This window comes from Somniosus microcephalus, chromosome 1 (genome assembly GCF_052327205.1).
Source record: "Somniosus microcephalus isolate GS21.2 chromosome 1, FLI_Smic_1.0, whole genome shotgun sequence".
Classification (NCBI taxonomy): Eukaryota; Metazoa; Chordata; class Chondrichthyes; order Squaliformes; family Somniosidae; genus Somniosus; species Somniosus microcephalus.
The window spans coordinates 90,738,433-90,882,611 of NC_140987.1; the positions used below are offsets into that span (position 1 = coordinate 90,738,433).

The 144,179-nt window shown below is 47.5% G+C and overlaps 1 pseudogene; it reads left to right on the forward strand.

Moving 5' to 3' along the window:
• The first annotated feature begins 22,311 nt into the window (after positions 1-22,311).
• On the forward strand, positions 22,312-106,167 carry LOC147124232 (uncharacterized; annotated as a pseudogene).
• Positions 106,168-144,179: the final 38,012 nt, after the last annotated feature.

Consider the following 144,179-nt stretch of genomic DNA (forward strand, 5'->3'; position numbering starts at 1 on the left):
CCTTGGCCTAGAAATGCAGTATAGCCACGTTTGGGGCGCTACAGTCGGGCGGCCGCTAAAGTTTGCGCAAGGTCGCGCCACCTTCGCCGCTATTCAGTCGCATCGCCCCAAGAGGTTGCTGTTGCGCTAAAACAGACGATGCACGACTATCATTAGGCGCTAAGCCGGCGGCCCGGGGCGATACCCCCGAGGGCGGGCGCAGCGCAGGTGCGGCGAGTTGCTGATTGACGGCAGACACTCTGGCGCCGGTGAGCTCTTAAAGGGGGAAGGTGGATTTGTTTGCCTGCCACGCCCTGCACACTGCAGCCCTGAAGCAAGGCCTGACCACTGCTGCTTCATCTGTACAACGCCCAGGACTATGGAGAAGGCCAACGTTTGCAGCCATTGCAGCCCCCATTATATGTTTGCAATCAATGCTATGGCTCTGAAGTTAAAGACAAGTGCAAAGCTGTGGCCTGAAGCCACAAGTACCTGTGCGAGTGTTGAGCCAAACCAGAAAGCTCTCTACCTTTGACTCTCTGCAAAGATCCGTCTCTCACAAAGAAGGAGTGTTGCAAAAAGGCTGCCTTTTCTACTGCAGGAGGAGTGCCCTTTAATTTGCGCCCCCCGTGCCCCACATCAACTGAGAACCGTTCCCCTCTATCAGTCGCTAGGGGCGCCAGGCGCACAATAGGGCGGCGCCACTGAATTTCCGGTTTGGGGCGAACAAAGGGCGTTGCACGATGAAATGACGTCAGGATCTGCGCGCGCAGCTGAGCGCGCGCAAAGGCTTTGCGCCGCCACTAAATCTTTACTGAAGTTGGGGAGAGGCGCAGATCGCGCTGCGCCCGGCCGCTAGCTGCCTAGCGCCCAACATCTCCTCCTCCTAAGGCGCTAGCGGCTGGCGCAAACAACTGAATTTCTAGGCCCTTATATTTAACCAACCTTAGACTTAACTAAACTTATGTACAGTGCTGCCTGTCCCCGGGCGGCCTACCTAATCCCTGTTCGGGCTGCAGCTCACCGCTCCCTGTGGCGGGGCCGCACTGACCTGTAGCTTGAGTCCCCTGCAGCCTTTTGCTGCCAATTGGGGATTGCGTCTTTCTAGGGATTTCCCAAGTCGGTGTCTGCTGAAGTAGGGGGAATCGGGCCAGGGCTTTACTGGCTGAGGCATTCGAGACGACCTGTGAGGGGATGCCTTGGGCAAGACTCCCTTAGCGAGTGGACCTGTGGTTGGGACTTTAGCCCTCACAGCCCGTGGCTCCACCACGACTGCCAGCTTGGGCTCCCTTCCCTCAGGCTCCGCCTCTTTGGGATTTGGGTCTGTGGCGGACGACTCCTCCCTACCTGTCCCTACAGGTGGAGAATCTCCGCCCCCAAGTTCTACCTCCCCTAATCTTGAGTCGAGGGCGGGACCTCCGTCCTCCGACTCCACCTCCTCTGGAATTGTGTCAAGGGCGGGGTCTAGCTGTTCGGGCTCTTCCCCATCCGAGTCCCAGGCCAATGGGGAAACCTCCCAGGTGGGCGGGATAGCTTCTCCCCTCAAGCAGGCTGCGGTTCCAGCCTGTCTGGTCTGTGACTCTTTGCATGCCTCAGGCTGAGGATTTTTACCCTCAGACCTGGCTTTGGTTGTCGTTTCTTTTGCACCCAGCTTAAATAGCTTGCACTGATTTATGTGAAATCATTTAGTGCGCCGGGGCAAAATCACTACGCAAGTGGCGGGGACCGGTGGATCTTGTACCGGTTCCCATCTGGCCTTGTCTATGGCCCTCTCTCCAGCGTGAATGGTCAGACCCAGGAATTTTACTTCCTGCTGGCCGAGCCATGCCTTCTTTGGTTTCACCTTGAAACCCCCTTTTCCTTTCTCGCCCGTACTCGTTCCCCAGAGACAATGATTTCTAAGATCCACGAGAATCCCGTGTTCTACTAAGAAATCGGACCCAAGGATCTCTTTTCCCCCCTCCATCTCCCATTTCATCAGTACAACTTCCACATGGTGCGGAGTGATCCTAAATGAATGGAGAGAGGGATGGAGAATGTGCCAGCCTGTACTTTGTCCGTGAAGCCCGACAGAACATATGGAACCCAGGTGGACAGAGGTGAGGTGGCAGGGTTAGCTGCGTGGATCACGGTGCACGATGCCCCCGTATCCACCAGATAGGTCCCTTCTACCTCTTCTACCTCCATCTCCACGAGGGGTCGCCTCCATAAATCATATCGCAACGGACACAGGTAAACGGGCTGCGCGGGCTCCAGTCATTTGGGTGACATGATCGGGGCTGCGGGACTGACAGGACCGCTGGTGACTGCTACCCTCCACTGCGAGATCATAAGAGACCGCATTGCCTCTATAATTGACTCTATTGCAGCGGGATCCACAGCTGCACCGGTTCCTCTTTCTGGGGTGGCGGTCTGGGCTTGGGCTTGGGCTGCGGGAGATCTTCCCTTATTATCCTTCCATGGATTTTTACAGTCCCTGCGCCAATGTCCATCCTTCCCACACCCGTAGCAATTGAGCTTGGCTTGGGGAGGGCGATTCCCCTCCTGATGCCACTCCTTCTTACTTGGGGCTGCAGGTTTTGCCTCATGCACTTTTCCCTTAGAGGGAGGTGCCTCCTGACTCCTGCAATTCTTGTGTGCAATGGTGAGCTTTCGGAGCACTGTCTCCTCTGTGGTACCGGGACCTTGGGGGTCAAACCAAGATTTGGCTTGGGCCTGTATCTGTGGTGAGCTGTTGGCAACCAGGCAGCGGAGCCAATGAACCCGCTGGACGTTGTTCATTGCGGCCCGTTCCGACATGCCCGGACAGCTGCGCCAATACACTGGCCACAGCCTTTCTGCGAAAACCCGTAGGGACTCTCCAGTTAGCTGCACAGTCCCTTCCACATGGAAGAACGGATTGCCGTTGTCAACTCCCATAACCTCCAGGACCTCGTCCCTGAGTTCCACATACCCTTTCCGTCCCCGCTTACTCCCGTCTGAGAGGCACTGAAGGATTGTGCTATCCAGGGAGAACAGCAACAGCCTGTTCAAGATCATCACAATCATTGATGGCGGCTGTCTCCTCTATCTCCCTGAAATGGACTGAGGGATCTCCCTTCTCGGTGAGTTTTGGGAGGTGGCTCACCATCGCTCTGAGTTGTTGGGCACCGTGGGGCAGCACGATCTGGTTCATGTGGGGTTCGTCCGCGCCATTTGCGTCGGCAGGACCGTACCTCTGATGCCGAGTAGGGCACATTGGTGCCGGCTCCGGCTTTACTACCAGGGGTTGTTCCTCCTCTGGTTCTACTTCGGCTTCCTCCCCTTCTACCACCCCCCTTCGGGCCAAACTTCGTTATAGCTCGACGGTGCTGAGGGTTCAGTGGCTGGTACCACAACTACTTCATGTGGAATCGGTCTTTTGGATTCCTTCAGGAAGTCTATTTGACTCGCTTTTGGGCTTACGAGGCATACCATGCCTTTTGCCTTTGCCAGGGCCGTTCTTAGGTCTTCTAACGCCTGCTGGCAGGGGCCATGGTCTGCGCTCTCAAACCCATTCTCAATGGCCAGCTTGTAAGCTGCCTTGACCTCTACTACTATCTCCTCCTGTGCTCTTAGCTGTTGTGCGAGGCGGGCGCTCTTCTCCCGTACCCTTGCTTCATGCAACTTTGCCTCAGTAACCTGACATTCCAGGTACTCTATTTTAGCCTGATGTTGGCTGGCTACAGTTTGGCGTTCCTGATTCAGCGCATGAAGCGCTGCGATAAGTTTATCCCCACCCATGGCCTTTTCCTCTATCTCTGAAGCCTGGGTTTTGATCTTGGCTGCCTGCGCTGCAATGACGTTGTCCAAAATCTGGACTTGTCTTTTGTAGCACATCAGCCACACTGCCTTTTCTACTGACTTCTTGGGCCAGTAATTCCTGTCCCAACGCGTGAGTACGGTCGGGGTACTCACGCGTCTGGCCGGAGGAAATGCCAGTTTCCAGCATGCACAGCGCATGTGGGGAAAACCGGCATTTCCTGCCCTCTGAACGAAGGGGTTCAGAGGCAGAACGCGTGTGACTGCACAGGCAGTGCGTGCGCAGTAAAATTCCTTTTTTTTTTCAAAGTTGCGCGCGTGTAAAGGCCTCCGGTCTTTACGTGTGGAAAAACAAGACGTAAGTATTTAGTTTTTCAGGTAAGTGGGCTTTTAGTACAATGTAGAAATTGTTTTTCCACAGGTTTGTTATTTTTAAAGAATTTACAGGATGGTAAGTTTAGTTTTAGACCCTATTTTTTAAAAATTTATTTTTTTCAAAAAATTGATTAATTGTTTAAAACATTTTAAAAAACATATTTATAGTTATTATAATCAGTGGGATGTTTTTAAAAATTTTATTTAAAGTTAAAGTAGTGTTTTGGCAGCCCATACTTTTCATGAGTTTGACAGCTCTTACTGTCAAACTCATGAATGAGTTTCCGCTCCCCTGATTGGCTGCACAGTGCTCACCTGGTCCCAGCCGGCACATCGCACTAACTATGCCGCTGGATCAGGTTAGCACAGCGCGCCAACAGCTGAACCGGGCCTGTGAAAGGAAATGCAAGCAGGCCCGGGCTTCAGATGTCGGCGCGCAGGGTGAGTGCAGATCGGGGGCTTGCACACGCGGCAAGCCCCCGATCAAATTTCAGGGCCCTTATGTTCTTTGCTCTCTTTCCACCTGATGGCTACATCTACGGGACGCTCATCCCGTAAGAGATCGGAAATCCACTGCTTAGTGAGATTTACCTTACCAAAAACATAATCCGCTATCCTCTTATCCATAACATTTCATCCATTTAAACCTGGGTCGAATACATTGCAATCCTGCTGCCAGAGTCCTGCCGCGGTCACCATTTTCTGTAAGGGGTTTTTAGATCGCAGAGGTTTCTCTCTCTAGAGGCCTTTTTCTCTTGCACAGTAAAAACCTTGAGTGGTTCGACCCACTCGCCCCTTAGGTCCTATACACTGGACTTTGAGGCAGAAACTTCAATGTAGAGAATACTCTATAGATCAGGTTTAATGAAAATGAAATGAAATGTTATTGCATAAATGATCACATTGAATGTAAGCCAATAAGGTACATGGGAGGGAAAAACAAATCATAATACAGGACTAACCAACGTATATACAGGCATGTTTTACTTTACAAAAGTCATCTCGAAATGGGGAAACACACGGAACATCGAGGGACAACAACCCATAATTAATTATACCCAAAATTCCCACCCCCTAAGCCGAGCTAGATCAGATTATGAGGGGCCAGAAACATGCTCACCAATCCAATGAGAAAGTATAAGATTTTGAAAGGTCTGCGTTTTGATCCTCTCAGGCGTCCTGTCTCCACGTGGTCAACACTGCGGGCTGCGACACTCTCTCTTCTTCCTCGAGGTGAAGGTCATGGACAGGCTGGATGCTGGCAGGCCTGGACGTCGGCGTGGACGGAGACCACCTATTTGATCATGGTCAGATAGGTTTCTTCGCAGAGCCCAGCTGGTTTACCATTTTCAGATAGGTTTCTTCTGAAGGGCTGCTGTCCTTTGTCTTGTCAACGGCCCGGGGTTTGTTGATGATCTCCCAATGGTTACCCCGGGGCGGGACGCAGACTCGAATCACCTTCTTGGCTGGTCTCCGGATCGCTGTTCCTCTCGAAAAGCAAGCTAGCTCAAAAATACTGATCAAGCTGCAAAAGCTCCAAGCTCCAAAAAAGCTACCAGCTCCAAAAAAAAAGCTACAAGCTACCGATGGCTACCCCGGGACTCCAGTTATACTTTTCCGTGGAGGCCCTTATCTCCAGCCAAATCAAGGTTAGTCTTTGTTTAACTTTTGGCGGGCTTGTAGCACAGCGTGGTAGTCTTTGTTTTTAAAGTATCTTCGGATGGCCGGTAACTGCCATCTCTGGTCTGGAACGACCCTGTATTCTCTTTAATGTCCTTCTGATGTCTTAAACGGTGCTTGATGTTCCCCCTATGAATATGAAACTGTTTCCCTTTGTCTGGGTAAACATTTTGATGGCCTTTATCTACAGGCCGATCTGATCAGATCTGCATCCAATCTATATGTATGGGGCTCTGTCTGGTTTTGTTTTCCCTGAAACTGCCTTCCAGAACCTACTGTGGGCTGAATCCACAAAAGCTGTCTAGGGACTGCAGGAACCATCTTAAAGTGCCCCAAAAGCTGGTCACGGGATCTGGTGGCCATTTTGTGTGTCCCTTATTCTGGGCTTCTTTTAAAACAGTCTTTAAAAGTTAAGGCCTTTTCTGCCAATAGACCCGTGTAGGACAATGTTCAATTTTGCGAATTCTACAATAGACAGAGATAAGCGATCCCACAATCAACGGATCAGATCAAAGTGCTGATGTCTTGCCACATCCAGACCATTAAACAACTAATGGGAGGAGGAGGCTCCATGAATATCCCCATCCTCAATGATGGTGGAGCCCAGCAGGTAAGTGCAAAAGACAAGGCTGAAGCGTTTGCAACCATCTTCAGCCAGAAGTGCCGAGTGGATGATCCATATCCTGAGGTCTCCACCAACACAGAAGCCAGTCTTCAGCCAATTCGATTCACTCCACGTGATATCAAGAAACGACTGAGTGCACTGGAAACAGCAAAGGCTGCGGGCCTTGATAACATCCCGGCAATCGTGCTGAAGACTTGTTTTCCAAAACTAGCAGCGCCTCTAGCCAAGCTGTTCCAGTTTAGCTATAATACTGGCATCTATCCGACAATGTGGAAAACTGCCCAGGTATGTCCTGTCCACAAAAAGCAGGACAAATCCAATCCGGCCAACTACCGCCCCATCAGTCTACTCTCAATCATCAGCAAAGTGATGGAAGGTGTCAACGACAGTGCTATCAAGCGGCACTTACTCACCAATAACCTGCTCACTGATGCCCAGTTTGCATTCTGCCAGTACCACTCGGCTCAAGACCTCATTACAGCCTTGGTCCAAACATGGACAAAGAAGCTGAATTCCAGAAATGAGGTGAGAGCGATTGCGCTTGACATCAAGGCAGCATTTGACCGAGTGTGGCATCAAGGATCGCTAGTAAAACTGAAGTCAATGGGAATCGGAGGGAAACTCTCCACTGGCTGGAGTCATACATAGCACAAAGGAAGATGGTTGTGGTGGTTGGAGGTCAATCATCTCAGCCCCAGGACATCGCTGCAGGTGTTCCTCAGGGCAGTGTCCTAGGCCCAACCATCTTCAACTGCTTCATCAATGACCTTCCCTCCATTATAAGATCAGAAGTGGGGATGTTCGCTGATGATTGCAGTGTTCAGTTCCATTCGCAACTCCTCAGATAATGAAGCAGTCTATGCCCACATGTAGCAAGACCTGGACGACATTCAGGCTTGGGCTGATAAGTGACAGGTAACATTCTCGCACCACAAGTGCCAGGCAATGACTATCTCCAACAAGCAAGTGCCTACCACTGCCCCTTGACATTCAACGGCATTACCATCACTGAATCCCCCACCATCAACATCCTGGGGGTCACCATTGATCAGAAACTTAACTGGACCAGCCACATAAATACTATGGCAACAAGAGCAGGTCAGAGTCTGGGTAACCTGTGACGAGTGTCTCACCGCCTGACTCCCCAAAGCCTTTCCACCATCTACAAGGCACAAGTCAGGAGTGTGATGGAATACTCTCCACTTGCCTGGATGAATACAGCTCCAACAACACTCATGAAGCTCGACACCATCCAAGACAAAGCAGCCCACTTGATTGGCACCCTATCCAAGACAAAGCAGCCCGCTTGATTGGCACCCTATCCACCACCTTAACATTCACTCCCTCCACCGTGACTGCAGTGTGTACCATCTTCAAGATGCAGTGCAGTAACTCGCCAAGGCTTCTTTGGCAGCACCTACCAAACCCGCGACCTCTACCACCTAGAAGGACAAGGGCAGCAGGCGCATGGGAACACCACCACCTCCAAGTTCCCCGCCAATCACACACCATCCTGACTTGGAAGCTTATCGCTGATCCTTCATTGTCGCTGAGTCAAAATCCTGGAACTCCTTCCCTGACAGCACTGTGGGAGTACCTTCACTGCACGGACTGCAGTGGTTCAAGGCGGCGGCTCACCACTGTTGTGTATGTACCTTTAAGAGAATAACTGGTCTCAGACTGCAGTACCGGCAGTGACCACCCCTGTATCAAAGGCGCTAGAGAGCCTCTGTAGTTTATTTTCGTTACTGCCTTTCACCAGTAAAGATCTGTTTGTTTTCACTCCTGCTAGTCCGTGTCTAAATCATTCACGGACTTAACACTGGCGACGAGTAAGAAACGAACTTACCTGCAACTCAGCAGCAGCTCCGACGACGTTGTTGAAGGTCGGAGCCAGAAGAAAAAAAAAAGAGGCCATTGAAACTCGAGAAACGGGCGTCGACCGTCAATCATCGATTTTAAAAATTGCAGGAGCGACTTTCCAGAGCCAGGCTGGGTTCCTCGGTCTGTGGTTTCCCAGCTAATTGGGCTGGTGGCAAGTAGTGCTCTGATCCTTCCTGGGCTGTGGCGGGCTGAAGCTCGATCGGGTGGCCTTTCAACGGGGCCGGGCAGCGAGTCGGGAAGCAAAGAGAGAGAGAGAGGGTGGAGCACACAGGGCGCGGCTGTTGTTTCGAAGCCGGGCAGCGTTCGGACCTCAGAAGAGGGTGGGAAGTGTCCCAGAGGGTCCGCTCCACGACAGGAAAATAATAAAAGAAAAAGAATACGCGCAAGAAACCGTGGAAAGCAGCGCTAACAACAGCGGGGAAGAAGACAAAGCGCGGAAGGTGCCATTTTGTTAAATCAGGGAAGAAGGAGGCGCCATTTTAGATTTGCAAGATGCCGAAGACTGGCTGTATCACTGCTTTTGATAATACATTAGAGGACTGGACCACGTATGTGGAAAGAGTCGAGGTATATTTCGAGGCAAATGAAATAGCGGAGGGGAAAAAGGCATCAATATTGCTAAACTTAATGGGTGCTAGAACGTACGGCCTATTGCGGGATCTAATTACTCCAGCCAAACCGAAGGTGAAGAGTTTTAACAAAATTGTTGCTGTTCTACAGGAGCACTTAAACCCTGCACCGCTGTTGATAGCAGAAAGATTTAAATTCCACAGGAGAACTCAGCACAAAGATGAGAGCAATGCTGAGTATCTTATGGAACTATGCAAGCTATCAAAGCACTGCCAGTTCGGAGCAGGACTGGCAGATACCCTACGGGACAAATTTGTCTGTGGACTCCTGAGTGAAGGAACACAGAAGAAGTTACTCGCAGAAAAAGAGCTGACGCTAGATAAGGCTCTCAGCGTGGCAGTATCGTATGAAGCAGCAGCCAGGGGAGCTGCAGAAATTCAACAAAAACCACAGGAATACGGCACCCATGAAATGACACGGGGATTTGCAAAATGTTATCGCTGCGGCAGAACTAACCATGACCAGAAGGACTGCTGGTCCAAAGACAAAATATGCAGACAATGCGGGAAGATTGGACACATTGCATGAGTTTGTAGGTCTGGGAAGAAGACCAGCGACAACAAAAAGGCTACTAAGGAACCGTACAAGAAAGTACAAAAGATGACGGACAGTAGTTCCGAAGACCAGATGAGCGATAGTGAATCCGAGAACAGGAGATTAAGCTGTCTCAAACTTCATAATGTAATCGCAAAAGAGGATCACCGAACCATTTGGGTCACCCTCACGATAGCAGGGTCCCAAGTTAAAATGGAATTGGATACAGGATCAGCGCTAACCGTCATGAATCGACGCGACTACGAGCGGCTATTTTCACACATACCCTTGAGAGAGACATCCATCGTCTTGACGACGTATACGGGGCAAAAAGTATACCCCAGAGGAAAAATAAGGGTGCCTGTCGAATACAATGGCAAGAAAATACGGAAATTGTATCTCTACATACTGCCAAATGGTGGACCACCGTTATTGGGACGGGAATGGATCAGGAAGATAAACTTAGATTGGCATTCCATTCATGCAATGACAGTGGACGGTAAAAAAGATGAAGACGTCACTCCTGGACGATTGTCAACAATCATAGCTAACGCCAAAGAGGTATTTCAACAAGAACTGGGCACGCTTAAAGGCATAACCGCCTCGTTAAAAATAGAAGAGAGTGCAGTTCCCAAGTTTTTCAAAGTGAGACCGGTACCATATGCAATTCGCCCAGCCGTCGAGGCAGAGCTGGAGAATCTGGAGAAGGCGGGCGTGTTGTCTGAGGTCGACTGGAGCGAGTGGGCGACACCCATCGTTCCTGTCATGAAGAAAACGTTAAGCAATAAGTCCGGAGAGCCAAGGAAGATTCGCATCTGTGGGGATTTCAAGGTGACGGTGAACCCTGTCCTTCACACAGTACAATATCCTCTTCCAAGGATAGAAGACATCTTCGCCTCACTGTCTGGAGGGAAGCGTTTTACAAAAATTGACCTAGCACAAGCATATTTGCAGATGGAGGTTGAAGAGTCCTCTAGGAAGTATCTCACGATAAACACTCACAAAGGTCTTTACCAGTATCATCGATTGGTATTCGGAGTAGCATCAGCTCCGGCGATATGGCAAAGAGCGATGGAACAAGTCCTGCAAGGGATTCCGGGGACTCAGTGTTACTTGGACAACATCCTTGTAACAGGTGAAGATGACAGTGAACACCTTAACAACCGAGAACAGGTGCTCACTAGACTACGGGAACATGGGCTGCGAGCCAACTGCCCCAAGTGCGAATTTTTTAAGAAACAGATATCGTATTGTGGCCACGTGATTGATGAAGAGGGGTTACATAAGTCCCCTGACAAAATTGAAGCGGTTGTTAAGGCCCCAGCGCCTGAAAATGTGTCGCAACTGAGGTCATTCCTCGGGTTGGTGAATTAATATCATAAGTTTTTGCCGAATTTGTCGACAATTCTGCACCCACTGAACGCCCTGCTGCGAACGGGGGTAGCATGGAAATGGGATGATGATTGTAAACGTGCTTTTCTGAAGAATAAGGACTTAATCACTTCGAAGGAAGTATTGGCTCACTACAACCCAGCACTGCCAATCAGGCTGGCGTGTGATGCGTCTCCCTACGGCATTGGGGCGGTACTGTCACATAAATTCCTTGATGGTTTGGAGAGGCCGATAGCTTTTGCGTCACGCTCGTTAACTTCTGCCGAGCGTAACTACGCCCAGATTGACAGAGAGGTCCTCAGCCTAGTGTGGGGGGTGAAGAAGTTCAATCACTATCTGCACGGTCAAAAATTTACTCTACTAACCGATCATCAACCTCTTGTCTCCATTTTCAACCCTCAGAAGGGCGTACCGATAATGACAGCACAACGGCTGCAGAGATGGTCCCTTTTCCTAGGGGCACACCAATATGACATCGAGTACAAAGGAACTAAACAGCATGGAAATGCTGATGGATTGTCACATCTACCGTTGCCGACGGTGGAAGAAGAAGACCTTGCAGTGGATCCAATGGAGTTATTCCACTCGACCATAGTCGAATGTCTCCCTGTGACGAATGCAAACATAGAAAAGGAAACACGGAATGACCCGACACTATCATGGGTCTATGATTTAACGGTGAAGGGATGGCCAGCACATGGCAAACCACTGCTGCCAGCATTCTCACCGAGAAGAGAACAGCTGTCAGTGTGCAGAGGAACCTTGATGTGTGGATCCAGAGTAGTAATTCCACCTAAGTTGACGGATAGAGTGCTCAATGAGCTTCATGAGGGTCATCTGGGTGGGGTAAAAATGAAGAGCTTAGCCAGAGCGTTTGTGTGGTGGCCGGGAATCGATAGAGAAATCGAAGAGATGACCAAGAGCTGTGCAGGATGCCAGAAGGTCCAAAACGCCCCACCACAAGCTTCTCTGCATCCATGGGAGTGGCCCTCATCTCCATGGCAAAGGGTGCACATTGATTTTGCTGGTCCCTTCATGGACTCGATGTTTTTAATTGCGGTGGATGCACATTCAAAGTGGCCAGAGGTAATAAAAATGTCCTCAACCACCACGGAAAAAACTATCACAGTTTTACAAACCACATTCGCCAGGAATGGGCTGCCGGAACAGATTTGCTCTGACAATGGACCACAGTTTGTGTCTGAAGAGTTCTGGAGGTTCTTAAAGAACAATGGTGTTAAGCATTACACATCTGCCCCATATCATCCAGCCACTAATGGATTGGCCGAGAGGTTTGTCCAAACATTCAAGAAGGCTATCAAGGCAATGTGTAATGAAGATATACCCCTACAACACAAGGTGGACAACTTCTTGTTTGCCTACCGGAATGCGACACATGCGGTTACCAACCAAACTCCAGCCATGATGTTCTTCAATCGAAGACTACGATGCCGCTTGGATTTGGTTAAGCCAAACGTCCGAAGAGATGTGGAGAACAGGCAGTTTAAGAATATGAATGAAAGGCCGACCAGGAGTTTTAAGATAGGTCAACCAGTTTTGGCCTGGGACTACCGCACTGAGAAATGGCAGCCAGGAACGATTTGTACACGACAAGGACCTCTCATGTATACCGTGGACGTTGGGGAGAGCATTGTAAGACGCCATGCTGACCAGATTCTAGAGTCACTGGAAAACGTCAACTCCACACCACGATCTGATACACCTGGTAATGAAATCGACGTTCCAATTGCAGCTACCGCAGAACCGGTAATATTGGAAGCAGATGAACCAAACAACGACATTCATTCCGACTCAACATTGCCAGAAGAACCTGTTACCCCAAAGAGGCGTTATCCAGACAGAATCAGGAAGCCTCCTCAAAGACTGAACTTATAATTGCTTAAACTTAACCACTGTATCTAGTAACAGTAATTGTGATTGTAATTCGTTATCATTTAGTTGTTAAATGAATGTTATGTACTGTTTATCTAAAAGGGGAGGAATTGTTGTGTATGTACCTTTAAGAGAATAACTGGTCTCAGACTGCAGTACCGGCAGTGACCACCCCTGTTTAAAAGGCGCTAGAGAGCCTCTGTTGTTTAGTTTCGTTTATACATTTCACCAGTAAAGATCTGTTTGTTTTCACTCCTGCTAGTCCGTGTCTAAATCATTCACGGACTTAACAACCACCACCTTCTCAAGGGCAACTAGGGATCGAGGGCAATAAATGCTGGCCTTGTCAGCGACGCCCACATCCCATGAACGAATAAAAAAAATTGACCTCAGGATGTGTTTACTTACATGAGTTAGAACTTGCAGCCTCAAAGATACAGGCCGGTTCACACATATATGCACATCAGCAGCAGAATAATGCTTTCTCCATTACTTGGTACCTTGATCTGATCTATGCACATTGCATAGTCATGTAGGCTCTAGTTGTAGGAGTGTCTTGCAGCCAACATTCTAACATATGTTTAACATAAGAACATAAGAAATAGGAGCAGGAGTAGGCCAATCGGCCCCTCGAGCCTGCTCCGCCATTCAATAAGATCATGGCTGATCTGATCCTAACTGCCAATCCACTATCCCAGAACCATCTCCTGCATCTAACAGAATTAGACACACGAAATAGGAGCAGGATCAGGCTACACGGCCCCTGGGCCCGCTCCGCTACCCACAGGGCCATGACCGATCCGAACCTAGACTCATGTCCAAATTCCTGCCCGCTCCCCGTAACCCTTAATTCCCTTTACTTCGAGGAAACTGTCTATTTCAGTTTTAAATTTATGTAATGATGTAGCTTCTACAGCTTTTTGGGGCAGCATATTCCATGGACCTACCACCCTCTGAGTGAAGTAGTTCCTCCTCATCTCAGTTTTGAAAGAGCAGCCCCTTATTCTAAGACTATGCCCCCTAGTTCTAGTTTCACCCATCATCGAGAACATCTTCCCTGCATCCACCCGATCCAACCCCTTCACAATCTTATATGTTTCAATAAGATCGCCTCTCATTCTTCTGAACTCCAATGAGTAGAGTCCCAATCTACTCAACCTCTCCTCATATGTCCATCCCCTCATCCCCGGGATTAACCGAGTGAACCTTCTTTGTACTGACTCGAGAGCAAGTATGTCCTTTCTTAAGTATGGACACCAAAACTGTACGCAGTATTCCAGGTGCGGTCTCACCAATACCTTGTACAACTGAAGCAATACCTCCCTATTTTTATATTCTATCCCCCTAGCAATGAAAGCCAACATTCCATTGGCCTTCTTAATCACTTGCTGCACCTGCATACTAACCTTTTGAGTTTCGTGCACCAGGACCCCCAGATCCCTTTGTACTTCAGTACTTTCCAGTCTCTTGCCATTAAGATAATAACTTGCTCTACGATTTTTCCTGCCAAAGTGCATAACCTCACACTTCCCAGTATTGTATTCCATCTGCCAAATCTCTGCCCACTTACTTAGCCTGTCTATGTCCCCTTGAAGGTTTTTAATGTCCTCCTCACTCACTACTTTCCCCCCCATCTTAGTATCATCTGCAAACTTTGCTATGTTACACTCGGTCCCCTCCTCCAAATCGTTAATATAGATTGTAAAGAGTTGGGGACCCAGCACTGACCCCTGCGGAACACCACTAGTTACTGATTGCCAGTCTGAGAATGAACCATTTATCCCAACTCTCTGCCTTCTGTTCGATAGCCAATCCTCTATCCATGCCAGAATATTACCCCCAATCCCGTGATTTTTTATCTTAAGCAATAATCTTTTGTGTGGCACCTTGTCAAATGCCTTTTGGAAGTCTAAATACACTACGTCCACTGGTTCCCCTTTATCCACCCTATATGTTACTTCCTCAAAGAACTCCAGCAAATTTGTCAAACATGACTTCCCCTTCATAAAGCCATGCTGACTTTGTTCCATTAAATTATGATTATCTAAATGTCCTGTTACTGTCTCCTTAATAATGGACTCCAAAATGTTACCTACCACAGATGTTAGGCTAACCGGTCTATAGTTTCCAGCCTTCTGTCTACTGCCCTTTTTAAATAAGGGTGTTACATTAGCAGTTTTCCAGTCTGCCGGGACCATTGCCGAGTCCAGGGAGTTTTGGAAAATTATTACCAATGCATCCACAATCCCTACCGCCACTTCCCTCAAGACCCTAGGATGTAAGCCATCAGGTCCAGGTGATTTATTCGCCTTGAGTCCCATTATTTTACCGAGTACCACTTCCTTAGTGATTTTGATCGTGTTTAGCTCCTCCCCCCCTTTAGCCCCCTGTTTGTCCAATGTTGGGATATTCTTAGTGTCTTCTACTGTAAAGACTGAAATAAAATATTCATTCAGTGTTTTTGCCATCTCCATATTTCCCACCATTAATTTCCCGGTCCCATCCTCTAAGGGACCAACATTTACTTTAGCCACTCTTATTCTTTTTATATAACTATAAAAACTCTTACTATCTGTTTTTATAGTCTTCTGTTTCTAACTGTAATACCCAAGAACCAACCTAACATGCAGCAGATGGTCATCAGCCTGGTCCCTCACAGTACCCTACTTCAATAACTCCAAACAATGCAACACCACTAACACATTCAGCCTCCTGCTCAAGTGACAGTACATGCGCCAGAAATCAAGCAAGAACAGACAGAAATCTGCAGCAGTGGATATGACAGAGCAGCTATGAAAGTCACCTCATGACGTAGCACAAGGAGGCAAGGAGCCAAGAGATCCCACTGAAAGTCAGCAGCTAGCTGCCTCATTTTCCACTAGTTCTAGGACACATGCCTCATACACTGTCACCCAGGTGAAGCACATAGGGTAAAACATACTAGGCACAAAATCTCATCAATTTTATGAAATGAAATTTGATTGCATTTACTTTCAAATCTATCCCAGAGAGTTTTATTCTGATGATGCAGAATCAGGGATTGGCATATCAAAGCATTGACATATAGAACAGTTGGTTTAGTGCTAATATTGATAAAGGTGTACTGGGCCATTGCAATAAAGTGCATTGTGCACATGTTCAGAGAAATAGAAACATAGAAACAAAGAAGATAGGAGCAGGAGTAGGCCATTCGGACCCTCGTGCCTGCTTCGCCATTCAATGCAATCATGGCTGATCATCCAAATTCAGTACCCTGTCCCTGCTTTCTCCCCATATCCCTTGATCCCCTTAACCTTAAGAAATACATCTAACTCCTTCTTGAATATATTTAATGATTTGGCTCAACTGTCTTCTGTGGTAGAGAATTCCACAGGTTCACCACTCTCTGGGTGAAGAAATTCCTCCTCATCTCAGTCCTAAATGGCTTACCCCTTATCCTTAGACTGTGACCCCTGGTTCTGGACTCCCCCACCATCGGGAACAGGCTTCTTGCATCTAGTCTGTCTAGTCTTGTTAGAATTTTATAATTTTCAATGAGATCCCCTTCCATTCTTCTAAACTCCAGCGAATATAAGCCTAATCGACCCAATCTCTCGTCATATGTCGTTCCTGCCATCCCAGGTATCAGTCTGGTGAATCATCGCTGCACTCCCTCCATGGCAAGAACATCCTTCCTCAGATAAGGTGACTAAAACTGCACACAATACTCAAGGTGTGGTCTCACCAAGGCCCTGTACAACTGCAGCAAGACATCCTTGCTCCTGTACTCGAATCCTCTCACTATGAAGGCCAGCATACCATTTGCCTTCTTAACCACCTGCGGTACCTGCATGCTTACCTTCAGCAACTGGTGCACAAGGACACCCAGGTCTTGTTGCACTTCCCCTTTTCCCAAACTATTGCCATTCAGATAATAATCTGCCTTCCTGTTTTTGCCACCAAAGTGGATAACCTCACATTTATCCACATTATACTGCATCTGCCATGCATCTGCCCAATTGCCCAACCTGTCCAAATCGTACTGGAGTTTCTCTGCATCCTCCTCACAGCACACACACCCACCCAGCTTTGTGTCATCTGCAAACTTGAAGATATTACATGTAGTTCCCTCGTCTAGATCATTAATATATATTGTGAATAACTGGGGTCCTAGCACCGATCCCTGCGGTACCCCACTAGTCACTGCCTTCCACTCAGAAAAAGACCTGTTTATTCCAGCTCTTTGCTTCCTGTCTGCCAACCAGTTTTCTATCCAAGTCAGTACCTTATCCCCAATCCCATGTGCTTTAACTTTGCATGCTAGCCTCTTATGTGGGACCTTATCAACAGCCTTCTGAAAGTCCAAATACACCACATCCACTGGTTCTCCCTTATCTATTCTACCAGTTACATTCTCAATAAATTCCAGTAGATTAGTCAAGCATGATTTACCTTTTGTAAATCCATGTTGACTTTGTCCGATCCTGTCACTGTTTTCCAAGTGCTCTGCTATTACATCATTTATAATGGACTCTAGCATTTTCCCCACTACCGATGTCAGGCTTACCGGTCTATAATTCCCCGTTTTTTCTCTACCACCTTTTTTAAATAGTGGGGTTACATTAGCTACCCTCCAATCCATGGGAACTGTTCCAGAGTCCATAGAATTTTGGAAGATGACCAGCAATGAATCTACTATTTCTAGGGCCACTTCCTTAAGTACCCTAGGATGTAGATTATCAGGCCCTGGGGATTTATCGGCCTTCAATCCTGTCAATTTCCCTAACACCATTTCCCTACAAATACTGATTTCATTCAGTTCCTCCCTCTCATTAGACCCTATGTTCCCTGACATCTCTGAGAGTTTATTTGTATCCTCCTTTGTGAAGACAGAACCAAAGTATGTATTTAATTGGTCTGCCAAGTCTTTGTTCCCCATTATAAATTCCCCTGATTCTGACTGCAAGGGACCTACGCTTGACTTTACCAATCTTTTTCTCTTCACATATCTATAGAAGCTTTTACAGTCAGTTTTTATGTTCCCTGCTAGCTTACTCTCATATTCTATTTTCCCCCTCTTAATGAATCCCTTTGTCCTCGTTTGCCGAATCCTAAACTGCTCCCAATCCTCAGGTTTGCTGTTAATTCACTGAGTAGATCTGATGTTCATTTATGGTAGCCTGGTATATGACTCTTTCTGCGTGTAAAGCTATTTCACCAGTGATCTCTTCTGGTTAATCGTCAGGGTCTTGCTCTGTCCTTGACTGTGGCTGGCCTCCTGCTCCTCTAACTGCTCCATTGTTAGGCCTATCTGGAAGGCAAAGTTGTGCAGCATACAGAAGACTACAATAATCTTTGAAACCCTGGTAAGGCTGTATTATAAGCAACCCTTTGATTGCTCCAGGCACCTGAAGTACTGCTTCAAGATGCCTATTGTGTGTTTGATAATGATCCAGAAGACTGCATGCACCTCATTGTATCTTTGCTCAGCACCTGTTCATGCTGTCTGAATAGTGCCATAAGCTAGAGCTGAAGAAGGTCGCCTAGTCTCTCCTTGCAGTCTGCTTTCTCTTTCAAGCAGTTCAGGGACAGAGCATTATTTTAAAATGAAGACATCATAACTGCTGCCTGAGAAAGAAAACTGACCTGCACGACCCTGTGTTGCTGATCACTGACCATCTGCACATTGATATACTGGAATCCATTTCTGGTTTGTAAAGGCTTTATATTTAGGGGCTGTATGGGCAAATGGATGTCAATACTGAAAAAAATGATAGTGCTTTTTTAATCAGTTTTCCATGGGGAAAGTGTTCAAGCTGGGGAACAATGCATCAGTGATCTGATTGATGCATCTGTGCACTGCAGATTAACTGACGCTGCTGGTACACACTGCCATAGCTTTGAATGAACCTGAGATTAAAGAAAAGTTCAGGGTTGTGGTAGTAGGCTTTCTTTCCACTGGCAGTGTGTCACGGTATTGGAAGTTTTCTGCCGGTCAGCTTTGAGTAGATGGCACAACTGTCACTGTCTCCCTGGCGAAGTGGAGCCAGCAAAGTCAGATTTCCTCAGCCATTCCCAGGTAAGTGTGCCTGAGGCTGCATACATGACATAGGAACATAGGAACAGGAATTGGCCATTCAGCTCCTTAAGCATGCTCCACCATTCAATTAGATCATGATTCATCTGTAGCTCAACTCCATTTATTGCCTTAGCTCAATATCCCTTGATACTGCTACCTAACAATAATCCGACAAGCTCTGTCTTCAAAGATCCAATTGTCCCAGCATCCACAGACTATTGGTACAGAGAACTCTAGACTTCCCTCCTAAATGGCCCAGCTTTAATTTTAAGATTATGCCCCTTCGTTCTTGATTCCCCCATCAAAGGTTTCTCTGTATTTACTGTAGCAGGGTGATTGAGGGCCGGTATGTCAGCTGCAGGCTGATGAGGGTGCTGATCCCAGTGGAAGGATATGGCCCCTTGAAGAACCTCCCCTATAAAGATAATTGCCCTTGGAGTGGGAGCACCTGGAGTGGGAGGAGACTTCCCCAGCCAGGTGAGCATAAAAATGAAGGTTCAAAAGAAGTAGGCCTGAAGGAGGCTGGAAGTTTAAGAAATGAAAGGCACACTGTGTGGTCTTGCTTTGTGTGTTAAAAGGTGTTTGGAACTTGAATTGTTCAAGGATTACTGTTTGTAAGGAAAAGGAGGCTTTGAGGCAGTAGGACCTTGTAACACAATCCTATTGAACCTCTTTTATTATTTTAAACACCATAATCAGATCATCCCTCAATCCTCTACACTCAAGTTTATGCAACTTGTCCTCACAATTTAACCCTCTAAGCCCTGGTATCATTCTGGTGAATCTGTGCTACATCCCATCAAGGTCAATATATCCTTCCTGAGGTGTGGGGCCCAAATGGAATGTAATACTCCAGATGATGGTAAGAATGGGCAGGGTTGGATAATCTGCCTCTGGTGCAAGTGAACCTGCCTTGCATCCCTCCTTTTTTTACTCTTCTTCCTTCTCAAAAAATAAAATAAAAGAGGAATATCCAAAGAAACTCCCATTTCCAAATTTTAAAATATAAGCAATTAAAAATGTTGCTAAAATTTTTAAAAGCCAGCAGATGGGATTCCCCACTTAATTCTTGGCCCCTATTTATAGTTATCATACCAGTGGGACCAATCCCACTGGCTGGAAAATATACCCCAGTGTTTCATTATCAGAACATTAGGCTTTTACTTAAGTTGAAATATGATGTGCATCTCTGGGTCCCAGGATCAGGGATACGTTAGATACTGTGTGTAAAGCTCAGTACTTGCACAATGTTGGGGAGTCGAGGGGGGATCCAGCTTTTCAATCTTTTAATAATATGGTCCAGATTAGGTGTTTGCATTGCCAAACAAAAAGAAGCTCATCCTACATGAGTCACAGAGACCCAAAGGAGCACTGAGCTGTACTCTAGTCACACAGAGCTGGAGCTTATTCATCTTCTGCAGCTAAATGGAACTCGATCATATATACAATCACGAGTGGGAAGGCAAGACTTCAACTACTCAGTTTTTGGTAAGGCTTGAAATAGCTCACTACTCCAGTGACTCATATGATCGTGTCAGTAACTGCAACTGATAACGGCTGTTGAATTCCACCTATATTGTAAACACTTTGAAAAGCAATAAAATTTTTAAGCTACTCTGATGTCAAGAATGTAAGAACACATAAGCAGAAAAAGTGTGGAGTGGGGTAGATAGTGGAGATGGCGAGCTAACTACAACAAATATCGGATTTTGAACTAAAGCTTTCAACAAAATTTGGATTTGGGCTTTCCCCAAAGTGTAAGCTTTACTAGTCACAGTCAGGTCATTGGGGGCTAGTAGCAGAAAATAAATGTCTTGAGTCCTCCTGGCACATTGAAATATGCTCCCTAGTGGATCAAGAATGGCCTTTTATCTAATTGAAACTTATAAAATTCTAACAGGACTAGACAGACTAGATGCAGGAAGGATATTCCCGATGGCGGGGGAGTCCAGAACCAGGGGTCACAGTCTAAGGATAAGGGGTAAGCCATTTAGGACTGAGGTGAGGAGGAATTTCTTCACCCAGAGAGTGGTGAAACTGTGGAATTCTCTACCACAGAAGGCAGTTGAGGCCAACTTATTAAATATATTCAAGAAGGAGTTAGATATATTTCTTAAGGCTAAAGGGATCAAGGGATATGGGGAGAAAGCAGGGACAGGGTACTGAATTTGGATGATCAGCCATGATCTCATTAAATGGCAGAACAGGCTCGAGGGGCCGAATGGCCGACTCCTGCTCCTATCGTCTATGTTTCTATGTTATCATCCATGGAGATTTCTGCAAGCTAGACCATCCTGCCATGTTGGCTCAGGAGAATAGTGCGGATGAGGTAATGGAGCAAGGTTAATTCTGGTGGGGGAAAGTAGGGAGTAATAAGGTGTAGAATTATTATAAATAAACACTGCATTATTGGGGAAATGGTTGACATGCTGTATGTTGACCGTAAACATGAAGACCATTCACAGGGTCATTGCACACACACACACAGAGGGTACATAATATCTGGCAACATACTTGAGGTCATAGCACCATCAGTCCGGTCTAGTGATGGTCTGACAGTAGTCCCAGCTCTAGCTCATTGTTTGCGTCTGGCTATATTGCAATGAAGTTGGTGCCTGAAAATTGTATATTAATCACTCCCCGCTCTCCCCCACCACCACCCCACCCCAGTTTCCTGCTTATATTTTCATGTCATGAAGCCTCTTGTTCGGCAATAGTGTAGCAAAGTCCATTTTAACATTTATTCAGAAACAAATCTCAAATAGAACCCAATTGATACAACTGAGGACAGGGTTTAAGTCTGTTATGAAATGCTGGAAATGGAGGAAGCGGCTTAGTCACTGCTGTACTCAATCTTATTCTGTTCGCATGAAATGAAATGATGTACTTATTTTAGGATGAATGGTTTTAATTGATCTGCTGTACTTTGTAGCCTAATCATAAACGATCACTCATGCTCACTGTATAACACATTGTTTTGGAATATTGAAGAAAAAGATTTAAGAACCTGCCTTCTATGAGAAACCTTGCCTTACAAAATGGGCTTCTTAGTCCAATTGGTGTTTATTACTGCAGCAACTGTATAATCAGTGCTTAGTTATTTTATCTTATAATGTCAGGTTTGGGGTAACAGCCAGGCATATTTTAAATTAAATGGGGGAAAAATTTGTTAGTGACCATTTGGGTCGCTAGCATCGCCTGGGAGCTAAATTTAGCGCTTGGCGAAAAATAGGGCCGGCGACCGCTAACTTCAGGTTTAGCGCCCCAAGAGGGAGGTGGAGCATTAATTCAAGCTCTCCACTTCCTTCTTAGAGTGCTAACCCCGAATATTGGGGCGGTGCGTTCTGCAGCGCTACGCACTGGGCCACGTAGCACTGCCGCATGGAAAGGATCTTCCCCTCATTAAAGGGGAGGGCCCAAGCCCATGACTCTGCAGGGCCCTACCTGGATCACGAGGAGTGCCGGGCTGCCAAATCGCGGTATGGACCCCACGTTCAAAGATGCAACAGTCCGCAATAAGTAAGTCGGACGAGTTTTATTTTCCCCACCCGCCACCTCCCCTGTAGTTAGTGCCCTGCGCGCCTCCTGGCGCTCCGTTCCCACCCCCTGAATCGGTCGCTGTCATCGCCCGGTGCAGATTCAGGGGGCGCGGGCCAATTTTGCAGGCAGGGCAAAAATGGGTCACTGCGCACGGTGATGACATCGTCATCGTCTGCGCAGCGGAGCGGGGCATTACCGGTTACCACCGCCATTAAACTCACGCTGAATTTGGCGGGAGTTGTTAGCGGCACCGCACCCAGGTGAAAAGTCATTTGCGCCCCATTAGAGCCCCCGGGAGGAGCTAACAAAAGGTGCAAAGGCACCTAAATGCTAGCCCCACGAGTTTCTGAACGGATATGTATGTGTTTAATTTAATGTATTGTATACATTTTAAAGAACAGTTTTTTGTTTCCTTTTCAGTAGTGTTGTGTCAGTTTACTGCGGCTGTTCATTGACCTGCAGCATATTTGAAATTCTATGCACTATGTTATGAAACACTAACCGAGAATGAAAGAGTGGAGAAAAAAATAGGAAATTTTGACCTATCAGTACTATTGGCAAAGCCTGGATGTGTGAGGTTTGGGAAATTAAGCAGCCAGTCCTTACTGGAAATGCCTCCATTTTAATCTTCTAATGAGACTGTTTGCCCACACAATTTCCTCCCACTCATTCTGAGCAGTACTTTAACTCAGTATATCTCCTGCATGTTAATGAGGGGCTTTAGGTCTCCGGCCAACTGTCTTTTCTTTGGGGCGAAAGTGCATTGCAATGCTACTGCTGCCCATTCTGATCAGGTGATAAAGGCAAGTTGCATGGGTGAGGTATATATGGAAGGGACACAAGCTTTTTTTTTAGAATTTTAGATTACAGTTTCTTGATTGTACCTGCAGAATTATTTTGGATGGATTTTGCCTACTTTTTTCAGATCAGAACATGGAGGAAATATTTGTCTGAGTAAACAAGCAGCTAACTCAATGGGGTCGTGTTGTGGGGGGGAGGGGGTTAAAAATTTTAAAGCGTGAAATGTGTCGCCAACTCACTGCTTACGATCCTGCTGCCAATTTTATGGTGGCGGGTTGTGTGCCGCGCTTGTGACCCATCTTGGAGAGGCGGGACACTTCAATATAATATTTAAATCAGGCTCCTGCAGTGCAAATGGGAGCCTGATTTAAATATATGGTTCTTGGTTGGGTTTTCCAGGGCTCTGGAAACCCAGCAGCAAAATGGAGATGGAAGCAGCCAGCTGCAGAAGGTAAGTGCTTTTTAGAGCACTGCTTGTGGGCCAGGAGGAGCAGGAGTGCTTCCTCCAACACCACAAACAAACCTTCTGCCGGTCACGGCCTCTCCTTACTGCTACCATCAACTGACCTCCACCCTTCAACCCTAGAGCTCAAACCACCTTACCCACAACCCGCCCACCTCCCCCACCAACCCCTGATCTTTTCCTCCCTCCCGATTGCCAGGCTCCGACATCCGCCCGCCCCCACCAATCCCCGATCTTTCTTTCCCTCCCTCCCTCCCCGATTACTACTGGACATCACACTTTCAGTGGTTCATAGCCTGGAGCCTTGGCTCCCCAGAATGCCTGTGCTGCTAAGAAATGGAAATTGGCAACCTTGCTATAGAACCCACCCTTCATAAAACCCCCAGAAAATCATACATCAAACAGATAAACACCATGGTGGTCCTGGCACTATTAGCTTTTAGCACTATCAGTGTGATAAATCCATGTAGTGGAACAAGAACGCGAAGAGGCAATATCTTGGAACTAGTACGAGTATTTTATTAAACAGAGTAACAAACATCATGCCTGCATCCTGGCATTCCACCTTTGCTGACCTTGACAGGAAGCAAACCTCTGACCTTAACAGGAAGCAAACCTCTGACCTTAGCAGCAGCATTGGCTACAGCACCACCTGGTGGATAACCTTAATCATAACATCCCAGATTACTATATCCCTCCCCCCTTAAGATTTCAGTATGAATTTCTTAACAGACAACCATTCCTGAGGGTCACATAAGGAGTCTCCATTCATCATGTTCCATACTTGACGAATCTAACAGTTCAGTATCAATCTCTCTGGTGGCTTGCGAGTCCTTTGTGAACGTCTAAGAGTAAAATCCCTGCTTGTTTGTGGTGAAGCCACCAGCTGCTCCTGAGCAGTGCTCAGAGTATCTGACTCTGCAACGATGGTTTCCTCTTGATGAATAGGTTCCTGTGGAATTGTCTCTGTCCCTGGGGGTGGCACCACAGATGCACTTGGATAACTGGGGGCAACCCTGTCTTCAGTCATTGCATCTGGAACCTTCATTTCAATTTCCCCTTGTCTGGGAAGTATATGATCTACATGTCTGCATACTACCCTACCATCTCCCAACATGACCTTGTATGATACTGGACCGGTCATTGAGTCTATGAAGCCAGGAATCCACTTTGGTCCATAACTGAAATTCCTGGTAAGGACCGCATCCCCTTCTCCAAAACTTCGGCTCTTTGTTCTTTTGTCATGGTTCTCTTTTTGTTTGTTTTGTCTGTTTTCCATTTTCCTTTTTAGGTCTGGGTGGACAAGGTCAAGAGTGGAGCGTAGTCTATGACCTAATAACATCTCAGCAGGAGAGAGTCCTGTGGTGGATTGAGGTGTTATTCTGTAGCTGAACAGAACCCGTGACACTTTGGCTGCTAAATTCCCTTCTGCACTTTTTTTTCATCATCTCCTTAAATGTTTGTACGGCTCTCTCCACAAGTCCATTTGAGGACGGATGATATGGAGCCGAGGTCACCTGCACTATGCCATTTTTTCTCAAGAACTCTTTTGTCTCTGTACTCACTAAACAAGTGGCATTGTCACTCACCACGATCTCCGGTAGGTCTTGATTACTGAAGCTCCGACGCAGGCAGTCTATAGTAGTAGTGGCGGAAGCAGAATTTACAGGATAAACATCCATCCATTTGGAATGTGCATCAATGATTATGAGGAACATCTTCCCCATGAATGGACCCGCATAATCTAAGTGCAATCTTCTCCATGGTTTGTCCGGCCACTCCCAGGGGTGGAGAGGAGCCGCTGCTGGTGCCTTCCGGTGTTCCTGACAAGCGCTGCATGTCTTGAATAGATTCTCTATCTCCTCATCTAGCTTTGGCCACCACAAGTAGCTCCTAGCCAAGGCTTTCATACGCGACACCCCAGGATGACACTGATGTAGTTGCTCTAGGATAGACTGCCGTGCTGGCTGTGGAATAATCACTCGTGCTCCCCACAACACGCAACCATCCTGCACACTCAGCTCTCTTTTCCTGACACTGTAGGGTGTGAAGTCAGCCCCTTCTGGATTCTGTGGCCATCCCCTCACCACATATTCTTGAACTCTAGACGGTACTGGATCTTTACCTGTCCATGTTCTTACTTGCTCTGCAGTCACAAGTGCCGTGTCAGTGTCCTCCAACATCAAAACTCTGTCCTCTGGAGCTGCACGGATAGGTGTACCTGGCAGTGGAAGATGGCTCAAGGCATCTGCGTTCCCATGGTATTTGCCCGCCTTGTAGACGATGACATACTCATATGCCCTCAACGTCAATGCCCACCTCTGGATCCGGGGTGACACCATCTGTGGAACTGCTTTCATTTTATTGAAAAGAGAGAGGAGGTTTATGATTGGTGCATATGGTGAACTTCCTGCCATATATGTACTTGTGGAACCTCTGTAACCCAAACATTACTGCCAACCCCTCTTTGTCTAACTGGGAATAGTTTTTTTCCGCTGGTGTTAGAGTTCGAGACATAAACCCTATTGGTCTTTCAGTTCCATCTTCCATGCAGTGTGAAGGAACTGCCCCCACCCCGTAAGGTGAAGCCTCACAAGAGAGAATGATGTCTTTCTCTGCATTGTAGTGAACCAGCACATTCGACAACAGCATCAGTTTCTTGGACTGTTCAAATGAAACCCCCTGCTCCTCTCCCCACTGCCACTGTGTTTCCTTGCACAGTAGTTTGTGAAGAGGTGCTAACACAGTTGACAAGTTTGGTAAAAACCTGTTATAATAGTTCAGCAGTCCCAGGTAAGCTTTTAACTCAGCCACATTTGTAGGAGTAGGGGCGTCCTGCACTGCTTGTACCTTCTCCTTGAGTGGATGGAGCCCAGTGGCGTCCACTCTGTGTCCCAGGAACACTGCCTCATTCCCCAGGAAAGTGCACTTACTCCTCTTGAGCCGGAACCCTGCCCTCTCCAATCTCTGTAGTACCTCTCTCAGAGTGCTCAGATGCTCCTGGTCGGTTCTTCCCGTCACCAGAATGTCATCCAGATAAATGGAAGCATGTGGAATCCCTTGCAGTACACCTTCAATTGTCCTCTGGAAGATAGCTGGACTAGATGAGACACCAAACGGTAAGCGGTTATATGTAAACAAGCCCTTGCATGTATTTATGTTGAGATACTTCTTTGATTCATCATCCAGTGTAATCTGCAAGTAGGCATGACTCATATCCAACTTTGTGAATTTCTTTCCTCCAGCCAGGTTTGCAAAGAGATCCTCTGTTTTGGGAATTGGATACTGCTCTAGTTTGGACACCCGATTGACTGTCAATTTATAATCTCCACAGAGTCTTACCGAATTGTCTGGTTTCAAAACAGGTACTATGGGAGCTGCCCATTCTGAACATTTCACTGGCTCCAGTATGTTCTCTCTCAATAGACGGTCAAGCTCAGCCTCTACCTTTGGCTTCATGGCATAAGGCACAGGTCGTTGTTTAAAAAACCTTGGCGGTGCCTACTTGTCTACATAAATCTTAGCTGGGGGGCCATTAAATGTGTCAAGTTCCTACTTGAACACATTCTCGTGTTCGCTCAACACTTCTTGCAAAGTCAACTGTTTGCCCGCATCTATTTGATTTACTGCTCCCCAGTCTAATTTAAGTTATTTTATCCAGCCCTGACCTAACAGGTTTGGTCCGGTACCCGGTACTATAAATACAGGTAGCTGTTCCACTGTGTCCCTGTGTTGCACAGTTACCTTAGCTGTACATAATGTCGCTACTCGTTCACCTGTATATGTTTTAAGATGCAGGGAGCAAGGCTTTAACTCTGGGACTTTTGCACGGTTCCACAATTTTGAGTGCTCTGCCTTGTTCATTATGGTCATGCCGCACCCTGTATCCACTTCAAAGTTCACCTTAGAGTCATTTATTGTCAGTTGCAATGTGATAGGAGCCACTTTTGAAATGTTCTCTAACTTGCTATACATTATGAACATGTCCTCTTCTTCCTCAGCTTCCCCGCTGATGTGGTGTGCTCCATGTTTTTTCACTTCTCTCCCTTGGTTTTGCTGTCCTCCTCCTTTTGGTTTGGATTCCTCCACAGGTGATTTCGCCCTGTAAGCTCGTTTTATGTGTCCTTGTTTCCCACACTTGTAGCACTTTTCCTCCAGAAACCGGCATTCACTCGCCAGGAGATCGCCCTTGCATCTATAACATGCCTTCACATGCTCACGTTGTGGTTTCTGATGCATGTTCAACTTGTGCACAACAACCTGACCTGCAACTTGCATAGCATTAGCCCTGTCTGAACCCTATATTTCTTTTATATCTCGGTTCACTGTCTCTATGGCTTGAGCAAGTTCCAATGCTTTTTCATAAGTAAGCCCAGTCTCGGATAATAATCTGTGCTGCATTCAGTCATCCATAATTCCGCAAACTAGCCTATCTTGCAGCATTTCCTTCAGGTTGTTCCCATAATTGCAATCTTGTGCTAATTTATGCAACACTGCTACATAGTCTATTATGCTCTCTTCCTCTTTCCTGTTCCTTGAATTAAACTTGAACCGCTGTACAATCTCACTAGGCTTAGGGTTGAAATGTTCTTTTAGCAAAGCCACTAATTCAACAAATGATTTGTCTCCAGGCTTTTCAGGACTGAGCAGATTCCTCATCAAACTGTAGGTCTGGCTTCCCACTGAACTAAGCAGAATGGCTTTCCTTTTTCCGGCATCATTTATTTCATTTTTTTCGAAAAAATAACCCAACACTTCACAGTATTCCTCCCAGGTTTTTGCTTGACTATCAAAAGTGGAAACCATTCCTACCATGGCAGCCATGCTCTCTTCCAACTGGTAGCTAACTTCAGCTTGTGATTTTGTTGTTTAAAAGTCCTGGCAGACTTCTCTTCTTTATCCAGGGTCTTTTTTACCTCATCGCCAAATGTGATAAATCCATGTAGTGGAACAAGAACTCGAAGAGGCGATATCTCGGAACTAGTACGAGTATTTTATTAAACAGAGTAACAAACATCATGCCTGCATCCTGGCATTCCACCTTTGCTGAACTTGACAGGAAGCAAACCTCTGACTTTAACAGGAAGCAAACCTCTGACCTTAGTAGCAGCACTGGCTACAGCACCACCTGGTGGATAACCTTAATCATAACATCCCAGATTACTATAATCAGCCTCCTTAATCTGATGCAATTGCGTGCTCTCTGAAATGTTTACCAAGATTGGGACATCATCAGACTAGGCCAACTCCTTAGCGAAGTGCAGACAATGTCCGTCCAACAGCTTGTCAGCAAATTCCCACTCATGCAGTGGGACTAATTTCACTACCTCTAGAGCGGGCATTTCCTCCAGAACCCAAAAATGCTCTTGTATATTTCTCTGTAAATCAATCTCCCCAAATTACTCACTCATTCTAATCCAATGCCTCAGAGATTTGTCCCAACAAATAACCTTCACCTTCAATCACACTCGGATTCTACTGACGGGAATCAGAATTAAAACATGGTAATGAAGTCCTGCCATTAATTCGGCAGAACCTCCATGATCTGGGATTTCCGGGTTTCCTTCCCCACCCCACCCCTGTGTAGGATTCGCAAAATTGAACTTTATATTATAAAGGGTCGAATGGCAGAAGAGGCCATGATTTTAAAGACTATTTTAAAAGAAGCCCAGAAAAAGGGGCGTACAAAATGGCCACCATACCACGTGACCGGCTTATTGGGACATTTTAAAATGGTTCCTGCGAATCCTCAGACGGCTTTGTGGATTCAACCCACAGTAAGTTCTGGAAGCCGTTTCTGAGAGAACGAAACCAGGCACCCACCTATGCATATGGATTGGATGCAGATCCAGTCAAGATCGGCCTGGAGACAGAGGCCATCTAAATGTTGACCCAGACAAAAGGGGACAATTTCATATTCATGAGAACAGCACCAAGGACTAGATAACAAGATCAGCAGGACATTAAAAACAATGAAGGTCATTCCAGGCCAGAGATGGGCCTTTACCGGCCATCTAAAATATTTCAAAATACAATAACTACCCCGCTGTGCTCCCAGCCTGCCAAAAGTTAAACAAAGACTAACCTGATTTTGGGCGGGAAGTAGAAGCTTCTGAAGAAAAAGTATAATTGGAAGACTGGGGTAGGAATTCGGCAGTTGAGCAGTGAAGTTAAGTTGGAGTTGAGTCGGAGCTTCTTCGGAGCGGTGGGGTGAGCCTCAGCCTTTCGAGCTCAGCCTTGGAGCATTGGCAGCCGGTCCAGCTTTTGAGCCGCCAGCAAGAAGGTCGTTCAAAGCCAGCATCCCGCCCCGGGGTTAAAACTTCGGGAGATCATCGACCAACCCCGGGCCGTTGACGAAACGAGAGGCCATCGACCCTCTCCGGCTCAGGTGAAGAGACAAAAACAAACTACAGAAGCAGCTGGTGTCCAGCCGCCCCCGACCCCCACCTCAGGAGAGAGGTGTGGCGCAGCTCGCTGGGGTTACACGATCCACGAGGAGACGGGACGCCTGAAGGGATCAAAACCCAGACTTGTTTTTCAAAACCTGGTACTTCCTAGTTGGATTGGTGAGCATGTTTCTGGCCCTTCACAATCAGGTCTAGATAGGTTTAAGGGGGTGGACTTAAGGGCACAATTAACATGAGTTGTTGTCCCTCGATGTTCCGTGTGTTTCCTTATTTCATGATGATTTTTGTAGCGTATAAGATGCCTGTATTTGCCTTAGTTAGTATTGTGTCGTTATGATTTGTTTGTGTTTTTCCCTCCCATGTACTCTCTTATCTGCTTGCATTTGATTTACTTTTCCTTATGCAATAAAATTTCATTTCGTTTCATCAAACTTGGTCTACAAGAGTTTTCTCTACATTGTAGTTCCTGCCCCAAAGTCCAGAGTATAGAATCTAAGGGGCGAGTGGGTCGAACCACTCAAGGATTTACTGTGCAAGAGAGAGAAACCTCTGCGATCTAACACCCCTTACAGAAAATGGCGACCGCGGCAGGACTCTGGCAGCAGGATTGCAATGTAGTAGATCCGAGTTTGAATGGTCGAAATGCAATGGATGAGAGGATAGCGGATTATGTCATTGGCAAGGTAAATCTCAATAAGTAGTGGATTTCCGATCTCTTACTGGATGGGCGTCCGGTGGACGCAGCCATCAGGTGGACAGAGAGCAAAGAGCATAAGAAGTCAGTGGAGAAGGCAGTATGGCTGATGTGTTACAAGAAGCAGGTCCAGATCTTGGACTGGGTCATTGCAGCACAGGCAGCCAGGTTCACAACCCAGTCAGCAGAGATAGAGGAAAAGGCCATGGGTGGGGAAAAACTCATCACAGCGCTTCAAGCGCTAAATCAGGAACGCCAAGTGGTAGCTAGTCAACATCAGGCTAGGATAGAGTACCTGGAGTGCCAGGTTACTGAGGCAAAGATCAATGAAACGAGGATATGGAAGAAAAACGCCCGCCTCACACAACAGCTAAGAGCGCAGGAGGAGAGAGTATTGGAGGTTAAGGCAGCTTACAAGCTAGCCCTCGAGCACGGGTTTGAGAGCACAGACCACGGCCCCTGCCAAAAGACCATAGAGAACCTAAGAATGGCCCTGGTTAGGGCAAAAGGCATGGTGTGTCTCGTCAGCCCGAAAGCCAGTCACATGGACTTTTTAAAGGAATCAAAACAGCTGATTCCAGCTGAAGTAGTTGTGGTACCAGCCACCGAGCCCTCAGCACCGCCGAGCTATAGTGAGGCTTGGCCAGAAAAACAGGGGGTCGTAAAAGAGGAGGTAGCCGAGGTGGAATGTGAGAAAGAACAACCACTGGTAGCAAAGCCGGGACCGGCACCAATGTGTCCCGCTCGGCACCAGAGATTCGGTCCCAACGCCGCCAATGGCGATGTCGGACCCCACCAGAACCAGCTCGTGGTGCCCTACGCTGCCCCGCAATTAAGATCCATGGTGAGCCACCTCACACGACTCACAGTAAAGGGAGATCCCTTGATTCATTTCAGGGATTTAGAGGAAACAGCAGCCATTAATGTCTGTGATGAACAGGAACAGGGGATACTGTTGCTTTTCTCCCTGGATTGCACAATCCTTCAGTGCCTCTCAGATGAGAGTAAGAGGGGACGGAAAGGATATGCGGATCTCAGGGAGGAAGTATTAGAAGTGATGGGAGTGGACGACGGTAGTCCATTCGACCATGTAGAAGGGACCGTGCAGCTATCTGGAGAACCCCCACGGGTTTTCGCAGAAAGGCTGTGGCCAGTGTATCGATGCAGCTGTCCGGGTATGCCTGAACGGGCTGCAATGAGCGACGAACAGCGGGTTCATTGGCTCCGTTGCTTGGTTACCAACAGCTTGCCAGAGATATGGGCCCTAGCCAGGTCGTGGTTTGATCCCCAAGGTCCCGGTGTCACGGAGGAGACGGTGCTCCGTCAGCTCAATGTTGCGTACAAGAATTGTAGAGGTCAGGAAACACCTCCCCAGAAGGGAAAGGTGCATGAGGCAAAACCCGCAGCCCCAAGCAAGAAGGAGTGGTGTCAGGAGGGGAATCGCCCTGTCCAAGCCAAGCTCAATTGCTACGGGTGTGGGAAGGATGGACATTGGCGCAAGGACTGTAGAAATCCGTGGAAGGATAATAAAGGGAAATTTCCCGCAGCCCAAGCCCAAGCCCAGACCGCCGCCCCAGCACCAGCCCAAACCCAAGCCGTAGCTCCTGCCCCAGCACAAGGAGCTGGTGCCGTTATGGATCCCGCTGCAATTGAATCAATCATAGAGACAATGTGGTCTCTGATGATTTCGCAGGGGAAAATAGCTGTCACCACCGGTCTTGTCGTGCCCGAAACCCTGACCGTTGTGCCCAAATGACTAGAGTCGGCGCAGCCCGTCTACCTGTGTGCGCTGCGATATGATGTATGGAGACGACCCCTCGTGGAGATGGAGGTGGAGGAGGTAAAAGGGACCTATCTGTTGGATACGGGAGCATCGTGCACCGTAATCCACGCAGATAACCCCACCACCTCACCTCTGTCCACCGGGGTCCCATACCTTCTGTCGGGCTTCACGGGCGAAGAACAGGCTGGCGCACATTTCCTTCCCCTCTCCATTCGTTTAGGACCACTCTGCACCACGTGGAAGTGTACACTAATGAAGTGGGAGATGGGAGGTGGAACGGGAGTCCTGGGGTCTGATTTCTTGGTGGCCCACGGGATCCACGTGGACCTGAGAAATCATTGTCTCTGGGGAGTGGGTACGAGTGTGAGAGAGATAGAGAGTGTTAAGGAAAACCCAACGAAGGCGCGGGTTGGCCGGCGAGAAGTAAAATTCTTGGGTCTAACCCTATGCGCTAGCGAGAGAGCCATAGACCAGGAGGATAGACCGGAATCGGTGAAAAATCCACTGGTCCACACCAGTCGCGCAGTAGAGGTGTCCCGACGCAACAAGTGGTTTCACATAAAACGGTGCAAACTGTTTAAACCGGGTGCAAGAGCATCAGCAACCGAAGCCAGGTCTGAGGGTAAAGATCCTCAGCCTGAGGCGTGCGATGAGTCACAGACCACACAAGCTGGCATTGTAGCCTGCTTGGAAGGAGAAGCTGTCCCGCCCACCTGGGGGGAGGCTTCTCCTATGGCCTGGGACTCGGACGAGGAGGGGCCTGAACAACAAGGTCCCGCCCTCGACACGATTCTGGAGGAGCTGGAGTTGGAGGACGGAGGTCCCGCCCTCGACTCGAGCGTGGGGGAGGTAGAAATTGGGGGCGGAGATCCTCCACCTGTAGGGACAGGTGAGGAGGAGTCGTCTGCCACAGACCCAAATCCCAAAGGGGCGGAGCCTGAGGGGAGGGAGCCGAAGCCCACAGTTGTGGAAGAGCCACGGGCTGTGAGAGCTAAAGTCCCACCCGAAGGTCCACTCACCAAGGGAGCCTGCCCGAATCCCAAAGGGGCGGAGCCTGAGGGGAGGGAGCCGAAGCCCACAGTCATGGAAGAGCCACGGGCTGTGAGAGCTAAGGTCCCACCCGAAGGTCCACTCGCTAAGGGAACCACACCCAAAGTACCTTTTCGCAGGTCGACTCGAACGCCTCAGTCAATAAAACCTTGGCCCGAGTCCCCCGTTCCCAGTAAATGCCGACTTGAGAAATCCTTGACAAAACGCAGTCCCTGATTAACAGCAAAAGGCTGTGGGGAACCCAGGCCACAGGTCACTGCAGCCCCGCCACAGGGAGCGGCGAGCTGCAGTCCAATCAGGGATTAGGCACGCCGCCCAGGGATGGGCGGCGCTGTACATAAGTTAAGTTTAAGTTTAAGTTTAAGGTGTGTAAATATTAAAGTGATTAGAGTTTAAGTAGTTTTAAAATCTGCCCAGTATGTGTGTTGTTTTGGATCGAGGTCGAAAGACCCGATCATGCCATCACCTAAGCCAGAATCTCTCGGGAGCCTGGCTATATTGTTTAATCTGTTACAGGAGCCAGAAAAGATGAGAGGGATCCTCGTCGCGTTCATGACGATCGGATGGAGCTGGGCCTATCGGGGCCGCACCAAGGACTCCACAATATATGGGTGCTCTGGCAACAGAGGCCCCGTCGCGACTGACGGAACCGGCCCACGGGACGCTGAAGAGACTGCCGTATACTTCCATGAAGGATGATGGCCAGGCTGGTTGGGGTCGAACTCTACTGAATACTCCAGCCAGACGGGGTTTGCATATAGAGAAACGTCTCTGATGTGCCCCAGGGTGAGGGTCATCGCACCCAGGATCAGCGTCACCGCTGGGAGGAAGATTTGCCTTGTTTGCAATGGACGGGTACCTTTGAATCATTTGTGGTGGCTGTGCAAGTTGAGCAGCACCATGAAGAACTCCACTGTGGAGTGGGCGAGACTGGGCAACAACACCCATCGGACTATTACGGGAACTCATGGGGGGTTGAGTGTCTGTTGGGACAAATGGTGGGAACCAGATGGGGGGATCTACATCTGTAAGTGGGGTTCAGAACGCGCTTGCCCCACAGGCGTCTCCATCTTTTTCCAAAGGCAGTGGCAGGATGCTGGACAAGGAATGAGGTGGGACGTCAGCACATGGGCGTGCGGAGTCCCATACTCTCAGATCCCAGTAAACGCCACTGAGCTCATCACCCGACCCCGCAAGCCCCTGCCCACAATTCCGGTAGCTAAAGCCCTCAAGGAAGGGTGCCCCACCATAACAAAAGGACCCGGGAACGGATTGGTATTGGTACCCACAGGTCAGGTGCTGTACCAAGGGGTCCACTATGCGGTGGCTTCGGTGATTTTAAACCTCACCGAGGTACGATTGCCAGAGTGGTGCCCCAGGGAAACGGAGCAATTATACCAGGTCCTGTTAACAAACATGTTTAAACAGTTTTACGAATTCGACTTTGCCGATGTCAACAGAGCCGAATTGTACACCACACAACATGAGGTCTTGGACAGAGTAGGGAGACAAAGAAGCGGTGCAGTAAATGATATTTTCACAGCTTTTAATACAGGAACTTCCGTCATCAACACACTGGATGATGTGGAGCTGCAAACCCAGATCAATGGTTTGAAAACACAGTTGAGAAAAATACTGACTGACGAGAATAAGGTAGTGGGTTCTGAGTTGCATGAGGACCAGGCCATGACACTACACTTAAAAAAGATAATAGCTGAGCTGGAAAAACACGCCAAAACGGTAAATGCTCTCATCAGGGAGGATCGGAACGTGTCCGATCTGGCTGCGCAGAACGAAGCTTGTGTGCTATACGGGGTGTGGTTACTGGGCGAGGGCCGCAGTAACCTGGAGGATTTGAAACAAGGTTTAGTCCCCTCCTGGATCAGCAACAAGCACCTCGCAGCCCTCCACCCTTTTGAGAATGCATTCAGTCCGTGCCAGCTCAGACTAGCTTCAGAGGCCTACCCAGTCCCAGTGGACTGTGGACGGTCTAATCACACCATTATAGGTATAGTGGTAAGAATGCCGGCGATGGGAAAGACAGCTAAACCCGCCCCGGTATACAGGGTGGAGAACATTGGAGTCATTCACGGGGGTGCGCACATTCGCTACACGGGGGTCCCACCTTACGTCATTCGATGGGAGCATGCAATGACGGGTACCGACCTCTCGGGGTGCCACAGCCGGGGAGCACACATCATCCTGTGTCCCCAGCACTTGAATGCCCATTCAAAACCACAGTGCGGGTTCAGAACGGCTGGCGCGAAGCCTATAAATTGCACCATGGAGGCAATGGCACAAGGCCATGTGCCCCCGCAGGTGGCATATATAGGAGGTGGGACATACTGTGTCACCACTGCAGCGCCCCACTACCAGCATGGACAGCACGGTTGGTGTCTGGTTAGTGACAGCAGCTTGTGTTTCAAGCCCAGGGCAGAAGTTCAAGTGGCCCAAGAGCGAATTGTCCCCATTCCTGAAACTTCCACTGTTCATATCACTGTTAAAGAGAATTTCACCGATCTGCAGCGATCTGTTGCACATTTTGGATATATCATTCCCCCTCTCCCTGAACACCTCACCAAGATATTAAAAGCCGTTGTTGTTTCACAGAAACACTTCTACACACTGGAGCAGAAGACTTTAGAGATAGGGGCAGACATATTAGACATAGTGACCCCAACGTGGTGAGACCTGTTCACTAATACAGAAGTCCCTTCTTGGATTAGGATAGCCTCCCACATTCTTGTAGCGTGCCAGGTTGTCATTGTAGTTTATTTACTGTTTGTACACTGTAAAAAGGCCAAACATTCGCAAAAGTACGAGAATAGAGGGGAATGGAGGGAGCATTATGTGCGGGTAGAAGAAGAGACGCCCGTTTAGATTTTTGCTGCTTTGTATAAAGTTAAAACTTTCCCTCCCTCCTCTGTATTATTTTTGATATGTATTCATGTGCATTGTAATTTTCGTGTGTGTACTTTATTTTATTATTGAAGTTTTATTAGATGTGTTGTTATTATTAAAAGATAGTGTATATGCACCAGGTGATGTAGGGGTATAAGGCCCCCCTCCATGCCTGGAAGTAAGTTGTCAGATTTTAACTCCAAGGTATTGCCATCTGTAGATGCTCAATGTACACTAGATTTTTCTGAAATGGGAAATGCAGGTGTCGTGGGGTCATAGATAGGTAAATACTGGGGATGGTTTGATTGTGGAAAGTCAGAAAATTTTGCTCACCCAGAATTATGATACTTCAAGCAAGTTCCAGTATCATCAGGGGGGAGTGTAGGATTCGCAAAATTGAACTTTATATTATAAAGGGTCGAATGGCAGAAGAGGCCATGATTTTAAATACTATTTTAAAAGAAGCCCAGAAAAAGGGGCATACAAAATGGCCACCATACCACGTGACTGGCTTATTGGGACATTTTAAAATGGTTCCTGCGAATCCTCAGACAGCTTTGTGGATTCAACCCACAGTAAGTTCTGGAAGCCGTTTCTGAGAGAACAAAACCAGACACTCACCTATGCATATTGATTGGATGCAGATCCAGTCAGGAGGGAGGGTTTTAGTTTCCTGGATCATTGGGCCTGCTTCTGGGAAAGGTGGGACTTGTACAAGTCGGACGGGTTGCACCTGAACCAGAGCGGGACAAATATCCTTGCGGGGAGGTTTGCTAGCACTGTTGGGGGGGGTTTAAACTAACTTGGCAGGGGGATGGGATACAGAGGGGAGCTGAAATAGGGGGTGATGTGCTGCCAATTATAGAGAAAAAAACAAGTCAGCATGGTAGACAGGGCAAATATACAAGGGCAAGGCTGGATGGCACCTATTTTAATGCAAGGAGTCTTGCAAATAAGGTGGATGAACTGAAGGTGTTGATAAACACATGGGAGTATGATATTGTTGCTATCACGGAGACATGGATGAGGGAGGGGCAAGACTGGCAGCTCAATATTCCGGGGTACAGAATCTTCAGGCGAGACAGAGGGGGAGGTATAAGAGGAGGGTGTGTCGCAATATTAATTAAGGAGTCAATTACTGCAGTAAGGAGGGATGACATATTAGCAGGTTCCTCTAATGAGGCCATATGGGTGGAGCTTAAAAACAAAAAGGGGGCAAGCACTTTGCTGGGAGTGTACTATAGGCCTCCAAACAGTCAGGGGGAGATAGAGGAACAGATATGTAGGCAAATCTCAGTGAAATGTGCAAATAATAGGGTAATAATAATGGGGGATTTCAACTTCCCCAATATTAACTGGGATAGTCAGAGTGTGAAAGGCACAGAGGGTGTAAAATTCTTAAAGTGCATCCAGGAGAGCTTTTTGAGCCAGCATGTAGAAAGTCCTACAAGAGAGGGGGCGGTACTGGACCTAATTCTAGGGAATGTGGCCGGCCAAGTGGAAGAAGTGCTAATAGGTGAGCACTTTGGTGACAGTGACCATAATATGGTGAGATTTAAGGTGGTCATGGAAAAGGACAGGGATGGGCCGGAAATAAAGGTTCTAAATTGGGGGAAGGCCGATTTTAATAGGATAAGGCAGGATCTGGCCAAAATGGACTGGGATCAGCTACTTGTAGGAAAATCCACATCGGAGCAATGGGAGGCTTTCAGAAGGGAGATTGAGATCATACAATGGCAACATGTTCCCGTAAAGGTCAAGGGTGGTTCCAAAAACCACAGGGAACCTTGGATGTCAGGGGATATACAAGAATGGATTAGAAAAAAAAGGAGGGCTTTTGGCAGATACAGAAGGCTAAAGACGGAGGAAGCCCTAGAGGAGTACAAAAAGTGCAGGGGGATATTAAAAAAGAAATTAGGAGATCAAGGAGGGGCCATGAAATAACACTGGCGAGCAAAATAAAGGAAAATCCTAAGATGTTTTATAAGTATATTAAGGGTAAGAGGATAACTAGGGAAAAAATAGGGCCCATTAGGGATAAAAGTGGCAATCTGTGTGTGGAGCCGGAAGATGTAGGAGGGGTTCTAAATGAATTTTTTGCATCTGTTTTCACTATGGAGAGGGACGATGTAGACATAGAAATAGGGCGGGGGGACTGTGATATGCTCGAACATATTAACATCGAGAGGGAGGAGGTATTGGCGGTTTTAGCAGGCCTAAAAATGGATAAATCCCCAGGCCCGGACGAAATGTATCCCAGGCTGCTGTGTGAGGCAAAGGAAGAGATTGCGGGGGCTCTAACACATATATTCAGAACCTCTCTGGCCACAGGGGATGTGCCAGAGGACTGGAGAACCGCTAATGTAGTACCATTATTCAAGAAGGGAAGTAGGGAAAAACCGGGGAACTACAGGCCAGTGAGCCTAACATCAGTGGTAGGAAAATTATTGGAAAAAATTCTGAGGGACAAAATTAGTCTCCACTTGGAGAGGCAAGGATTAATCAGGGATAGTCAACATGACTTTGTCAAGGGAAGATCATGTCTGACTAATTTGATTGAATTTTTTGAGGGGGTGACTAGGTGTGTGGATGAGGGTAACGCAGTGGATGTGGTATACATGGATTTCAGTAAGGCCTTCGATAAAGTCCCGCACGGGAGACTGATCAAGAAGGTAAGAGCCCATGGAATCCAGGGTACCTTGGCACATTGGACACAAAACTGGCTTAGTGGCAGAAGGCAGAGGGTGATGGTCGAAGGTTGTTTTTGTGACTGAAAGCCTGTGGCCAGTGGGTTACCACAGGGATCGGTGCTGGGTCCCTTGCTGTTTGTGGTCTACATAAATGACTTGGATATGAATGTAAAAGGTATGATCAGTAAGTTCGCGGATGATACAAAAATTGGTAGGGTGGTAAATAGCGAGGAGGGTAGTCTCAGTCTGCAGGACGATATAGATGGGTTGGTCAGATGGGCGGAACAGTGGCAAATGGAATTTAACCCGGAAAAGTGCGAGGTGATGCACTTTGGGGGGACTAACAAGGCAAGGGAATACACAATGAATGGTAAGACCCTAGGCAAGACGGAGGGTCAGAGGAATCTGGGTGTGCAAGTACATAGATCCCTGAAGGCGGCGGAACAGGTGGATAAGGTGGTAAAAAAGGCATATGGGATACTTGCCTTCATTAGCCGAGGCATTGAATATAAGAGCAAGGAGGTTATGATGGAGCTGTATAAAACACTGGTTAGGCCACAGCTGGAATACTGTGTGCAGTTCTGGTCGCCACACTACAGGAAGGATGTGATAGCTTTGGAGAGGGTGCAGAGGAGATTCACCAGGATGTTACCAGGGCTGGAGCGCTTCAGCTATGAAGAGAGACTGGGCAGATTGGGTTTGTTTTCCTTGGAGCAGAGGAGGCTGAGGGGGGACATGATTGAGGTGTACAAAATTATGAGGGGCATAGATAGGATGGATACTAAGGAGCTTTTTCCCTTAGTAGAAGGGTCAATAACTAGGGGGCATAGATTCAAGGTAAAGGGCGGGAGGTTTAGAGGGGATTTGAGAAAGAACTTTTTCACCCAGAGGGTGGTTGGAATCTGGAACTCACTGCCTGAAAGGGTTGTGGAGGCTGGAACCCTCACAACATTTAAGAAGCATTTGGATGAGCACTTGAAATGCCATAGCATACAAGGCTACGGACCAAATGCTGGAATATGGGATTAGATTAGACAGGGCTTGATGGCCGGTGCGGACACGATGGGCCGAAGGGCCTCTATCCGTGCTGTATAACTCTATGACTCTATGACTCTAAGATCGGCCTGGAGACAGAGGCCATCTAAATGTTGACCCAGACAAAAGGGGACAATGTCATATTCATGAGAACAGCACCAAGGACTAGATAACGAGATCAGCAGGACATTAAAAACAATGAAGGTCATTCCAGACCAGAGATGGGCCTTTACCGGCTATCTGAAATATTTTAAAATATAATAACTACCCCGCTGTGCTCCCAGCCCGCCAAAAGTTAAACAAAGTCAAACCTGATTTTGGGCGGGAAGTAGAAGCTTCTGAAGAAAAAGTATAATTGGAAGACTGGGGTAGGAATTCGGCAGTTGAGCAGTGAAGTTAAGTTGGAGTTGAGTCGGAGCTTCTTCGGAGCGGTGGGGTGAGCCTCAGCCTTTCGAGCTCAGCCTTGCAGCGTTGGCAGCCGGTCCAGCTTTTGAGCTGGGTAAAGAGAAGCTGGTTTGGGAGAAGATCAACGAACTCCTCTCAACCTTCGGAGGAAGAAGAAGAAGACTAAGCTGCCATCAAGAAGGTCGTTCGAAGCCGGCGTCCCGCCCCGGGGCTAAAGCTTCGGGAGATCATCGACCAACCCCGGGCCGTTGACAAAACGAGAGGCCATCGACCCTCTCCGGCTCAGGTGAAGAGACAAAAACAAATGACAAAAGCAGCTGGTGTCCAGTCGCCCCCGACCCCCACCTCAGGAGAGAGGTGTGGCGCAGCTCGCTGGGGTTCCACGATCCACGAGGGATCAAAACACAGACTTGTTTTTCAAAACCTGGTACTTCCTAGTGGGATTGGTGAGCATGTTTCTGGCCCTTCACAATCAGATCTAGATAGGTTTAAGGGGGTGGAATTAAGGGTACAATTAACATGAGTTGTTGTCCCTCGATGTTCCGTGTGTTTCCTTACTTCATGATGATCTTTGTAGAGTATAAGATGCCTGTATTTGCCTTAGTTAGTATTGTGTCATTATGATTTGTTTGTGTTTTTCCCTCCCATGTACTCTCTTATCTGCTTGCATTTGATTTATTTTTCCTTATGCGATAAAATTTCATTTTGTTTCATCAAACTTGGTCTGCAAGAGTTTTCTCTACATTGTAGTTCCTGCCCCACGTCCAGAGTATAGAATCTAAGGGGCGAGTGGGTCGAACCGCTCACGATTTTACTGTGCAAGAGAGAGAGGCCTCTAGAGAGAGAAATCTCTGCGATCTAAAACCCCTTACACCTGCGTTCCCCCTTTCCTTCCCTGCCTCCCTGTATATATTGGGTCCTATGTTTCCAATATTATAGAGAAACCAACTCTAGAAAAATCTTGCCAACAGTTCAGACAGCAGGAGGATCTTTTAAAAAGAGGGGAGTTGTTAGTGTTCTCTCCAGTACCACCTTGGCTGCACCAGGACTTCGAACTGGAAGTTAGGGAGTGCCTTTGCCAAGGCTCATCGATGCTGACTCTACCTATACCAATCATTCCAGACATTCCCTCAGCATGCCCACTCATCAATGTGGGAGCCAACCTCTGGGCAACAATTGGAGCATGAAACTTTGCATAATGGCTGTCTCCATCTGATCTCCTGGCATATTGAAAGCATACATTGAGCTTGTTGGAGATTGGAACCCAAGATCTTATTGCAGCAATCTGAGCTTTGTGAAGAGTGAATGGGCCTCTGTTGCTAGGAATCGCACTGCAGATGTGCCTGAAATTGGCATGTGCTGCATGGTATATTACAGTGCAGAGAATGCTTCATTTACAGAAGTGCCCGGTGGACACCTCCTCATTCCCCATCAGACCTTGAAGGGTGCTTGTCAAATCTCTCATAACAGGAAAAATTGACATTCAGATAGCACTTTTTAAAAAATACAAGCCTTGTGAGGTTCAGTGGCTTCTAACTCCTTCATCATCTGCTCTTACACATACACTCTTTAAATCACTCAGTGCACTTACCTCAGACTATCTATCTAAATTCCTTGGGGAATTTGGACTTGTGCTGGCGCTTGCTATAGATAGAGAGATGGATACACAATACTGTGAGGTGCTAGCTTCTTAGAGCCACTGGGATCTGCTGCTGCAATTTATGAGACCTTTTTAGAAAGAGACTATGGGGGAATAATTCAGTTAGTTTGCGCCTCCTGTTAGCACCTTAAGAGGGCGCTAATGGTGTGCAAAGCAACTAGCACCCAGGCGCGGTGATATCTGTGCCTCTCGCGAAATTGACCGGACATTTTGCGGCGGCGCTAAACAATACCGCCCCGATCTCCTGCGCACGCAGATCTTGACGCCATTCAGGCGTGCAATGCCCTTGTGGTGCTCCGGAACGGAAATTGAGTGGCGCCTCCCTCCTTTCTGCCTGGCACCAGCAACGACAGGTAGACTGGAACGCTTCCCAGTCGCTGTGGGGCTGTGGGGGGGGGGGGCAATATTTAAAGGGGGCCTCTTCCTGGCTTTATGTGTGGTGGACATTTTTGCACCACTCGTTCTGAGAGAGCAAGAGAGATTTTGAGAGAGAGAAAGAGAGACTTCTGCATTGAGTCAACACTGTGTGAAGTAGTTTTGGCTTCTGACCATAACATTGCAGGTACTTTGGTTTTTAAACTTCATTACTTTGATTGCCAAGAGACTATGGGGGCTGCACTAATTGGGTGCCTCATCCTGCGCCAGCAGATTTGGAGGCCACAGAGATGCAGAGAGAGAGAGTGGCAATCATGGCCAGATGGTGAAGGGCCAACAGGCCTCTGTACAGGAGACCTTACACTCCCAGGGTATTTCACCAACAATTCTCATACATTAATATATCTGAGGAGCAGTGTTTGCGAAGGCTGCGCTTCAGCAAGGAGGTGGTCACTGAGCTCTGCCACCTGCTGCAGCCAGATCTGCAGCCTCAACTGAGGAGCAGGATGTCTCTGTCAGTGGCAGTGAAGATAACAGCGGCTCTTAACTTTTATGCCACCGGCTCATTTCAATCAGCTACTGGGGACATCGTCAATTTCTCCCAGTTCGTGGTCCATTGCTGCATCCGTCAGGTCACAAATGCCCTCTATAAAAGGAGACGAGAGTACATCTCTTTCCCCATGACCTCGGCCAAGCAGCATGAACGCGCTATGGGCTTTGCGAGGATAGCGGCCTTCCCCATGGTGCAGGGTGCCATTGACTGCATGCATGTGACTTTGCATGCTCCGCATGAGAATGCAGAGGATTTCCGCAACCGAAAGGGGTTCCATTCCTTAAATGTGCAGTTGGTCTGTGACCACAGACAGCTGATACTCGCTGCCAATGCCTGCTATCCTGGCAGCAGCCACAATGCATACATCCTGCGCCAGACTACAGTGGCAGAACTTTTCCAGGCACCGCATCGCCCAGGCAGTTGGCTTCTCGGGGACAAGGGATATCCACCTGGCTGATGACACCGCTCCGTACGCCCAACACCCCTGCTGAGCTGCAGTTCAACGAGAGCCATCAAGCTACTAGGAACATCGTTGAGCACACAATTGTGCTCAAGCAATGATTCCGCTGTCTGGACCATTATGGAGGTGCCCTGCAGTACTCGCCTGAGCGAGTCTCCCACTTCGTTGTTGTGTGCTGCATGCTGCATAACCTGGCAATCCTCAGGACCCAGCCAATGCCACCAGGCCTTGGAGCACCACCAGAGGAGGAGGATGATTATCAGCAGCACCAAGGCGGGAGGGAGGCCCACAGTGTAGAAACTGGAAGGGCCATCCGTCAACGGCTGATAGCAAGCCGCTTCTAGGCCCCTGCTGAGGAAATGGCTTCTGCCATTGAGAACAACATGAATGAAACCAACCCACAACCCCTAAGCCGGCCAAGGCAGCAAACATGTACATTTTGAATACAAAAACGTATTTATTTTACAAACTCTGTGTGTGTCATTTCCTCATGACAAATTAATGGAAAGAAACACAAAAAAACAGTCATTAACATAACTGGTTCTCACAACCTGGAGCTAATGTCCAAAACACTGAACAAAAGTTTGACCACGAACCTTGGCCTTTAATAAAAAAATGAACAACATTTTGTCACACCTCCTACTTTTTGTCCTTCGAGGGTGATCTCCTTCCCTTGCGCACTTCCCCGCTTCCCACCCTGCAGCTCCTCCGTAATGGGACCCCAGTGGCTGAAGTAAGACTGGTGGAAGGCTGCTGATTGTAAGAACCTGAGACTGCAGATGACCTTGAAGGACGGCCTCGACCAGCTCTGGGCCTGGAGGGCCCGGCTGCAGACTGCACCAACTCTGCATGGGTGGCAGCAGTCTGTCCTACAGGCGGTGGAAAGTGCAGTGGAGAAGTGACAGTGGTGGCAGCAGGAATGTTGTCATCTTGAGAGAGGACAGCAACTCCCTGCTCGACCGACACACTGGCACTCCCACGGGGCAGCACTTCAGCATCCGGAGCAATCTCCTGGAGCACAGATTGCTGGCCTGCAGCAGCGCGGTGAGAGCCCTGGGGAAATGTGTCCGTACCAGCGAGGATGGCAGCAGTCAGTGCTCACGTAGCCTCAATCTGAGTCTGCATTAGAGCAGTCAGAGATGGGGTCATGGCAGCCAGTGACTGAATTGCAGCACTAAACAGTTGCATGGCATCCGCCTGCGCTACAGCGAAATAGTCCACATTCCTTGCCAGTGATTCAATGGATTCGGACACCCTTCCCACTCTACCCATGAGCTCAGTGTGCATGTCCACTGCCTTGGTTTTCATTTCAGCGATCAACCGCTCCTCCTCTGTGTCCAGTGCAGTAGGACTCGTTGGCATACTCTCCCTCCGGGGAGAAGGCCCCCGAGCTTTCCTACCCCCATCATGTTGCTGCAGCCTGCTGGGTCCTGGAGCCTCACCCTCATCAGACCCTTACCCCCTGCTCCTCTCCAGGGTAGGCGTGTTCTCAGTGTGGGCATGGGCTTCCTCGGGAGAGGGTGGCGCTAATGCTCTGGCTTCATCTTCCGCCTCGCCTGCAGCTTCACTCCCACTGGCAGCTTGAGGGCCCGCCTCCTCAGCTGGTGAATCACCATCTGAAAGCAGGGAGGTACAAGAGTGGCTTTAGCGTGAGGACAGGGTGGCAGTAAGGGAGGAATGAGTGCAGCGATTTAGTAAGTTGGATTGAAAGTGTCAAAGGCTGGTGTTCTGAGGGACGAGTGGAAGGAGAGAGGACAAAAAGGTGATGACCTTACCATTGCTGTCCAGAATGGGGTCGGCCTCTCCAGTGGCGACGGGACTGATCACCCGGCTTGCCACAATCCTGTGGATGTGCTCCTCAAGATCGCTGAGGGGTTGCAGCTGAGGCGACCCTCCACCTGTCCATTGCTGCTGTCTCCTATTATGAGCTAGCTTGGCCTGCAAGAAAAAGGATGGCGTCTGAGTAAATATACAGCCATGGTCTTGCCTGATGTGCCTCCTATAGGTGAATAGCCCTTACTGTATGCAGCCATGGTCTTGCCTGATATGCCTCCCATAGGTGAATAGCCCTTACAGTATGCAGACATGGTCTTGCCTGATGTGCCTCCCAGAGGTGAATAGCCCTTATTGTATGCAGCCATGGTCTTGCCTGATGTGCCTCCCATAGGTGAATAGCCCTTACTGTATGCAAAGTGTGGAATGCGCGTGTGTGTTTCATGAGAGGGCCATAGGTGTTGGATGATTGTTGGGCATTGGGGTTTTAAGACACTCTGGCCATAGAGTGAAGTTGAGATGGAGGGATAGAGAGGTATTGAAAAAAAGCCACTCACCCTGACAACCCGAGTGAGGTCATTGAACTATTTTCTACATTGTATATGGGTCTTGGGCACCATGCTCCTGGAGGAGATGCTCTGAGCCACCTCCCTCCACACTCTTCTGTAATTGCACGGCAAAGGCCTCCTGCCACTCTTTGGGTACAGTATTGATCTTTTGCACTCCAGCGCACCAACCAGAGCCTCCAAGGCCCGCTCGCTGAAGTGCTATGCTCGCTCCTGTAGGGGGTGGTGTGGGGTGGCACGTACGCCCAGTCAGTTGTGCCTCTGACTGTTTATGAGCGGTTCGAATCGCTCCCACGCCCCTGGGTTCTAGACACCGGAATTAGGTACAAGGCGGCGATACAGAAAAGACGCGAGTCGACAGGTGGTTGGATGTAAGCAAAACCAGGATTTTTATTGAAGAAGAAATTAACACAATCTTATGAAAAGTTACTAGTATAAACTTTACAGGCAAAATACAAAATAACTATACTTATACAGGGAATGGGGAACACACGGCACATCGAGGGAAAACGACTATCTTAACAATCCCCTTTTTCTTATCCCACCCTCTATACCTGTAATGATATCAGCAAATAGTGATGTTATTTGCCTGTTTGATTATGATGCCTTACCAGCATGTTTGCATGTATTGATTACTTATGCCTGACCAGCAGAGGTCATGTGACAGAGACAAGCAGTTTGGTTTTAGTTTCAGTTTCGTTCTCGATGGATCACTAGCATGATGTCTCCTGTAAATGCTGTTAAAAGAGTTGAACAGACTTTAGATTAAAAGACATTCTCTTTCATAAATGTCTCGTCATTGAACCCACAAAGAAATCAATACATGGTGTCAGAAGTGATTGAAAGAGATGAAGAGAAAAAATCTGAAGTTAAATCAGCTCTCCACAAATTAGCAAGCCAAAAGAGAACATTGTTGCTTACCATTGGAGAATAGCTAACGAAGTGAAAAAATGGAAGGTTTACACCCACCGGCGACGCTTCAGTTGACAGGTAATGTGGCTGAAAATTGGAGGAGATTCAAACAAGGTTTAGAGTTGTATTTAGCGGCAATCGGAGATGACGAGAAAAGTAATAAAAGGAAATTGTCACTGTTCTTACATGTCGTGGGTGATGAAGCGCTGGAGGTGTATAATAACTTCACATTCGCTGCTAATGGAGACAAAATGAAGCTAGATAAAATAATGGAACAGTTTGAGGCCTACTGCATTCCTAAACATAACGTGACGTTTGAGAGGCACAGATTTTTCACATGTGTACAGAAAACGGGTGAGACTATTGATCAGTATGTGACTGAACTGAGAAACCGAAGCAAATCGTGTAAATTTGGGGGACTGACAGACTCGCTGATAAAAGACAGACTGGTGTGTGGTATTCCGAATAATGGTCTAAGGGAAAGACTGCTAAGAGAGCAAGATCTAGACCTGGGAAAAGCCATAGCCCTGTGTAGGGCTACAGAGACTGTGAAGTTGCAGGCAAAGGAGCTGTTCAGTGACAATAGCTGCAACGTGGATGCAGTGAGAAAGAACGATACAAACCGTTTAACAAAAAGAGCGCCAATGTGAAAAAAGAGGCATGGCCAGCGAACGAAAATGAAAGGGACAATCGAAAGTCATGTAGTCGATGCGGTACACAGCATCCACCAAGAAAGTGTCCAGCATATGGTAAAACATGCAATAGTTGCAACAAAAACAACCATTATGCCCGTTGCTGTAAGAACCAAGTGCAACAAAGCAAGGTCCATACAGTAGATGAAAGCGAGATAGAGGAGTTCTATGTAGATGTTGTGTCTGAAAACAAAGAAGAAAAAAGAGACTGGATGTTGACACTAAAAGTGAATGACATACACATTCCATTTAAACTGGATACTGGAGCACAAGTTAATGTGATATCAGAGACTGATTTTAAGAAAATTAGACCCAGACCAAAGATACATGGAATCAAAGTGAAAGTGACAGGATACTCAGGTACTGAGATACCAGTGAAAGGAAGATGCATTGTCAAAGTAACACACAAGGACAGAGAGCACACGCTAGCATTAATCGTGGTGCCAAAGGATGTGCAAGCCATACTAGGTTTAAAAGCCTGTGAGAGACTGAACCTGGTAAAGAGAGTCCTCATTGTGGAAAGCGAAGGAGAGACAGTCTATGATGAACTGAATGTTGCGTACACACCGGGTAAGCTGATGTATACAGCAGACACGTTGTCCAGAGCTGTTGACCCAGGAGAGCCCGCAAACACAGTGAAAAGACTGATGTACAAGGCAAAAGACAGTGGAACTGACTTCTACCAGAGCATGCTTGTATACCGCACAACGCCGCTCGAGTGTGGTATGTCACCAGCCCAACTCCTTATGGGACGTCGGCTAAGGTCAAACCTACCCATCCCGGAGAACCTCCTGAAAACAAAAGAGGGGGAGAAAGTGAGGAAGTTCAAAGAACAACAGAAAGAAAAGCAAAAGTACTACTATGACAGAGGAACACAAAACCTATCTGAACTCCACACTGGTGACCAAGTAAGGTTCAAAGACAAAACAAACATATGGACTCAGAAGGGAACTGTCCTGAGTGAAGTTCAACCAAGATCATACACCATTCAGACAGATGAGGGTGCTGTTCTGAGAAGAAATCGCCGAGATCTTCTCATGGGACCAGCCACAGCAAGTCAAAAGACTGATACTGTTGAACAACCTGATCAGACAGCAGGTCAAAAGACTGATACTGTTGAACAACCTGATCACACAGCTGAGAAACCATCATCTGAGGCAACAACTCAGATTCTAGGACAATCAATCAGAAATCCTCAAGACACGTGAAGCCTCCTGAGAGACTCATTGAGCAAATTTAAGGGCTATTGTTATAGAAGGAAGTAATGTTATCTTATTCTTTCTTCAAGTTCTAGTGTATTGACATATTTCATGTGAACACACAAAGCAAGGTTAAAAAACCTTGATCATGATAATGATAATGTAAGTTCATTAAGTGTTACAGTTAAAATGCAGATTAATACAAAGAAAACATGTTGTTAGTTAAAAGTAAAATACTTTTGTTTTAAGAAAGGGAGATGTAATGATATCAGCAAATAGTGATGTTATTTGCCTGTTTGATTATGATGCCTTACCAGCATGTTTGCATGTATTGATTACTTATGCCTGACCAGCAGAGGTTATGTGACAGAGACAAGCAGTTTGGTTTTAGTTTCAGTTTCATTCTATATGGATCACTAGCATGATGTCTCCTGTAAATACTGTTAAAAGAGTTGAACAGACTTTAGATTAAAAGACATTCTCTTTCATAAATGTCTCGTCATTGAACCCACAAAGAAATCAATACAATACCTAGCTAGATTAAGCTATGAGGGGCTAGAATTCATGCTCACCAATCCAAAAGATCTGCTGAATTCAAAACAGCGGCGGGGTTTGGGGTTCGCTCTTTGTGCTCTCTGGAGCCTGCCGTCGTCACGTGGTCTCGGGGTGCTGCAAGGGCATTGTCCAGGTACAAGTACCCCAAAGTTAAAGTCTCTGCTTGGGTACTTTACCTCGCAGGGATGATGGTTCCTCTTCCTCGGCCGGCAGTTGGAGTTTGCATGAAGACAGTCGCAGGTCAGCTGGACTGAAGGCCTGATTATTCTAAGCTTTTCTTCAATGTCTTTCCATTCGTCTTCTTCACCACCTCGCCTCGTCACGTCCCGCCTCACCTGGTCTAGTTTGTCCGTGTCCACCTGGCGCAATGCCGGGTGCCCCTGATGGAATGGGGAAGGCACGGGCAGTGGCCGGGCGGTAAGCGCGGGATGGGGGAAGAGCAGCAGCCATGAGGGCGAGGGACCGGAGCCGGAGCCAGGAGCAAGGGCAGAGAGCAGAGCGAGAAGGTTGCCAGTGGGCCTACAATTATACTCCTTCGGATGGCCCTTATCTGCACGCCAAATCAGGTTAGTTCTTTGTCCCAATCTTGGCGGGCTATTTTAAATAATGGTAGCAATCTACACTAACTGGTTTTAGATGGCCGGTAATCGCATCTACTGCCTGATAATTGACTTGTTGTTTTGTTAATACATCTTAGTGGGCTTGTCCAGCCTCGATGGCTTCCTTAAACTGTTCCCGATTATTTATGCAAACTGCTTGATGGCCTTAACTATAGGCCTAACTAGGTTTGAGCTGTCTTCGATTTGGTTTAATACATAATTCAAAGTCCTGTCTGGTTTTCAAAATGCAAAGTCTCTCCTCACAGAAACTGCAGCTTTGGTTTCGCTTTCTCCACAAGCTGCCTGTGCCGCAGAGTCCAAGTTATTAAAATCTCACAGGCTTTCTGCCATGAGGTGCGGACGCCATCTTGGGTACCCTTTTTTCATTAAAATGTCCATGCAGGGTCCCTTTTCTTATTAATAATCTTTGGGGAAATGTAGAAATTTTGTGAATCTTACACTCCCCCTGTGATATTAAAGCTTGCTTGAAGTATCATACTTTTACAAGGTGAGCAAAAAATTTCTGACCCTCCATAGTCAACCTTCCCCTGTAATTACCGATCTAATATACCCACGACACATGCACTTCCCATTCCGCGAAAAGGTAGTGTACATCAGCATACAGAGAGTAAAATTACAGACTTTACACACATCCAAGCATGGAGGGTCCAACACCCCTGCACCACTTGGTACACAGCGTCGCAAAAAAACAGAAAAACCTTTATTAAAAATAACAATCACAAAAAAAGAACAATCGTTAATCAAAATATAAGGAAAAAGACTTAAACAGGCGTATTTCCCTCCACCTTTACATAATGTTCCTTCCAGATCTTCTGGTTACGGAATTCTAACAACTGACCTTTTCCCTTACATTGAATGCAAACTAGATGCAACACTATCCCTAACTGGCAAACCACGAGAATGTGGGAAGCCAGTCTGTTCCACGAAAGGACCTCTATGTTATTGAAAATGTCCCACCAGGGTGGAATCACCGGCCGAGAAATTCAGTCGCGCCACTTTTGGGGCGCTAAAGTCGGGTGGTCGCTAAAGTTAGCGCCACTTCGCCGAAATTCAGTAGATCTGGCCAAGGAGTTTGGGCGAGCGCTGAAACTAGCATTGCACTCCTATCTTTAGGCGCTAAGCCGGCGGTGCGGACTGATAACGCCGAGGCCGGGCGCAGCGCAGGTGCGGTCATGTTTTGATTAACAGCAGACACCCTGACGCCGGCCAGCTCTTAAAGGGGGAAGGGTCGACTTTGTCTGCTGCCACGCCCTGGATAGTGGAGCCCTGCAGCTAGGCCTCAACACTGCTGGTGGACCCAAATAGCGCCTGAAGCCATGCAGAAGGCCCGTGAACGAGCGCAGCGCTTCTCAGAGCCTGCTTTGTGGGTGCTGCTTAAGGGTTTGGAAAAGAGAAGAGAGATCTTGTGCCCGGACAGTGGCAAGAAGGCTCCCAGGAGGCAGTTCAGGAGAGCCTGGAGGGAAATCGCCCACAGGGTGTCAGCCACCAGCGATGTCCCCAGGACTGGTGACCAATGCCGCAAGAAGTACAACGACCTCACTCGGTTGGTCAAGGTGAGTAGCCTTTCCAGTGTCCTCCTCATCCTTGCATGCGCACCTCACATTATGGGCAAAGGGACCTCAAAGGCCTAATGGCCATCCCTCCTCCTCCCACAGCTATGGCACTGGCATGATCATCAATAGCACTTTCTGCACTTTACACACTGGCCAAGCTATTCAACCATGGGAGGCAGTGCACACAACAACAGGGCACCACACTGGCCAAGCTATTCCACCATGGGAGGCAGTGCACACAACAACAGGGCACCACACTGTACTTAGAGGCCGTCCTTTCTCTTGCAGGCCAAGCTGGCCCAGAATATGAAGAGCCGGAATGTCACCGGGGGAGGCCGTGCCCAGTTCCAGGAGCTCAGTGAGCTGGAGGAGCGCGTGGCTCGACTCATGCGTGGCCGGGTGGTTGGCCCCATTGCTATTGGTGATGCGGACCCTGTGCTGGGCCCCAATGGTAAGGACATGACCGTTTGGACCTCTCTCGTTCCCCTTGCGCTTCAGATCTACATCCTTTGCCACTGTCCGACCAATGCGCATAATGCCACCACTCATGCCTCCCTCGCTGACGCCCTGTCCTCACTCTAAAGCTACTCTTGTGCCTTCCTGCTTTCAGCTGGTGAGGAGGAGGTCCATGAAGCTGAGAGTGCCAGTCCCTCGGAAGAGGAGGACGACGAGGACCAAGAGGAAGGCGGCACATCGGGGGAACCCTCATCCGCGCCAGGGGATGGCAATGGAGGGGAGACGTCTTGCCTGGAGGAGAGCCAGGGGGAAGTGCTGCAGGGGGGTGTAGCTCCTGGGCCCAGTGGCGTCCAGGCACGCGGGAAGGGTCGGGCAGCTCGGCGGCCTTCTCCCCAGAGGGAGAGTCCGCCCTCCAGTCCGGAGACGGTCCTCGCCCAGGAGGTGCGCCTCCTTGATGAAATGTCCGCGGCCTCGGAGCGGCGCCACAACGAGTTCATGGGGGTTGTGGGACAGATGCCTCAGGCCATTGAGTCCCTGGCTCATAGCGTGGCCGCTTTCGGGGACTCACAGGCCAGGGGTGTTGACCAACTCGCGGCAGCACAGGCCAGGGGTGTCGACCAACTCGCGGCAGCACAGGACGCGAGTCGCGAGTTCATGAGTGGTGCCGTGCAGACACTGGCTGATCTGATGTGGGCACAGACCAGGGCAGTTCGGGCACTCACTTCTGCCACACTCGCAGTGTCACGGAAGCATCGCCAGGGCACCCGCCGCCCTGCTGCTGCACAGCGGTCTGGCCTCCACCAGATTGCTGCGCTTGCTGCAGTGCCAGCCCGGCCGAGTGCCAGTGTCTCTGGCGACCAGCGAGCGCCTGGCATCAGCCAGCTTGCCCCCATTGCTGCAGCCGCCACTGCCACTCCCCCAGCCAAGGTGCGACGAGCTGATGCAGAGACTGATGCTGCCCAGCCACAGCTGCAGCAGTCAGCAGCCGGCCCCTCCAGGGCCGGACCTCGTCTAGGCCGACCCCCAAGGGCATCTGCCGTCACGCAGTGTGCCCCTCAGGAGCCTTCCCCCAGCCTTGCCACACCCACAGGGCCCAGGTTGAGGCGGAGCAACAGGTCGGGCAGGGGCCGGAGAAGCCTGCACAAGGACTCGCCCTCTCGGCACACCAAGTAGAGTGTGTTGCCAACTGTTTTTTTTATATGGGGGTGTTTGTGTTCTGGGCGGGGGGGGCTTATTTTGGGAAGGCCGAAGATGAAGGCAAATGTTTTTTTATATGGGGGTGGTTGTGTTCTGGAGTGGGGGGGGCTTATTTTGGGAAGGCTGAGGATGAAGGCAAATGTTATTGACAAGTTTTGTTATTCCTCCCCAGGTTGTGGGAGTGAGATATGTTTTTGACTGTTTTTTGGGGGTCTTGTCTGTTTCTCTGTTTCATGTGGGAAGGGCCCTGAGTTTGTTAAATAAAGCTTTTTATTTATTCAGCTTGTCCAGGTGTCATGTTTCAAGTGGTTGTTGCGTTAACCGGCTGAGGGCTTGCGGAGCGGCTGCATTCAGGTGCGTTCATTGCCACAAGCCATTCCCTGACAGGGGGCCTAGAAGTGCCGTTCAATAAGCCGCCGGCGGACGGCCCTTGGACCTTGTGGCTCCCTCCTGGGCTGGTACTCCTCCTCCTCCTCCTCCTCCTCATGGTCCTCCTGCTCGTCCTCCTGAGGTGGTGGTCCAACGTGAGGTGGCAGTGCCTGAGTCCTGCGGATAGCCAGGTTGTGCAGCATGCAGCAAACGACGACGAACTGGGAGACTCTATCCGGCGAATACTGTAGAGATCCGCTGGAACGATCCAGGCAGCGGAACCGTTGCTTGAGGACGCCAATCGTTTGCTCTATGATGTTCCTTGTGGCTTGATGGCTTTCGTTGTATGCCTCCTCCGCAGGGGTCCTGGGCACGCGGAGCGGGGTCATGAGCCATGTACACAAAGGGTAGCCCTTGTCCCCAATAAGCCATCCCCTTGGTGGAGGCTGTGCCTCGAACATGTCAGCCACAGTAGTCTGGCGCAGGATAAATGCATCATGGCTGCTTCCTGGAAAGCGGGCATTGACAGCTAGGATGCGCTGCCTGTGGTCACACACCAGCTGTACATTGAGGGAATGGTAGCCCTTCCGGTTGCGGTAATCCTCGGCATTGTCGATAGGTGCCCGCATAGCCACATGCGTGCAGTCAATGGCGCCCTGCACCATGGGGAAGTCGGCGATCCTGGCAAATCCGACTGCACGCTGCTCCTGCCTCTCTAGGGTCATGGGGAAGGAGATGAATTGGTGTCTCCTTGCGAAAAGGGCATCGGTGACCTGCCGGATGCAGCGATGCACGGCGAACTGGGAGATGTTCGCTATGTCCCCAGCAGCGGCTTGGAAGGAGCTGCTTGCATAAAAGTTCAGAGCCACCGTGACCGTGACAGAGAGGTCCTGCACATCAGCTGTGGACGCAGATCTCTGTGAAGCAGCTGGCAGATCTCTGCAACCACCTCCCTTCTGAAGCGCAGCCTCTTAACACACTGCGCCGCAGTCATGGTGAGATAGGACACCTGCTGCCGGTATTCCCTGAGTGGGTAAGGCCTACGTTGCCGACGCCTGATGGCCCCTCTGCGTCTAGGCATGGCTGCCCCTCTCACACAGCGTCTGCGAGCCCTTCGCACATAATGCTGGAACTGAGGGTTGGAACCCCATGCAGCCCCCATAATAAACTTGCAAACAGTGAAATCACAAGAGTCAAATTTCCATGCTCTGGCCAGAAGCCAAAAATACCTCTCCTATGTTGTCCCAAATCAGTAAGGTCTGTTCCTTGGTCTCTGTACAGAAATCCAAAGCACTGAAGTCATTGCAGCAAAATGGCTGGCCTTTATAGTTCAGTGTAAGTGCCCTTTAATTAGCGCTCCCCGAGGCCCGCAGGGCCTCTGCTGCGTTCCACTTCACAGTTCTTAACAGCGCCACGCCCACATTGGGCGGGCGCCACTGAATTTCCGGTTTGGGGCGCACAAACAGCGTTGCACGACGAAATGACGTCATAAGCTGCGCGCGCAGCTGAGCGGGCGCAAACACTTTGCGCCTGCGCTAAATGTCAACTGAAGTTGGGCGTAGGCGCAGATCGGCCTGCGCCTGGGCGCTAAGTGCCTAGCGCTGGAAATCTACCCCTCTTATGGCGTTAACGGCTGGCGAACGCAACTGAATTTGTCCCTATCTCTACTGTTTTCTGCTCCAGAGTGTAAAAATATTTCTGTGAAACTATAACGGTTGAGTATTTTGGTAAGGTTTTCAGGGAGAGGGGGAATTTCGTAGCCAAAGTGGGCTACGTACTTTTGCAAATCCGTGAAATTCTCCTTCACAGTGAGGTGAAGAGTGGAGGGTTCAGGAATGGGGACAATTCGCTCCTGGGCCACTTAAACTTCTGCCTCGGGTTTAAAACAGAAGCTGCTTTCACTGACTGAACACCAGCTATGCTGTCCATGCTGGTAGTGGGACGCGCCGGTGGTGACACAATATGTTCCACCTCCTATATATACTACCTGCGGGGGAACATGGCCTTGTGCCATTGCCTCCATGGTACAATTTATAGGTTTCGCGCCAGCAGCTCTGAACCCACACTGCGGTTTTGAATAGGTATTCAAGTGCTGGGGACACAGGATTATGTGTGCTCCCCGGCTCCGGCACCCTGAGAGGTCAGTACTTGTCATAGCATGCTCCCACTTAATGACGTAAGGCGGGACCGCTGTGAAACGAATGTGTGCACCCCCTTGAATGACTCCAATGTTCTCCACCCTGTATACCGGTGCGGGTCGGGCTGTCCTACCCATGACCGGCATCCTAACTACTACTCCCATGATTGTGTGGTTGGACCACCCACAATCCACGGGGACTGGATAGGCTTCGGAGGCTAGCCGGAGTTGGCACAGGCTTACTGCATTCTCAAAATGTTGGAGGGCTGTGAGGTGCTTGTTGCTAATCCAGGAGGGGACCAAACCCTGTTTGAAATCCTCCAGATTACTGCAGCCCTCGCCCAGTAACCACGCCCCGTATAACACGCACACCTCATTCTGCGCAGCCTGGTCAGAAGCATTTCTGTCCTCCCTTATGAGAGCATTTACCGTCTTTGCGTGCTTTTCCAACTCCGCTATGATTTCCTTTAAATGGACCGTCATGGCCTGGTCTTCATGCAATTCCGAGCCCACTACCTGGTTCTCATCCAGTAATATCTTCTTTAACTCTGTTTTTAAACCGTTTATCTGGGTCTGTAGCTCTATGTCATCTAAACTGTTGATGACAGAGGACCCAGTATTAAACGTGGTAAAAACATCATTCCATACATCCCTTCTTTGCCTCCCTGCATTACCCAAAACTCTCGGTGTGTGCTGTAGAGTTCGGTTTTGTCCAAGTGGGCAAAATCGAACTCGTAAAACTTCTTGAACATGTCCTTTAATAGGGCCTGGTATAGCTGCTCTGTTTGTTTGGGACACCACTCCGGCAAATGTACCTCGGTGAGATTTAAAATCACGGAAGCTACCGCGTAGTTTACCCCCTGGTACAGCATCTGATCGGTGGGGACTAATACCAACCCATTCCCTGGTCCATTGGTGGTGGTGGGGCAACCTTCCCTGGGTAACCTTGCCGCCTGCGCCATGGGCGGGGCACAAGCTCAGTGGCATTGACTGGGATCGGGGTGTATGGGACTGCACACACCTTCAGGCTGGTATCCCACTTCATCCCCTCCCCGGTGTCGTGCCACTGCCGGTGGAAAATGATGGATATGCCTGCAGGGCAGACCTCCTCTGACTCCCACATAGAGATATAAATCCCTTGGTCCGGTTCTCACCACTTGTCCCAACACACACTTAATGTTCCATGAGTCCCTGTAATCGTCCGGTGGGTGTTGTTCCCCAACCGTTCCCACTCGACTTCGGGGTTCCTCATATCCTTGCTCAGCTTCCTGAGCCACCACCACCTATCCAGTGGAATGTGTCCTTTGCACGTTAAACATATTCGCTTTCCAACAGTGACGCTGACCCTCGTGGTAGCGACCTGTACCCTGGGGCCCAGGAGGGAGGTCTCCCCGTACGCGAATCCGGTTTGGCTGGAGAACTGAAATGAATTGGACCCCAGCCATCCTGGCCACCTTCCCTCGTGGAAGTAGACGGCGGTCTCCTCCGCATCCCGTTCACCGCTTCCATTGATCGCTGTGGGCGCCTTGTCTCCCGAGCACCCGTAGATGTGGGAGTTCTGGACGTCGCCTCGTCTTTTGACGCTCATCCCAATCAGGGCGAATAGGATCACGACACCCTTCATCCTGAAAATCTTTCTGCAAAAGATACAAAACCATGCAGCCAGGTCCCCAAGAGATTCTCTGGCTTGGTGAAGCATGGTCGGGTCCCGCGATCTCGACCCCAAACATACATACTCTTAGCAGATTACTCACTTAAAACTACCCATCACCTTATTTAACTTAAACTAAAACACCCAAGCCTAAGCTAAATAATTAAACTTAACAACAAACACTAACCACTTAAACTAAAACTATATACATCCGTCGCCCGTCTCCGGGCGGCCAGGCTAATCCCTGGTCAGACTGCGGCTCACCGCCACCCCCGGCGTGACCACACCATCCTTCACTGTTGGTCCCTCGCAGCCCGTGGCTGCTGGCTGAGGACCTCTGTCCTTGGACCTTTCCCTGGCTCGAGGGGCGGCCCTTGGTAACTGGAGGGCTGGTGACCATGGCTTTCTCGGCTGGGGCGCCCGTGAGGACCTTCTGGGGGCCTTGATGGGTGGGGCTTTCTTGGCCGCTGGGCCTTTAACACGAACCGTTGCTCCCTCAGGCTTGACCTCTCCCGAACCTGGGATGGGGGCAGGTAACTTTTCGCAGCCTGCTGCTGCGAGCTGAGAGTCTCCGCCCTCAGGTCCCATGGCTGGGTCCGGGGCGGGGTTTTCGACCTCAGGTCCCTCCCTCTCTACACCTGGGTTAGGGGCGGGGTATTCGCCCTCATGTCCCTCACCCTCATCTGGATCCCAGAAGAATGGGATCTTTATCCTCAGCCCTTTTCCCAACTGGCTGTTTTCCCCTTTCAGGCATAAACAGCTTACACTGGTTGATATGAAACTATTTTGTACACCGGGGCATCTTCACGGCGTATACCATGGGGCTGGCTTTATCTACAATGCTGTAGGGCCCCATGTACAATGGCTCCAAACTCCCCACTCGGGCATAGTTTCTCACCATGACCTGATCTCCTACCTCCCACTCGTGGTGCTTTCTGGGTTCGAGCAGCAATCGGTTACTCCGATGCTGCCTTCCCATGTTCCCAGCCGTCTGCTCATGGACCTGTTTCAGGTGCTCAAAGAGGTTTAAGGCGAGCTTGTCCCGGTTGACCTCTCTGAGCTGACCCTCTGTGAGCACCGTGGCTAGTACATGGGTGGGGGTCCGCATAACATTGCCGGTCATTAGCTCCTACAGGGAATATCCTGTGCTTTTAGACTGGCTGGCCCGGATCCCCATCAAAACCAACGGTAGGACCTTGGCCCATTTTTGGGGCAAATCCACCGTCTCCTTTCTTAACCTTTCTTTGAGGGTCCGGTTCATACGTTCCACAATCCCTGATGACTGTGGGTTGTGGACCACGTGCCATTTCCCTTCAATGCCTAACAGCATAAGGGTGTTCTGCATCACCTGTCCAGTGAAGTGACTCCCTTGGTCGGACTCCACAAACTGTGGTAGTCCCCACCGCGAGAACACTTCCCGGACCAGGATCCTGGCAATACCTAAAGCTGTGGCTGCTCTGCAGGGAAAGGCCTCTACCCATTTGGTAAACACGTCCACCAGGACTAGGCAGTACTTATAGCCTCCCTGGGCGGTGGGCAGGGGCCCGATGTAGTCGACCTGTATCGACTGCCATGGTCCCTCTACCCTCCTGACATGTCCCATAGGTACCTTCCTTTTGTGGGGGTAAGGGTTGTTCGCAGCACACACAAGACAGCCTGCACAGAACTCGAGGACATCGTCCCTGAGTCCCGGCCACCATCCCACCTGTTCCACCCGCTGCCAGGTGGTCTCAGGCCCGGGATGTCCCGCTCCTGGACCCTTATGGGCCAGTTGAAGGACCTCCCTCCGGTGCTGCTGCGGCACAACCCACTGTTCCCCCCGGAACAGCATGCTTTCTTTAACGGAGAGAGTCGCTGTGCCATACGGACCTTCTATTCCCTTTCCTTCAGCAACTGCGCTGAGGACTGCTTTTAGGACGGGGTCTCGGGCTTGGACCGTCTTAAGGTCCTGGACTAATGCTACCCCTACACTCCCTTGGGTCCCGTCCCTACCTCTGACCGCCGCCATGGGTCTGGACCCAAATGGGTCCCAGAAAGTGCCTGTGCGGGCACCCTCCTTGGCGAGCAAGTCAGCCTGCTGGTTGCCTTGGCCGCGGGGTTCTGTGGAGGAATGGGCCTTCACCTTGTGAATGAAAACCTCCCCTTCTTCCCCCACTGCTGCCAGGATCTTTTCCAGCAGGGGCTTTACGGTGAGGGGTCTCCCGTCAGCAGGGGTGTATCCGCGGCGGGACCAGATGGCCAGGTACTCAGTACACGAATTGCACGTGAACATGCTGTCCGAGCAAATCGTGTAGGGGTGGGGAAGATTTCGGGGTGTGTAACAACGCACACCACCGCGGGCAGTTCAGCCTGCTGGGCGCTCATGGTGCTGCGGAGCTTAATCCCCAGGGCAATGTTTGCCGCTGGTTCGTAAACTCCACACCCCGTGAGACGCTTACCAGCAGATACCGTGCTGGAACCGTCTACATAGATCTCGTGGCCTGTGGGATGTATCCCGGCCCGTAAACCCATGATTACTTCCCAAACCCTTTCAATGGAACACCAGTGGGCTGTTGCAGGGTATACCAGGTTGGCTGCGAGCTTTGGCTCACAGAGACCCTTCACCTTCAGATCCATCTGTGAGAGGAGCAAGGTCCAGCGGGCAATGCGGGCACTGCTCACTGTTCCATCCTTGATCCTTCCATCCAGAAGCATCTGGGTGGGTGTGTGATGGGTGAGGAGGGAGATGGGAGAGGTGCCTGTGAAGATCAATGATCTTTTCACAGCCCAATGTGTGGACAAAAGGTGCCGCTCACAGTTGGAGTAGCTCCTTTCCACATCAGTGAGTATTCTGGAGGAGTAGACCACCGGCCGCAGCCGGCCGTGCCGCTCTTGGAGCAGCACAGTGCTCAGGCTGTTGCCGCTAGCTGGTACCTCCAGGAAAAACTCTTTCCCCCCATCTATGGCCCCTAGAGTTGGCGGTCTGCTAGTCTTTCTTGAGCCTGATGAATGCTGCCTGGCAACCCTCATCCCAAAGCCACTCCACCCCCTTGTGTAGGAGTCGGAGCAGAGGGGCTGCGGTGGCTGCATGGTCCTCAATGAAATCTCTACAGTACCCGGTTAGCCCTAGAAACGACCTCACACCCGTTGCTGTGTTAGGGACCGGTAGTTCTTGTACCGCCTTCCTCCTAGCCTTATCAATGGCCCTTTCTCCAGTGCGCACGGTCAGACCGAGGAATTTCACCTCCTGCTGGCCGATCTGCGCTTTCTTGGGATTTACCTTGAAACCCTTCTGCCCTAACAGCTCCAGTAGTTCGGCCAATAGTGGGCCATGCTCCTCTTTCGAATCAGTGAACAGGAGCAGGTCATCCACATATTGAACCAACTGTCTGGGCTGCCTAAAATCCTTTAAACTGTTGGCCATGCACTGATGGAAAATGCTGGGGCTGTTGTGGAAGCCCTGAGGCAAACAGTTCCACGTGTACTGTTGCCCTTTAAACGTAAAGGCAAACTTGTACTGATCCTCCCTCCTTTCAGGGATGGACAAAAACCCATTTGAAATATCCAGCACCGTGAAAGGGGTCGCGGATGCTGGAATACTCCCGATGAAGTCGGCAACTGCTGCTGCTGTGGGTGCGCAGGCTGGGATGTTACTGTTGAGCACTCGATAGTCACCATGGCCCTCCAGGAATTGTCCGGCTTTCTGACCGGCCATAATGGAGAATTCACGTGGGTAGCTATCGGTCTCAGAACTCCCTGCTGTACTAACGAGGACACGGCTTCTTCCATGTCCAGTTCTGCTTCCCTGGGGAAGTTATACTGTTTCTGTGGTCGGGCCATGGGGTCCCAATCTACGCTGACCTCAAACCCTGTGACCCTCCCGCAGTCGTGCTTGTGAGTGGCAAATGTGGCCAGGTGGGCCTGCACAAATGCCTGGAACTCTGGTGGGGTGTTGCTGACCATGAGCCCGAGGTTATAATCCTCTTTGGGCTTCATAGTGCAGAGGGTCCCCTTCCCTTGCTTTCCCGGGATTACTACGATCTCTCCGTTCTTTACTTTACCTGCCCCCCAAAGGCAGTGATTCCTCAAATCCACTAAGATCCCGTGGCCTACGATAAAGTCGGCTCCCAGTGTAATGTATGTACCTTTAAGGGGGAGAACTACTTTTTACAGCTCCTGTATCCTGTAGTACCGGCAGTGACCACACCTGTATATAAACCCTGAGTAGTGATCTGTACAGTCAGTTGCAGTTTGAACCCTCATTCAGTAAACCCCTGTTGACTGTTCCCTGCAGTTTGTTGTCTGATTATTGAAGGACACAACATTAAGATACACGGATATAACATTGGCGACGACGCAGATTCGAACTTACCTGCAACTCTGCATCACCTCCCAGGGATTCGCTCCTGGAGAACAGTGGAAGGAGGTCGAGTCCAGAAGCACGGGCGTCGAACACGGGAAACCGCCCAGTCATCCAGTGGAGATTTGAGCATCGCAGGGGAGGCTGTCGAGAGCCAGGCTTGGCTTTCCAGTCACGGTGGTCCAGTGAAACGGGCTGGCAACAGGTACTGCGCAGACCCTTCCCGGCTAGAGCCGACCGAGCGGCACAGAAAAAGGCCGAGCAGCGTCGACGGGGGAGAAAGAGAGGGCAGAGCGCACAGGGCGCAGCAGGTGTTCAGGACCGAGCGGCGTCAATGGGGGAGAGAGGCGAGAGAGAGCAGAGCGCAGCCGGTGTTCAAGGGCCAAGCAGCGTCAACGGGGGAGAGAGGCTCGCAGGAAAACACGAGGTGCTGCCATTGCCACGAGGACCGCAGAGAGCGACATTGGAAGCAGCGCAGGAACAGCGCACGAAACCCACAGGGTGTCGCCATTTGCCACGAGGACCGCCGAGAGCGGCGTTGGCAGCAGCGCGGGAGACGCCATTTTAATCAGCAGCGGGGAAGAAAGGAAAGCGCGGGAGACGCCATTTTAAGCCGCAGCGGGGAAGAAAGGAAAGCGCGGGAGACGCCATTTTAACCCAGTCTAACCACACCGAAAAATGCCGAAGAGTGGCAGTATCACAGCGTTTGACAACGAAGTTGAAGATTGGACGACATATGTCGAACACATAGAAGTATACTGCAAGGCGAATGAAGTGCCAGATGACAAGAAAGCGCTGGTATTGTTGAATTCAATGGGTGCAAAAACATATGGCTTACTACGAAACCTAGTAACCCCAGAGAAGCCAGTAGAAAAGGATTTTGAAAACATAGTGTCAATCCTACAGGACCACTTAAACCCCACACCGCTGCTGATAGCAGAAAGATTTAAGTTTCACAAAAGGAACCAGCATAAAGATGAAAGTAATGCTGAGTATTTAACGGAACTGCGCAAGCTATCGAAACACTGCCAGTTTGGAACGGGACTAGCAGATACTTTAAGGGACAAGTTTGTGTGTGGGCTTCAAAGTGAAGGAACCAGAAACGGCTTCTATCAGAAAAGGATCTTAAGCTGGACAAGGCTTTCAGCATTGCAGTATCACACGAAGCAGCAGCACGGGGCGCTGTAGAGATACAACTGAGACCGCAAGAATATGGCACAAATGAAATGTCATACGGAACAGTGAAGTGCTATCGCTGTGGCAGAACAACACACGACCATAATGATTGCTGGTTCAAGGACAAAGTGTGCAGACGGTGTGGAAAAGTAGGACACATAGCAAGAGTCTGCAGGTCGGGAAAGAAAACCAGCAGCAAGAAATCTCCACAGGAGAAGTACAAGAAGGTACATAAGGTGACGGAGAGTAGTTCAGACGAACAGAAGAGTGATACAGACTCCGGAAGCAAGGAGCTGGGTTGTCTGAAACTACATAATGTGATCAAAACAGAGGATCACCAAACTATCTGGGTCACGCTCAAGATAGCTGGAGTCCAAGTGAAAATGGAATTGGACACAAGATCAGCCCTAACAGTCATAAACCGAAGGGACTACAAGTGGCTATTCTCACATATACCCTTGAGAGATACAAAGATTGTCTTGAAGACGTACACGGGGCAAAAAGTCTACCCCAAAGGAAAAATAAGGGTGAACGTTATATATAACGGCAAGGAAACACCAAAAATTGACCTATATGTATTGCCAGATGGAGGACCACCACTACTAGGACATGAATGGATCCGGAAGATACAGCTAGATTGGCATTCCATACAAGCACTGACTATAGATGCCAAAAAGGATGACGACACCACACCTGGACGACTGTCAAAAATGCTAACTGATGCACAAGAAGTGTTCCAGCAGGGACTCCGAACACTAAAAGGCATAGCAGCGATGATCAAAATAGAGGAAAATGCAAGCCCAAAGTTTTTTAAGGCCAGACCGGTACCTTATGCGATCCGCCCAGCCATCAAAGCAGAGCTGGAAGGATTGAAACGTTCAGGAGTACTGTCCAAAGTGGACTGGAGCGAGTGGGCTACACCCATCGTTCCTGTAATGAAGAGGTCATTGAGTAATACGCCTGGGGAACCAAAGAAGGTTCGCATCTGTGGGGACTTTAAGGTGACAGTGAACCCAGTCCTTCACACTGTACAATATCCGCTTACGCAGATTGAAGATATTTTCGCCTCGCTATCTGGAGGGAAACGCTTCACTAAGATTGATCTGGCCCAGGCGTACCTGCAAATGGAGGTAGAAGAAGCCTCGAAACAGTACCTCACGATCAACACACATAAAGGTCTCTACCAATACAACCGGCTGGTGTTCGGGGTAGCATCAGCTCCGGCTATTTGGCAAAGGGCAATGGAACAAGTCCTGCAAGGGATTCCAGGGACCCAGTGTTATTTGGACGACATCCTGGTCACGGGCGAAAATGACAGTGATCACCTCGCCAACCTGGAGCAGGTGCTCACTAGATTGAAGGAATATGGGCTCCGAGCTAATCGCCACAAATGCGAGTTTTTCCAGAAGCAGATCTCGTATTGTGGCAACATTATTGATAAAGAGGGGTTACATAAGTCCCCTGAAAAGATTGAGGCTGTAGTCAAGGCTCCAGCACCAGAAAATGTGTCACAACTGAGGTCGTTCCTCGGGCTGGTGAACTACTACCATAAGTTCTTGCCGAATTTGTCTACCGTACTACACCCACTGAACACCCTACTGCAAACGGGGGCACCATGGAAGTGGAGTGACGAATGTAAACGAGCTTTCCAGAAGAGCAAAGCATTGATCACATCAAAAGAGGTGGTGGCTCATTTCAACCCAGCACTACCAATTCGGTTGGCGTGTGATGCATCACCCTATGGCATTGGAGCGGTGCTGTTGCACAAATTCCCGGACGGCTCGGAGAGGCCAGTAGCCTTTGCGTCTCAGTCACTAACCTCAGCCGAGCGTAACTACGCCCAGATTGACAGGGAGGCCCTCAGCCTAGTGTGGGGAGTGAAAAAGTTCAATCACTATCTGCACAGGCAGAAGTTCACCTTGCTGACTGACCACCAACCACTTGTCTCCATCTTTAATCCAAAGAAGGGCGTTCCGGTGATGACTGCGCAACGGCTACAAAGATGGTCCCTTTTTCTAGGGGCGCACCAATATGAAATCGAGTATAAGGGCACGAAACAGCATGGAAACGCTGATGGGCTATAACGCCTGCCACTGCCTACTGTGAATAGCACCAGCAGTGGATCCTGTCGAAATATTTCATTCGACTATAATTGAATGCTTGCCAGTAACTAACGCTGGTATAGAGAAGGAGACCCGAAATGACCCGACACTGTCTCGGGTATATGATTTGACGGTGAAGGGATGGCCAGCACATGGCGACTCACTGTTGCCAGCATTCTCATCCAGAAGAGAACAGCTGTCAGTATGCCAGGGGACCTTGATGTGTGGATCCCGAGTGGTAATTCCACCCAAGTTAAGGGAGAGAGTGCTCAATGAGCTTCACGAAGGTCATCTGGGAGGGGTGAAAATGAAAAGCCTTGCTAGGGCTTATGTGTGGTGGCCGGGGATCGATCAGCAAATCGAGGACCTGACAAAGAGCTGCTCAGGATGCCAGAAGGTCCAAAATTCACCATCATATGCCCCTCTACACCCATGGGAGTAGCCCTCATCTCCATGGCAATGGGTGCATATTGATTTTGCTGGTCCATTCATGGACTCAATGTTTTTAATAGCCGTGGATGCGCACTCGAAATGGCCTGAGGTGATCAAAATGTCCTCCAACACCACGGAGAAAACTATTGCAGTCCTACGGACCATTTTTGCCAGGAACGGCTTGCCAGAGCAGATTTGCTCTGATAACGGACCACAGTTTGAGTCCGAAGAGTTTCGAAGATTTATGAAAAGGAATGGGGTAAGGCATTACACATCCGCCCCGTATCATCCAGCCACAAATGGATTGGCTGAGAGGTTCGTACAAACCTTTAAAAAAGCAGTAAAGGCCATGTGCGATGATGACATTCCACTGCAGCATAAGGTGGGCAATTTCCTGTTAGCCTACAGAAATGCGACACATGCAGTCACCAACCAGGCCCCAGCCATGGTGTTCTTTAACCGAAGGTTGAGATCTCGTCTGGATTTGCTCAGACCAAATGTACGAAGAGATGTTGAGAGTAAGCAATTCCAGCACATCAATGAGAAGCCGACAAGGAGCTTCAGTGTAGGGCAACCAGTCTTGGCCCGCGACTACCGAACAGAGAAATGGCAACCAGGAACGATATGCACATGGCAGGGGCCACTAATGTACACAGTGGACGTTGGGGAGAGCATCGTGAGACACCATGCTGACCAGATCCTAGAGTCACAGGAACGAGTCAACCCCATGCCTCGCCCATACGTACCTGGTGATGAACCCGACGTACAGGTAGCATCTACCCCAGAAACAGTAGCATCGGAAGCTGATGAACCAACCGACGACAGGGGGCCAGAATTGCCTCTGCACCAATAGCAAGACACTCGGGAAAGGCGCTATCCAGAAAGGATCAGGAAGCCTCCCCAAAGACTGAATTTATAAATAGACTATTTTCAGCGAATGTTGCATGTTAAAAGTGTTAATTGTAATTAGTTTGATATTTAATTGTTAAATGAGTGTTATGGTACTGTTCATCTAAAAGGGGAGGAATTGTAATGTATGTACCTTTAAGGGGGGCACTATTTTCTACAGCTCATGTATACTGTAGTACCGGCAGTGACCACACCTGTATATAACACTGAGTAGTGATCTGTACAGTCAGTTGCAGTTTGAACCCTCATTCAGTAAACACATGTTGATCGTTCCCTGCAGTTTGTTGTCTAATTATTGAAGGACACAACATTAAGATACATGGGTATAACACCCAGGACCCCTCTTCCACCCTCCACATCCCATTTCATCAGGACACAGGTCCACTTGGAGCGGAGCGGTCCTAACCGAATGGCGAGCGGGATGGAAAACGAGCCAGCCTGTTCCCTACCCGTGAACCCCGATCGACTGTATGGGACCCGGCTGGAGAGAGGTGAGGTGGTGGGTTTAGCTGAGTAGACCACGGTGCATGATGCCCCCTTGTCTAACAGATAGGTCCTTGTCACCTTCTCCACCTCCATCTCCAAAAGGGGTCTTTTCCAATCATCGTATCGGAGAGAACACAATTAAACAGGCTGCGCTGGCTCTAGTCACAGCTGTGGGTTGGATGGGGCGGATGGGGTGAGAGCACCGGTGGCAGCTGCTACTCTCGGCTGGCCAGTCAATAAGGACCTCATGGTGTCCAAAAGTGACTCGACCTCTGTGGAAGCGACCCCTGCCCCCTCCTTTTGGGCTGGGGCTGTGGGATGCTTTACCTTGTTATCTTTCCAAGGGTTTTTGCACTCCTTCCGCCAGTGACCATCCTTCCCACATCCGTAACAATTGGTCTTGGTGTTGGGGGGGGTTACTCCCTTCCTGGTGCCACTCTTTCCTACCCGGTCCGGGTTTTACCTCATGCACGTTTCCCTTGGGTGGTTGTGCATCAGCTCCCCTACCGTTTTTGTAAGCCAGTATGAGGAGCTTAGAGATGCGATGTTCGATGGCCTGGGGATTTTTGGGATCGAACCAGGCTTCTGCCTTGGCACGGACCTGTGGCAAGCTGTTTGCCACCAGGCAATGGAGCCAATGCATCAGGGAATCCCCGTTCAGGAATGCCCGGTCCTGGTGTCCCCGGACAGGCCCTCCGGTATACCGGCCTCAGCAGGTCCGCAAAAGCCTGCGGGGTTTCCCCTGAGAGCTGGGTCATCTTCACCACACAGGAGAAAGGACTTCCCTCATCAATCCCCATGGCCTCGAGAATCGCATCTCTAAGCTCCTCATACCTGCACTGCCCCCTTTTGCAATCGTCAGAGAGGAATTGGAGGAGACTACTCTCCAGGGAGAATAGCAGCATTTTGGCCTTCTCAACGTCATCGCAGTCGTTGACGCTGGCTGTTTCCTCTACTTCCCTGAAGTGGATCGAGGGGTCTCCCTTTTCGGAGAGCCGCGGGAGATGGTTGACCATGGCCCTAAGCTGTTGGGTGTTAAAGGATAATACGAACTGGTTTTGGAGGGGGCCCTCAATGTCGCCATTGGCGGGTGGGCCGAACCTCTGATGCCGTGCTGGGCACATCGGTCCCGGCTCCGACCTCTCGGGCGGGGGTGGCTCTAACTCTGCCTCCACCTCTGGCTCCACTCTGGGCTCCACCCTTGGTTCCACCCCCCCTTGCTGCCAAACCTTGTTGAAACTTGGCGCTACAGGTGGTGGTCGTGAGGTCTCCTCTCTCTCAACCAGGTCATCCCTAGACACTACCAGTGATGTTGGAACTGTCCTCCCCTCGTTCCCCATAAAATCTGCCTGGCCTGCCTTTGGGCTTATGAGGTACACCATGCCTTTTGCCTTCCGGAGGGCCCGGCTCAGATTTTCTATCCTCTCTTTACAGGGGCCGTGGTCTGCCTCCTCAAACCCCTGCTCACTCGCTGGCTTATACGCTGCATTTACCTCCTGTACTTTCTCTTCCTGTTCCCTAATCTGCCTTGCCAAGCGGGCGTTCTTCTCCCGCAACCTTAACTCATTTCCCTTGGCCTCGCTGACTTGGCACCGTAGGTATTCCAACTGGGCCTTGTGTTCTCCCACTAAATGCACTCTCTCCTGATTCAGAGCCTGCAAAGCTACTAATAACTTCTCCCCTGCCAAAGCCTTATCCTGGATCTCCAGGGCTGACTTCCTTAACTCGACTGCCTGTGCTGCAAAGAGCCTGTCCAGGAGCTGGACCTGCTTTTTAAAACATATCAGCCAAACTGCCTTTTATAAGGACTTCTTGTGTTCCTTTCCCTCTGTCGATTTAGCTGCTGCATCTACCAGACGCCCAGCCTTTAACAGAGTGGTGATCCACTTCTTAGTGATATTCAGCTTGCTAAACACATAATCAGAAATCCTTTCCTCCATCATAGTTCGCTCATCCGAACCACTGTCTACTGCATCGCAACCTTGTTGCCGGTGTCCTGCTGCGGTCGCCATTTCTGTAGGGGGCGGTGTGGGGTGGCGCGCACGCCCAGTCAGTTGTGCCTCTGACTGTTTATGAGCGGTTCAAATCGCTCCCATGCCCCTGGGTTCTAGACACCGGACTTAGGTACAAGGCGGCGATACAGAAAAAGACTCGAGTAGACAGGTGGTTGGATGTAAGCAAAACCAGGATTTTTATTGACGAAGAAATTAACATAATCTTATCAAAAGTTACTAGTATAAACTTTACAGGCAAAATACAAAATAACTATATACTTATACAGGGAATTGGGAACACACGGCACATCAAGGGAAAATGACTATCTTAACAATCCCCTTATCCTTATTCCACCCCTTATACCTAACTAGGTTAAGCTATGAGGGGTCAGAATTCATGCTCACCAATCCAAAAGATCTGCTGAATTCAAAACAGCGGTGGGGTTTGGGGTTCACTCTTTGTGCTCTCTTGAGCCTGCTGTCGTCACGTGGTCTCGGGGTGCTGCAAGGGCGTTGTCCAGGTACAAGTACCCCAAAGTTAAAGTCTCTGCTTGGGTACTTTACCTCGCAGGGATGATGGTTCCTCTTCCTCGGCCGGCAGTTGGAGTTTGCATGAAGATAGTCGCAGGTCAGCTGGACTGAAGGCCCGATTATTCTAAGCTTTTCTTCAATCGTCTTTCCATTCGTCTTCTTCACCACCTCGCCTCGTCACGTCCCGCCTCGCCTGGTCTGGTTTATCCGTGTCTGCCTGGCGCAATGCCGGGTGTCCCTGATGGAATGGGGAAGGCACGGGTGGTGGCCGGGCGGTAAGTGCGGGATGGGGGAAGAGCAGCAGCCACGAGGGCGAGGGGCCGGAGCCGGAGCCAGGAGCAAGGGCAGAGAGCAGAGAGAGAAGGTTGCCAGTGGGCCTACAATTATACTCCTTCAGATGGCCCTTATCTGTGCACCAAATCAGGTTAGTTCTTTGTCCCAATCTTGGCGGGCTATTTTAAATAATGGTAGCAATCTACACTAACTGGTTTTAGATGGCTGGTAATCGCATCTACTGCCTGATAATTGACTTGTTTTGTTGTTAATACATCTTAATGGGCCTGTCCAGCCACGATGGCTTTCTTAAGCTGTTCCCGATTATTTATGCAAACTGCCTGATGGCCTTAACTATAGACCTAACTGGGTTTTGATCTGTCTCCGATTTGGTCTAATACATAATTCAAAGTCCTGTCTGGTTTTCAAAATGCAAAGTCTCTCTTCACAGAAACTGCAGCTTTGGTTTCGATTTCTCCACAAGCTGCCTGTGCCGCAGAGTCCAAGTTTTTAAAATCTCACAGGCTTTCTGCCATGAGGCGCGGATGCCATCTTGGTTACCCTTTCTTCATTAAAATGTCCATGCAGGGCCCCTTTTCTTATGAATAATCTTTGGGGAAATGTAGAAATTTTGCGAATCTTACACTCCCTGGCCCTCTCCATAGTCGTTGGCTGCAAGATTTAGGCACAGGTTTCTCCAGGCCAAGATTCAAGGCTCCAATGAGCAGGGTGTGGCTAGAGAGCGAGATCGACCCTTCCCTTTAAGAACTGTCCAGCGCCAGTGTGTCTGTCTTCCATGGCTAACTAACAGCACCTGCGCTGCGTCTGCGCTCTGAGTTAGCGCCTCGCTCCTCGGCCTTTGCACCTTAAGAGAGGTGTGTAGCACCTGATTTAGCGCTCCAATCACCTCCAGGGGCGATAAAAGCCAAGTTTGCCATCGGAGGCAATAATTAGCGCCAGGCGCTAAACTTTGCGCACGGCCGATAATCTCGCCCCAAACGGGGCAAAACTGGATTTTTCCCCCTCTATGTTAAGATGCTGGCTGCATGACCTCCTTTCAAATATTGCTTACATGAGAATTTACTGAACAACATGGCATTGTATATGCCTGGGGACAATGTGTGCATGAATGAATAGGGGGAAGAAGAATGAACAAGGGAACGATGGTACTAGTCCTGAGCTTGGTGAACACTTCCAATTTCACCCTCCTCTCACGCATGTCTGTTTCCTTCTGTTGTGTGCCACCTTGTCCTGCAAAATAAGAAGTAAAGTTGAGATGTTAGGAGTGTCAAGAGCACATAGAGTGACACCCAAATGGCTCTCTTGTAGCCCATTGTGACTTTGAATACGTGCCAATGCATCATTTTGTTTCAATTATTTTTTTGGATTAAGCCCTTGAACAATGTTACTTTAGCAAGACTTTCAGATATAGGCTGCAACTGTCATAAGAACATAAGAAATGGGAACAGGAATAGGCCATTCGGCCCCTCAAGCCTGCCCCACCATTCAATAAGATCATGGCTGATCTGATCTTGGCCTCAACGCCACTTTCCCGCCCGCTCCCCATAACCTTTGACTCCCCTGTAGCTCAAATATATGCCTATCTCTGCCTTGAATATATTCAATGGGCTGGATTTTGTCACTGGGGGTGGGTTGGGATCGGGTCAGGTGGTCGACGGGTCCTGCCCCCGCCTCCGATGTGAGGCCTACAATTGAGCGATTTTGCCTTAATTGGGCACTTGATTTCCAACGTGTTGGAACCCCTGGCCCAATGATTATTTCGGTCCTGAAACTCGCCTCTGATGATATCATCTATGCAGCTGCATTTAAGGCCTGGAAGCAGCCTTGGTTCATCTTCTGCCATACAACTTTTTGATTAGACTTCTGAGGGATTAGGGCTAGAACCATGGCAAGCTCCAGACTAAAGTGTGCACCCCATTTTGATGAGGTGTCCCTCCAAGCTCTGGTGGAGGGAGCAAGAGCTCATAAGGAAGTGCTGTTTCCTTCTTCTGGGAGGAAAAATCCTCCCCAACAGATCAAAGCTGTGTGGCTGCAAGTGGCACAGGAGGTGAGTGCCATCTCAATGTGCAGCAGAACCTGGCTGCAGTGCAGAAAGAGGTTTCATGACCTTCTCCACACAGGAAAAGTGAATATTCCATCACCATGACACTCAATCTGATCCCCATCACCTCTTATCACCAGAACTCTGCTTTGTCAACCTCCTCCTCCACATCCCACTTGACCCTTACATCCCTGCACCCTTAACCATTCCCTCTCTCTGTATGTTCACATTCACTTAACTATTCGACTATGCAGCCCTCACACCCCCTATCACTGTGATGCTATGACAACAACTTACAACACACAGCGGGGGCCCTTGGTCTTGGAACCTCACTCCATCTTTGTGTCCTTCTAAGCATCTATGCTATGGATTCTCTACACTCACTCCTTCATTCTCACTCAAACTCCACTTGTGCCCCTCATTGCAGGAAAAGAGAGCCCACAATAAGAGGGAAAGCATGAGGACAGGAAGAGGGCCACCCTCAATAGCCTAGCTCACCAGTGCAGAAGAGGCGGCCCTGGAGATCGTGGGCATCGAGGAGGATGCGCAAGTGGGGGATGGACAGTCGGGCACATCAGAGCAAGCTGGTGACAGAATAGTTTCTCATCTCTCTAATTGACATCGCATGAGCGCCTGATCTTGATTCTAATGCTGTAACAGATTGACTTATGATAATCTGCATGACGTAATAAAACTCACTACGCACTTGGTTTGAGCATAAAGCCAGGCTTTAATCAACTTGTTTCAGAACATGGAGGTCTAGTTGTACTTCACTAGTTCCTTGTCTTACAAAATATCCCTGTAAAGCTGGGCCCACGCCTGAGTCTTTATACTCCTTGGAAGGCGCCACCAGCTGGCCGTCCAGCAGTATTTCATGAGTAGTTTCTTGATGAATGATGAGATTTATAACATTCTTCCTGCCTAAAAGATTTGGAAGTCCGACGGCTTCCTCTTAACGGATTAGGTGGACCACGAATAGCTGCAGTCTTTTAGATTTTTGTTTATGGCGAGAAGGCACGTCTCCCCGGTCTGTGGCTTGGTCCCTGGGCCGCTTGATCTGTACCGGTGGATCGACAGGGCCCGTGTTGCTCTGATTGACCCGAGGGAGGCTGGGGAGATCGTGACTCCAGGTGCGGGTCCCCACAGGCGCAGAACTAGCTTCATCCTGTTGGATAGCCGGGGATTGACTGGCGTCCTGGCCTCGAGTGGCCATCCCACGGGGAGCGCTCGGCTCCCCGAGTGGATCCGGTGGGGCAGCTGGCAGATCTTCCGACGTCCCAGGTAGGGCGTCATCTTCAGAGGAGCGCAGAGTGTTGGTATCATCCCCGTGGGTCCCACTATCGGTTGAGTCCGTGGAACCGGCTGGACAGGGAGCCAGGTCCCGGAGCGAAATGGTGGACTCCCGGCCATCAGGGTACCGCACATGCACGTACGTGGGGTTGACGTCCATGAGTTCTACCTCGTCGACGAGAGGATCATTTTTAGATGGTCGGACGAATCTTTGGAGCAGCATGGGGCTGGGAGCTGCCAACCATGATGGTAGAGATGTCCCATGGGTGGAGTGACGCTGGAAGCAGAAGAATCGCTCGTGAGGCGTGACATTGGTAGACGTAGAAAGGAGAGACCTAATGGAATGCAACATGTCAGGGAGCATAGTTTCCACTGCTGGTCTGGTAGGTTGTGTGACAGCGCAAGATGAACAGAATTCCAAATGACAGCGTTGCATCTCTCAACCTGTCCATTACCGATGGGATGGTACGGTGTCATTTTACTTGTGGCGATGCCCCGTTGGGATAGATAACTTTTGAGTTCGCTTGACATGAAGGAGGGACTCCGATCAGAGTGGATGAAATTGGCCGTACCGCAAAGGGAAAAGACTTGATCAAGGCATTTGATCACTGTGGAAGTAAGCATATTGGGACAGGGGAAAGCAAAGGGAAAGCGTGAATATTCATCCACCATAGTCAGTAAGTAGGTGTTTCGCGTTGCGGAAGGCAATGGCCCTTTAAAGTCAATGCTGAGTCGCTGCATAGGCTGCATAGCGTGTATGAGCGAGCCATCCGATGGACGGAAGAATTGCGGTTTTAATTCCGCACAAATTCTACAGGAGGAGCACGTTCTTTTCACATCTTCCGTAGAAAATGGGAGATTTTTAGATCGCACAAAGTGCAACATATGGGTACAGCCAGGATGGCATAAGTCAGTATGAAGATCCGCCAGAGTTGAAGTTGACATAGAATAGCAGAATGCCCGTGTGAGGGTATCCAGGGCCCCATTTTCTTTGCCAGGTCGATAATGTATGGTGTATCCAAAGGCGGCCAATTCTATCCTCCAGAGTTGTATTTTGTTATTCTTGATCTTAGTGCGTTTCCAGTTATCCAGCATAAAGGCCATGGAGCGCTGATCGGTTATAAGTGTGAAATGGCGACGAGTGAGAAGATGACTCCATTTATGTACTGCTTCGATGATGGACATAGCCTCCTTCTCGACAGGAGGTGTAGGGGGGTGGTGTGTGTGGCGCGTGCGCCCAGTCAGTTATGCCCCTGACTGTTTGTGAGCAGTTCGAATCGCTCCCATGCCCCTGGGTTCTAGACACCGGACTTAGGTACAGGCGGTGATACAGAAAAGACTTGAGTAGACAGGTGGTTTGGATGTAAGAAAACCAAGATTTTATTAAAACAGAAATTAACAGTCTTATGAGAAGCTACGAGTCTAAACTTACAGGCAAATACAAAATAACTATACTTATACAGGGAATGGGGAACACACGGCACATCGAGGGAAAACAATCTATCTTAACAATCCCCTTATCCTTATCCCACCCCTTATATCTAACTAGATTAAGCTATGAGGGGGCAGAATTCATGCTCACCAATCCAAAATAAAGCCAACTGTTAACGAATGTGAATTTTGAGGTCTGGTCTTTGGTCCTTCTAGGTACCCCGTCGCCACGTGGTCTTCAGTGGCGCGTTGCTGGACCTGCTGCTGCGATACACCTTCTCCCCTCCGCTGCCGTCATCGTCTCGTCGCGATGGGCTCTCCTCTTCTTCTCCCTCGGGCGGTCGGCGGCAGCAACGTTGTGCCTACAGGGCAGTTGGCAGTTTTAACTGCCTAGATTTTCCTACCCAAGCTTAAGAACACCAGTCCATTCGTCGTGGCGTGGCCACCTGCGTTTTCGCAGTGTTCAACGAGATGTTTGTCTTCCCAAGCGCCAGCTTATAACTAGGTGCTTGGTCTTTATCGATATGTTTTTCACTGCCCTGCTCTGCCCTTATCGAGTTGTTATCGTCTTCTTTGTCTCCACTCATCTCGTCTAGTCCTGGGCTACCTGCTCGACTTCGTCTCGCCCCTTTCTGCAGCCTGGGCGTCCTGGATGGCTATGAACTTGGGTCTCGTTCCCCTCCCCTGCTGTTGGTATGGTGTAACTGGTTACTGAAAATCTGCTACGGGGAGAGAACTCACCACGAGGCCAGGGCACGAGCACGAGCGACAGCCCAAGAGGCCGGAGCCACGAGAGCAGCAAGCGAGCAAGAGAGCAGAGCAAGAGTCAAGAGGGAGATTGCTACCCGGGGCTTGCAGTTATGCTCCTTACGATAGCCCCTTATCTGCACGCCAAATCAGGTTAGTTCATTGTTCCAATTTTGGCAGGCTCATTTAAATGATTGTAGCAATCTAAACTAACTGTTTTTAGATGGCTGTTTATCGCACCTAATGGCCTGATGTCTGAGCTGTATTGTTATTAATGCATCTTAATCGGCCTGTCCAGCCTCGATGGCTTCCTTAAGCTGTTTCCGATTATAGATGCAAACAACTTGATGGCTTCAAGTATAGGCCTAACTGGTTTTGGTCTGTCTACGATTTGGCTTAATGCATATTCAAAGTTCTGTCTGCTTTCCAAAATACAAAGTCCTTCTTCACAGGAACTACATTTTAGGTTTCGATTTCCCCAAAAGCTGCTTGTGCCACAGAGTCCAAGCTTTTGAAATCTTGCAGGCTTTTGGTCACGAGGTGCGGATGCCATCTTTGGGTACCCTTTTTAAAATGTCCATGCAGGGTCCCTTTTATTAATAATAACCTTGGGGGAAATGTGGAAATTTTGCGAATCTTACAGAGGATAATGGAGCTCGCTACCCTGCAAAGTTCTGGACAGAAATGCAACGGGTCGACCACCTTGATTCAAGGTAGCAGAGATCGCCACATCCGATGCATCGCACTCGACCATGAAAGGAAGATTTTCATCAATGGAGCGAAGCGTGGCTTTTTCCAATTGTTGCTTGAGGAGGTTGAAAGCTAAAATAGCCGTTGCCTCCAATGAAAATGACTTTGCATGAAGCAGGGGCTGGATCTTGTCGGAGAAGTGGGGTATCCATTTTGCATAATGGGCGAACATGCCAAGTGCCCGACGAAGAGAGCTGAGATTCGTAGTGGGAGGGAGCTCCTGATGCAGATGAAGTTGCTCCAGATCCAGTTTGATGACACCGTTGCCCACCCAATAGCCAAGGATGTTGACTGATGGTACTGATTTCACAGATTTGGACTCATTTAAGGTTAAGTTGCGACGATGGAGAACGTCAAAAAATTTCTGGAGGTTGGCATCATGCTCGTTCTGGTCATGACCAGCAATGGTGATATTATCCAGATATGGAAAAGTGTTCGTTAAGTTCTCCTGTTTGACTAGGCTATCCATTGCCCGTTGAAAGATGGCCACCCCATTGGTGACCCCAAATGGAAGGCGACAAAACTGGTAAAGCCGAACATTGGCCTCAAAGGCCGTATAATTTTTGTCAGAGTCCTTTAACAGTACTTGATGATATGCGCTCGTTAAATCAAAAGTTGAAAATTCCTTGTAGTTGGCAAGGTTATTGACCATGTCATCGATGCGTGGTAGTGGGTAGGCATCCAGGTCGGTATACTGGTTAATAGTTTGCGAGTAATCGATGCAAAGACGTTTCTTGTGTTGCTTCAGAGGATTTTTAACAACGACGACTTGAGCCAGCCAGGAAGATGAACATGGCTCAATGATACCATCAGCTAGAAGGCGAGCGATTTCTGCCTCGATAAAGAATCGATCATCTTGGCTGAAACGTCATGATTTAATGACTATGGGCTTACATCGGGGGAAAGATTAACAAACAAGAAGGGCTCGTTGAGCGAAGCCGCCGAAAGCGCACAAAATGGTACTTTGGAAATAGTAAGCTCCGGCTTTGACCCTCCAAACTCGAAAGTGAGTCTTTTGTGTTGTTTCTGGAAATCCTGTCCCAGGAGCACATCACTGCATAAGTCCTTGAGCACCCCGAGCCGGGTGGAAAATAATTGCTGCCATTTCGAATAAGGTCGACAAGACAAAAGCTGGAAGAATTGGTGGTCAGTGTCGTCAGAGCCATTGCAATTTCCCTGTCCAAGGAGTAAATACGCAATTTTAACTTACTGACAGCCCGCTCGCTAATGAAGCTGTCAGAGCTGCATGAGTCGATTAATGCACTCAAAATGTGTCCATTTACCAAAACCTTCATGGCTACATGGGACAGACTTTGGGGAAAAACAGCTGTGATGGGAGGAGGTGCAGTTTTACCCTTGACAGCTATAACCTTAGTAGTGGTTCTTGGGGGAGGAGCAGTTTTATAGATTGCAGCTGTAACCTTAGTAGTGGCTCTTGGGGGAGGAGCAGTTTTATAGATAGTAGCTGCAAAACTAACAGGAGCTCTCGACCGGTATACCTTAGAAAAGTGGCCTTTCTTACTAACAGTGGCTCTTGACTGGCATACCTTAGTAAAGTGACATTTCTTACTGCAATGATTGCAGGTTGCGTTATGAGCAGGGCAGGATTTCTTATAATGGAACGCACCTCCACAGAAGAAACACTTCCTTCCAGATTGCCAAGATGCCGCTAGGGCGAGGTCATCATCAGTGAAGGCTTGTAGGGTAGGGTTGTCATCCGCTAAGTTAGAGTAATCTTCGGTGAGGGCTTCCGCCCAAGACCTATCGAAGGAGTCATTAAAAGTAATAGCAGCAGCCCGTGCACGAGGTAAAAGATAGGTATCTGCATTCCTCTTTGCTAAGTCCAGGGAACACGCCTGGTCATAGGCAGCCTGTAACTCGAGGGTTTTATTCTCCAACAGACGCTGGCGTATGAAGGGAGACTTAATTCCATTAAGAAAGGCATCGTGAATTAGCTCCTTCTGGTACTGCTCAGCTGTGACAGCTTTAAGGTTACAATCCTTGCTAAGCCTGCAAAGCTTTTGAAGGAATTCGTCAAGTGATTCCCTGGGTTGTTGTCGAGTTGTGGCCAATAGATGCCGAGCAAAAATTTTGTTTGGGGCCTTAACATACAGTCGCTGCAATATTAGGATAGCGAAGTCACAGTCTACACAGTCTTCGATATCGTCAAACACATGAGGAGATACATAATTGGCAAGTATCTCTAATTTATCAGGAACATTCTCACCACACACCCTGAGGAATTTGCTGAAGGTACGATACCAGTGTTCCCATACCTTAGCAGTTGTAGGTGAATTTGGGTCCAGGTCAAGACGGGCGGGTCTGAGTAGTTTGTCCATGACGGATTGATTTCTATGCCGGAGTTCCCTTCTGCAGTTGAAGTTGTAGCTGGCTGTTCCTGAAATCACTCAGAGCGTGGAGTCAATATCAAGTTGATTAAATTGACGTAATAAAACTCACTACGCACTTGGTTTGAGCATAAAGTAAGGCTTTAATCAACTTGTTTCAGAACATGGAGGTCTAGTTGTACTTCACTAGTTCCTTGTCTTACAAAATGTCCCTGGAAAGCTGGGCCCACGCCCGAGTATTTATATTCCTTGGACGGCGCCACCAGCTGGCCATCCAGTGTTATTTCATGAGTAGTTTCTTGATGAATGATGAGATTTATAACATTGCATACTTCAATGTGCATGCAACGTTTATCTCACATGCCTAACTCTTTCCTTTACTCCCCCACAGGACCAGGAGGAACAGCCTGAGCCACCAGACTCCTCAGAGGAAGCTGCAACCTCTGAGGGAGCAGCGTCAGCAGAATTACGCACACCCAGCACCAGCGCAGACACTCACACCTCGGTGGGACTTTTGGGAGATAGAGTAGTGTTGTCACCTGGTGTATCGCAGCTCACAAGTGAGCATCAGCAGATGGTGGAGACAGGGACAGCGGTGCAGTCCTCTTCAGAGGGCGCAGGACTCTCCCAGCTTGGCTCAGCTGCATGTCGACCCTGTGCCTCCGGGTCCATCCAGAAGGAGAGCGGTGCCGGAACTCCAAGAACAGGTGCCGGAGTCTCTGGCAGGTTTTTATCTCCAGGGTTGCTGCGAGTGTGGAGCGAATGGAGGAGTCCATCGCTAACATGAGCAGAGCCTTTGTGGAGGCATTGGCGCATGAACGCATCACCATGGAAAGGATGGCTACCTCCGTGGTAGAGCTTGCTACCATAGAGGACAGGATGGCTATGGTAGAGGAGAGGCTGGCTGTGGCCATGAAGGAGCTAAGTCGCCAGGGTCTTGAAAACATGGTCATTGTTCAAAATAGACTGACATCTCTTGAGGAGCTATGGTCAGCTATTGAGCAGAGAAACCAGATCTTCATGGAAGTCCTCTGGGGTAGGACTTCCACTGCAGAAATGGGTCCACATGGCCCCCCTGAAGTGTAGCAAGGTGCTGTCAAACCACTTGCTAGCTCTGAAGTGGGGCTGACCCATGAGGGGGATGTTGGTGGCAGAGAACAAGGAAGTGGGAGCTCCTCTCCAAGCGCTCACACAACCATGCCACTGCAGAGCCCTCGGTCAGAGCCCCACCAGAGTCCTCACTGCACAGCCGCAGGAGCAGCAAGAAAGTGAGCAAGGGGCCTCCACATCTGCTGAAGCCACAGGGGAAACATCACTTAGGGGCAAGCGTAAGAGGAAGATAAAGCACAAGTAGTCACAAGGGTAGTCACTTGGGTTTTCTGTTGTGTTTATTTTTGAAAAGCCATCCGTGCATTTATGTGATAAAAAAACCTGATGGCAAACTGTTGAAGTTGTGGGCTGTGTCATTTCGCAAATGGGACTTCCACATTGAGGGCTCAGGGCGACTTGGAATTGTTAGTATGGTGGTCAGATTGATAGGAAGCCGCAGGTTCTTGTCCATTGTCGATGGTGTGGTAAGAAGGTGCGAGGCAAATATTTTTGTTTGGGCAGGCTAAGCAAATCTGGTCAAGATGAGTGCATCCCTTGCATCCGGGCAGCAATGTGCTCACGTCCTGCTGCCACTGGTTGATGCGCCTCCGCAAACTGTTCATTGTCACTCTCCTCTTCCTCCTCATCCTCATCTGAGGAGGCTATGCGATGAGCCACTTGTACCTCAGCCAGCTGCAAGCCACGATGCTGTGCCATGTTGTGAAGTGCACAGCAAACCACGACGATTCTGGAGACCCTGGCTGCTGAGTGCTGCAGGGCTCCACCTGATCTATCAAGGCATCTGAATCGCATCTTCAGCAAGCCGATGGTTTGCTCGATTATGGATCTGTTGGAAATGTGGCTGGAGTTGTAGCGCTCCTCAGCTTCATTGGATGGCCTCCTCAATGGTGTTATTAGTCACGTTTTCAGGGGATAGCCCTTGTCTTCAAGAGATGGTCCAACGGACTGAAGAGCGGAGGAACACTCGACAGCCGCAGGATGAAGGAGTCATGGCAACTGCCAGTGTACTTGGCGCAAACATGCAAAATTTCCTTCTTGTGGTCACACACCAGCTGCACATTGAGGGAGTGGAAGCCCTTGCAGTTGACAAAAATACCTGGATTGTGATGGGGTGCATTAAGGGCCACATGTGTGCAGTCAACGACGCCCTGCACCCTTGGAAAGCCTGCCAGATTAGCTAATCCAACCGCACGCGCAGTTACACTTGCTTGGTCCTTGGAGAAGTTGATGTAATTGTGCGCAATGACAAAGAGGGTATTGGTTACCTGCGTGATGCAAGTGTGTGCGGCTGCCTGCAAGATGCCGCTGATGTCTGCTGCTGATCCCTGGAATGAGCCTGAAGCAAAAAAATTGATTGCGGTGGTTATTTTGACGGCCACTGCTAAGGGTAGTCCACCTGCTCCTCTGGGTTCCAGGCCTTGTTGCAACATTGCACAGATGTCACCCACTACCTCTCATGAAAGTCTGAGCCTCCTTTGGCACTGCTGCTCAGTCATGTGGCAGTAGCTCATTCTCTGCCTGTACACCCTGTTTTGGGGGTATCTCCTGCGGCAACGTGCTTCCATGCGCTGGTGTCTTCAGGCCTGTGCAGCTTCAGGTGAGTGAGCAGCAGCTTGGCGCTCCTGTTGTTGTTCCTGCTGTTGGTGCTGCTGTTGATCCGGGTTCTGCTGCTGCCATGGCTTGTCTTCATCCAAATCTGATGTCCAGGAGGAAAGGAAATAAATGGTTCCCATGCTGGCGGTGTATACCTCGGTTGAGGAAGCGCTCAGTCAAGGCGGGGAGAGGGGTTTCCCAGGAGGTCACAATGGAGATGAATCTCAGCTTCAAAACTTCCACAATGAGTAGGCCTGCTAAAAGTTCTCCCAGACCTGAGAAAACAAAGTTCTGCCAGCTGCAAATCATCATTGTTGAAAATTCCTTTTTAATGGTGGAGCTGCAGCTGTTAGTAAGCCATCCACTTGTGAGGTCGCCAGGATGGTGGATGAATTAGCTGTGCAAATAGATGGAAATGGACATGATATAATTGGGATCATGGAGACATGGCTCCAGGGTAACCAAGACTGGGAATTCAACATCCAGGGGCATTCAATATTCAGGAAGGACAGGAAAAAAGGAAAAGGAGGTGGGGTAGCATTGCTGGTTAAAGAGGAGATAAACACAATAGTAAGGAAGGATATTACAGGTAGCTCTGATGATGTGGAATCTGTATGGACAGAGCTGAGAAATACCAAGGGGCAGAAAACGTTAGTGGGAGTTGTATGCAGACCCCCAAACAGTAATGCTGAGGTTGGGGATGGCATTAAATGGGAAATTAAAGACGCGTGCAATAAGGGCACAGCAGTTGTTATGGGTGACTTTAATCTACATATAGATTGGGCAAACCAAATTAGTAACAATGGTCCAGAAATTCGGGTCCCAACGCATGAGTACGTATGGGGTACTCACGTGTAGGCCCAACGAAAGTGCCGGTCTCGTGCATGCAATGCGCATGCGTGGGAAACTGGCACTTCCGTTCCCCGGAAAGAAGGGGTTGACAAGTGGAACGCATGCGCTGGAGAGGCAGCGCATGCGCATCGAACTTACGTTTTTTTTGCAGGTTTCTCCAGGAGGGTAAGTCTCCAGCAGTTACACTTTTAAAAAGCAGGCGCAAGGTGAATTAATTAAAATTAAAACATTTTTTCCACAGGTTTATTATTTTTAAATACTTTAAAGAAAGGTAAGTTTATTTTTAGCCCTGTTAGAAAATGTAATTAATTTTTTCAAAAATTTTAATTATTGTTTAAAATAGTTATTTCATGTAATTTATAGTTAATTTAAAAATATGATTTTTAAAAATATATTTGAAGTTTTAGTGATGTTTTGGAGTATTTATAAGTTTGACAGCTCTTCATGTCAAACTTATGAATGAAGCATTCCCTGCTACCATTGGCTCTCCATGGAACACGTGATCCCAGGCGACGCATCGAACTAACTGCACCCCTGGGATACGCAAGCACTACGCGCCAGCAGTTGGAGGAGGCCCAGGATCAGAATCCCATGTGGGCCCACAATGCTCAATGGCCGGCGCGCTAGGTAAGCGCAGGTCGAGGGCTTGCACCCACGGGAAGCCCCCGACCCGAATTTCTGGGAAAATACTGTGGAGGAGGAATTCCTAGAGTGTATACGGGATGGTTTCCTGGACCAATATGTTGAGGAACCAACTAGAGATCAGGCCATCTTAGACTGGGTATTATGTAATGAGAAAGGATTAATTAGCAATCGTGTTGTGCGAGGCCCCTTGGGGAGGAGCGATCATAATATGCTGGAATTTTTCATTAAAATGGAGAGTGAAGTAGTTGACTCAGAGACTAGGGTCCTGAATTTATATGAAGGAAACTACAATGGTATGAGGCACGAGTTGGCTAGGATGGATTGGGGAATGTTACTTAAAGGGTTGACGGTGGATAGGCAATGGCAAACATTTAAAGATCGCATGGATGAACTACAGAATTTGTTCATCCCTGTTTGGCATAAAAATAAAACAAAAAAGGTGACTCAACTGTGGCTAACAAGGGAAATTAGTGATAGCATAAGATCCAAGGAGAGGACATATAATTTGGCCAGAAAATACAGCAAACCTGAGGATTGGGAGCAGTTTAGGATTCAGCGAAGGAGGACAAAGGGATTAATTAAGAGGGGGAAAATAGATTATGAGAGTAAGCTTGCAAGGGAACATAAAAACTGACTGTAAAAGCTTCTATAGATATGTGAAGAGAAAAAGATGAGTGAAGTCAAGCGTAGGTCCCATGCAGTCAAAATCAGGGAAATTTATAATGGGGAACAAAGAAATGGCTGACCAATTAAATACATGCTTTGGTTCTGCCTTCACAAAGGAGGACACAAATAACCTCCCAGAGATGTCGGGGAACATAGGGTCTAATGAGAGGGTGGAATTGAATGAAATCAGTATTTGTAGGGAAATGGTGTAAGGGAAATTGACGGGATTGAAGGTCGATAAATCCTCAGGGCCTGATAATCTACATCCTAGGGTACTTAAGGAAGTGGCCCTAGAAATAGTAGATGCATTGCTGGTCATCATCCAAAATTTTATAGACTCTGGAACAGTTCCCATGGATTGGAGGATAGCTAATGTAACCCCACTATTTAAAAAAGGTGGTAGAGAGAAAACGGGGAATTATAGACCGGTAAGCCTGACATCGGTAGTGGGGAAAATACTGGAGTCCATTATAAAAGATGTAATAGCAGAGCACTTGGAAAACAGTGACAGGATCAGACAAAGTCAACATGAAGTTACAAAAGCTGAATCATACTTGACTAATTTACTGGAATTTTTTGAGGATGTAACTGGTAGAATAGATAAGGGAGAACCAGTGGATGTGGTGTATTTGGACTTTCAGAAGGCTTTCGATAAGGTCCCACATAAGAGGTTAGCATGCAAAGTTAAAGCACACGGGATGGGGGTAAGGTATTGTCTTGGATAGAGAACTGGTTGGCAGACAGGAAGCAAAGAGTTGGAATAAACCAGTCTTTTTCCGAGTGGCAGGCAGTGACTAGTGGGGTACCAAAGATATCGGTGCTATGATCTAGACGAGGGAACTAGATGTAATATCTCCAAGTTTGCAGACAACACAAAGCTGGGTGGGCGTGTGTACTGTGAGGAGGATGCAGAGAAACTCCAGTATGATTTGGACAGGTTGGGTGATTGGGCAGATGCATGGCAAATGCAGTATAATGTGGATAAATGCGAGGTTATCCACTTTGGTGGCAAAAGCTGGAAGACAGATTATTATCTGAAAGGCAATAGATTGGGAAAAGGGGAAGTGCAATGAGACCTGGGTGTCCTTGTGCACCAGTCACTGAAGGTAAGCATGCAGGTGCAGCAGGCGGTTAAGAAGGCATATCGTATGTTGGCCTTCATAGCGAGAGGATTCGAGTACAGGAGCAAGGATGTTTTGCTGCAGTTGTACAGGGCCTTGGTGAGACCACACCTTGAGTATTGTGTGCAGTTTTGGTTGCCTTAACTGAGGAAGGATTTTCTTGCCATGGAGGGATTGCAGCGAAGATTCACCAGACTGATACCTGGGATGGCAGGAATGATGTATGAGGAGAGATTGGGTCGATTAGGCTTATATTCGCTAGAGTTTAGAAGAATGAGAGGGGATCTCATTGAAACTTATAAAATTCTAACAGGACTAGACAGACTAGATGCAGGAAGGATGTTTATGATGGCGGGGGAGTCCAGAACCAGGGGTCACAGTTTAAGGATAAGGTGTAAGTCATTTAGGACTGAGATGAGGAGGAACTACTTCACCCAGAGAGTGGTGAACCTGTGGAATTCTCTACCAAACAAGGCAGTTGAGGCCAATTCATTAAATATATTCAAGAAGGAGTTAGATATATTTCTTAAGGCTAAAGGGATCAAGGGATATGGGGAGAAAGCAGGGACAGGGTACTGAATTTGGATGATCAGCCATGATCTCATTAAATGGTGGAACAGGCTCGAGGGGCCGAATGGCCTAGTCCTGCTCCTATCTTCTTTGTTTCTATGTTGCTATGATTAACTGGTGTGTTCCAGAGGAGAAGTGCAGCATGGGGGAAATATAGTTAACTTGGAAAGGTCTCTCAAAATGGCATTATAGAGGCGCTTAAGTGCTTGTTAAGGGCCTTAAGGGCCTATCCCTCCTCCAAGAGGCGGGATCGACACGGGGTCTGAAAGCCCAGTCTTGGGAAAGTTGCTCAGAGGCGGGTTGGAGGCGGGATTGGAGCCGCCCGCCATTTTTTGCAACTTTTCCACCTCACAAGTCTCCAAACCCGCCTCTCGTGCCTGGCAAAATCCATCCCATTGACTCCGCCTCCACAACGCTCTGGGGTAGAGAATTTCAAATATTCACGACCCTCTGAGAGAAGAAATTCCTCCTCATCTCTGTTTTTAATGGACGACCCCTTATCTTGAAATGGTGCCTCTAGTTCTAGATTCCCCCACGAGAGGAAACATCCTCCCTGCATCTACCCTGTCAAGGCCCGTCAGAATCTTTTATGTTTCAATAAGATCACCTCTCATTCTTCTAAACTCCAATGAGTATAGGTTCAACCTGCTCAACATTTCTTCATAAGACAACCCCTTCATCTCAGGAATTAACCTGGTGAACCTTCTCTGAACATGCTTCCAATGCAAGTATATCCCTCCTTAAATAAGGAGACCAAAACTGCACACAGTTCTCCAGGTGTGGTCTCGCCAGTGCCCTGTGCAGTTGTAGCAAGACTTCCCTACTTTTATATTCCATCCCCCTTGCAATAAAGGCCAACATTCCACTTGCCTTCCTATTTTCTTGCTGTACCTGCATGCTAACTTTTTGTGTTTCATGTACGAGGACCTCCAGATCCATCTGAACCTCAACATTATGTAATCTCTCTCCATATAAATAATAATTTGCTTTTTTATTTTTCCTACCAAAGTGGATAACCACACATTTTCCCACATTATACTTCATCTGCCAAATGTTTGTCCACTCACTTAACCTATCTATATCCCTTTGCAGACTCTTTGGGCTCGAATTTCACAGGGCCGTGGAGGCGGGAATGGAGGCGTGTGGGGTGTTAAAATTGCAAAAAGTGGTGGGCAGGCTCAACCCCGCCTCCAAGCAATTTTCAAGAAATCGTGTTTACTGCTCTCGTCTCCCTCCCCCCTCCAAGAGGCGGGATAGGCCCTTAACAAGCATTAAATTGCCTCTATTATCCCATTTGACAGGCCTTGGTGATTTTAACCCTTTTCCGACGTGAAACATGCCTGCTCTGAAACACAACGGTCAAACCTGGCGGGAGCACAATTGGATTGCTGACTATTAGCTGCAGCTCCACCATTAAATAGGATATTTGATCAGCCATCATTTGCAGGTGGCAGGACTTTGTTGTTTCAGGTCTGGAGGAACTTTTAGAAGGCATAACCACAGCTGTGGAATTTTTTGAAGCTGACACCCATCTCCAGTGTAACCTCCTGGGAAACCCCTCTCACCACCTTCACTGAGCGCTTCCTCAACTGAGGCATATACCAAGTAATCCTAAGCCCTCAATGTGGAAGTCCCATTAGCGAAATGACACACGCCAAAACTGTAGCAGTAGCCATCAGATTTTTTATTTACAGTAACCATCTGATGGCTTTTGAACATTAAACATCTAGGGCAGGATTTTAATTGGGCCATGGAGTCGGGATTGGAGGCGTGGGGGGGTTTAAAATCCCAAAATCAGGGGTCCCGACCCCATCCCACATCCAAACCCGCCTCCATGCCAGTTTCAAAGGAGGCAGGTACCCGCCCCGCACTGGGACCCGCCTACCCGAGGCGGGAAGGGATTAGTGCCAATTAACTGCCTGTTAACAGGTAGTTAACTGCCAGGGTGGCTGTCACGGGGCCGTGTAGACACGGGGCCGTGCTGTCCGGGCGAGGCTGGTTCTGGACCCAAGTGCAGACAGACGAGGCGAGAAGCAGATATGCAGTCTTAAATAACAGTACTTTACTAGAATCACACAGGTAAACAGTTACAAAACATTGGAGCTCAAGACAAGCTACCACATAGGCAAATGGCTAGTCAAGATAGGAACTCAAGACAAGCTACCATGAGGCAACTGGCTTGTCAAGACTGAGCTCAAGACAAGCTACCCCAGGGCAACTGGCTTGTCCAAAACTGAGCACCTTATCAAGACCGAGAACAAAGGGAAAAGCCACAGAACTTAAATACAAGCAAAACATAACAGATAAACAGTTATAGACATAGGAACTCAAGACAAGCAACCAGTAAGGCAACCGGCTTGTCAAGGCAAGCTACCACAGGGCAACAGGCTTGTCGAGACTGAGCACCTTATCAAGACTGACTCCCTTGTCAGGACTGAGCACAGAGGGAAGAAACCACAGAACTTAAATACAAGCAAAACCAGGTGAAACCAATGAACCTGATAAAAGGCAATTAAGTAAACAACTAACAATTTAACAAAAGGAAACAAACAAGTGAAGGTGCCATCTAGGGGTTACTGAAGGAACTGACCGGCACCCTCACAGTTAATAGGCAGTTTTTAGCCTAATCCCTATTTTTAAGGTTGACGTATCAGATTCCCGACAGCTCCAAACCATGCCAAGTTAGAGCAGGCGAGCCGTCGGGTTGAAGGGCTTGGAGGGGTCGAGATGTCGGTGCTCAGGTGAGTGATGTGTGCATGAGTGCAAAGGTAAGTTTGTTTGGTGTGTCTAAAGTGATTAAATAAGTTTCACATACCTTTTCTTACCTTGTCAGCCTTCCTTCATTTAGGTCCCGGGAGTCCCTCATCTCACCGGCACAGGAAGCAGAGTGGCTGTGAACTATCAAAAGTGACAGCCTGCAGCTTACTGTGCAGGGGAGATTTCTAACTGAGTCTGTGGAGAAGGACTCATGTTAGAAGTAAGATTGTCAGTGTTTGACAGCTTCAAACAGCTTTCAAACACTGATATTTCATCTGTCAAAACCTCTTGACAGATGAAATTTCAGTCTGTGATGTCACCTGTTGCTGGGTGTCCCTTAATTGGCCTGCTGAGCCCGCTGGGTGGACTCAACAAGGTCAATCAAGTTAAAATCACGTGGATTGGCCACATCTCGATGGAGGCAGGTCTACAACCCCGAAAGTTGTAGTCCCGCCTCCCACCTGACTACTGAATGAAAATCCTGCCCCAAATTTCACCCAAGTGACTACCCTTGTGACTATGTGTGCAGTATCTTTCTCTTACGCCTACATGGTGCTTCCCCTGTGGCTTCAGCAGATGTGGAGGCCCCTTGCTCAATTTCTTGCTGCTCCTGTCTCAACACCTTTGGCGGGCATCCTCTGGGGTTGCGAACCTGTGAGGGCTCGCCAACAGTCTGCTGCTCCTGCGGCTGTGCAGGGATAGGAACGCTGATCTCAGTTGGGTGTGAACTCTGGTGGGGCTCTGATTGAGGGTTCTGCAGTGGCATGGAAGTGTGAACGCTTGGAGAGGAGCCCCCACTTCCTTGATGTCTGCCACCAACTTCCCTCTCATGGGTCATGTCCTCCTCAGCACTGGCAAGTGGCTGGAGAGCACCTTGCTGCACATCAGGGGGGCCATGGGGACCCGTATCTGCACTGGCAGTCCTACTCAGAAGGACTTCCATGAAGGTCTGGTTTCTCTGTTCAATAGATGACCATCGCTCCTCCAGAGATGTCATTCTATTCAGAACACTCACCATGTTTTCTACACTCTGGCGACTTATCACCTCCATGGAGGTTGCCATCCTTTCCATGGTGATGCGTTCATGCACCAATGACTCCACAAAGGCTTTGCTCATGTTCGTAATGGACTCCTCCATTTGCTCCACACTCACAGCGACCCTGGAGACAAAACCTGCCAGAGACTGCTGCATCTGTTCCTGAAGTTCCAGCACTGCTGATCTTGTGGATGGACCCAGAGGCAGAGGGTTGACATGCAGCTGAGCCGAGCTGGCAGAGTCCTGTGCCCTCCGACGAGGACTCTCTACTGCTGTCCCTGTCTCCACCATCTGCTGATGCTCACTTGTGAGCTGTGATACACCAGGTGACAACACTACTTTATCTCGCGAAGGTCCCACCGAGGTGTGAGTGTCTGCGCTGGTGCTAGGTGCGCTGAATTCTGCTGATGCTGCGCCCTCAGAGGTTGCAGCTTCCTCTGAGGAGCCTGTATGCTCAGGCTCTTCCTCCTGGCTAGTGGGGGACGGGTGCTGTCGATGGTCCTGTGGGGGAGTAAACGAAAGAGTCAGAGATGTGATGCCAAGGTTACATGCACATTGCATATTGCAGATGATCATAAGTCCATCTGTTAGAGCTTCAGAATCATTATCAGCGATTCATGCAATGTCAATGAGAGAGATGGAAAACTATTCTGTCACCAGCTTGCTGTGATGCTCCCGTCTGTCCGTCCCCCACTTGCGCATCGTCCTCCCACGATCTCCAGGACTGTATCCTCCCAGGGGGTGAGCTGGGCTACTGAGGGTGGCCCTCCTCCTGTCCTTGCTCTTTCCCTCTTATTGTGAGCTCTCTTTTCCTGCAATGAGGAAGACAAGTGGAGTTTGAGAGAGAATGAAGGTGTGAGTGTAGAGAATCCATAGCATAGATGCTTAGAAGGAGACAAAGGTGGAGTGAGGTGGCAAGACCAAGGGCCCTCCCTGTGTGTTGTCAGTTGTTTTCATAGCATCAGAGTGCTAGGGGGTGTGAGGGCTGCATAGTCAAATAATTAGGTGAATGTGAGCATAGAGAGAGAGAGGGAATGGGTAAGGATGCATGGATGTCAGTGTCAAGTGGGATGTGGAGGAAGAGATTGCTAAAGCTGAGTGCTGGTGAGGAGAGGCAATGGGGATCAGATTGAGGGTGATGGGAAAGTCATACTCACTTTTCCAGTGCGCAGAAGGTCATGAAACCTCTTCCTGCACTGAAGCCAGATTCTGCGGGTTATCGACAAAGAGTTGACCTCCTGGGCCATCTGGATCCATACAGCCTTGGTCTGCTGGGGAGGTTTCTTCCTCCCTGAAGAAGGGAAGAGCTCCTCTTTATTGGCTCTTGCTCCCTCCACTAAAGCTTGCAGGGCAACATCATCAAACCTGGGAGCAGACCGAGGTCTCTCGCTGGTCATTCTGCCTCCAGGTCCCTCTAACATGAAAGGCCAAAAGGTTGGCAGTCTGCAGAAGAAGCAAGGCTTGTTGCAGACCTTAAATGCAGCAGCAATGATGACGTCATCGGAGGCGAGTTTCAGACTGAAAAAACTAATTGGGCCATGGGTTCCCACACGCTGGAACTCAATTGCCCACTTAAGTTAAAATCGCTTCATTCTCCCACATCGATTTAGAATCGGGTGGCTAACATGAAAAGCGGATTACACGATCCCAGCCCACCCCAGTAACAAAATCGAGCCCTTTGTGTCCTCCTCACAACTTGCTTTTCCGCCTATCTTTGTATCATCAGCAAATTTGGCTAAAGTACACATGATCCCTTCACCCAAGTCATTAATATAGATTGTAAATAGTTAAAGCCCCAGCACTGACTCCTGTAGCACCGCACTAATTTCAGTTTGCCAACCAGAAAATGACCCATTTATCCTGACTCTTTGTTTTCTGTTAGTTAGCCAATCCTCTATCCATGCTAATATATTACCCCCAACACTGTGAGCTCTTATCTTGTGCAGTAGCCTTTTATGTGGCACCTTATTGAATACCTTCTGGAAATCCAAATACACAACATCTACTGGTTCCCTTTATCCACCCTGCTCATTACATCCTCAAAGAACTCTAGTAAATTTGTCAAACACAATTTCCCTTTCATAAGACCATATTGCTTGATTGTATTATGATTTTCTAAATGTCCTGCTATTTACTTCCTTAATAATGGATTCCAGCATTTTTCCAATGACAGATGTTAGGCTAACTGGACTATAGTTTCCTGATTTTTGCTTCCCTCCTTTCTTGAATAGGGTCGTTACATTTGCGGCTTTCAAATCCGCTGGGACCTCTCCAGATTCCAGGGAATTTTGGTAAATTACAGCCAACGCATCCACTATCTCTGCAGCCACTTCTTTTAAGACCCTAGGGTGCAGGCCATCAGGTCCAGGGGACTTGTCAGCCTTTAGTCCCATTAGTTTGCCTAGTACTTTTTCTCTAGTGATAGTCATTGTTTTAAGCTCCTCCCTCCCTATAGCCCCTTCATTACCAATTATTATTGGGATGCTTTTAATGTCTTCGACAAAATATTTGTTCAAAGTCTCTGTCATTTCCCTGTTTCTCATTATTAATTCCCCAGTCCCATCCTCTAAGGGACCAATGTTTACTTTAGCTACTCTCTTCCCTTTTATATACATGTAGAAGCTCTTACTGTCTGTTTTTATATTTTTTGCCAGTTTACTTTCATAATCTATCTTCTCCCTCTTTATTAATTTTTAAATGTTCATTTAGTGTGATTTACTGCAAATGTGCAGGCATGAAAAGTATCCAAGGGCTGTAAGGTAGGTACATGGAAGGGAACCGTTTCTGACACTTTGGCCATATATTTGGTCTAAAGCATAGATTGGGTGATTTGATAAGACCTCTAGGGGGAGAAATTCAGTATAGCCCCATTTGGGGTGCTAAAACTTTAGCGCCAGGCGCTAATCATTCTCGCCTCCCACAAAATTCAGTTTTAGCGCTCCAAAAGGGAAGTGGAGCGCTAAATCAAGCGCTAATTACTTCTCTTAGGGCAGTAAATTCCGAGAATGGGGCAATAGCGGCAGAGCACTAAACAATTTCGAGTGCATTGTAAACGGCACTCTTTCATCACAGAGGCTGCTTCCCTCGCTTAAAGGGAAGGGCCAATGCTTCTGCACAAGCTAGTTGTTGTCAGTTCTGTTTTGCAAGGTGACCTGGGCGACTGCCATTACAGCCCCAAACAGTCTCACAAAGTGGAGGGCTTGGACATCTTGCACCAATGAAACATTAGAAACTTTGCGCAGACACCAGACTGGTGCAAATAATAAAGGTTGCGCTAGCTGAAAAGCATTCCCTTTAATTACCGCTCCTGAAGTGGCTAGCCGAGTTCACAACGCCTCCTCTTGCTGGCGTTGTTGGCGCGAGGCGATAAAGCAGGGGGCAAGAGTTAATTTTCCATCTGGGGCGATAGCAGGACGCTGCTCACTTTATGACACTTTATGCGAGGCGCTAGAGGCCCAGGCGCTAGAGGCCCAGGTGCTAAGAGTTAGTGCCAGTACTAAATCGGCACTGAAGTTCGTGGGCGTCGCTGCATTTGTTGTGCCCGGACGCTAACCCCTTAGCGCCCCATTAGCGCCACCGCCAGGCACTAACGGGAGGTGCTAACATACCGAATTTCACGGCCCTAAACTTCTTGCAAATTTGCAACATGGCCCTTTGAGTTTTGGAAATAGCAATCACCCAGCACCACTTCTGCCCATGCACCCGGTACTGCTCTCCTCTGCACAGTGTGCTCTGGAGCAACAAGAAGGCTAATCCTCCTCTGTTGCAGTCCTACACAACTGCTGCTAATGCATCCACCAATCCTGAGGCTTGTCCGCTCCTCTGCTCCATTATGGCAATGTTTTCAAATATATTGACTGTTTTCTTTAATAACAACAATGCACACCATTATAAGCGGCTGCAGGCCTTTGAATCAGTGCAGCAGCGTTGGAAATTCTGCCATTGAAACAATGAGCTTTGAAAAACGAGCATATTGCCAGGTGCCAGCTCACTATTCATGTTCAATGAAGCTTATTCCTGAAAGATTCAAAAGCCACTTGTAACTAGCTATTTGAACACAAAACCCACTGCTCAAGGTTTCTGCCATTTCACTGCCAGCACAGTGCTACAGCTCTTCCATGATTGGAATTTGGGTAGTGTTCCCATTTCACTGCAGGAGGGAAATATGAAGTTATAAAAACAAAACAAACACACATCTAGAGCAGTAAAACAGCAACCTTGAAAGCAGTTAACAGAGCCCTGAGAGTTTATCAATCATGTATCAGATTGTGTCAGTGGAACACGTGTTGGTTTTTCCAATTCTCTTTCATTTTTGTTTATTTTTCTCACCTATTTTCTCCTTTCCTAGCTTCTTATGGTGGTACAGTTGGACAGGTGCCAGTTGACTCTGCTACCTCGCCTGTAGCCTTTCTTCATGTGTATCCCTTGGCAATGATTTCCAAGAGGGTATTGAACCATAGAATCACCACAGCTGAGCAAAATCCTGTCCTTACCCAACATCAACATCTGCACACTTCCAGTAAGCATCACTTGACAGCAACCAGGAACCTGAATCATCATCAATTTTTCTCCTCCCTAATCCAAAGACACTGGGACTAATGCCCCAATCACTGCCCTGGCTGAGTTCAGCTAACTCAACAGTGTCCAGGTATTGAGCTTAGGAATTTCACAGGCTGTTATTTTTCTAAGGAATGATGCAATATGTTCTCCCAGACCTGTTTAATTTCTATTTCAGATAAGTGAGGTCAGCAAATCTGATGCTTACTAGAGCAAGGCACTTCAAAAACTTAAACAAAAAAGAGGCTTTCACCTGTCAGGCAATTGCAGAGTAGGGAAAGAAATAACTTGGCCCCAAAATTCCTGAATTGTCGGAAGGCGTAAGTCTAGATTTGTGCCTTTGCTGGGGCCAGGAATTTCTGCCGGAACAAATTTATATCCGGGTTCCACTGGAGAAGCATCCCAGAATAAATTCTGTTCAGCCTCCGGATGCACTGAAGAGTGCTCATCATCCAGTGGAATCTATATGCAAATGAAAAGGTTAGAACAGAATGGAGTCGCCCGTCCTAAATTCTAGGATCTCCAGCTTTCCTTCCATCCTTGAGAATGTGTGTTAAAAGGCACAGATTGCTCAGAAGTACTCCTGCTATACAAGGCGGAAGTACTTTGTTAAAGAGAAACTGCTCACTGAATATCTTGGGACTCACTATAGCTATTGTAAATTGTTTTACACATTTATATTCAGCGAGCCTTCCCTTACACTCTGCCTGCATTACCCTTGGTAGGCATTCTATTTCAACACAATTTCTGAGCTAGAAAGGCCGTGCAATAGGCTTCCCAATGGAAAGTCCCACCTTAAACGATCTATATGCTGTAGGAAGTAGAGCAGCAGGCAGTTGTAAGAGAAGGCAGATTGATGAATCAGCACCACATTAGAACCAGAACATCCCTACATTACCCATCCGGCAGGATCTATAGACCCAGCACATATTTTGAGAACTTTTACAGGAGTTCTGTCTCAGGAGGCTGAACTTCAGTCATGAAGATTGGAAGAAGTCTGTTCACTGTTGTATAGGTTTTAGTGACATAAGCAGAATATTGGTATCACAGGCTTCATGAGTAGGTGAAGTAAACCAGAGTTAATACATGCAGACAGTCACGTAGCCTAACCAAATTTAGCTGACACAGTAGCTAGGAGACACATGCCTCAACAATACCACTTAGAAAAGGGATGAAAGAAAGAAAGACTTGCATTTATATAGCGCCTTTCACAACCACCGGATGTCTCAAAGCGCTTTACAGCCAATGAAGTACTTTTGAAGTGGAGTCACTGTTGTAATGTGGGAAACGTGGCAGCCAATAAGTGCACAGCAAGCTCCCACAAACAGCAATGTGATAATGACCAGCTAATCTGTTTTTGTTATGTTGGTCGGGGGATAAATATTGACCCCTGCAAATTCTTCCTTTTCAAGTATATATCCGATTCCTCTTTTGATAAATACTGGCCAGGACAGAGGGGATAACTCCCCATGCTCTTCTTTGAAATAGTGCCACAGGATCTTTTACGTCCACCTGAGAGAGCAGACAGGGCCTCGGTTTAACATCTCATCCGAAAGATGGCACTTCTGACAGTGCAGCACTCCCTCAGCACTGCACTGGAGTGTCAACCTAGCTTTATGTGCTCAACTCCCTGGAGTGGGACTTGAACTCACCACCTTCTAGACTCAGAGGTAAGTGTGCTACTAACTAAGCCACAGCTGACACAGTTGAACAGTAAGGAACACAACCTTGAAAATTACAGATAAGGATGGGGCTCAGATGCAGCTTTATTTTCCCGCTGAAATAGTCATGAAGGCAGAGGCCTGTCAGGTGACATAGGTTTGATTAATAGTGAGTTTAAAAGTTGTGGATATCCTAGTGACCTGTGGGCAGCTTGAACTAAAGATGCGGAGATCAAGCTCAGGGAGTCCAAGCTTTATCCAAGGGCTTGCCTGCTTGTAAGTATATAGACGTATATCACTTGCTTTCTTACTATGATTGATGAATAAGCATAAGATAAAGCTAAATCTTACATTTCTTAATAAAATATTAAAGTTGCTGAAGCTAGACTCTAGAACCTATTAATTAATAAGATAAGACAAACCTTACATGCTGTAGCTAGATCTGCAATCAAGGTCCACAGCATGAACAGCTCTTGCTGTGGCACTGAAAGTGATCATAACTCTCACTTTTAGTGTCATAACCTCATTCCAGGGAGCCACAGATTACTTTTGTCAGATCAGCCAATCTGCTGCGCACTCTTTTATAAGGCAAGTCACTAATGCTCTCTTTCCCAGGGAACCTCAATTTGTATAATTAACAGTGCTCCCCGCATAGATGCCTGAGAGGGCCATTACATTTTCAGAATTCCCAGATTCTCCAAGGTTGCCATGATTACTGATTGCACCATGTGGCATTGCATGCCCCAAATGTAAACCTCCATATTTATATGAATCCCAAAGGATTGTATTCCCTAGATGTGAAGCTTATTTGTGATGACAGGTACAGCTTCTTGCACGCAAATTTATGGCATGGTGGAAGTTATCATAATGCTTTTAAAATTCATTTGTCCAGTGTCTCAGCTCGATTTCAATAGCAGAGGCAAGGATGGCTGTTGGGTTACTCGATGCTCCCATGGCTCATTACACCTCCTTGTAGGACTACACTGAAGCACACGTGAATAGAAAAATAAGAATTGAGCAAGCGATTGAAATGTTCAAAGAAAGATTCCAGTGTCTGGATAGGTCCGAGAGTGCCTTGCAGTTTGCCCCTAGTATTGTCTTACAAATTCTGGTAGCATAACTTCATAATTAATTATGCAATCAGGAAAAAGTTGATGGTTGATATCCTAGAGAATGCCAGAGAACCTGATGATGACATAGCTGCAAACCAGCCCATGAAGAAGATCCAGTGGCAATGACTGCTAGACAACTGACAGACAGACCAATTCAGCACATATTCACAGATGAATAGACCACTACTATTTGGAAGTCTCAAAGAGGAAGCTAATGGTAATGATAAATGAAAAAGCTCTATTTGGTGGGCAGTAATGAGCTGAGTTCCCTGGGGGTCTGCCTAGGACCATGCAGTGCACAGTGTTGATAGTTTGGAGGGGCTCACACTTCTAATAATATATTTGTTGATGATAATGCCAAGCTATGTAATCAGATCACAAATTCAAGGGAGATCAATAAACAACATTTAAAGTTCTGACCAATTAATCAGATGGACTAATTAATAACAGCTTAGTTTTAATGTGGATCATGCATTTGGAACAGGAAAAATGAAAAAAATTGTATATAATGAAAGGATACCCATTAGCAGACATAGAAAAAAAAGGAAAAGGATCTGGGTGTGATTAATATTAATTTCCTGAACATTCTACACAATGAAACCCTTATCAAGAAAGGCAAATAACAGGATACATCTTGAATGTATTTGGCCTAGAAATTGGATAAAGCCTGAAAATGGGCATGGGCATCATGCAGTGCTATGTGCCCATGACCATTCAAAGTGGTGGAATCAAAGTTTGGCCCAGGCTCTCTGCATTATTTAAAGTGAGGTGATTTGTTGCAAAAGCATCTCATTGCCATTGTGGACAGAGCCATAGCCCAACAGCCAAGAGAAAAGGCAAGGAGATTTTCAGATGCGGCACTGGAGGCCTTGGTCCTGGGGGTACAACGGCGCCGACACACCCTCTACTTGCACGGGGGGTAGGGGGGCAAGGGCCCTTCAAGGCTGAACACCAGAAGGCCATGGGAGGAGATTGTTCAAGTCGTCACTGCGACGAGTGTTGTCCCCGGGATCTGGATCCAGTGCCGCAAAAAGTTTAATACCTCGCACGAGTGGTCAAGGTGAGTGAATGCATCATCAAATACAATATCCCACCATCTGCACCACAAGCCTCACACACTGTTCAATGCACCAGAACCCCATCACTCCCCTACCAACAATATCTAGCAATCACCAGTCATACCTCACAATCATAGCTTCACTTCACCCTCACACACTTTAAAAACATTTTAAAATTCATTTTATGGGATGTGGGCATCGCTGGCAAGGCCAGCATTTATTGCCCATCCCTAATTGCCCTTGAGAAGGTGGTGATGAGCCGCCTTCTTGAACCACTGCATTCCGTGTGGTGAAGGTACCCCTACAGTGCTGTTAGGGAAGGAGGTCCAGGATTTTGACCCAGCGATGATGAAGGATCGGTAATATACTTCTAAGTCAGGACGGTGTGTGACTTGGAGGGAAACTTGGAGGTGGTGGTGTTCCCATGCGCCTGTTGCCCTTGTCCTTCTAGGTGGAAGAGGTCACGGATTTGAGAGGTGCTGCCGAAGAAGCCTTGGCGAGTTGCTGCAGTGCATCTTGTAGATGGTACACACTGCAGCCACGATACGCCAGTGGTGGAGGGAGTGAATATTTAAGGTGGTGGATGGGTTGCCAATCAAGCGGGCTGCTTTGTCCTGGATGGTATCAAGTTTCTTGAGTGTTGTTGGAGTTGCACTCATCCAGGCAAGTGGAAATTATTCTATCACACTCTTTAATTGTGCCTTGTAGATGGTGGAAAGGTTTTGGGGAGTCAGGAGGTGAGACACTCGCCGCAGAATACCTAGCCTCTGACCTGCTCTTGTTGCCACAGTATTTATGTGGCTGGTCCAGTTAAGTTTCTGGTCAAAGGTGACCCCCAGGATGTTGATGGTGGGGGATTTGGCAATGGTAATGCTGTTGAATGTCAAGGGGCGGTGGTTAGACTGTCGCTTGTTGGAGATAGTCATTGCCTGGCACTTCTGCAAGACTCATACCCACATCTCGCACCTTGCACACACTGCCAGCTATTCAACCATGACAGGCACATCACCCAAACACATTGCACCACACTCAATGACACACTTCCCTTTCTCTTGCAGGCAAAGGTGGCACACAACAGACGTGAGCAGCAGCAGAGGCGAGGGGAAGCCAGACTTCAGAGTCTGATGGAGCTGGAGGAAGCAGTTCTTGACATAATTGGAGGGCCAGTCACAGAGTCCGTGGCGAATGGGGAAGTTGAAAGCATTGCTGCTGCTGATGGTACGCTCATACATAATCCTTCTTCTCACATCCCACATCCCCCTCATCCCACAGTCTCTTCTCACTTACAAGCTACAGATGCTGTATGCATGCATATCTTGCTTCCCCCTCTTCCCCAACCCTTGTGTCTTTCACCTTTCAGATACACAAGATCTCCAACTTGGCCAGCCAATTCCCAAAGTGATGGAGGAGGACAGTGATAGAGGGGTAGAAGACACATCGACACTGCATCTGACACTCGCAGACACCAGCTCAGAAAATGGCACTGCGCGTACTGTAGAGGGTAGTATAGAGGTGGAATCTGCACATGGTGAGTCACCAGGCACAAGTGGGCTGCAGCCAAGCCAGGGGGAAAGGGTAGCTTGGGTACCAGCTTCCCGGAGGGTGAGTTCACACATGAGTTCTGCTGCACAGTACTCAGCTAATGACCTCAATGGGGTGGCCTTCAGAAGAAGTGTGATGGGTATGCGCACAGAAATGCTATGTGCAATGGCAAATCTGCCAGAGAGCCTCTTGTCAGTGTTAAGGGGCATGGAGGATTTCAGCTCCAACATTGCATGGGGCTTTGCGGGAATCTTAGAACCCGTGATTTCCAGGATGGAATTGATGGGCAGCTCCATGAGAGACCTTGTGGACCCAGCCATGAAGCTGCATGTGATGGGCAATGTTGCAGCTTCCATTGCAGCACAGGCGGCAGCGACCCAACGTCTTAGTGCTGCAGTGGAAGCTCAGACTGCTGTCATCGTGGCTGGGTTTACGAGTGTGGAAAGGGGCTTTCAGGGTCTCACAGCACTCCAGCAATCTGTCCCTCAACAGATGGCTAGGAATACTGAGGCGCCATCCTGGGGGAGTGGCAGTGGCTCCATGGAGCAAGAACCTGCTGTCCTCCCTCAGGATGACAGCATTCCTACTCCCACCCCTGCCACTCCTCCAGTGCCTTGCTGTTGCCTGTCAACCAGCCAGCCCAGACTGCTGTCGCCCATGCCGAGGTGGTGCAGTCTACTGCCGGGCCTTCTAGGCTCAGAGCTGCTCGAGGTCGCCCTGCAAGGCCATCTACAGTCTCCCCCACAGAAAATCAGCAGCCTTCCACCAGCCATGCTGGAGCCATTGAGGGAACGCTTTGTGGGAGCACTGGAGTAGGAAAATGTGCACGAAAGACAGACACTAAGGGAATGCATAAGGATGAATACTTGACTTTGTTGTTTTGATTTGCATTTGATAAATTTATAAATTATGTTTGGAATGTATCTTTTGTGGTGGTTCTCATTTCAGCTTTGTGCCTAGGAGGATGATGTGATGTTCCATGTCAGAGGGATGGTATGATGGGAAAGTGGTGAGCAATGGGGATCTCGGTTTCATTCATTGGAACCGGAGTCTGATGAGGTGCTCACAGACAGCCCATCCGGAATGGGGTTCTTCTGCCTGCCTCCTCCCTTCCTCCTCCTCCTCCTCCCCCTGAGGTGGTCCCGGAACCAGTGGTGGCAAGGGCTGTGCCTTCATGATGGCCAAGTTGTTGAGCATACAGCAGACCCCACGGAATGGGACACCCGCTCCGCCATGTACTGGAGTGTTCCTTCAGAGTGGTCAAGGCGGCGGAACCGTTGCTTTAGCGTCCTGATAGTCTGCTCGATACGTACCTCATGGCAGCATGGCTGTCATTATATGAGTGCTGGCCATGAGTAGTGGGGTTGCGGAGGGGAGTCATCAGCCAGGTGTAGAGCTGATGGCCCTTGTCACCGAGCAGCTACCCTCAAGTTTGACGTGGTGGCTGGAAGATTGCTGGCACACCGGACTGGCGCAGGATGAAGGCATCCTGACTGCTGCCAGGATAACGGGCATTCACCATCATGATGTGCTGGGCGTGGTTGCACACCAACTGCGCATTAAGTGTGTGGCAGCCTTTGCGGTTATGAAGCATCTCAGGATTGATATACAGTGCCCGCAAAACCACGTGAATGCAGTCGATGGTGCCCTGCATCATAGAGAAGCTTAATATACTGGCAAAGCCACATGCATATTCCTCCTGATTCTCTCTGTTCAGGGAAAAGACACTGAAGTCCCTGCTCCTGGAGTACAGAGCCTCTGTGACCTCCCAGATGCAGCATTGGATGGCAAACTGGAAGATGTTAGCTTTGTCGCCTGCTCCAGACTGGAAGGATCTACTGATCTACTTGAGGGCCACGGTGACCTTGAGGGCCACTGGCAGCAACATTGTCGCCCTGCTCTGAGGCTGCAGGTCTGGTTGCAGGAGGTGGCAGAGTTCTGTGAGCACTGCCTTGGTGAAGTGGAGCCTCCTAATACACTGCTCCTGACTTAGGTGCAGGTAGAAGAAGTGCTTCCTGAAGACCCTATGTGGGTACGGTCTCCTGCTAACAGCCATCCTGCCCCTCCTCCTCCTCCATCTGTGAGCATCTTGTCCTCTTCTTCTGCACCACCGCTCCATCTCCCTGTCGTTCTTGAGCACGAGGGGGACTGCCAGTAGACCCACCCATGACTGGGAGCAAGTGGTGTGAGCAGAAACCCTTAAATGTGAAGCAAAGCTTTCTCTACCTGCAGCACCGCTCCCTGTTACCTCAGCAACTTTAAACAACTCTAGAAAGTTCCAAACAGTTGCACAAATTTACACAGAGCCAGTGAAAATGATAAAGCAAGTGAGCTGCAAGTTGTTGATGATCACTTTAAATAGCGCTGGTTGGGGGTGGGGGTGGGTGGGGAGTGGGGGGCGGTCCTTCCTGCTACTGAACGCATGGTCAGCTGGTCATGATTAGGAGAGGGCGTTAAATGGAGCAGCAACCACTGTCTCAGGCTGAACCAGACTGTTCACAACCTCGGCATTCTGTTAAATCCTGAGCTAAGTTTCCAACCCTATATTCTCTATCACAAAGACCCCTACTTCCACTCCATTACATCACCCGCACCTACCCACTTCCTCAGCCTATCCGCTGCAGAAATCCTCAGCCATTCCTTTGACACCTCCCAGGCCCAATTACTACAATGCTCTCCTGGTCAGCCTCCCATCCTCCATTAACCTCATCTCATTGTTGCTCATATCCTGTCCCTCAGCAATTTCTGCTCATCCATTACCTAACCCTTGTTGACTTAAATTGTCTCCTGGCCCTCCAACATTTCACATTTCAAATTGGCATTCTAGTGTTTAAATCACTCTATGACTTCACCCTTTCCTATCTCTGTAACCTCCTCCAGCTCTCTAACACCCCTTCCTATGACTCTTTTGTATCCCTAGTTTGCTTCACCCCACCACTGTCAACCACGCATTCAGCCACCAATGACCCACTCTCTGGAATTCTCTCCATAAAAATCTCCACCTCTGTCTTCTTCTTTAAGGCCCTCCTTAAAACTCTTATCTTTGACCAAGCTTTTGGTCAGGCCTCGTCATCTTTCCCTCTTTGGCTTGGTGTCTGTTTTTCATACGTCTCTGTGAAGCACCTTGGTGAATTTTTTATGTTCAAGGTGCAAAATAAATGCAAGTTGTTGTAGTTCTTTGCAGCATTGGTTCACTAATGTCCTTCAGGGAAGAAAATCTGCCATTCCTACCTGGTCTGGCCTATATGTGGCTCCAGACCCACAGCAATGTGATTGACTCTTAACTGCCCTGTAAAATGGCCTAGAAAGCCTGTCAGTTGTAACAAGCTGCTACAAGAAATAATAAGAAGAATAAAACCAGACGGACTACCCAGCATCGAACTCGGCACCAGCTATGGACACGGCAATGGCACACCCAGCCCAGTCGACCCTTCAAAGTCCTCCTCACCAACATCTGGGGAATTGTGCCAAAATTGGGAGAGCTGACCAACAGACTAGTCAAGCAACAGCCTGACATAGTCATACACACAGAATCATACCTTTCAGCCAATGTCCCAAACTCCTCCATCACCATCCCTGGTTATGTCCTGTCCCACCGGCAGGACAGACCCATCAGGGGTGGCGGCACAGTGGTATACAGTTGGGAAGGAGTGGCCCTGGGAGTCCTCAACATTGACTTCGGACCCCATGAAGTCTCATGGCTTCAGGTCAAGCATGGGCAAGCAAACCTCCTGCTGATTACCACCAACCACCCTCTCTCAGCTGATGAATCAGTGCTCCTCCATGTTGAACACCACTTGGAAGAAGCACTGAGAGTAGCAAGGGCACAGAATGTACTCTGGGTGGGGGACTTCAATATCCATCACCAAGAGTGGTTCGGTAGCACCACTACTGATCGAGCTGGCCAAGTGTGAGCCTGCGATACGTGGTGAGAGAACCAACATGAGGGAAAAACATACTTGACCTCGTCCTCACCAATCTTCCTGTCACAGATGCATCTGTCCATGACGGCATTGGTGGCAGTGACCACCGAACAGTCATTGTTGGAGACAAAGTCCCGTCTTCACACTGAGGACATGCTCCATCGTGCTGTGTGGCACTACCACCGTGCTTAATGGGACAGATTCAGAACAGATCTAGCAGCTCAAAACTGGGCATTCATGAGGTGCTGTGAGCAGCAGAATTGTATTCCACCACAATCTGTAACCTCATAGCCCTCACTCTAACATTATCATCAAGCCAGAGGACCAACCCTGGTTCAATAAGGAGTGTAGACGAGCATGCCAGGAGCAGCATCAGGCATATCTAAAAATGAGGTGCTAACCTGGGGAAACTGTAACACAGGACTACATGCATGCTAAAAAGCACAAGCAGCATGCTATAGACAGGGCCAAGTGATCACACAATCAATGGTTCAGATCAAAATTCTGCAGTCCTGCCACATCCAGTCGTGAATTGTAGTGGACTATTAAACAACTAACAGGAGGAGGAGGCTCCTTGAATATCCCCATCCTCATTGATGGTGGAGCCCAGCATGTGAGTGCAAGAGACAAAGCTGAAGCATTTGCAACTATCTTCAGCCAGAAGTGCCAAGTGGATAATCCATATCGGCCTTCTCCTGAGGTCCCCACCATCACAGAAGCCAGTCTTTAGCCAATTCGATTCACTCCATGTGATATCAAGAAACAGCTGAACGCACTGGATACAGCAAAGGCTATGGGCCCCGACAACATCTCAGCTGTCGTGCTGAAGACTTGTGCTTCAGAACTAGCCACGCCTCTTACCAAGCTGTTCCAGTACAGCTACAACACTGGCATCTATCCAACAATATGGAAAACTGCCCAAGTATGTCCTGTCCACAAAAGGCAGAACAAATCCAATCTGGCCAATTACTGCCCCATCAGTCTACTCTCAATCATCAGCAAAGTGATGGAAGGTGTCATCGACAGTACTATCAAGCACCACTTACTCACCAATAACCTGTTCACTGATGCCCAGTTTTGGTTGATCTAGGACCACTCGGCTCCAGACCTCATTACAGCCTTGGTCCAAACATGGACAAAGGAGCTGAATTCCAGAGGTGAGGTGAGAGTGACTGCCCTTGACATCAAGGCTGCATTTGACCGAGTGTGGCATCAAGGAGACCTAGTGAAACTAAAGTCAACGGGAATTGGGGGGAAAACTTTCCACTGGCTGGAGTCATACCTTACACAAAGGAAGATGCTTGTGGTGACTGAAGGTCAATTATCTCAGCCCCAGGACATCGCTGCAGGAGTTCCTCAGGGCAGTGTCCTAGGCCCAACCATCTTCAGCTGCTTCATCAATGACCTTCCCTCCAACATAAGGTCAGAAATGGGGATGTTCGCTGATGACTGCACAGTGTTCAGTGCCATTCGCAACTCCTCAATTAATGAAACAATGTATGCCCGCATGCAACAAGATCTGGACGACATTCAGGCTAGGGCTGATAAGTGGCAGGTAACATTCGCACCACACAAGTGCCAGGCAATGACTATCTCCAACAAGCAAGAGTTTATCACTGTCCCTTGACATTCAACGGCATTAGCATCGCCAAATCCCCCACCATCAATGGGTCACCATTGACCAGAAACTTAACTGGACCAGCCACATAAATACTGTGGTAACAAGAGCAGGTCAGAGGCTGGGTATTCTGCAGTGAGTGTCTCACCTCTTGACTCTCCAAAGCTTTTCCACCATCTACAAGACACAAGTCAGGAGTGTGATGGAATACTCTCCACTTGCCTGGATGAGTGCAGCTCTAACAACACTCAAGAAGGTCAACACCTTCCAGGACAAAACAGCCCGCTTGATTGGCACCCCATCCACCACCTTAAACATTCACTCCCTCCACCACTGGTGTACCGTGGCTGCAGTGTGTACCATCTACAAGATGCATTGCAGCAACTCACCAAGGCTTCTTCAGCAGCACCTTCCAAACCCACGACCTCTACCACCTTGAAGGACAAGGGCAGCAGGCAAATGGGAACACCATATCCTCCAAGTTCCCTTTCAAGCCCCAAAGCATCCTGACTTAGAAGTATATCGCCGATCCTTCATCGTCGCTGGGCCAAAATCCTGGAACTCCCTCCCTATCAGTACTGTGGGAGTACCCTCACCACCCGGCTACAGCGGTTCAAGAAGGCGGCTCACCACCACCTTCTCAAGGGCAACTAGATATGGGCAATAAATGCTGGCCTTGCCAGCGATGCCCACATCCCATTAATGAATTTTTAAAAATAGCTGATTTCTTTTCCTCCGTATCCTAGAGCACTGGTGCCAGCTGTAGCATCCCAGCAGCTGCCTTTGGCTCAAATCAGTTAACTCAGAAAAGACCAGAGGAAAAACTTGAGCCCTTATGGTCTGTATGGCTTATTGCTACTTTGATTTATAAGCAACACCTTCTTAACAGGGCAATGTATGCTAGCACGTCTAATAAAACCTGATGTGTTCTTAACACTGCCTGAACAATTGCAGTTTTAGGTTGTGGGCTTTTGAATTTCTATTCAGAGATAAAGAGACACCAAGCAGTAAAGAAGCTACTAAGTATATTTTGAATAAAACGAGCAAGCGTACACCAGCAAGAATCCTTCAGGATAAGTGGGGAGACAAAAAAATGAACTTAAAATAAATGTATTAGTCCTGAGCACTCATTCCTAGAAAATCTATGGCAGTAGTCAATCATTTTGCTCGATATAAATTAAAAATTTATTATCAAGCACCATATCTACAATCAGTTAGGACTGGATTTGATTATGGACCAGTGTGCATGGGGTGTTCCAGTTGTTTTGCACTATTGAATAAGTATTAAAGAGCTCACTTAAATCTATTTCTGGCTGTTTTCAGGTCAGCAGTTCAGAATTCTGTACCAGTCTGGCAGAGAAGAAATTGTCTTAGAGGGCACAGTACAAACAGAAAGGACATCTGAAAAGAAAACGCTTGTGGAAAAGGTTTTTAAAATAAATATAAATAAACAACACCCTATTGCTCTGTGGAGAATTATGAGGTGCTTGGATTGGATGCAGCACGTCCATATAATAAAAATGTTGTTAGTGATTACTAAGTACTGCATTAAGATGCACTCACCCATCCCCCTTCCATCACTGTGCACAATAAAATAAATGATGAGAGAAGAACAGATTGGGTTCATCTATTTGAGTCATGGAAAAATGCATTTTTGGTATACAATCTCTAAGAAAATCTTGTTCCAATTTCAAATTTCTCTTCCATAAATAAATATGTTTCTCATAAATATAAATAATTTACACACAAGCCCACTTCTCTACCAAATGTTCTGACTTGTATACTGCTGTGTTGGGAAAATTCAGCTTGTAACATTTTTCTATTGTCAGGGGGATACCAACCTTATTGTGAATTTCGGGTAAGATGACATCTCTGTGCCTTTGGAGCATGTGGAATTTGACGCACATAAAAATAAATTTTATTCTAGTTTACTTATGAGCCAAATTATGGGGAAGTTATTGTACAGTCATTGAGCACAGGCAGCTCATGATGATGTCAACCAATGCAGAGGTCACTGCAGTACGAGAAGGGACGCATCATGGCAGCCCCCCGGAAATTTGGCACACACCTGCAGAAACCTGTTCTTATGGTTGCACACCAGCTGAACATTGATCGAATGGAATACCTTGCGGTTTATGAATATTCCTAGTTGATCTGGGGGTGCACGGATTGCCACATGTGTGCAGTCGATGACAGCCTGCACATGTGGGAAGCCAGCCAGAGATGCAAACCCGAGTGCCCGCTCATTCTGGCTACTATCATCACAGGTGAAGTTGATATACTTGCTGGCCCTGGCAAAGAATCCATCAGTGACCTGCCTTATCTGTTTATGTGCAACTGATTTGGAGATCCTGGATATGTCTCCGGCAGTACCCAGGAAGGATGTGGAGGCAAAAAAAATTGAGGGTAATGGTCACTTTCACAGCCACTGGTAATGTGTGACCACCAGGTCCAGCATGGAGCAGGTCTTCATCTAGGGTGCTGCGGATATCTGCAAGCACCTGATGTGACAATCTGAGCCTCCAGAGTACTGGTCTTCCGAGAGGTCAAGGAAGCTGAGCCTCTGCCTGTACAAACTTTTACGTGGGTAGTGCATCCTGTGATCTCAACCCCTCAGCTGCTCCCCTCTCTGCTGCTGCTCCCCTTTCAGCTTCTCCCCTCTCTGCTGCTCCCCTCTCTGCAGACCACCTGCAGGTCTCTCCACAGCAGGCTGTTGCTGCTGCTGATGGTCATCTTGCTCCTCATCCGAGGTCCAATCTAAGGCAGCCATGGCGCCACCCATTCTGATCTTGAGTCTCAATACCTCCAAAGCGCACAAATTAGTCTCTCACCACAAGTACTCTCAACAAACCCTTTCCCGGTGGCAGGTAAGAAAGTAGCTGTGAGCACTGAGTATTTATTGCTGTTCGTATGCCTGACTCTTAATGAGTTCCATGAATTGCCGTTCAGTCTCCTCGCCTTGGTTTCAACTGCGAGTTTCATGGAGCCTGGGAAATTTGTGCATGTGAAGTTAAGTTTAAACGCCAGTCAAAGCCTCAACAAAAGCAGCTCATTTAAATATTATAAGCAGTAACCTGCCTCTCCGGAGGGGGTTACGCATACGACTCGAAGGACGCCTGAGTTAACCCCGGAAGCTGGCACCTTGGAGCTGGCTTCCGGACGTGCTGATATTTTCACCGATTTTAACAACCCTCCCGAACCCAAAGCCATGCTAGGACCCCAGCTATTCACAATATATATTGGCCCAGAAATTCGGGTCGGGGGCTTCCCGCGGGTGTAAGCCCCCGACCTGCACTTACCTTGCGCACCAGCAGGTGAGCTGTAGGGCCCCGTGGAATTCCAATCCGGGGCCTGGCCCAGCTGCCGGCGCGCAGTGCTTGCGTGTCCCAGGGGCGCAGTTAGTTCGATGCGTCCCCTGGGATCACGTGGGCCATGGGCAGCCAATCGGAGCAGGGAATGCTCCATTCATAAGTATTGACAGGAAGACCTGTCAAGACTTATAAATACTACGGCCCAAAAATAGCAGTAAACGTTCAAATACATTTTTTTAAACATCACACTTTTTAAATAAACTATAGATTACAGGAAATAACTATTTTAAACAATAATTTAAATTTTTGAAAAAAATAATTTTATATTCTAACGGGGCTAAAAATAAACTTACCTTGCTTTAAAGTATTTAAAAATAATAAACCTGTGGAAAAAATGTTTTAATTTTAATTAATTGACCACGTACCTTGTAAAAACCAGGCCTTATGCCTGCTTTTTACTTTTCTAAATTCTAAAGACTTACCCTCCCGGAGAAACCTGTAAAAAAAACGTAAGTTCAAAGCGCACGCGCAGACTCTCCCGCACACGCGTTCAACCTCTGAACCCCTTCGTTCAGGGGAACGGAAGTGGCGGTTTCCCGCGCATTCGCAGTGCATGCAGGAAACCGGCACTTCCATTGGGCCCACGCATGAGTACCCAGCGCGTACTCACCCGTGGAGACCCAAATTTCTGGGCCATTAATGATCTAGCCGAGGGAACTAGATGTAATATCTCCAAGTTTGCAGATGACACAAAGCTGGGTGGGCGTGTGTGCTGTGAGGAGGATGCAGAGAAACTCCAGTATGATTTGGACAGGTTGGTTGATTGGGCAGATGCATGGCAGATGCAGTATAATGTAAATAAATGTGAGGTTATCCACTTTGGTAGCAAAAACAGGAAGACAGATTATTATCTGAACGGCATTAGATTGGGAAAAGGGGAAGTGCATCGAGACCTGGGTGTCCTTGTGCACCAGTTGCTGAAGGTAAGCATGCAGGTGCAGCAGGCGGTTAAGAAGGCAAATGGTATGTTGGCCTTCATAGCAAGAGGATTTGAGTACAGGAGCAAGGATGTCTTGCTGCAGTTGTACAGGGCTTTGGTGAGACCACACTTTGAGTATTGTGTGCAGTTTTGGTCACCTTATCTGAGGAAGGATGTTCTTGCCATGTAGGGAGTGCAACGAAGATTCACCAGACTGATACCTGGGATGGCAGGAATGATGTATGAAGAGAGATTGGTTCGATTAGGCTTATATTCGCTGGAGTTTAGAAGAATGAGATGGTATCTCATTGAAACTTATAAAATTCTAACATGACTAGACAGGCTAGATACAGGAAGGATGTTCCCGATGGTGCGGGAGTCCAGAACCAGGGGTCACAGTCTAAGGATAAGGGGTAAGCCATTTAGGACTGAGATGAGGAGGAATTTCTTCACCCAGAGAGTGGTGAACCTGTGGAATTCTCTACCACAGAAGGCAGTTGAGGCCAACTTATAAAATATATTCAAGAAGGAGTTAGATATATTTCTTAAGGCTAAAGGGATCAGGGGATATGGGGAGAAGGCAGGGACAGGGTACTGAATTTGGATGATCAGCCATGATCTCATTAAATGGCAGAACGGGCTCGAGGGGCTGAATGGCCTACTCCTGCTCCTATCTTCTATGTTTCTATGTTTCTATGCTCCCTTTACTCTTAAACTTCCCTCCACTGTGATGTAGGTGGGTTTTTTTTAAGGCTGGATTTCAGGCAGCAGCCATATTAATGTTGTGCAAGAAAATGAGCAGAACAAAATAAATACAAGATTCTTCAGGGGGATTTCAAACTATCATCCAATAAAGGGCTTTACTAGTGAATATTTCCTCTGTGCGATAGGTGTAGTGAAATTGTAAACATGGGAGCTCAAACTCCGCAGACCTAACATCTTAGTGGGATGCACCCGCTGAGAATCTCTGCCATTTACACCTCTGTACTTTCCAAGGCCAGGGGGATGTTTCCTCAATAGCATTTCAATGACAGGAGCCAGTGCCATTATAAGAGAATCTCGAGTGCCCATTAGAAGGAGGGGAAGGAAAGGTGGCAATGGCCAGCTGCTCGCTGCCCTGCCTGCACCACTGGCCCAGAAAAGGGCAAAGGTTAGCCCCATCAGCCTGCTTTATTGTGCTCAAAATTGTCCAGGGTCCAGGTTATGCCCCAGGTGTGTCCCACTTCCACCAGCCAGCAACCCGGTATGCCTCTTCCCATCCAGCAAAGCAGCCTGCTGGCCAATTACCAGGTCGAGGCTGAGGATACCCCCGGTCTGGTAGACCCCTTCTGCCACCTCCTTTAACGTGAGTGACCATGTTTGGGGCAAGTGGAGACTCAAATTAGGCTCTGTGGAATGTGGCAATGAAGATCGGAACACAACGCCTCTGGGTCACGACCTTTTTCCTGGGCCTTCTACTGCAAGCCCCATGGAAATTTGAGGTCATGTTCTTTAGAAATACATTTCCTTTTTTACTTTCCCCAGTGCACAGAGAGAATTTTCAGCCTATGTGACAATTGTGTCTGAAAACTGCTGCAAAATAACTACATTGTAGGAAATGTGTGACTCACCTTTTGCTCAGTTATTGACTTCTGAGTCAGAAAGTAAAGCTGAGGGCAATGAGAGGAATTATTTCACCTCCTCTCTATTCTTTGTTTGAGAGCATAGTATTTTTAACATTTAATGTAGAGATGAGACTAAAACATACAGTGATATGTTTCATTCAGTAGAAGTAAAATGCCAGTGAGCATAACACTACACATAAAGCTTACACTGAGGTATTTTTATTGACCACATATTAGTCTTCGAGAACAGGTAGAATGGTGAGTTCTTTAACACAATATTTTCCAGCTGCATTGAGCTAATTCAGAGAGAGCAAGGAGAAATCTACTCTCTGCCAGAAATTTCTGCTCAGTCATAAGAGTGAAGAAAAGAGCAGGAGGAGATGACGAAGGGAAAAAAGCCACAGAACTTGTATGTGGATTCCACTTAACTTACTACAGTCCTTTTACCTCCAAAAGACTTGAATTATTCATGGAGAATACATTGATTCATTAACAATCCTTAAGTGCATTGTGGCGCTGCAATGTTTTAATGCATATAAGCACTAACTAATAAAATAATCATTAGCTATAAGAGTATTTAGCTTTGCATCAAAACAGTTAGTGTAGTTTTACTGGATCATATGAATTTGTTACCATTTTATTTAAATTTTGTAAGTTCCATTGGGTCAGCTTCTGACAAGATGTCCTTATATTTTATTAGGGTGGGTGGGTTTCATAATGTTGTGAGCCTTCTTTTTCCCACCATTGAATTTTGAACATTTGTTTTGTGAAGACCTCAATAAGAAGATATCACATTTATGGAACCTATATCATCCATCTTACATTTTATGTGTTTCACCGGATATTTCTGTCATGTTCTGTTCCATTATGTAAGCAAGCTCTTATTCTCTATAAACTGAAGTGTGATTTTATTTACACAATATCTGTTATTGTAGTACTGAATAGGAACGGCTGTTGTTATGATTACCTTACTGGAATTAACACAAACCCTCTTGTGTTCTCCTGACCTTCAGATAGCAGAAGAATAAAATGCAACTTATACTGTAAAGTATGGATCATTGGCTCAAAAATCCACAGGTCTGATTACCCAGCATAAGTGCTGTGATGCGCCCACCTATTACATATGCTGACCCCACCAAAGTATGCCATGTTGGGGAAAGGTCACTTAATTTTAATACTACAGCCAGGCATTTTCAGTTTATGTTTCAGATTTGCTGCATTTGCAGCTTTTGTTTCTTAAATGTACCTCTCTGCCTGGGCGAGAATGTATTAATCAACCCCACCCTCTAGAGAACTGTGGGACTTCCCAGCTGGCAGCAATTTGATTGAATTGTTCGAGGGGGTGACTAGGTGTGTGGATGAGGGTAGTGCAGTTGATGTGGTCCACATGGACTTCAGAAAGGCTTTTGACAAAGTCCCGCATGGGAGACTGGTCAAGAAGGTAAGAGCCCATGGGATCCAGGGCAATTTGGCACATTGGATCCAAAATTGGCTTAGTGGCAGGAGGCAGAGGGTGATGGTCGAAGGTTGTTTTTGTGACTGGAAGCCTGTGTCCAGTGGTGTAAAACAGGGATCGGTGCTGGGTCCTTTGCTGTTTGCAGTGTACATTAATGATTTAGATATGAATGTAGGAGGTATGATCAGTAAGTTCGCAGATGACACAAAAATTGATGGAGTGGTAAATAGCGAAGAGGGAAGCCTTAGGCTACAGGACGATATAGACGGGTTGGTCAGATGGGCAGAACAATGGCAAATGGAATTTAACCCTGAAAAGTGTGGCGTGATGCATTTTGGGTGGACTAACAAGGCAAGGGAATACACAATGAATGGTAGGATCCTAGGAAGGACAGAGGATCAAAGAGACATGGGTGTGCATGTACTTAGATCCCTGAAGGCAGCAGGACCGGTAGATAAGGTGGTGAAAAAGGCATATGGGATATGTGCCTTCATCAGCCGAGGCATAGAATATAAGAGCAGGGAGGTTATGATGGAGCTGTACAAAACGCTATTTAGGCCACAGCTGGAATACTGTGTGCAGTTCTGGTCGCCACACTATAGGAAGGATGTGATTATATTGGAGAGGGTGCAGAGGAGATTCACCAGGATGTTACCTGGGCTGGAGCGCTTCAGCTATGTAGAGAGACTGGACAGGCTGGGGTTGTTTTCCTTAGAGCAGAGAAGGCTGAAGAGGGACCTGATTGAGGTGTACAAAATTATGAGGGGCATAGATAGGGTAGATAGAAAGGAACTTTTCCCCTTAGTAGAGGGGTCAATAACCAGGGGGCATAGTTTCAAGGTAAGGGGCAGGAGGTTTAGAGGGGATTTGAGGAAAAACTTTTTCACCCAGAGGGTGGTTGAAATCTGGAACTCACTGCCTGAAAGGGTGGTAGAGGCAGGAACCCTCACAACATTCAAGAACCATTTAGATGAGCACTTGAAATGCCATAGCATACAAGGCTACGGACCAAGTGCTGGAAAATGGGATTACAATAGATAGGGCTTGATGGCCAGCGTGGACACGATGGGCTGAAGGGCCTCTTTCTGTGCTGTATAACTCTATGACTCTATGAGCACCGAGTTATTTGAGTTCAGGGCAGGCCTTTCGATATTCTAATCAATAATCAAAAGAAACAATGGGACTCAGTTGGCTTCTGCGCAGAACAAAAGCTAACTCTGAAAGCACTGCCATTAGGAATGACGATATGGAGTAGAAATTCATCTTGGGCGGTAGCAAAAGATAGGCGGCATGGCAGGACGGAAGTCAATGGAACTCAATTATTGGGCGTGGCATGTGATGGACAGCCAATACGACACTGCCTGTTTTGCCCGACTGCCCAAGACGGACTTCTACCCCATGGCTGGAATTTTGAAGTTTAGACCTGTCGGGAGTGGAGGGGTGGGGGTGGGTAGAGCGCGGGAAACCCGGAATTCTGGGTTTTCCTGCATGCTGGGGAGGTTGCGTGCATGTGACATCACCAGCAGGTTTCCCGCCTGGAAACCAGCCTGCACTGGATAGGAGGCCGCAGGACCGGGTAGTTGCGAGCCCTGACCCCGGTGGGTGGCGGGGGGAGGGGAGGGTCCAATTTTACTACCAGCCATGGTTAATGATGATTCTCTCAGCCCACATAACCTAAACCTGCAGAAAGCAACAGTAAAGTGACTGCCAATGTCTCATACATAAATATTAATAATCCAGGACAAGATTTTCCACTACTGTGAAGCTGGCACCTCAGAGTAATTCCAGCAGAATGCAGTAGGAAATTCTCCCCAGTTGTGCTCTGTCAGCTTCCCATTGTCCTCCACCAGTTCTGGGATTTCTGCTGGAAGTGAAGGGGGACATGCAATATGTGCCCCTCAGTATGGGCAGGCATATTATACTGGTGGGTAAATGACAGCAATACATCATCTGACACATTTCCTTTCATTTGTGCTGAAGCAACACTGGATAACAGGCACACATGTGTGTTTCTGGTGTCCGGGGTTGCAATGGTAGGGGGGAAATTAAAGAGTTTCCTTAACCTGTGCTGGGGCATGTTTTAATTTTTTTTAATGTTAAATGTTTGGGCCAGCTGCAGTGGCGATCAATTACGCTGCAGTGCCCCGCCTCAGCTGATCTCCGCCTGACTAAAATATGGAAAATTACCTGACCCATGAAAATCCATTGGCGCTGACCCAGATACACTGGGATTTCGCCAAGTCATAAAATCTGGCCATAGAGCGTTTCTTTGACTTATGATGTGGCAGATGCCACCTCACTCTTTCACCTCAGGTAGATTCCTCACATGCGTGGTTGACACTTTGCTTCTGAGAACCGTACATACTACACTTAGCATATGGCAGAATCATTTGCCAAATCTCCTGGACTCAGTGATCCATGAGATGCATGGAATCCTGCCCAAAAGATGTGCTACTCCTCCCTTATCATTTCTGGTAGCATGCCTTTCCTGCAGTCAATTCAATTCAAATTACTTTATTGGCATGACAAGGTACATCTTATGTTGCCAAAGCACCGAAAAAAACATTTATGGTTGAACACATAAACGCAGATCTATCCATACAGTGTATAAACAGATTTATCCCTGTGTGTATAAATATACACTCATATAATATGTATATACTCTTTTCTAAGATTTAATGGTTGTCCCTCTGCTTATGGCAAGCTGTAACATAGTCTGTGTCTGCCTTTTTCAATGGCCAGGCTATGCTCACTAAGTCTGTACATAGTCAAGGTTTTTCTCAATTTGCTATCTTTTACTGTGGTCAGGAATTCAGCCATGTTGTATTGTCTGTTTAGGGCCAAGTAGCAATTGAGTTTGTTTTGGGTTTTTGTTGTTTCTGCCCAATATGTCAGATATTTTTCCTTTTGCTTAGTGACAATTGTGTTGGGTCGAATTCTCTGTGCTACAATGTCACTGTCCTGGGACACTACATAAAAATGGCTTGCAGACAGTACCTGGTTCTCATTGCATTCCCTAAAAAGAACCTTAACTGACACAGGTGCCAAAACCCCTACTTCTTTCATGCCTATTCAAGAAGGATATTCCAGAAAAACTTTAGCCAGTGGTACGCTCATTGCTTGCGAAAATACATAAGTACGTGAATTTTGCCTTTCACAAAGCAATTGGTCTGTACCAGGTGTGATTGTATTAGTATTCAAATATGCACTGTCTCACAACCTGTAAGGGGTGGTGTGTGTGGTCAGCTTTGCCTCTGACTCCCTGAGCAGTTCAAATCGCTCCCACTCCCTTGGTTCTAGACTTTGGACTTATTTGGGGGTTGTAATGAAATTGCAACAGACAACTGAGTTGGTCAAAAAGAATTTAGATTTTATTTTGAGACAGGAAAATATACAATACAATAAGTCTTATACTGTAAAAGGTGGAACACTTTGGAATATGTGAGGGAGAATGACAATAGACAAAATACCTTACCCCTCCCAATCCCACTATACTAACTAGGTTGGATTCCAGAGGACCAGGAAATGCTCACCAAACGACTTTCTTGACAGTTGTAGAGGTTCGCGATTTCGGTATTCTCTTTAGTTGTGGTGGTTGGGGCCTGCCGTACCCCGGCCGTGATAGAAGACTGCACCTGCATTGGGTTTTCAGTCTTTGCCTGTCCACTGATGCGGTCGGGTGTGTAGTTGGATTTATCGGGTAAGTACCCAATTTCCTTTGGTTAGGTATAGTTTTTAGAGTCTTCTGTGTTAAATCTTACCCAGGGGTAAGTCAGGCTAGCTTGTAGAGTGGAAACAAACTTGCGAATCTTCGGTTTCTTCCAGGTTGGTTTCTTGTTGGGCGCGGTGGCCCAATATTACCTAGGTGGTGGTAATATTGTTAGTTGTTGGTTTCTTGAGGCCTTTGGTTGCCGCGATTCCTTTCTCCTTCCATTTTGTTCTTCTTTCCTCAAGTCTCCGATTCTCCGATTGTGTGCGGTGATGATGATGATGAGTAGTACCCTTCTGAACCATACTTTCTAACTGCTCTCCGTTCAACTACTCCTTTGAACCTGGTTGTTCTGAACTGCACTCAACTTCTCAACTGCACTGTGATTCTGAACTGCTTTCTGTGTCAAAGCAGGCCTTAATTATACTGTATTGAGGCCTGGCTTATCTGACTGCCAAATCTCCTCTGGCCCATTGTTAATTTTGGCGGGCTCATTAATTTTAATAGTTTTAAAATTCTTATTGAGTTTTGGGGCTGGTCCCATCTATTTTTGATTGACTTTTAACTAGTTTCAGGATTGCTTCGAAATCAGTTTAAGTGTGTGAAGTGGTTTTGGATGTCTCTCTGAGTGGGTTTAAACTGTTGTTCGATTGTCTTCTCCTGCTGGGGCCAGGGTCTCTTTTGTTGATTAGTGGCATGTATTGTATTATTCATGTTCTTGATGACCCTGTAGGTTTTTGGCAGGAACTGTCCTTCCGTGGGCCTATTGTCTTTATGTAGAATGACTGGGATGGTCCAGAACATTCCCAGACAATCTGGCCTTTTCCAATACTCAAACTGTCTGTCCCACAGTACCCAACCCAGTTCCTTTGTTGCACCTTTTTCCACAGGCCTGGACATGCCTTTTAAAATAGCTCAAATCCTGGGGTTTTGACTTTAAGCCCCTTTTGGCCCAATATTATTTTAAACAGTCCAAAATCTCTTCTTTTCTTGGTTTGGGGAATCTGTAGAATTTTGCGAGCCTTACAAACCCTCTGTTTTCCATATATTAACCATGACTGGATGCAAGAATTGTGCCACTTTTTCCAAGTCTGCAGTCACCACATGACCAGAAGCTATATATCTCCTGGTTGCACTTGGTGAACTCTCTCATAGACCAGCAGGTGGTTGTTTTGTAACCTACTTTCTCACATTTAAAGCATCTAATCTCCCTAACATCACCCTTCCATGATCTGCCTGGCTGCACCAGCACAAGCCCCTAACATATCGGATGGTCAGCTGCCTGAAATGCTCACTGGACTTTTGGCATGGGCTAACTCTCTTCCCCACTATCCTTTGATTCCTCTGCACTCACAAGGCCATGAAATGGTTAACATTCTCAAACAATTTATTTAAAGTTTCATTCAGTAACAAAATGTGCAAATCCTTTAGAACAATCCTTAGAAACTGGTCTCCCAATGGGAGTTCATTTAATCTCTTTTTCTGATACTGCTTTCTTCTCCTGTAACCATAGCTTGTACACATCACACATCTCACATCTCCGGAGCTAATTCTCTCTGTATAGTTAGACTCTTTGCATACCATCCCAAACTTATGCCTATACACTTTGGAGGGTAAATTCTATACATTCATAAAATAACCTTTCTGGTGAAGGATCACAACAGTTAAGAATTGCATGTTCGCAATATTATAGTCTGGACACAGTTCAGGTCCCATATTCAAAACTGCAGTTAATGTTCCCCCACTGAGTATTGGCACTAACCACTCTAGCCATGTTTCACGGATCCAATTGTGCTGGCCAGCTATCAACTTGGATTCCATTGAAAATCTATCTATGTCATCTCCATCATTAAATTTTGAAACCAGATTAGATTTACTGGGGTAAAATGTCGGGTACATAACTGACGGCGCGTTTCCAGCGCACACCTGAACCGGAAGGTCTGGGGATCGCCAGAAACTGGGCCTTGGGCCCCATTGTTAATAATAGGGGAGAGTTGCCTGCACCTGTTATGTTTCCAAAGGCATCTCACGCCTCAAATGGCGGTGGTTGTTTAGGCCGCAGCAATCATGGGGAAACCTGAACAGAGCGGGCCCGGAGCCTGCTCCACTCAGCACTGCCTAATTTCCTGCAGATGGCTTAAAACAGGCATTAGGCTCCTCATTTACATATGAGCGGCGCCTAACATCTGTTTCTGGTGGGTGCCACGGACGCCTGAGAAGCTGCCTATACCAACATGGCGGCTCCTATACTCAATGGGCGCAGGACATTGTGCCATGAAATTGGTTATTATTGCACCCGTTTTACGCCTATAAAACAAACGCATCTAGGATCAATTTCTACCCCATGAGTTTATCATAGGCTCAACTAACTGTACATTTGTTCACCCAGAATGTATTTCTTGCAATTTGTCCAGCATGTTCATGCTGTCTCCTTTTCCTTTGCCTTATGTTTATGTAGAGCCTCTAGTATTGATTTTATGGTCAGGTACTTGGCGAGCAGTCCTTCTCAGCAGCTTGTGTTGCCTGCGGTATTGGATAGGTAGGCCTCAGCACACTCAACATGAACTTCTGATGCTGCTAGATTAAAATTTTTAAAGATCTTGAGGCAGCACCTGAGTGCGTGCATTGGTGCCATTGGCCTCTTAAAAATTATGTTAATTTATACAAAGCAGTCCCACTCCAGCTAATTTGTGATGTTTTGCAGCACAGCTGTTGATTGGCCAAGCGCCTGTATAAAACAGGTGCTGGGAGGTCTGCAAACTGCTTGTTGAAGAACTCCACCACTTAAAGTTAGGTTACCAGCTAACTAAGATTTGCATTCTGACTTTGGCTAACTGAACTTTTTTGCCTGCTGCTTGCTGCTTTTTTTCTGTAATTCCTTTTGGTGTATACCTCCAATCAAGTTGTGGCTGCATACAATGGGTTGAGTCTCTGATGCATGCATAGTCCAGGCATCCCCTTGCTTTGAGTAGACATCTATTTGCTTCTCTAATTTGGCACTCTCCCTCAGTTCAGAGTGCTTTCTGCTCATTTTCTCCCATGAGTGACAGCGGAGCAGATTTTCTTGTTCCAGTACCTGGTCATATTGGCTTCATTAGCTGAGGTCGTGAAAGGCACTATAAAAATGCATGTCTTTCTTTTTTCATATTGGATCATCTGGGCCAGTGCTGGTGGTAAAATCAGATGGGGAGGATCACACGTTAGTAAGGGAGGCTGCCAGATTTTCCATCTATTGATGCGCTGTGCTCAAGTGCTCCAATATGCCCATGTGCAGACAAAGCAAAATCTGCCCAGCATTTTACTTGAAAAATAGTGAGGGTTTTTTCAGTGTCTTAGCCAACATTCCTCCCTCAATTAAAAGAAAGATTAAGCAGCCATTGCTGTGTCTGCAATATTGCTCTTGCCAAATGGCTGCCATATTTGCCTGCACAGCAATAGCGACTAAAAATCAAAGTAACAACTGTATGTGAAGGACTTTGAAAAGTTTCTGGAAGCAATAATAAGCCTCTATATAAACGCAAGTTTTTTTGGTGACTCTAGTGCTTGAGAGAGCTGTGGTTGAAGACAGACCAGCCTTGTGAGCACCATTGTTCTCAATTAGACACCCCAAGGCTTTCTGCAGCAACTTTTCATATGTTCAATGAAGCCAGTAGCTGTGCAGCTGCTGGAAACCAATGTGGATGATATCCCTTACCTTGGACAAACCTTTTTTGACAGATGAGTCCAATCCTTAAGCTGAGATCACAAACCCTTTCCTCAGTCCCTGCATAGGCTGCTTCACGGATAATTGGAGATTCAAGAGCACCTTTAGAATGTGAATATTATTATCTATAACGGACTGCCTTGCAAACAATCTGAAGATAAAAAGCCTATTGTGATCAAGGAGGACATTTTCAATAATTTCCATCCTTTTATCCATGGCTCTGCAGAATTGCTTGATTGCCGGGCAGATGTCCTACCGATACATTAGTTGTTATTCTTTGAGGACGTCTTCAATGTAATCCATCTCCACAACCTCTTATTCAGATGTCTGTTGTCAGCATTGTCCGTGACCTGCAATGAGTGTCACCAATATGCCTTCTTTGACTGTGCTAATTCCTCTGTGCCAGTTAAGTACTAATATATTTTTTAAAAATTTATTCATTCATGGGATGTGTGAGTCGCTGGCAAGACCAGCATTTATTGCCCATCTCTAATTGCCCATGAGAAGGTGCTGGTAAGCCGCCTTCTTGAGCCGCTGCAGTCCTGTTCAGGAGGGATTTCCAGGATTTTGACCCAACGACGACGAAGGAATGGCGATATATTTCCAAGTCAGGATGGTGTGTGACTTGGAGGGGAACTTGGGGGTGATGGTGTTCCCATGCACCTGCTGCCCTTGTCTTTCTAGGTGGTAGAGGTTGCGGGTATTGGAGGTGGGGGATTCGACAATGGTAATGCCATTGAATTTCAAGGGGAGATGGTTAGACTCTCTCTTGTTGGAGATGGTCATTGCCTAGCACTTATGTGGCGCGAATGTTACTTGCCACTTATCAGCCCGAGCTGGATGTTATGGAGGTCTTGCTGCAAGCAGGCATGGGCTGCTTCATTATCTGGGGAATTGCGATAGAACTGAACATTGTGCAATCATCAGCGAACATCCCCACTTCTGACCTTATGTTGGAGGGAAGGTCATTGATGAAGAAGCTGAAGGTGGTTGGGCCTAGGACACTACCCTGAGGAACGCCTGCAGCGATGTCCTGGGGCTGTGATGATTGGCCTCCAACAACCACAACCAACTTCCTTTGTGCTAGGTATGACTCCAGCCAATGGAGAGTTTTTCTCCTGATTCCCATTGTCTTCAATTTTACTCCTTGATGCCACACTCGGTCAAATGCTACATTGATGCCAAGGACAGTCACTCTCACCTCACCTCTGGAATTCAACTGTTTTGTCCATGTTTGGACCAAGGGAGTAATGAGTTCTGGAGCCGAGTGGTTCTGGTGGAGCCCAAACTGAACATCGGTGAGCAGGTAATTGGTGAGTAAGTGTCACTTGATAACACTTTCGATGCCACCTTCCATCAATTTGTTGATGACTGTGAGTAGACTGATAGGGCGGTAATTGGCCAGATTGGATTTAACCTGTTTTTTGTCGACAAGCAATACCTGGACAATTTTCCACTTTGTCGGGTAGATGCCAGTGTTGTAGCTGTACTGAAACAGCTTGCAGCTTGGCTAGAGGTGCAGCTAGTTCTGGAGCACAAGTCTTCAGCACTACAGCCAGGATGTTGTTAGGGCCCATAGCCTTTGCTGTATTCAGTACACTCAGCTGTTTCTTGATATCACGTGGAGTGAATTGAATTGGCCGAAGACTGGCATCTGTGATGGTGGGGACCTTAGGAGGTGGCCGAGATGAATCATTCACTCGGTACTTCTGGTTGAAGATGGTTGCGAATGCTTCAGCCTTGTCTTTTTTAATCATGTGTTTGGGCGCCACCATCATTGAGGATGGGGATATTCATGGAAAATCCTCCTCCCATTATTTGTTTAATTATCCACCACTATCCATGACCGGATGTGGCAGGACTGCAGAGCTTTGATCTGATACGTTGGTTGTAGGATCACTTAGCTCTGTCTATAGCATGCTGCTTCCCTGTTTAGCATGTATGTAGTCCTGTGTTATAGCTTCACCAGTTTGGCACCTCATTTTCCGGTACACCTGGTGCTGCTCCTGGCATGCTCTTCTACACATTTCATTGAACCAGGATTGATTGCCTGGCTTGATGGTAATGGTAGAGTAAGGGATATGCCAGGCCATGAGGTTACAGATTGTGGTGGAATACTATTCTTCTACTGCTGATGGCCCACAGCGCCTCATGGATGCCCAGTTTTGAGCTGCTAGATCTGGTCTGAATCGGTCCCATTTAGCACGGTGGTAGTGCCACACAACACAATGGAGGGTGTCCTCAGTGTGAAGATGGGACTTCATCTCCACAATGACTATGTGGTGGTCACTGCTACCAATACTGTCATGGACAGATACATTTATGACCGGTAGATTGGTGAGGACGAGGTCAAGTAAGTATTTCCCTTGCGTTGGTTCCCTCACCACCTGATGCAGGCCCAGTCTGGCAGCTATGCCCTTCAGGACTCGACAAGCTCAGTCAATAGTGGTGCTACTGAGCCACTCTTGGTGATGGACATTGAAGTCCCCCACTCAGAGTACCTTCTGTGTCCTTGCGCGTAGTGTTCAACGTGGAGTATTGATTCATCGGTTGGAGGGGGGGACGTTAGGTACATCCCATTGTCCCATTAGCATCTCCTTCTGCCTTTCACCATCACCCCTTTTGTCATTTAATCACAACTGCCTTCCACCCTATCACAGGCCTTCCCTATTGTTTTCCCCCTCCCCTCCCCCTTTCCTTGCCTCTGTACTTGCTTAAAACCTGTTATATCTCTAACTTTTTCCAGTTCTGACGAAAGGTCATCAACCTGAAATGTTAACTCTGCTTCTCACTCCATAGATGCTGCCTGACCTACTAAGTATTTCCAGCATTTTCTGTTTTTATTTCAGATTTTCAGCATCCGCGGTATTTTGCATTTGTAATGATGATGGAGGAGTCTGGACCATTGGTTGATAGATATGATTCCGTGCATATGACTATGTTAGGCTGTTGCTTTGAAGGGATAATTACTAGTCCTAGCCCCTTTAGGGCTACCCCGGATCAGATGTATTCCCCAGACGTTCACTTTCAACTAAAGTTAGAGGTAGCCGAATCTTAAAGACGCTTAATTGGGTCTAAAGGTCCAGACTATCTCTCCCTAATGGAAAGGAACAACTTGAAGATGTTACCGTCCTCCAGATAGAACTTTTAATAAGTTTAGCTAGACTGTAACGTTCCGGATTTTATGAGTGACATGAATCGGTCATTCATGGAAAGAAAGACTTGTGAAGTGATGCTGAGTGGCCTGCGGGTGGTGCTGTCCAGGGAGAGTATAAATACTCGGGCACGGGCCCAGCTTGCGCAGGGACATTCTTAACAGGAACTAGTGAAGGACACAACTAGACCTCTGTGTTGTAAAACATTTGATACTAGCTTTGTTTAACGCTTAGACCAAGTGCCTAGTAGTTTTCTTACGTCAATGAGGGTCTGGAAAATGCCCCCAGAATTCTGCAACTCCTCACCAAAGGGTGTACAGAGATTGAGTTTGCGAGTTTGATAAAGAAGTACTATGTGAGACAATTCTAAAAATATATAGATTTATTGAAGAACCGACATGTAATTTACATTTGGTGTTTCAATCGCAACATTAACAGTTCCAAATACAAAAATCTTACAATTCTTATTATCAGAGATCCTTATTCTCAAATTTTAACTTCGTTACATTTTTATATTTCTTAGTCTTATTCCAGGATATCCACCAAAATCAAATACAATACCGTTGATTCCCGAGGCTCAAAGGGCTCGAATTTCATCGGGCCGTTGTGGCAGGATTGGAGGTGTGTGGGGGGTTAAAATCATGAAATCGGGGGGCACAAACCCATCCCGCCCCCAACCCGTCTCCATGCCCATTTCACAGGAGGCAGGTACCTGACCTGTGCTGGGAGCCACCCCCCCGAGGCAGGAAGGGGATTAGTGCTAATTAACCATCTGTTAACAGGTAGTTAACAGGCAGTTTTTAGCCTAATCCCTATTGTTATCCCTGAAGTGTGGGCTTCCCGACAGCTCCAAACCACACCAAGTTAGCGAGGCGGACCATCGGGCTGAAGGACTTGGAGGGTTCGAGATGTCCGGTGTTCAGGTGAGAGATGGGTGCATGAGTGCAGAGGTATGTGTGTTTGGTGTGTGTAAAGTGTTTAAATAAGCTTTACTTATCTTTGCAGCCTTCCTTCCTTCAGGTCTCGGGAGTCCCTTATCTCATCGGCACAGAAAGCAGAATGGCCGCGAGCTGTCAAAATCTGCAGCATTCTGCTTTCTGTTCAGGAGAGATCTCGAAATCAGCCTGGGAGGAAGGAACTAACTTAGAGTACAGATTGTCAGTGTTTGACAGCTTCAAAGAGCTGTCAAACGCTGATATTTCATCTGTCAAAAGCTCTTGACAGATAAAATGTCTATCTGTGATGTCACCTGTTGCTGGGCGGCCCTTAATTGGCCTGCTGAGCCCACTGATGTAAGCTAATTATCTCTAGTCATTTTTCTGTTGATCCCTGCTATTTTTACAGTTAGATCAGCTTGTAGCATTAAGAATTATGCCTCTACCCTTAGGTGTTTGCAGCTTATCATAAAAACAATGTGATGGCTGGTGCATCTATTTGATGTCATTCTTACCAAAGTCTTCTGTTTGTATCTTTTTTACGATGTGTAAATTAAAAGCACCTCAACCGGGTGCACCATTGTCTTCTTAGTTACCTCAACTGGTTCTCCCGTGTTTCATTTGATGTCATTTTTACAAAGGCATATGTTTTTTAATCTTATGTGATTCTTTCCGAAGTGTTGGTTTAAGACACCTTAACAGGGTATACCATTGTGTTCTTTCCAAGGCTTCAGACTTTCAGGAACCTCCAACCTCCTGTTTCGATAAGGCTATTGATTCAGTGTCAACAACTTATCTTATCTCAATAGCCTGTATGCTGTTTACAGCTTAAGATTGTTAAGGCTTTTAGATTTCCAGACCCAGTTTGTCATGTTTTAATAAAGTCATAATTCTTTTATAGAATGGTGTATTTTTCTGAAGAGGTATGTTGCTTATTCCTTCACAGCTTGACTAGTCTGTGGGGCAGCTCTCCCAATTTTGGTACAAGTCTTTAGATGTTAGTGAAGAGTATTTTGCAGGGTCGACTTGGCAGGGAGTCACCTTTGTTGCGTTAGAATCCATTGTCTTGGTCGATGTCAAGTGGTCCGTCCGGTTTTATTCTTATTGCAATTTTTTTAGTGGTTTGACACCACTGAGTGGCTTGCTAGGCCATTTCAGAGGGCAACATTATTGTGGGTCTGGAGTCATATATAGGCCAGACCAGAAAGGATGGCAGGTTTCCTTCCCCAAAGGACATTAGTGAACCAGTTGGGTTTTTACGACAATACGACAGCTTCATGGTCACCATTTCTGATAGGAGCTTTTCACTCCAGATTTACTTAATTAACTGAATTCAAATTCTGGCAACATTAAGGCTTCACAGGATGAGTGGGGATCAAGATTTTGCATGTACAAAGTAAATCATTGTGCTCCTCTCATTCATAGCACATTAAAAAAAAGGGCTAAAGGGAGTCTGCACTGCCTGACAGTGTCAGCCTCTTTATGAAGGAGGAACTATAATAATGGCCCAGAAATTCCAGAACGGGGCTTGCAGCGCATGCAAGCTCCGTATTTACACTTACCCCGCGCTACTGACGATCAGCTCCAGGGACGCCTGGACTTGGTGAATGAAAAAGAAGAATCCCGGGCAGTGTATGACGTCACGCCGCCCAGGAGTGCAGCCAGCGCGAAGCCAGGAGCGTGCAGTGTAAGTGAGACACGCCCCTTGAGGTCTCAGTTTCACTGGACATGCCCCCAATGTTTCTGTCAAGCTGCTAATCATTTTCACATGCAAAGCAGCAGTTTAAATAGGTTTTTGGAAGTTTTTTGAAGATTTTGGTAACTTTTATAAACTTTTTAAAATGTTTACATTATTTTGAGTAATCTGAAGTAGTTTTAAAGAGAATTAAAGCAATTTAAAGACTTTTAAAAGCCCTAAAAGAATTTTTTTAATTCCATTTATTTATTTAGCAATGTCGTCGTCATACGTGTCTTCACACTGTTCCCTTTGGGGAACTGTATGAAGTGGTGGAAGGATTTATGGCCGTGATTAACACTCATTCCGTGACCGTAACCATCTTTGAACCAGCCATTAGGGCGGTTAGTCCTATGGCGGGAGGGTTTTACGGGCTCCCACAAGCTATACAAGGAGGGGGGGCCACCCACACCCACGGACGCAAATATCCCACTGGATGTCAACCCAGAATTTAGAGCCGGAGCTCCGACTCCACTTGCCGGGACTGTCTGGAGCGGGGTTCGAAACCCTACCCTGATCTGGCCCAGCGGCGGGGATCCTACCGCTATGACAAAGGCCCAATCCGATTAGCAACGTGAAATGGCAGCATAGGGCTCCAGTCACGGGGAGGGAAAAGGCGCAGGAAACGTATGGGTGTCACCTTTTGTGCGGAGTGGGCCTTTTGCGTAGCAGTAAGCATCCCCGCCGCTGGGCCAGAAGGAGTAGGGTTTTGAACCCCACTCCAGACAGTCCCGGCAAGTGGAGTCGGAGTTCCAACTTTAAATTCTGGGTGGACATCCAGCGGGATACTTGCGTCCGTGGGTGTTGGTGGCCCCCCCCCTCAGATGGGTTGTGGGAGCCCGTAAAACCCTCCCGCCATAGGACTAACCACCCTAATGGCTGTTTCAAAGATGGTTACGGTCACGGAATGAGCGCTAATCACGGCCATAAATCCTTCCACCACTTCATACAGTTCCCCAAAGGGAACAGTGTGAGGATACGTACGATGATGACCTCTTGCGCAATGCACCTCCTTGGACCCTCAGTCGCAGATGCGAGGGGGCAAGTCGTGCAATTGTTAAATTTTTCATTTTATTGACATGTAAAATGTTGGCCCAGTAATTCCCTTCCAACTGCGCGAGTACGGTCGGGGTACTTACGCATCTGGCCGGATGAAATGCCGGTTTTCAGCATGCACAGTGCTTTTGGGGAAAACCGGCATTTCCTGTCCTCTGAACGAAGGGGTTCAGAGGCAGAACGCGTGCGACTGCACAGGCAGCGCGTGCGCAGTATAATTCGCCGCTTTCATTACTGCTTTCAGTGAGGTCAAGTCCTTACAACTTACACATGAAAAAAGCATGGGTACAGTTGCTCCAGAGGCTGCGGAGGAAGATATTTCTTATCGTGGAGCTTCTGAAAGTATGTATGTCTGTATATATTCCTTTGCGTGTTATGTATATATTCCTTTACTTATGTGTATGAATGTATTATTTAATTATGACTTTCAGAGAAAGTAACTTATTTGAAAATCATAATTAAAAACATACATTCATACACATTAGTAAAGGAATATAAAACATACATACATATACGTAAAGGAATATATGTGGACATACATACATAACTCATTCTCACATTCCATTCACACAGCCACAATTGCTCCTTCTACCTACCGTTCTGAAAATCCTTAAAAAAAAAAAAAAATTTAACTTTAAGACTTACTTAAAATTTCTTAAAATAACTTCCCTCCCTTTCCCAAACAAAAATATTGCATTTCAGAAGCTCCACGATAAAATATTTCTTCCTCCGCAGCCAATGAACCACTTTACACTTGCTTTTTTCAAGTGTAACTTCTGAGGACTTACCCTCACGGATTTCATGAATGAAATCTACGAAGTTCACTGCGCAAGCGCTGCCTGTGCAGTCGCACGCGCTCGAGGTCTGGAAATGCCGGCGTTCCCCGCATGCGCTGTTCATGCTGAACGCCGGCATTTCCAACGGCCAGATGCGTGAGTACCCCGAGCGCACTCACGCCTTTGGCCGCGAATTTCTGGCCCATTGAGATCCTATGCCAAAATTTATGGTATCTGGGAAACCCCACCATCAGTGCTCACCCCACCCATATCAAATGAGTACATGACTCATCCATTGGCTTGTCTTTTGAAGTTGGATTCTTAAAGCTAGATTAGCATTCCAAAAATAAGTCAAAACTTATGGAGCTTGAAAACGCTTGATGCTGCTCCACTGTACGTATGGTAGAGTGGGAGTTACACGTGCCTTAATCCATTGGAATTCCTAGGATCAGGCAACTTGCACAATGGCGGCAGGTGCCAGTGTCAGCACCTCTTGGGCATAATAGGGTAGTGAAAGGACTAGCTATGTGCCTGCAAAGTTGTCAGGTCTGGTTGGATAATTTTTTGAAAAGTTGACATCTGTTCCTTTACAGGAAGGTTGATATCTCTGGGGCCAGAAGAGAGATTTTTCATCATGCCAGACAATGAATCCGGCTTGGAACATTCTTATAGGCCCCACTTCCACCAATGGCAGTTGATGTATGCCTCCTTTTACAACTATGTCTGTAGTCATAGCTACCACAGGAGTTGCATTTCCAGACCTCAACACTCCTTCCTGGGCATGTAAACAAAGCCAATGATTGCCACTATTACACCAGACAAGGCTGTCACTGAGCTGTTTCATCAACTTCAGGCTTACATACAGAACTTCTAGAACAAGGACAGCTCTGGCCATGACTGTGAAGGTTATCACATCATTAAGCTAATGTGCTGCTAAATCCTTCTAAGGCACTGCAGGAAAACTCTGTCAGCCAGTAGGGAGTCCATCAATGTACTGTGCAAGTACTTGCTACTTGCTAGAGGCCACATGTTTATCACCTTCTTTGTTTAAAGCTGAACAAACTCCAAAATGTTAACTGGTTGCCAAAATTCCTAGGAGTGCATGGTAGATGGCCCCATTTGATCTGGTAATTAATGACAGCAGTTATCAATGACTGCCTGCTAACTCTGCTTCCTCCATTTTACTCTGTTCTTTTTCATTCTCTTCTACTGCTGCCCTGGGGGCCTCCTCTAGATCCAGCAACATATAACTGCTCTTTGAATTGTCATTCAACATGCAGCAGACAGTAATTTTTTGGATACATTTGCATGGCTACAGAGATGCACCCCAGCTGAGTGTTCCAAACAGCGAAATCTTTTCTCAAGTGTGCCAGTGGCGTGGATGAATGTGTGGTCACCTTGAGCAAAAGCTGCTTTATCTCCTGTCACCCCACAAGTGCTAGGCATCGCTGTGAGGTGCGTGAAAGAACACTTCAAGGTACCACTGAAGAGTGTTAAGCCTGCAGCAACAGACTACTCTAAGTTCTAGCCCAAGATTTCTATAGCTTGAATCACAACATTTGTCCCTCTGCTCTCAAGAGTTCCCCTGCAGATGTCCATTAGGTAGCCACTCACTCCAGAGTACAAATGCAGTTGTGAAAACCTTTCCCACATTGTTGTGGTGGGTCAGAGTTGCACTCCAGCACACTGATCGGCAACCTTTCAGGTTGTTCAGCATTGTCCCAAAGAATATAATTTGGTCCTTTGGTTCATCAATCAACTGTCTTCTAAAGACTGGTCCAGTAAGTTCTCAAGCCCATGTGTCTGCAGCCAAGGAATATGTTCATGTTTGTTTTCTATCTTCTGTGTTTTTTGAATGTTCTTTCATTAAAAGCCAATTTTTCCTTTGTATCCCATTTAATGTCATTAAATCGTTTTGTATATCCTCTTAGGTTTGTCTGGCTGCTAATGTATTTAATCTGCAAGTTACAATCTGATAGTCATCATTTCTTGAGTTGACACTTGGGGGCTGAGTTATTTCTCTTCCTTGGTTATCCTCAGCCTTCGCAGGCACTGGTCCTTTTTCAGGTAACCATTCTTGCTTGCTCACACAGGCTTGCTCTTCTCTTTGTCTCCTGCAGTGCTACAGACAGCACATTTTATTACTGTAATGCTCTCCAGCCTTATTACCTGTCCTGAAGACCTGATAACTCCAAATCATGTCAAGAGCAATGGGTGTCATTGAAGATTATACAGCACGCAGTGGAAACAGCAGGAATCAGTACTTGGAGCCATTAGCAAGCACTTAGTTGGCATTATTAAGCCATTGGCATCAAAACAATTGCAGAACGTTAGTGTGAATAAGTTTTTTGGAGGTGAAAGTTAAAATAATTCAAACACCACTAGGCGACGCTGCTTGTGCTTTTATCTCAATTTGCCATGACCTTTAAGATCAACTTCCTCAGCACTAACAGATCAAAATATAACCCGCTATAACTATAGCATTTGAAATTCTTGGGTTGGGGGTGGGTGTAAGTCATTAATTTCGCTCTTGTCGGGCCAGGAATTTCTGACAAGGCTGATGTATGCCAGGGATCTGCTGCAGGAACTCTCCGGCAAAAGTTTCATTTGGTTTCAGGGCACACTGAACCAGTGCCCGCCTTCCCAGTGGAAATGATAGAGTTAGGATGGGATGATGTCACCTGTCCTAAATTCTTTGACAACTGCCTGCCCAGCTGCACCTTTTAATATGCAGCACTGTTTAAAAGGTGCTGTTTGCCAGGATTGGTTCATCAAGGCAGAAGTACTTAACTGGACAGGCACTTCTAAACTGAGATTGAGACTTTTGGCCACATCTTAAGTTGTAAGGCAAGGCAGATTAAAGAAAGAATGGAAAGGACCTTCATTTATATGGCACCTTTCCTAACCTCAGGACATTCTAAATCAGCCTGCGCCACCGTAGAGCCAGACCATCCCAGCACTACCCATCCAGCACAAAGTATAGACCCAAGTGCACTTGTTGAGACCTTTCCTTGGCGTTCTGTCGCAGGAGGCTGTGCTTCAGTCATGAAGCTTTGGAGGAACTCTGTTGCTGTAACCTGATACACAACCAAGGCGTACAGCACGTCCATCCCTAACTGAGGCAGAGACAGTGACCACAGCTCTGAACTTTTAAGTCAATTCTTATCTTTGTCTTTATGTGTTCTTTTTAATCACAAGCAACATGCTTGTGACTTAAAAGTACACATGAAGACAAAGATAAGAATTGAGAAATTGAGAATTGGGTCCAACAGAGGACTTTTGTCAGATCAACCAATTTGTTGTGCACTTCACTGTAAGGTAAGATAATAATCCTTTCTTTGCCAGGACATCGCATTTTATACAATTTAACACAGATAACTGAGAGGACAACAACTTTTTTACACAATTGCTGGATCTCCCAGGGTTATCAGAGCTCTTGATTATGCCCACATGGCATTGCATGCCCCAAATATTTACATGAATCACAAAGCTTCCATTCTGTTAATATGCAGCTCATTTGCAATGACAGGCACAGCTTCTTGCCTGTGAATTCATGGCATGCTGGGAGCTGTCACGCTGCTTTCATACTTCATCAGCTGATTATCCCAGCTCCACTTCATCAGCCGGGGCAAGGACCAGGATGATTGCTGGGTGACAAGGACTACTCGTACTACTCCCCAGGGTAATGAAGCTTCTATGTAGGGGTACCAGTGCCGCTGAGTAGCACTACAAGGAAGTACACATGAAGTCAAAGATAAGATTTGAGAAAGCCATTTTGATGCTCAAAGGAAGATTCCAGTTCTAAATAGTTCCAGGGGTGCCTCACAGTATGCCCAAAGCACTGTCTCACAAACTGTGGTAGCATGTCATGTGCTTCACATCTCTGAAATCAAAACCTCATTGAAACATGTAAGATTCTGAGGGGGATTGAAGGGTAGATGCTGAGAGATTGTACCCTCTGGCTGGAGAGATTTAGGGGACATAGCCTCAGCATAAGGAGTCGGCCATTTAGGACCGAGATGAGGTGGAATTTTTTCACTCAGAGGGTTGCGAATCTTTGGAGTTCTCTACCCCAGAGGGCTGTGGATGCTGAATCAGTGAGTATATTCAAGGCTAAGAAAGATAGAATTTTGGACTCGAGGACAATCAAGGTTTATGGAGATAGGGCGGGAAAGTGGAGTTGCGGTCAAACGCCTTCCGAAAATCCATATCGACAACATCCATTGCATTCCCTTCAACAATCCTCTCTGTTACTTCATCAAAAAATTCAATTAGGTTAGTCAAACACGATCTGCCTTTTACAAATCCGTGTTGGCTCTCCTTAATTAGTTTAAACTTCTCCAAGTGCCCGTTAACTTTTTCCTTGATTATTGTTTCTAAAACTTTACTCACCACTGATGTTAAACTGACTGGCCTGTAGTTACTAGGATTGTCCTTGCACCCTTGCTTGAACAATGGTTTCACATTTGCCACTTTCCAATCCTCAGGCACCTACCCCGCATCTAGGGAAGATTGGAAAATTATGGCAAGCCCTTCGCTATCTCCTCCCCCAATTCCTTTAGCAACCTGGGATGCAAGCAATCAGGACCAGGCAACTTATCCACTCTAAGCATACCCAGCCTTTCTAGTACATCCTGTCTATCAATTTTAGCCCATCAATTGCTGCTACCTTTTCCACTTCTACCGATATTTTGTCAGCATCCACCTCCTTAGTAAACACTGATACAAAGTACTCACTGAGTATTCTAGCCTTGTCCTGTGCCTCTAAACATATATCTCTAAACATGAAGCAGGTACAGTGGTAATGACTAAACATAGAAACATAGAAGATAGGAGCAGGAGTAGGCCATTCGGCCCCTCGAGCCTGCTCCGCCATTCAATGCGATCATGGCTGATCATCCAAATTCAGTACCCTGTCCCTGCTTTCTCCCCATATCCGTTGATCCCTTTAGCCTTACGAAATATATCTAACTCCTTCTTGAATATATTTAATGAATTAGCCTCAACTGCCTTCTGTGGTAGAGAATTCCACAGGTTCACCAACTCTCTGGGTGAAGAAATTCCTCCTCATCTCTGTCCTAAATGGCTTACCCCTTATCCTTAGACTGTGACCCCTGGTCTTGGACTCCCCCGCCATCGGGAACATCCTTCCTGCATCTAGTCTGTCTAGTCCTGTTAGATCCCCTCTCATTCTTCTAAACTCTAGCGAATATAAGCCTAATCGACCCAATCTCTCCTCATACGTCACTCCTGCCATCCCAGGTATCAGTCTGGTGAATCTTCGCTGCACTCCCTCCATGGCAAGAACATCCTTCCTCAGATAAGGCGACCAAAACTGCACACAATACTCAAGGCCCTGTACAACAGCAGCAAAACATCCTTGCTCCTATACTCAAATCCTCTCGCTATGAAGGCCAACATACCATTTGCGTTCTTAACTGCCTGCTGCACCTGCATGCTTACCTTCAGCGACTGGTGCACAAGGACACCCAGGTCTCGTTGCACTTCCCCTTCTCCCAATCTATTGCCGTTCAGATAATAATCTGCCTTCCGGTTTTTGCCACCAAAGTGGATAACCTCGCATTTATCCACATTATACCGCATCTGCCATGCATCTGCCTAATCACCCAACCTGTCCAAATCATCCTGAAGTTTCTCGGCATCCTCCTCACAGCACACATGCCCACACAGCTTTGTGTTGTCTGCAAACTTGGAGATATTACATCTAGTTCCCTCATCTAGATCATTAATATATATTGTGAATAGCTGGGGTCCTAGCACCGATCCCTGCGGTACCCCACTAGTCACTGCCTGCCACTCAGAAAATGACCCGTTTATTCCAACTCTTTGCTTCCTGTCTGCCAACCAGTTCTCTATCTCAGTACCTTACCCCCAATCCCATGTGTGTTAACTTTGCACGCTAATCTCTTATGCGGGACCTTATCGAAAGCCTTCTGAAAGTCCAAATACACCACATCCACTCATTCTCCCTTATCTACTCTGCAAGTTACATACTTAAAAAATTCCAGTAGATTATTCAAGCACGATTTACATTTTGTAATCCATGTTGATTTTTTACGATCCTGTCACTGTTTTCCAAGTGCCCTGCTATTACATCTTGTATAATGGCATTTTCCCCACTACCGATGTTAGGCTTATCGGTCTATAATTCCCCATTTTCTCTCTACCACCTTTTTTAAATAGTGGGGTTACATTAGCAACCCTCCAATCCATGGGAACTGTGCCAGAGTCTATAGAATTTTGGAAGATGACCAGCAATGCATCTATTATTTCTAGGGCCACTTCCTTAAGTACCCTAGGATATAGATTATCAGGCCCTGGAGATTTATCGGCCTTCAATCCCATCAATTTCCCTAACACCATTTTCCTACAAATACTGATTTCATTAGTTCCTCCCTCTCATTAGATCCTATGTTCCCTGACATCTCTGGGAGGTTATTTGTGTCCTCCTTTGTGAAGACAGAACCAAAGTATGTATTTAATTGGTCAGCCATTTCTTTGTTCCCCATTATAAATTCCCCTGATTCTGACTGCAAGGGACCTATGCTTGACTTCACCAATCTTCTTGACTTCACCAATCTTTTTCTCTTCACATATTTATAGAAGCTTTTACAGTCAGTTTTTATGTTCCCTGAAAGCTTACTCTCATACTTTATTTCCCCCCGTCTTAATTAATCCTTTTGTGCTCCTTTGCTGAATCCTAAACTGCTCCCAATCCTCAGGTTTGCTGCTTTTTCTGTCTAATTTATATGTCCTCTTTGTGGATCTTATGCTATCCCTAATTTCCCTTGTTAGCCACGGTTGCGCCACCTTTTTTGTTTTATTTTTATGGCAGACAGGGTTGAACAAATTCTGTAGTTCATCCATGCGATCTTTAAATTTTTGCCATTGTCTATCCACCGTCAACCCTTTAAGTAATGTTCCCCAATCCATCCTACCCAACTCGCACCTCATACCATTATAGTTTCCTTTATTTAATTTCAGGACCCTAGTCTCTGAGTCAACTACTTCACTCTCCATCTTAATGAAGAATTCTATCATATTATGATTGCTCCTCCCCAAGGGGCCTCGCACAACAAGATTGCTAATCAATCCTTTCTCATTACATAATACCCAGTCTAAGATGGCCTGATCTCTCGTTGGTTCCTCAACCTATTGGTCCAGGAAACAATCCCGTTTACACTCTAGGAATTCCTCCTCTACAGTATTGTTACTAATTTGGTTAGCCCAATCTATATGTAGATTCAAGTCACCCATGATAACTGCTGTGCCCTTATTGCACGTATCTCTAATTTCCCATTTAATGCCATCCCCAACCTCAGCATTACTGTTTGGGGGTCTGTATACAACTCCCACTAATGTTTTCTGCCCCTTGGTATTTCTCAGCTCTACCCATAAAGATTCCACATCATCAGAGCTAATATCCTTCCTTACTATTGTGTTAATCTCCTCTTAAACCAGCAATGCTACCCCACCTCCTTTTTCTTTTTGCCTGCCCTTCCTGAATATTGAATACCCCTGGATGTTGGATTCCCAGCCTTGGTCACCCTGGAGCCATGTCTCCATAATCCCAATTGTATCATATCCATTTATATCTATTTGCACAGTTAATTCATCCACCTTATTATGAATGCTCCTCGCAGTAAGGCACAAAGCCTTCAGGCTTGTTTTTTTTAACACTCTTAGTCCTTTTAGAATTATTATTTACTGTGACCCTATTTGATTTACACCCTTGATTTCTCTCCCTTTCACTTTTGCTCTTCTTTTGCTTCTATCCTTTCTTCCCTTTCCTCTGTTTCCCTGCACAGGTTCCCAACCCCCTGCCATTTTAGTTTATACCCTACCCATCAGCACTAGCAAACACATCGGTCCCAGTCCTGCCCAGGTGCAAACTGTCCAGTTTGTACTGGTCCCACCTCCCCCAGAACCGGTTCCAATGTCCCAGAAATTTGAATCCCTCCCCCTTGCACCATTCCTCTAACCATGTATTCATCTGAAATATCCTTCTATTGCTACTCTGACTAGCACTGGTAGCAATCCTGAGATTACTACCTTTGAGGTCCTATTTTTTAATTTGCCTCCTAACTCCCTATATTCAGCTTTTAGGACCTCATCCCGTTTTTTACCTATATCATTGACCTATGACTACTACACATCTGAGAGACAGACTCAGTCAGCACTCCGCCACAGATGAATATTTGAAAATCTTAGCCCATCAAAAGTCTGCATCCTCTCACCAACCTTTCTAAGGAATGTCCTTGCTCTTCACAGCTAGCCATTACACCCTAATCCTGGGCCTCAACATCAACACATGATCTGTTCCCCTAAGAAAGAAACAAACAACAAGCATTCCTTATGTCATATATACCAGTGGTTTGGTAGAACTATTTACAAAAACTTCATATGGTTCTATCACCATGCCCACCCCTAGATACCATACCAGTTTTTCTCTGCCCTATTCTAACATTTCTTCAATGCGTCTCCTTAGTGCCTGGGGTCTGAGATGTAGATGGCTGCTGCAAAATATTACGAGCCTCTTGGGATGAAGTTGGCCCGATTCTCAGAAATCCAAATCCTAGGAATAAACACATGGCAGGTTGACGCTTTGACATGGGCTCCTTGATAACCTGGTCATGTAAAGATGAATGCTTCTGCAGGGAGCTGATGGAGTGCTCTTCTATATTGCTGTAATGAGGGGATGCGGCCTCTGAGGTATGCACACCAGCTTCTCCATGGATACTGGAAACAGGATACTGGGTACCAGCGATCAGCGGGAGAATGAACTTCACGGAATCAGAAAGATTCGAACACCAAGATCATCTACATGGTCCACCAAGACTTGCAGTCCTTCATTTAGGGTCATTTGAGTTGATTGACTTGCCTGGATTTCTCAAGATGCTATTTTCCCCAGGCTGCACTGTACTTAGTTGAACTCCTTTCAGGTATTGACACATAGTACGGCAGTGAATTCCAACACTACCCCAGCCATTGTTTGTACCTACCATGAACAGAAGGATGCTACCAGAACCTTGATATGTGTCTGATGTTGGGCTAGCATCCAGCTCTTCATGGCAGGACCCCTAATAATATCATTTTTTTATTCATTTATGGGATGTGGGCGTCGCTGGCAAGGCCAGCATTTATTGCCCATTCCTAATTGCCCTTGAGAAGGTGGTGGTGAGCCGCTTTCTTGAACCGCTGAAGTGCGATCTATTTCATTTTCTTTCCAGTTTTGAAGAAGGGTTCGACCCGAAACGTCATCTCAAATTTCTCTCCATGGATGTTGCCTGACCTGCTGAGTTTTTCCAGCATTTTCTGTTGTTATTTCGGATTTCCAACATCTGCAGTATTTTGCTATCCCATAGTGCTGTTAGGTAGGGAGTTCCAGGATTTTGACCCAGCAACGATGAAGGATCTCCAATATACTTCTAAATCAGGATGGTATGTGACTTGGAGGGGAACTTGGAGGTGGTGGTGTTCCCATGCACCTGCTGCCCTTGTCCTTCTAGGTGGAAGAGGTCACGGGTTTGGGAGGTGCTGCCAAAGAAGCCTTGGCGAGTTGCTGCAGTGCATCTTGGAGATAGTACACACTGCAGCCACGGTACGCCGATGGTGGAGGGAGTGAATGTTTAAGGTGGTAGATGTGGTGCCAATCAAGTGGGCTGCTTTGTCCTGTATGGTGTTGAGCTTCTTGAGTGTTGTTGGAGCTGCACTCATCCAGGGCAAGTGGAGAATATTCCATCACACTCCTTACTTGTGCCTTGTAGATGGTAGAAAGGCTTTGGGGAGTCAGGAGGTGAGACACTTGCCACAGAATACCTAGCCTCTGACCTGCTCTTGTTGCCACAGTATTTATGCTGCTGGTCCAGTTAAGTTTCTGGTCAATGGTGACCCCCAGGAAGTTGATGGAGGGGGATTCGGCGATGGTAATGCCATTGAATGTCAAGGGGTGGCGGTTAGACTCTTGCTTGTTGGAAATAGTAATTGCCTGGCCCTTCTGTGGTGCGAATGTTACCTGCCACTTATCAACACAAGCCTGAATGTCATCCAGGTCTTGTTGCATACGGGCATGGACTACTTCATTATCTGAGGAGTTGTGAATGGCACTGAATGCTGCGCAGTCATCAGCGAACATCCCCATTTCTGACCTTATGTTGGAGGGAAGGTCATTGATGAAGCAGCTGAAGATGGTTGGGCCTATGACACTGCCCTGAGGAACTCCTGCGGCGATGTCCTGAGGCTGTGATGATTGACCTTCAATCACCACAACCATCTTCCTTTGTGCTAGGTATGACTCCAGCCAGTGGAGAATTTTCCCCCCGATTCCCATTGAGTTCAGTTTTACTAGGGCTCCTTGATGCCACACTCGGTCAAATACTGCCTTGATGTCAAGGACAGTCACTCTCACCTCACCTCTGGAATTCAGCTCCTTTGTCCATGTTTGGACCAAGGCTGTAATGAGGTCGGGAGCAGAGTGGTCTTGGCAGAACCCAAACTGGGCCTTAGTGAGCAGGTTATTGGTGAGTAAGTGTTGCTTGGTAGCACTATCAATGACACCTTCATCACTTTGCTGATGATTGAGAGTAGACTGATGGGGTGGTAATTGGCCGGATTTGATTTGTCCTGCTTTTTGTGGACAGGACATACCTGGGCAGTTTTCCACATTGTCAGATAGATGCCAGTGTTGTAGCTGTACTGCAACAGCTTGGCTAGAGGTGTGGCTAGTTCTGGAGCACAAGTCTTCAGCACGATTGCCAGGATGTTGTCAGGGCCCATAGCCTTTGCTGTATCCAGTGCGCTCATCCATTTACTTTGCAGCCAGGGGCTGATATGTCGTACGACTCTGCTCAATATATTAGGCTCCACTTCCACATCTGCATCCTCTGGCTTCCTTGTGCTCTGTGTCTCTCTGCATGTTAATTCTTCATCTACGCTATCTGTCCTGACTTGAGTGGGTGTCTCTGGGCTGCACAGTGAAAGAACGAGGTGAATGACGGGGTGGCTGAAGGGCTGATAACCAGAGGGCACACATTTATGGTGAGAGGCAAAAGAACCAGAGGCAACATGAGGAAACATTTTTTTTACACAATGAGTTGTTGTGATCTGGAATACAGTGCCTGAAAGGTTGGTGGAAGCAGATTCAATAGTAACATTCAAAAGGGAATTGAATAAATATTAGGGTTTTGAAAGAGGTGGCTATAGAGATAGTGGATGCATTGGTTGTCACTTTCCAAAATTCCATAGATTCTGGAACAGTTCCCGTGGATTGGAAGGTAGCAAATGTAACTCCACTATTTAAGAAAGGTGGGAGAAAGTAAACGTGGAACTACAGATCAGTAAGCCTGACATCAGTAGTAGGGAAAATGCTAGAATCTATTATTAAGGATGTGGTAGCAGGGCACTTAGAAAATAATAATAGGATTGGGCAGAGTCAACACTGATTTATGAAAGGGAAATTGTGCTTGAAAAATCTGTTAGAATATTTTGAGGTTGTAACTAGCAGAATAGATAAGAGGGAACCAGTGGATGTGGTGTATTTGGATTTTCAGAAGGCATTCGATAAGGTGCCACACAAGAGGTTATTAAACAAAATTAGGGCTCATGGGACTGGGGGTAATATACTAACATGGATTGAGGATTGGTTAACGGACTCTAGCAGTCGGCGCAGACTCCATGGATTTTTAGATTATGAACGTATACCCTTATTAAAAACTGGACAGGCTGTTTGCGGGGAAGCAGTGGAAAACCACTCAAGCTGAAGGTGGCTGACATAACCAGGTTGCATTCATATGGTAACGAACTGTCCTTGGGAACAATGACCCGAGAGGCCCACTCCCATGTCATGAATAATGAGGCTGGTGACTCATTGTTTCTGGAGAAGATGAGCTCATTATGTTAATCGGCTGGGAGATTGAAATGAGATCTAAACCATTCACACCTGGGAGGAGGCCTGGAAACCATTTTTCCCTGAGGCCATATGTCCATTAAAACCACCGACGGCAGTCTGAATATTGGAGGGGTATCTCAGAGAGCAGTTTGGATAGCTCTCTCTCTCTCTCTCTCCTGCCCTCTACACAATGGGAGCTGAACCTTGCTCTTCCAACCGAGACGGACTTCGACTCAGACTGGGACTTGCATGCCGCAAGGCCGGTACGGAACCAGGTAGCCGAGATGGACAGGAGAAAGCTACAAGCAAGATCAAGGGCAATCTATGTGAGCATTGTCAAGCCTACACACCCACAAGATCACTTATACGATAGCAAAATACTGCAGATGTTGGAAATCCGAAATAACAACAGAAAATGCTGGAAAAACTCAGCAGGTCAGGCAACATCCGTGGAGAGAAATTTGAGTTGACGTTTCGGGTTGGACCCTTCTTCAAAACTGGAAAGAAAAGAAACTAGATCGGAGGCAGGGCTGCGATCGGACAAAAGAATAAAAGAAACAAAAGAAGTAAAAGAGATTAGAAGCTAGACGAGATGGTAATAGGCTGGGATTAGGTGTAAAGTGTACTGGCAGGGCAAAAGATAGCTGCCAGGTGTGAGAGAGAAACAAAAGGAAAGGGGGGGGGGAAAGGAGTGGAACAATTACAAGAGAAAATGAAATGGGGGCCGAGCTTATGATCTGAAATTGTTGAACTCGATATTGAGTACGGAAGGCTGCAGACTGCCTAATCGGAAGATGAGGTGCTGTTCCTCGAGTTTACGTTGAGCTTCCATGGAACAATCCAAGAGGCCAAGGATGGTGAGGTCCGAGTGGGAATGGAGCGGTGAATTAAAATGACAGGCGACCGGATGCGGTCTCCTCTACATTGGGGAGACCAAACGCAGATTGGGTGACCGCTTTGCGGAACACCTCCGTTCAGTCCGTAAGGGTGACCCCGAGCTTCCGGTCGCCTGTCATTTTAATTCACCGCTCCATTCCCACTCGGACCTCACCATCCTTGGCCTCTTGGATTGTTCCACGGAAGCTCAATGTAAACTCGAGGAACAGCACCTCATCTTCCGATTAGGCAGTCTGCAGCCTTCCGGACTCAATATCGAGTTCAACAATTTCAGATCATAAGCTCAGCCCCCATTTCATTTTCTCTTGTAATTGTTCCACTCCTTTTCCCCCTCCCCCTTTCCTTTTGTTTCTCTCTCACACCTGGCAGCTATCTTTTGCCCTGCCAGTACACTTTACACCTAATCCCAGCCTATTACCATCTCGTCTAGCTTCTAATCTCTTTTACTTCTTTTGTTTCTTTTATTCTTTTGTCCGATCGCAGCCCTGCCTCCGATCTAGTTTCTTTTCTTTCCAGTTTTGAAGAAGGGTCCAACCCGAAACGTCAACTCAAATTTCTCTCCACGGATGTTGCCTGACCTGCTGAGTTTTTCCAGCATTTTCTGTTGTTATTTCACAAGATCACTTAGCTGTGTGAGGGGGTGCTTGTATGTTCCGACCAAACCAGAGGGGGTTTAGTGTTGGAAGAGTCCTGTGATATTTTAGTTCATGGGAGGGTGTTTTTAAGCCGTGGTAAGTCAGCATGGCAGGGGCTTGTTGGACAAGTCAGGGTTGTACTGTTTTAAACTGTACTGTTGTGTTCACACCGCTCATACTGTATGCGAGTGGAGTGGTTTTGTCAACCTTAATAAACACTGTACGGGTGAGCCCAAAATTGCAGTCCATGTTCAAATCTGCCCTCAGTAATCCCTATCATCCAGAACTTGTAGTAAGGGGGTTTCCGTGCTCGCTACCGGCGTGGCGAAACCACTTAAAATAATTGGCGATTGCGGCAGGGCCCATAGGAAATTAGCCACACTAAAAACCAGTTACAGGACAGAAAACAGAGAGTAGGAATAAACGGGTCATTATTGGGTTGGCAGACTGTAACTAGTGGGGTACCGCAAGGATCCGTACTTGGGCCTCAACTATTCACAATGATTTGGATGAGGGGACCAAATGTAATATATCCAGGTTTGCTAATGATACAAAGCTAGGTGGGAATGTAAGTTGTGAGGAGGTTGCAAGGAGGGTTCAAGGGGATATAGGCAAGCTAAGTGAGTGGGCAAGAACATGGCAAATGGAATATAATGTGGAGAAATGTGAAGTTATCCACTTTGGTCGGAAAAATAGAAAAGCAGAGCATTTTTTAAATGGTGAGAGATTGGGAAATGTTGGTGTTCAGAGGGACCTCGGCGTCCTTGTACACAAATTACTGAACGTTAACATGCAGGTACAGCAAGCAATCAGGAAAGCAAATGGTATGTTGGCCTTTACTACAGGAGGATTTCAATATAAGAGTAAAGACGTCTTATTGTAATTATATAGGGCCCTGGTGAGACCACACCTGGAGTATTGTGTACAGTTTTGGTCTCCTTACATAAGGAAGGATAGACTTGCCATAGAGGGAGTGCAACAAAGGTTCACCAGCCTGGTTCCTGGGATGGTGTATTGTCCTATGAAAAGAGATTGAGTAAACTAGGCCTATATTCTCTGGAGATTAGAAGAATGAGAGGTGATCTCATTGAAACATGCAAAATTCTTACAGGGTGTACTGGTCTCGCTAGACATGCTCCTATCTAGTTATCCAGTCAGCTAAACACTCATTCAAATAATTCCTCGAGAAGTGGGTTTGCTGTTTTGAAGCTTTACTTGAACAAATTTGTGAAACTGTAAACAAAGACAAAGTATGTTTTATACATAGAACTGAGTACTATACGTTAAATGTTACATAAGATAAAAACATATTTATAACAATAGAATAGACTAATTGTATAACTAAATAGCACTGGAACTAAACTTCGGTAACTAACAACTAATAACTTCTTATAGACAAAATATAGTCAAATACTACACTGACAAGTTTGCTATCCTGTTATTAAACAAAGATACTCACAGACATTGCGTCTTTCCTAGCATATAAGATGAGATGGAACCGGATTGAGAATCCCTCATGTGAGATTCTCCATAACTCTGCCAGGTTCTTCCTGGAATACTACTTCCGGGTCAAGACAGGAACAAGGTCAAATGACCTAATGTTATACACTAACACTGCTATACACTAACTCCCACTAGAGGGTGCTATCTGCATGTAATAAGTCCAGAACACTCCCCATCTGGGGTCGTTAACGACTCCACATAGTCCAAACTCTACTTGTCACTGGAGTCCTCTGGCGACAAAGGAAGGTCCACCTCAGAGGCAGGCCGAGAGAAGACCTTTGCTGTTCCTTCTTTGACGGCTCGCAAGTCCACCTTTCTCACTCTCCTGTCCTGGCTGGGATGGGACTTCCCGATGACAGCCATAGGCCATTCATTCCTTTTTGCCTGATTGTCCTTCATGAAGACAACATCTCCTTCTTTGAGTTCTGGTCTCTTGTCCTGCCAATTGCGTTGGCTATGTAGTGTGTTGAGGTACTCCCGTCGCCACCTGCCCCAAAACATGTCTGCTAGACTCTGAACCCGTTTCCATTCAGGAGAACATAAGAAATAGGAGCAGGAGTAGGCCAATCGGCCCCTCGAGCCTGCTCCACCATTCAACAAGATCATGGCTGATCTGATCCTAACCTCAAATCTTCTATCACTCTCCATCCGACCCGAACCCATGTGATCTCCCGGGAGAGGCGAAAAACCAGATAAAAAACCCAATGGCCAATTTGGGAGAAAAAATCTGGGAAATTCCTCTCCGACCCATCTAGGCGATCGAAACTCTTCCAGGAGATCACTCTGTCCCTATATTTTCTACAGTACTTACCTTCTGCAAAGGCGATCTCCACCCCAGCCAGGAACAGGAATAAAACCATCTCCTGAAATCTAACACAGAATTAGAACACAAGAAGTAGGAACAGAACCAGGCTACACGGCCCCTGGGCCCGCTCCACTACCCACAGGGCCATGACCATTCCGAACCTAGACTCATGTCCAATTTCCTGCCCGCTCCCCGTAACCCTTAATTCCCTTTACTTCTAGGAAACTATCTATTTCTGTTTTAAATTTATTTAATGATGTAGCTTCCACAGCTTTCTGGGGCAGCAAATTCCACAAACCTACCACCCACTGAGTGAAGAAGTTTCTCCTCATCTCAGTTTTGAAAGAGCAGCCCCTTATTTTAAGATTTTGCCCTCTAGTTCTAGTTTCACCCATCATTGGGAACATCCTCACCGCATCCACCCGATCAAGCCCCTTCACAATCTTATATGTTTCAATAAGATCGCCTCTCATTCTTCTGAACTCCAATGAGTAGAGTCCCAATCTACTCAACCTCTCCTCATATGACCACCACCTCATCCTCGGGATTAACCGAGTGAACCTTCTTTTTACTGACTCAAGAGCAAGTATGTCTTTTCTTAAGTATGGACACCAAAACTGTATGCAGTATTCCAGGTGTGGTCTCACCAATACCTTGTATAACTGCAGCAATACCTCCCTGTTTTTATATTCTTCCTTGAAGAGTTCTCTTTCCCCAAACTCTCCTGGAGGACAAGGGGAAACACCTGTCTTCTGGGTCAAAAGCATGGCCGGAGTGAGGATGAGGGGCGATTCCGGGTCTGAAGATACGGGAATGAGGGGCCTTGCATTCATCACGGCGGTGACCTCAGCCATCAGTTTGGTCAAGACTTCATGTGTGAGGCACGACGATCTACCTTGGAGAAGCATGCAGCTGAGGATGCGGCAGGCAATGCCGATCATACGCTCCCATGCGCCACCCATGTGGGATGAGTGAGGTGGGTTGAATACCCAGGTACATTTCTGCTCTTGGAGATACTTCTCCACACTCTCTGAGCTGGAACTTGATCCATCCATCTTCAGCTCTCTGCAAGCGCCAACAAAGTTTGTGCCACAATCCGAGCATATTTGCTTTGCCGGGCCTCTGATTGAGAAAAACCTTCTCAGAGCGTTTATGAAGCTGGAGGCGCTCATTGTTTCTATAACTTCGATGTGTACGGCTCTTGTGGACATACATGAGAACATCACCGCCCACCTTTTACTATTGGCATGTCCTCCTCTGGTGCGGCGTGAGACAACGTCCCATGGTCCGAAGATGTCTATACCTACATAGGTGAAAGGTGGTGCTACTTGTAGCCGCTCGGCTGGCAGATCTGCCATCTGTTGGTGCTCTGTCTTCCCACGGAGTTTCTTGCAGGTGACACATTTAAAAAGCATGCCGCTGATACATCACTTAGCTCCAACCAATCAGAGGCCGTCTGCTCTGATGGCACCTTCGGTGAAATGTCTGCCCTGGTGCTTCACAGTCTCATGACAATGACGCACAAGCAGAGTGGCCAGGTGATGACGACCTGGAATGAGGATGGGGTTGGTTGCATTTGTTCCTAGTTGAGACTGCGATATGCGTCCCCCAACTCTGAGAAGTCCGTCGGTGTCGACGATAGGATGCAGCTTCCATAGACTGCTGTGAGGGGGTAGGTTGCGTTCTGCTGCTATGCACTTTAACTCTTCTGAGTAACACTCGTGTTGGACTCTCTTCATCACAAGGATTTTGGCTCTCTTGAGCCCCTCTTCAGAGGGACTCTTACGACAGATGTGCCATCCATGGCAGCTACTCTCCTGTGTAGACTGGGAGAAGGTATGAGCTATGTGGGTTAGGCGTGCTACTGTCTTTATGAGAGTGTTCCATTTGGAGAAACGCTCGAAGTGTTTGGTGCTCAGCAGGTTCTTAGAGATTTGAGTAACGTTCGCTGTGACTTGTGGGCGTATCTCGGAGACAGAAACAGGGTTGAGGAG